A 137,339-nucleotide genomic window follows, 5' to 3' on the forward strand; every position below is an offset into this window, starting at 1 on the left:
TCATTATTTGTATAGCGCCAATTCATAACAAATGTTATCTCAGTTTATCCACAGTGCGCCTTATGGACCAAAATAGCATCATTAATCCTGCAAAAAATAAATAAAAAAATCAATGCATTAATTTCCGACCTAAATAAATCTTGATTAACTAGTTAATGCTGACAGCCCTAGACATTAAAAAAAAAACAGGCAACAAAAACATGTTGAGCATTTACCCATTGGTTTTGTTTCTTTTTGGCTCAAGCCTTTCGCTGTTTCTGTGGCGTTATATTTCCCCCCCAACATAGATCATAAAAGATTGATGTTTTATCACAGGAATAACAGGGATGAACACAGAGAGAATTGGATAGCAGGGAGTATGCAGGGCACAGAGCTGCAGTGTGTCTGACTTTATGTGCTGCTGCTGTCAAGTGCTGTTGTTTTAATTGGAGCCAAACTCAACTCAACACAGCAGCCGGATCCTCCCAACATGAGCCCAAAACAACAGCTAGTCACACCCACACACACAAGGAGACACACAGCGATAGACTTGAACAGGGTGGTAAATAAGATGGAAAAGACAGAGCAATGCAATGAGTTGCACTGACTGGAGTTTAAAGGGGTCCCATTATGCTCATATCGGCTCTATGTTTTCACTCTGTTATTCAATTGAATTAGCTTTGCATGATTTAAAGTGAAACAAGCGTCTTGTTTTTTACCCTTGTGCTCTTTGCAAACCGTTCAGTTCAGTCTCTGTTTTACACGAGACATTTCAGCTGCCGTCTCTCCCCCTGCGAAGAGGCCCACTTTCTTCTGATTGACCAGCTCCCTGAGCGCCTGCTTAGGGTTGGGTATGGATTACCAGGTGTCCCGCTTTGTGTGGACCGGACTGCACAGACTTTTCATGACTTGCCCCCGAAAATGTCCAGAAAATTGACGCAAAAGTCCTGCATTTGAATAGCTTTTGTTTTGTGCAGGACAGTCACCTTTCTGAAACCTGACTTTTATCCAATGGCTGTGTAGAGAGCAAGAGAAGGCTATCAACATGGCCTGTTTCAGAAGTCAAGGGTGAAGGGCTCGCCGACCTGTCACCATCCTTGTTGCCTTTGTTACACTTTACTGCCATGAAACAAAGACACAAGCTATTGGGATGCACTTTTGGCGGAATATGATAGAAACTCCTACAAAGAAATGAGATAGCGACAGTAAAGTCTGGGAAAGTATTTACTCTTGGGAGAAGGCAGAGGAGGGCGATTCCCGGAAGGTCTTTTGGGTTTGCGTTGAGTCTTTTTTGTTATCGGCATGGAGGAGACTACGGCATACAGTGAGTTTGGAGAGTGGACATCAGGGACTTGAGCAGCTAGAACAGTACGTCTGTGTTAGGTGGGAGTTGTTTCTGTTAATGTTCAATGAGGAAATACGACTGTGGCTTATCTGAGAATTTATTTGTAGACAACATCAACAGAACATGGCTGACAAAGTTTTCATGATAACAGTCTTGCTTATATTCTGCTCGAAGGTGCAGTCTACAACATTACCTTGACTTGTAAATGTCAGACATATACATTTCCTGAACCACAGAGAATCACATTTCCTTTTCAGCTCACAACATACACCTGGCTTCTATCCAACGATAGCTCCGCTGCTACGAGATGTCTTACGCATATGTATTACAGGTTCACAGACTGTCACAAATGGTACATAATACCTTTTCATTCAAAGCACTTGTTTACAGTTGCACATATGAAAAATGCACTTAATTGCACTATCTGTGGAAACGGTCTTGCTTTCACCCAAACCCACAAATCCTCCTGCTGTTTTGTTTAGTTGGAGAACATTCAATTCCTCTAATACTTGTTATATCAAGTGGGAAACCACTGAGGAATATTAATCAGGTAAAGAAGAAAAAACAGAATGAAAGTAAATTGTAGTCGATACTCTTCCCTGGGTAACTGCCTGTTTGTGTAAATCTCTGTTTTTAGACAGCAGTGCTTATAATGAGAATCCTAAATGAACTAGAATGATACCATGTTATTTTTAATTTAGAAAATTGGAGTGCTCAAGAGTCCGAATATTCAGCATGATTACGATCTTAAAACTCCTATCCCCCTCGCGGGAGGCGATGGGATATTTAGTCTTTGAAACAATGCTGATTATGTGCTCGAGTGCGTTGGCATTGCTGTTCCTCATTCAGCAATCACAAAAGACAGTCGGACTGAATTGATTTAAACTCAAGTGAATGGGATCGAAATTGTGCTTTGTGGTGCAGAGGCAGAGGGAGCTGACTAACTGCAACGCTAAGAGTAATAAAATTCATTCAGCTGCTCACAGGTGCCAAGAGTCGAGCCAAGTGTGGCTGATTAAAAAGAAGGATCTGCATAAGGAATCAGAACGGTGCTACTTTGTAAATCTAAATGTAAATCTAATCAGACGTACCGTTAAATAAAAAGGGACAACTTTTAATGGAAAACGTGGGGAAGACATATTGAAGTTGGTTTATCATTGGCAGACGTGCCTTCAGTAATTGATCTTTTAACCGTTTATTCTAATTTAACTCAAAAAGTTTCCCTTGAAATTCTGTTCAACCATATTGTGCTTCAGATGTGCAACTCCTTTCTATTCAGGTAAATTGTTTAAATATGTTTTGGAAACATTTCGATAATTTTAAAGGATAAACAAAAAAGGAACGACTGTTCAGTCTTTCAGGCGACAAATGGAAATGTGAAAACAAAGCTGATTCAAGTTCACAAAGACAAAATACCGTGTATGAATCAGCACTGGTTCCACCTTTGGTTCACACACAAAGGGGCTTTCCTTTAAAAACTTTATTTTGTACATATTCTGTTTGTATGCTTGTATTTTCATGCATGTATTTACCAAGTCGCAACCTCCGCTGATAAAAAATGAAGCTAACGCGGATGTGGAAAAAAAACTGCAGTTCCTTGAGTGTCCACATGAGGCTGGCTGCAGAAGCCCATTAAGGAAGTCATACCAGAAATGAACATGTTTTCAAAAATGGGTCTGATTAGCTTATGTCTTTATCTGCACACACTGTACTCTTTTCCTGTGGCTAATTGATTCATTTAGGTTGAGACAGTAATTCTTTTTCTTTCTTTTTTCAAAATCATTTTTGGGCTTTTATGTTTTTATTTAGAGGCAGGGCCGTGGATAGAGTCAGAAATCGTGGAAAGAAGGAGTGGAGTGGGATTCAACCCAGGCTGCCCGCTTGGGGGACTATGTACATGGGGCTCAGGCACTAACCACTAGGCTACCAGTGACCACTGAGACAGCATTTCTAATATGACCATCGCCATCCAAGGGCTTCCAAAGTCCCCTTCAGTTATCAGTGGGTGACATCACCGAGGTTCCGTCCATATTTATATACAGTCTATGATACTCACTTGTCCAATTGATACTTGAAGTCTTTACTATCCTGGAGCTGCTTGAATGAATCTCTGTGGGGGACGGGTTAGTTATTATGAAGAGGGACCATAAAAGCTTCATATGGTGCAGATTAATGTTGGTAATTGAGTGGAAATTTTCAGCTCCTACACGAGAGAATGTATGAATGGGCTGTAGTTATGGAGTAAAAGTATTGAATCATAATCACACATCATAAAAAAGAGAATTAGATAGCTGCTCCCTTTTTAAGAGAATGGCTTTATATTGAAGTTCAACCTAAATAGCAGGTTTGTTCATGTTCATTTTTTTTAACTAATTTTGCCTTCTCTACCATCTGCTCTGTCATTTTAAAGCACTCTGACGGTCTATAAAGTGTCTGAATTCATCTTTTTTTCTCTTTCCATACTCACTTTCTATACTCACTCATGTGTAAGCATTCTGAACTGCCAATCTACTCTAGCAGGTGCCACTTTTGATGGCATCAAACGAGATCTGAGTAAATCTGAGTTCATTCTGCCGTTTCCACTTTTTTGTTCAGGTTTCGATGAAGTGCCTTGGAGAGCTAAATGTTACCTTTAGCATACTAACACACGTACATGACATGCAAACGTTAAAGATCCTGTGAGGAGTTTTTAGCTGGTTATGAAAGACTGAAATTACAGATGACTCTTTTTGAGCAACAAAAGCAAACAGCATGGTCATGCAGAGTTTTGTTTTTCCATCTTTTAAAGTTAAATAAGCTTTAATTTTTGCCAATTGGGGGAAATTAAAGAAGTTATATGTAACTCTGACATGTAGCGTTTAAAATGGGTTCTGCAGTTCAAATTCAAAACATTGACAAGAGCTGTCTCCCCCCGCCCACTCCGTGCCATGTCGCAGACACTGAAGCTTCAGTGTTTATCCAGCTCTGTATCGGTCTTGAAACCTAGTTTTACCATTTTGTATTATAACATATTAAACAGTATTAAGCTGTTTCAAAATCACACACACGATAACACAAAATAACACATCGTATAGTATCATATTGTATTGTGTTTGTCGTATGGTATTGTATCATAGTGTATTATGGCAGCAAAGTTACAGCGTTTTGAGCGGTCACAAACACGTACACATATAAAACATCTTGAAAATGGAATTACTAATCGGCTGATGACTCCTGAGCTCGCAAGAAAACGTTTAATTTCCTGTTGTATTGAAAAAACGGCAGCAGCCGTACCCAATTAATACATATGGAACCAATCCAATACTCCCATCCAATACTCCAGATAGGACCGGAATGGGTGGACAGAATGTCAGAATGACAGACATCACTATTCCTAGTGCCACACTGCTAACATCACTGTGTGTCAAATGCCAAATAGTGCATAGGAGCACAATCAGCAAAGCGCCTATACGGAAATAAACGTTTATTTATGCATAAGATTGTTTCTAGCTGACATGAACTGATGAATTGTGTTGTCAGATCTTATCGGAGACAGAGTGAGTGCCCTGCTGCCTGATGACTGACTGGTTTACTGACGGGGACCGAGGTTCTTTACTCCTCAAAAGTTAGCACACACTACATTTAATTACACCCCCCCTACCCCACTCGTATACTTGATAAGACCTCCATCATTGCACACTCACACACACACACACACACACCACACACACACACACACACACACACACACAGTAATTATGGATGTGTCCAATCACCATGAATTACCTTAAGTTTAATTAATTTGGTGCAGTAGGTCTTTGCTCGATCTATCCATCAGGTTTTATGTGCTGTCTGCTGCCCACCTCTCCGTCTGCCATCATTTCCCCCTTTAAAGTAGAAGTATTGATCGGGACTTGTCGTCGTTTTATGAAGTAGTTGGGAGTGCTTGTCTCTATTTTTCTTCCCTTTATGTCCCTGTTGTTCTGGCCCTGAAAGGAATTGGTATTTGAACTGTCACCGCAGTCATAAAGAACAGAGATCTCTTGATATAAAATGTAAAATTTGCCCTTAAATGACATTCATGATTCATGAAGAGCCTGCAAAAAAAAATTTAATATTTGAAAAGGATATCTTTTTTCTTCGAAACTAGCTGGATGAAGTAAACAAAAGTTGTTGAGAAGAAGCTCTAAAGGCAGTACTTTTAATTTCCTCTCCAATATTGCCACTGGCTGCAGAGGCAGGATGCACTGTTGCAAAGGGAAAAGGTGGAGAATTAGAGGAGCAAACCGGTAGATTTCCCGCCAGATCAGAGGGGGAAGGAATTGAGTGTGAGATTTAGATAGATAGATGGTGATGGGGTGTTTCTTCCTCAGGAGGCCCTGCAGTTTAATTGAGTTTATGAAGCAGTGGACGGAGCAGATTGATGGAGGACATCCGTCTAATAGCACCATGATGTCTGCGGAACTTCCTCCTGCTCTGCAGCTCTTACCTGATCTTTTTCCTCTCTCTCTATTCTTCCTCTATTCATCTCACTTACTGTCCTGCTCCTCCCTACCTAGTCTGCACTGCACTGCACGGCCAAATAATTCACATCCACCCCCCACTTTTACAGTCTCCATCATCTTGATTCATTCCTCATTTTCCTCCTTTCTGTACCCAGTCTTAATCTTCTTTTTCATCTTTACCAATCTCCTTTAATGTCACACAATAAGGATATTTCCCTATTGTCTAAATGGCTAAAGTATGCAGGGTTTAGAAAGTTATTGCTTAGCTCTTCCTTTTTCTTAATTCCACATGTTCTAATGTGTGGTGCAATGGTCTGTATGTGTGCAAGTTTATGCGTGTGTGTGTGTGTGTGTGCCTGTGCCAATGAGAGTTTATTGATTGAAGATTGGAGTCTGAGATACAGAGACACTGATGTCTTTGCTCTGCGGAGGAATGTGAAAAAAGTGGCTACTGATGAGATTTTTTATTTGTTGTTGTTTGGTGTCGGATTATTTATCACATAATGATGATGAACGCTAGTTTGAGGCGCCCCTGTGATTTTTTTGTTGTTGCCTGGGGCACCAACAGGCTCTAGAATCGCCACTGTATGCAACTGTGTCCAACTTTGGCGCAGGATGCTCTGCGACTCTCTGTCTCTCGAGATGTCATTCTCTGTCTTCAGAGTGAACTACATTCAAGTTCTCGTTTATAAGTTGAAAATGTACTCGTTCGGTTCAGCGTTCGCCAAAGAAATGAGCACATCAAGTACGTTCAGACAAAGCAGAGCGCTCTAAAATAGCGCAGGGCGGAAAGACAGATTCGCTAAGCTTCTGACACAGTTAAAGTGTGTGTGTGTGTGTGTGTGTGTGTGTGTGTGTGTGTGTGTGTGTGTGTGTGTGTGTGTGTGTGTGTGTGTGTGTGGGGGGGGGGGGGGGTCCATATGCATGGTTTTAAAAATTAGGTGGGACTTGTTCCATATACAATGGGTCAATGGCTCACTATGGTTGTCTCCCTTAGTCTTAAAATGGTCCTTTTGTTCTCCCTTCCTCTGCCTCTCGTTCTCTCTTTCTCTTTCAGAAGCTTATGTTACGTTCTGTTAGTTCTGTGGCAAACGCTCGCCTGCCGTCATTTCACTCCCTGTGTGGCTGGAAATGTCATCTTCCTTTTCTCTCCCACGTCTTTTGTCCTTCCTTTCTTCTGCTGGAGTTATCTCGCGTGGTCTCAGGCTTGCGATCATTCTCTTTTTGACAACATTTCTTCAGAGAGGGAATCGTTTTCCTCCCCTTTACCCATCCTTCTGGCTCTTGGTTCCCTTTATTTTTTTTCCCCTTCATTTGGTTTTCTGTTGTCATTATCGACTGCAGTGAGTGGCTTTGTGTGGCAGCTTCAGTCTTATCTGGTTCTGTCAGGTGCTGGTAAAAATCCATTCATCAGTCGCAGGCTCATAGGTGGGCTGGTGGAATGCCAGTGCTGCCTCATCACTGGGATGGGAGAATAAATCTTGGCTGGACACATTGTATGGAACTAACTGTTTCTCATTTTCCCTTTTCTTAACACTCAGGTTTTCTTCCTCTTTTTTGACTACCTTTGAGTTTCAGCGCCTATAATTGGCCTTTCACCATCGAATGATAAAAACTATAATTAATAATATTTTTTTATCTTATCCTATACATTAGGTACAATACGGAATAGTCTAAGCTGCATGGGGAAAGTGTTAAGATGCAGAAACACTTCCTCTAGCAACTTTAGACCTGCAGTAACTCCATTTGATGTTTGCCACTTGAGAAGAAAGCAGCTAGCTGTTACTATAGTAAAACAGGGAATACCAAGGCTTCTTTTGCTGGAAAATAGGGATAGGTAGAAGGTAAATGAAAGTGTTGAAAATAAGTTAATATGAGACTATACAAATAAAGCCAAAAAAAAAAGTTTCTTTGCAAAAAGGTGATAAAACACTTTGCAATGCTAATGGAAAGTGCCAAGCTCAGGACTCTTCAAAATCAATCTTTGGTGCTACCAATCTACTGAAAAGATTGTTTGGCCTCGATATCGTTGCTTTCGTATCAGTTTGAAGTATGTGAAGTATCATCAGTCAAATGAGTTGGAGGATTATATTAGCGACACAAATCATTGCTGTCTATGAAATAAATTCATGAATAACAATTAATTTACTTGAAATAGTAACTCGGTTATCTTTAAGGTCACTAAAAAGGTTTGTTTTTGCTGCTGGTATGCAGCAAGGTTCCTGCATCTAAAAAACTGAATAAGTAATGGGAATGCAATATTCCAGTGTCCTCTGACCTGAACGAGCCACGGGAGAGGGAGAGAGAGAGAGAGAGAGAGAGAGAGAGGGAGAGAGAGGGAGAGAGAGAGAGAGAGAGAGAGAGAGAGAGAGAGAGAGAGAGAGAGAGAGAGAGAGAGAGAGAGAGAGAAAGAGAGAGAGAGAGAGAGATTGTACTGTGGATATGGTTTGTGGCATTTGGCTCTTGTGCTCTCTGTGATGGATTTGTTCCAAACCCTTAAGACACACAAATGAACTGTGGCATCTATGACAGCCGGAGATGATGCCCAGTACCCTGCCTGCACACACACACACACACGCACGCACGCACGCACGCACACACACACACACACACACACACACACACACACACACACACACACACACACACACACACACACACACGAATGCCCAGTGGCTCTTTGGACAGCTAAACCCTTGGCAAAATCACCCAATTATGTTTTGGATCTCCATGGGGTATCTAGTATATATCTCTTTAGTGTATTGTTATTGTGTTGACATTTTCTTGCAATAGGCAAATAAAAAAAAACGTGAACAATTATTAATTGTAAATGATGGGTTTAAATACTTGAATGACCATTACTTTGGTTCAAGGGGTTTCCAAGTAAAGAATATGTGCAGAGGCTAAACCTGGGGTTTATTTTGTACTGGCATCTGAACTGAATGAAGTTCAGTTGTGGACTATTTTCACATTCAGGCCTTTGGGAGAAACAACAGCAAAGCTGTGTTTTTTTATGAAGAGAGCTGTATGCTATTCAGCTCGATCCGCCCGGAGTGACACATCTCCTGCCTTAACTCTTGTCTTCTTTGCTTGTTAGTGCTCGCGCAGCAGTTGACTTTGTGTCTATGTGTGCTAAACAAAACACTGCTGTCTACATTGTTCTATTGCAATGTTCATGCTTGAGCATCTGTGCACTCATGCCTTTAACACATTAGTCCCTTTTATCACATTACATATGCATACTTTTTTTTTTCTCTTATTTCTTCCAGGCCATGTGCATAAAGGGACAACATTAAGTATTCAATTGTTTGTGAGCGGGCGATTTAAAGCAGCACTACTTTGTTGGAAGTCAAACCTCGGGGGCTGTTCCAATTTTCTTTTAACAAGTGCAGGAGAACCATTACAAAGTGTGCAAACACACACATATCCAAAAAGCATTTATTTACCATTTCTGTCCCCACTAATTATATCGACTTAAACTTTTAACAAAGGGATGTCATACATTTGTCACATTCTTATGGTTAGTTTCTTTTTTTAAATAACAAATAAGAGTGGCAACATGTTAATCTTCAATAATCTTCAAAAAGCAACGGCTGTGGCTCACATAGTAGAGTCTGTTCTCTCCTAACCGGAAGGTATGGGGTTCGATCCCCAGCTCCTGCAGCCACATGTCCGATATGTCCTTGGACAAGACACTCACCCCCAAGTTGCTCCTGCTGCTTCGTCGGTGGCGTATGAATGGGTGAGAATGGGATTATTTACTTCTGATGGTGTGACCTGCGGGTTTAAAAGAGCTTTGAGTAGTCAGAAGACTACCATTTACCATTTACCAATACCTAAGGACTCAAAAAGAGGATTGAAGTAAAAAAAAAAGTGCTCACAAAAGAAATTGGGGTAAATTATTATCTTCTGAAAGTCCCATCTATGACCAGGCTGTTGGGCAAACCATACGTTGGCATTTGGGGTTGCCATTTAGATGTCATGGGGGCCCATGTCGCTCAAAGTCATGCTGTAGAAAGACCCCTTCTCCCCTTCACACCATATGGTAATGATCTTTCCATTATCTATGTCTCAGTACTTAAGGATTTTTCTTAATGAAAAATAATGAATGGTCTAATTGACAGTGTTTATTTCTTTTTGGGATGAATTGGAAATCCCATTATCAGTGTCAAAACTAATGAACAGCTTCATTTTAAATGTCTTCAACACGAGCTTGGGATAAAAGATTATAAATTGAGTCCACAGCCTGTGCAGACAGTTTTAACGGGATTAGAGTATTGATCCTGTTGTGAGGATGTAGCCGCGCCAAGTATGAAACAATTACTTGAGGAAAGTCAATTAAATACTCTGATTGGTCTTGATTATGATTTCCGTAATAGAGATTTAAGATATTGACCTCACTAGTAAATGTGTATCATCTCTTTTGCACCACTCATAACTTGACTGAACTAGCTTTTTTACTGTCCTTAATGCCTTCAGAGTGAGCTCTGCTACTGAAGTATCTGTGGGAATGCTCTTTTGTCAGAAAACAGGGCGACGCGAAAGGTTTTACGTGCTGTCAGATGACATCACATACACTTAAGGGCTGTAAAAAACACACACTGCCAGCTTGCTTTTAAGCAACAGGAAACACATCCAGCCAAATCCCAGATGATGTCAGAACATATTAAGTGGCAACACGCCTCTTTGGGAGATCCAGACTGGAGGCGGTGTTTGGTAAAAACATAAGGGGAGGAAAAAAGAGTGAGGTAGAAAGAGAAGAGGAAGAAAAAGAGAGCGAGAGAGAGATGTCTTCTTACCATGTTGCAGCTGATTTCAGGCATTTTGACAGGACGAGGGAACTGGTACATGAACCTTTCTTGGTCATCAATATCATATATTCTCATCTCTCAGTACATGTTGTCCGTATTTAGTTAGATTTTGAGATTTTCTGTCCTTCCTGTTTTGATCTGTGTCACTAAACAGTAAACCTAAAAGTAGACTGCGTGGAGAATCAAGCTCAGGAACTCCTTAACTGGGTCAAATGAAAGCTTGAAGCAGATCTCCAACATTTTGGATAATCCTGCACTCCTTATATATATCCTCCGTTTTTTTTTTAGGGGTTGTTTTGGGATGAAGTGTCAGAATTTACCCTCATGGTGAACTTTCAAACTCCTTCTCTGTTCAGTCACTTGTTTTCTTTTTATTTCCCTGGATGCTTTTTTGACAAGCTCCAACACTATTGAGATGAAGCTTTTACATTTAATGTCTGCTGTTTTGGTCTTGCCCCCTCAGAGGTGGAGTTACCTTGTATGAGTGTTCAACTTCAGTGGTAAATAGTGAGTCTTAGATATAAAACCAAAAACATGCTGATGTTTCAAAATATTTCCTGCCATTCCATTTTCCTGAGGATGTCCCTAACACTGTATACATGCCCTTCATTTAAAATACCTCCAATGAATCTCTAATGTTAAATAGGCTTATTAACGTCACATCGTTCCCCAACAAACAAAATATTCACCTTTGAAGGAATTAGGGAAGGGAAGTGGTAATTAGTTGTAACAAATAAAGTTTAAAGTTGGTGGTAGAACTGGTTAGCCACACTAGCTCTTTTCCCAGTCTTTGCGCTAAGCTAGGATAACTAGCTGCTGGAGATAGCAACTAAGAGCCTGCCTCAACATATCAACATTTCCTCTTGACACTTTGGTTTTTGGTGGTATTTAACAAACACATATGAAGTTGAAATGAGTAAGCTTAAGAGGTGCTGGCAGATGCCATAAGTTACCCTTGGACATAGCATGGCTAACTGATTCCATTTTTTCTCAGTCTCTGTGCCAGGATATAGGCTACCAACTTGTTACAGCATATTTCCATTTCACACCTTGGATTGTTGTGGAGGAAAACAAACCACGTGCAAAGAGCTAAAGAAGCTACAGGCACCTCCAAACTAGCTATTCTGATTAGTGAGGAGGCATTAAAAGTTCATAAAAACAAGTCATTTAGTGTTATCTTTTCTTTTTTAACACCTCATTGCAAGCAGTTCTTTCCCCCGAATCGGCAAAATCATTTCGTTGATCATACTTTTTCTTAATCACCTTGTTTTTCCAGATCACCAAGCAAAGGAAGTTTTACATTTGCATTTCTTATAATACTCATCCTCCTGAGAAGAAACAGCCAGTTCACACATGTCCAATTAACAACGAATGCTGTATTTCTTGAAAGATTTATTCAAACAGGACACATGGGCCAACGTCGTATGAGTGCCTTTAGACATATCAGTAAGTCAGTCAAAATGGTTTTTATAGAACATATTGTATGCATGAAAAGTCTGTTAATATCCCTTCACCCCTAACAAAAAGACCTCTAGAGAAATTTGTCTCGAGTTACAGAGTGACGTCAGATTGCCCAGTCTGCTTTTAATTCTATAAAAAGCCCTTATATAAGCTGAGTAGTCAACAAATTTCACAGCAGACAAGTGGTACAGCATACATATATACACAAGTAGTACATAGCAATCCAAGGCAGCCTATTGCCGCCTATAAGAAATGATCATGAAACAAAGCATGACTTTTTTTTTTTCTTTTTTTTCTTTTTTTTTTTTTTGCAGATGCAAAAGCTGTACAAGAAATGTTTCCTTTCATCTTTCGGCTAATGTGTTGGCAAAGCACTTGAATACAATGCAATATCTTTTAACATTAAGCACATGAGTGCATGTATACCATACAATGTAACTCAAAAGATCACAAGCTTTAAACAATTGACATCCTCTGGTTGTAAAGGAATTTAAGGGTTGTGTGGGAGGGGTGGGGGCGGTTAAAGGGGTGTGCAGCCAGGACTAAATCTGGGCGCACTCCCCATCAGTCAAATCATCTTTTTTTTTTTCCCCCCCCTCCCGTTTGTTTTTGACAGAAGTTTAAACCTCGAAAAAACACAGTACAAAAAACAAACTGACAGAAAAACAAAGAAACAACTGAACCATACACAATTATCTATATATTGCTAGGGATCACAGAGCCCAAGTATGTCTACCAGGTCGCATTCAGATAACCTGTGGTAGAATACTTGCATTGTTTCTTTTATAGAGTAGAAGTTTTACAAACAACAGTCAGTTAGCTCTGAGAAGAGCGAGTGACGCCATAGTCTATCATTAATCAGGAGAGATTAAGTAAACACATGCTAAGCTGATGATCCAAAACAGTCTCAGCATTCACACCGTTTTGGATTAGAGCATCAGTTAGATGTACTCAGCTTCTCCCGATTCAAGGCTTTTGGTCCTGGTTTGTACCACAAAGTCGTGGTTAATTGTATGGAAGATATAATTAGTGTTCCACCTCTGTGGCTCTCTGTAAGTGTGTGTGTGTGTGTGTGTGTGTGTGTGTGTGTGTGGGTGGGTGGGTGTATGTTTGTGCGAGTGTATTTACATTGTAACAGAGGCAAAAACTGGAGCTCGACAGAGGCTTTTTCAGTCTCATATTCAGTACTTTTCAGGTAGTCCTTGTCCCAAAGGTAATCAAAGAAGTCTATCCAGCATCAAAGCAAAAAAAAAAAAAAGATCCTGGTCACAGCAAAGTCATAACAAAAAGGTATGTTCCAGCACAGCAGCATGATTGCGTTTCGTGATTGTGACACCACTTATGTAGATCCCCGAAATGCGCATGAATCCACCTGTCACAGTGCTCGCCAGCCAGTCATCACGAGCCATGCCATTCCCTTCAAACTTTGAGGAAAGTTGAGAAGATGTAGTTGGTCTTTGTGAGTTTGCTGGTAGCCCGTCCTGAGGCTCCGTTTGTCCTGGAGGACTCACCGTAGTCTCGGCTCATTTAATTGTACATCCTAGAGCTGTCCTAGTGCCGTTTGTTAAGTCAGCCAGTGCTGCAGAAGAATGAAATGTCTCAACCCCAACAGTAACAAATGTTGAAATTGTGCAACTGAGAATACATTTGGCTACACAATGCTTTCTAAGCTGCTCATCAGAGAGACAAAACCCGGGTTTTAAGTTTTTAGAGACAAAATCAGATACAAAAACAAGCATTGCTTTATCAGCTGAGTGCATGCAACCCCATCTCTCTTTTCACTCTCTCTCATCTCCGGCCCCCTGCAGAGCCCATTCTTTTTGCTCAGCTCTCCCTCTGGTCATAAACTGAATACCCTCATTAGCACCCACCCCCTAAACTCAAGAGGAGAGTGCATGTCAACAAATAAAAAGATAAGAAGAGGGTGAGGACGGTCAGGCCCTTATTGCTTTACATATATTGCTTGTTTACTCGCTGTCGTCCCTAGTTTGTCCTCAACCTCTAATGCTTTCCGAGTGATTAAGGACGGACCCCAGAGAGAAAATTTGGAAGGGCTTTAGGAGGCCGGAAAACTTTTCATATGAAGTGACCCAGTTAAAGTGTGGCACCTCGTGGGAGTAAAAGTCAAAGAGACAGGGGAAGGGATGGAGAGAAACCTGCTGCAACTCGGTATTACATACTGTGTGGCGGCGGTGGCGGCAAAAAGCATAAGCGCCGATGTGTTTGATGCATATTCACGCCATGCATATCCCAGTGATGCCTTTGTATTCATGATCCCCATTCTCAGCTGATCCCTTATTACAAAAGCGTGCCAGCAGCTCCGAGCAGCTTGCCTTGCAGGTTTTTTTTTTCTCCACATCTTGGAGAGGTAAAGTGAAGAAGCCCCACGGAGCATTACAAACACGCATTATATTGCTAATTTATCCACCCCTGTTAAAGTTTACCCCTGCTGCACGCTCTTTATTTGCTTGCGCACAATCGCTGCTCCATGAAATTGAGATGCTAATGAGGGAATTCGGTTTGGAAGAAAAATCAATGGATTCAAAAATTAAAATGCATTTAATGTAAAATCCACTTGGTTCATTTTTTAAGGTAGCAATGTTGGCATCCGCTAATCTCAAGATGTAAATAGTATATCTTGAAGCATCTGTTCCTTTACACCCAAGTGTGTGTGTGTTGATGCTAGAATTTGTACGCGTCCTCTTTGAGTGTTATTATCCTCGACTTTTCTCACTTTTATGTGAGTGTGGGGGTTTTGTACATCAAGCCACACGGTGACGGCCTTTTTTTGATTTAATTATTAATTATAGTTCTTCCACACACACATGCCCAAATGAGATCCAATGAGAATATCATGCTTAACAACAGCTTGGAGCAACGGGTACAAAACAGCAGACAAGTGCTCGGAACTCATCGCTTAACCCTCCATGGATATGGAGGCACAGAGGGTGGTGTGGGGGTAGATGACACACAGCATGGAGGCTGCTGAGGAGCCAAAAAAAAGAGAGAAAGAGAAACTAAAGTGAGACAGAAAGAGAGAGGGAGAAAGCACAGAACACTGTGCGACTGTTGTAAGGGCATAGAATTTAAAAAGAAGGAGGTCTTTCTTTAATTATCCTGCAACTTTTGAACTCTCCCAACCAATGATTTTTATTACAAATTTCAAAGTATTCACTTTGAGTCTGCCGAATACTCATTGATATGAAACAGCTACCACCCTGCCAATGATAACGCTCTCTCTCTCCCTCCTGTTCTATAAGGAGGTCAGGACATCCTGGCATCTTTGGTTACACTGGGAAACTCGAAGTCATACCAAGTCATCGTGTTAGTGTATATTTAAAAGCTCCGACATGGTGCAAGACGCATCATTTTTCGCATAGTAATGTGCAGCTACATACAATGTAATGATTACTTGCAGATATTGTACATGGTAAAACCTCTTTACGTCCACTCATACTTCCAATAACTGAGACAGAGAGGAAGACAAGCGGGTCAGAGTTCAAATACAAGCGTCCAGATTGTTATGGGTATGTAAACAGCTTGACATTTTATGAAGTGTTCTCCAGGCTTAGGGAGGGTCTGGAAAAAGGCACTCATATCCAAAGTGGGTCATCTTGAAATGTATGCAGTTTTTTTTTGTCTAGGTTTGTGAAATATCGGATGAGAAAAAGAGTTTTTAAGCAGTTTTGGAAGGATTGTTTGTTTCATCATTACTTGAACTGAATGTATGCATAGTTGTAGACAAACTATGTTTATTTAATTGTAATAATTTGTTGGGTAATTCAACACTCTCCAGAAGACAGGATAGCACAGCTAATGTGATGGAAGCAGTTCAAATGATGTCTCTCTTATTTGATCTGTACATAAGTTACATTAAACTACTGTAAAAATGACTGCATAGTCATTTTGAGACTTGTTTGATTGGGTACTTTAGGTACCATTCGAGCAAGTCTTACCAAATCAATGTTTATAAATACAACTGGATATAGGGAACTAAGGGTTGAAAATCAATGAGAGAGGTTCTCCACATCTCCCCATGCTATGTGTCCCTACCAATGTGGAAACAAAAACTACGTCCTTGGACTGAGGTGAACACTTATGTTTGATGAGGTGCCAACCACCTGTCCGATGCATGTGCCAGGCATATGCAGTGTGGCATAGCTGGTGTCCGCTTGATAACAAATGAAGGTGAATTCAGTCAGTGAGTCAGACCGGTTGTAGCGTGGGGGGATGAGGAAGTGGGAATTTGTGGCATGGAGAAAAGAGATTTTGAGGTTCAGGAAGGAAAACTGAGTTTGTTAACTAAAGCCACCGATAACTAGTGTCAACCATCTTGAAAATGTTAAAGTACAATAGATTTGAAGACATTCCACCAATTGCAAGCTGGCCCGTATGCCATTAAAATAGCTATTTTGGCTCTTTGGGTCATGCTAATTTTGCACAAGCAACAGCAGTCGTAGAATTTCAGGGACAGCGGAGTTGCAGTAGCACTTTCAAACACTTGTCTTGGAGTCTGACAGTTCAGCAAGTAACAACCTTGAACAGCCATTATTGCTCACTGTATAGGGATCAACATGTTTACTTGGATACGTGTTTTAATAAGAACACAAGGAGCAGCTGAATCAAGTTAAAGACCAAAGATGTAGAATCAAACCAAACTGGGCCATTCACCAATAAATATACTGTACCTCAAGTGGCTCTGGTGGAACAAGCAATTTTCCTTCAACTTCCTCTCAGCCTCCAAACCCACATGCCCTGATTTTCTGTATTTAACCAAGTAGGACCATTTTACAAACAAATAACTTTAAATTCTACAAAAGCCAGGTTTTGGTTTGACAATATTTACCAAAGATCCAAACTAGCTTAATGTTACCGTCAATGAATGCATACAAACATAGTCCGGTGCTATCACATTATGTGCCACCATTCCATCATGCTGTAGTTCAAAGAAGACGCTGGGTTTATACAACCTCCAACTCCAAAGAAAATGGGCTTATCAGTAGCGTACGTTAGCAAAAGGGCTGAATAAACCGCACATAAATCAGACAACTTTGGAGAAAGAGGTTTGTTTCATTTCCAGCTGTAGCATTTAGCTAACAATTGGGTCCAGATCAAACTCCTGTTTCAATAGAACAGATGAGCCCAAAGTAGTACAACTTGAATAGAATAACTGTGGGGTAACTACTGAATTTTAATTGTATTCCCTTACAATCCATGTAAACGAGTCATAACAACTACATTCTGGAAATTATTAATATGTGTCGTGTCCAAATACTGTCAACTATTTAGAATTTGGGTCTGAATTCAACTCTTGAAATTGGACAATTTTCATAAAAAAAAAAAAAAAAGCTTCATGGGTTTACAGTGTTTGAAAACATTTCATATATTTCTTTCTTTTGGTGCGAGCAGTCGAAAGTTTGTGCATTTCAAAGTAGTACATTTACAGGTTTTGAAGTACATCACAAAGCAATGAGACAAACGGTTTCAGCCTCTCCAATGCTCCAAACAGCTGTGCATTGCCATGCTGGGGAATCACTTGCGATGGTGCATTGACTTTGGATGACCTTTCTGTACACATGGACTCGTTTGCTCTTTTTTTTTTCTCCAGGCATTGTGACATGTCCTGCAATTTCTTAACATCCGAAACAACACAAGACAAAGGGAGACTGAAACAGGCAGCCCGACAAACTGTTACAAATACCAATGAGGGTGCCTGCTTATTCACTTCCTCCCCAGTTTCTGAGGATCAGTGTGAGACAAGACACAAGTGTGCATCTGCTTGTGTATCAGTGGGATGCCTGTGGTCTCTGACACTGCTGGGGGAGCCTTCTGTAGTTTTTGACAAGTGTGTAGCGCGTGTGCATACACGGTTCAGATCCTTCTCATCTCATTTGCCCCTGGAATGAGATGAATAACCACCCCCAACCCGCCCTTCTATCTGCTATGAATTGCCAGGCTTATAACTTTCTCTCTGCAGGGGCTGGAGGGCAATGGGAGCTGACAACACAATAGCATTGTCTCTGCTGATAGGGAGCCAAAGTCTTGGGGGGAAACACTCCCCCTTCCAGCCTCCCTGACAGTCTCAGAAGAATTGAGCAGAGTGCATCCGGGCTACTTTTTGGGGGTAAATTGTAACTGTGGTTTGGATTTAAACATTTGTGCATGGTGGAGTGGTACTACAGAGCAGTGCAGAGTGTCATTGAGGTGCAAGGGAGAAGGAGAGAGCTGTGCGAACACACTGAGAGGCCACTCAATAATTTAGAAGAGACGTCTGGTTCAAAGAGTCACAGCCGACACCTGCCAATCCACCACCTTCACTGCTCATCTGCTGCTGCTGTTTTGATCCAGTGGTTTTTTTAAAAGTACACAAATGTAACCAACATTTTAAGTGTTGTCAACATTGATGAGGAAATTGCACAGATAAAAAAAAAAATCAGTGTAAGCACGATATTTGCCTGCCTGCTTCCCTCTTGCCATCACAGCTTTAGATATATCAGATATCCGAGCATTTAGTATGATGTCGCTTGGCTTCCTCCACTTTTATCTCCATGTTCAGACAGTGACCTCTGTCTTGCTGTTGGTTGGAAGTCCCTTGTGCTTTGGGTGCATGTGCGGCGAGTGACCGTAGCCCAGCGGCTGTGAGAATAGCTCGGGCAGTGTCTCGATGCTGAACTGCCTCTTGTTGGAGTAGGCCTGGCGCCGGCTGTTCTGCTGGTGCAGCTGCTGGTGCTGCTGCTGTTGGTGCTGTTGGTGCTGTTGGTGCTGCTGATGCTGCTGATGCTGCTGATGCTGCTGATGCTGTTGATGCTGTTGATGCTGCTGATGCTGCTGATGCTGCTGATGCTGCTGGTGCTGCTGGTGCTGCTGGATGGGATGGTGCTGCGGCTGTGCCTGGAGGCCCATGTGGGTGGCTGCAGGGTGCTGGATGTGGCTCTTGCTGGGGTCCCACGCCTTGAAGGCTGAACTGGATGTGAGGGGATGGGTGTTGGTTTTGGAGATCTTCGGTTTGGGGATCTGGGACGCGTTAATGGTGATGGCCAGTGGCGCATGGATGTCGGGTGGCGGGAGGAAAGGCTTGTCCTTTGGGTGGAAGTTGATTGGCTGGAAAGTGGGTGGTGACTGGCGGTGGGTGTAGTCTACCATTGGATAGCTCTTGTAGAAGTCTCTTGGAGTCGTGTCTGGATAGGTGGAGAGACAGTGGGGGAAGGGAAATAAAGGAAGAGACATGGTTAATTGACATTGATGAGCCCTTAAGACAGTTTGTGAAAGAGTTTTTTCGATTCCAATACCAGTATCAGTTTTGGTCTAAAATGTATAGAGCAATGGTACCAACACTGTAACCACCTGGCCCATTAAGAAATCAATGTGGCAATAACAAACCAAAGATAACTCTTCAATGTTATTCAGAGCTAGCAACATGTCAGCAATCATTGTTTTCCCACCAGAGATGTTTGTGTTTATGTTTTGCACCAGTATCTAAGGGGTCAAATTCTCATTTCTAGGTGTTGAAATCAATATTGGGGAAGAAAAAATTGTGCCATCAATCCTGTGACGAATGCAAATATTTGACGTTGAACTATTTAGTTGATAAATGTGCACATCCCTGGACGCTGTGTTCATCCACAAAGATTTGACTGTTTGGTTTTTACTACATTTATTAATAAAAAGCTTTTGCAGTCTACAATCAATGACCTTGGATTAAAAACACCAACAGAAATAGAGAGAAACAAACACGGTGAAGGAAGGTAGATAAGGGATATTGTTGCAATAAAACCGGAGATTTGTGGAGAGTTAACATAGAGTTTAGAATGTCAAGTCAAATCAGCACAAGACCCCTGAGTGGAAGTCGACTCTGTTATTCGGTCATCACCCTCCACCCTCTATATGACTCTTCCCTAAAGACACTAACAACCTTGTTTGTATAGCCTCTTTAATATCTTTTTTCCTGAAGAGAAAAAGGAGTCTTCTGTCTGATGTTTTTTCCCTTCATTTTGAGCCCTTATCACACTGAATCATAAGACGTGGTACCTTTTTTTTATAGATCTTAACACCGGTTTCCATAATAAAACAGGAAGCAGGTTCTATGAGCTTGTACTGCTTGTTTATGACAAAGTACGCTTGTATGTGTTTGCTTGTGTTCCTGTGTGACTGATCTCATCACACAATCCCACCAGGAAAAAACACTCTTAAGACAATGTGTAAAGCCTGGTCAGAAGATGTATGACCAGTGGAGCTTCATTAGTTGTAATGAATGTTTATGAATGGGGCTGGTTGATATTGGTTTAAATCAGGTTGTCAAATGATCAAAAAATTTACTCACAATCAATCCCAAAATTTCAATAAATAATCACGATTAATGGCACGTTTGAAATGACATAATTTCACATTTGAAATAGAAATTGTGAGGACAAAAATCCAAAATAAAAGCCTGTCTTAAACTGAGATTACTTTATTTGCTGCAAAAACCAAACGAGAGGACGGTAAAAGAGTGAAATGTTTGATTTCATGAGCTGGATATTCCTTATTACTTATCAACTGAGCTGTCTTTGAGTTCTTTAAAAGTGAAATAAGACATCCAAAGATGCCGCATTTTATCAACGCTGTGCCTAAAGGGACAAAACAGCATGCAGGTTAATCAGGTTGACAAAAATGAATGCATTCATTTCAGACTCTAATTACTCCAGATTGATGCTGACAGTCCTCTTTTTAATACATCAGATACTGTTCAATATGGTATGATCATACCACTCTATACCATAGGCTTTTTAAAAGCATATTGGGGTTTTTCATTTTTTCACCTACTTGAGCTCTTTAACAGCACTCTCAGGAAAAAAAGAGCTTTGTGTGGATGATTTGAATTTCTTGTGCAGCATCTATGATTCATCCGTTTGCAGGCAGAGTGTTTGGACAATATTAAGATAAAGACTGCAAACAGAAGTCCTCCGTTGGCTGGTTGTAAACAAATTAATTTTCTTTAGCAGAGGTTCGGTTTCCCTTTGCTTGTTTCCTTGTTGAGTCATTTATAATATTTTATACCAGCTGAAATGACTGAAACCAGTGTCCTATATTTGTCATTTCAGAACGCCTCGGAGTGGTTTTCATTTTCACACATTTCAGGGAAGTCTCTAAGCACTATTACAGCCTGGTAATTGCTTATTGAACACTTCAAATGTGGGCTCCATTGTGTAACTCCAGGCACTTCAACAGCAGCCCTTGAGGAGAGAAACAGAGTGGCCGGTAATCATTCACTCCCTCAGGTCAATTCTTTAAACCAGTGCAGGGATTAAATACAATCCTGCTACAACTATTACCGTTTAAGGTAAACTGCAAGAACAACTGGAAGTTTTTCTTGAAACATGACAAAGCAGGCTTCATATTTCTACTCTATAGTCTGACGGTACAGAATGACATTACTTTTGGGTGTTTCTAGTCTTCCAGCAGAGAATACACCTGATAAATATCAAATAACAGATTTCGGAGGAATACATTATTTTTCTTTACAAAGCAGCAATGTTATGCAAAACTGATGACTTCGAATGAGGAGATTGAAAAGAAACTGTTTTGCTTTCATTTACATTTTGCAATAATGGGAAGGAACGCGTGGAGGATTAGCGTGTATATTTGAGTGATTGCACATATGAACGTCTGTGGATTTTACGTACATATTCTGGCACATGTGTGCAGCTGTACATGTGCCAAGGCATCATGCAACAATGAGCGCATTTACATGCATTCTGTGCTCTTTGAAAAGGGAATAAGCCGCTTGATGTGTCTGTGTCTGTGCAGCTGAATGTGCAGTATCACATGGCTATGGCAGCTTATACAGTTGCCTGTTTTTCATAATAATGCTGCCTCACATATAGGAAGGAGTCTGCGTTTCTACAGATGCACTGTGATTTTAATAAGAGCTGGAGGAGCTTTAAACACATGTCTGTTTTCTAATATTTCCTTTCAGTTGTATTATTATTTTGTCTAGAAACTATTGGTTGGACCTTATTAATTACATATTGTGGACACTGTATCCTTCTGTTTAGGAGTTAGGTTCTGCATTTGGAGCTACAGCAGCAGAACATTTGGCTCGCATCTCTTTCCAGGGCAGGAAAATCTGGGACGGCTTTGATACAATGAATTTAACACAGCCCTCCTTCCCTTAACAACTGCTGTTGCCGTCCATCTGAGTGTTTCCACACATGTTGCCAGCAGGAGCACCTGAGAGCGAGCTCCTTGGTGAGCGTATTGTGTGCCGTCCTCTCCAAAACACAAACTCTCCATCTGCTCATTCTCTCTCTCTTCCCCCCTCTCTCTCTCTCTCTCTCTCTCTCTCCCATTTCTTTTCTCCTTTATTTCATTTATTACTAAACATCATCTTCTGCTCTCTATCCAGCAGCAGCCTGAAGCCAGGCCTGTGGGTCCAATCGAAGCCAACGCATAATAACCACATAAGTTTGGCCCTCAAAGGGTTACAGTAGCGTAGTAGACCACACTAACCGAGACCAAGACATACCCGAGACCAGTGTGCTCCAAGACTGAGACAAGACCAAGACATTTAGGGATCGAGACAGAGTCAAGACCAAGACCAAGGCAGGGTGGCATTCCTCCCCCTTGAATTCTGATTGGTCAACCCAGGTGCCACCCCAAAATCTAAATCTATGGTAGTCAACTTTTCTGGCTGTTTTCAACAGGCCAATGGCGGTACCAAATTGAAACATTTGCTTTTTTCAACGGTTGGATCCATAGACATTAATTAAACACCACAGCTGCTCTTGGAGTCGTTGAATCAGTCATGTCATCTTCGAGAATATTCCAACGCCTCCTGTCTTATGTTGTCTTTCCTCCTTTCTGGGGACTTGGCACTGATTGTAAAGTAATCTGGATGAAGCTCCGTTGGTTACACATCAATCCCTTTGTTAGTATTTCTGTTTCTTCAATGAACACATCTGCAACATCTGTGTCTGGCGTTTGGTTAAAAAAAATGAACACAGAACAGCATCTTCATTTTTACCATTTAAATGAAGCCACTTCTTGAATATTCAGGTTGTTCTTTCTCTCTGTGTCCTCTCACTTTTTTCACCCTCTAACCTGAAGCGTCTCACTGCCAGTCCACCCGTCTTCACTTAATTAAGACAGATATGTCAGAGATGCTTGTGCCAAACTCCTGCTGCTACACCTGGCATAGGTCGGCTCTCACACAGTCCTGACCTTTCTGACCTGTTGTGCTCTTCCTCATTTCAATCCTTTCCCCTCTATTTGTACCAAACACTCTATTTTCTTCATTTTAGCTTTTATATCTTGCATTGTGTTATCTAAAACAAAGCACATTCCTTTCGTTATATAATTCCAACAAAGATAAAGCAGCTTGACTCATGCTGTTTCACTGTGCACAATGTTCAGCTCTCCTCTCCAAAGTGCTGTGTGTCCTAGCCATGACTTTGTCCACACAGAGAGGATCTCTGGACTTGGCGGTTATTTTATTTTTATTTTTTATTTTGCCCATGCAGGAGAGCAGATGCACACGGGTGACTGGATTGTGTGTTCATTTATGTTTCTGTCTTAACGATTGGAAAACAGGAAATAGAATACAATCGTGCAACAATTATTCATGAACTCAATCCAAAAAATGTGTAAACGAGTAAGAACTTTGAGTGGTAAAGCTGCAGCAGTCATGAATGTAAACATAATTTGGCAATTGGCAACAGAGACTGGACAAACAGAACATAATGTAGCTCTGTGGGGGAGGGGCTCCACGACTTTTTCCTGAATTGTCTTTGAGGACGTATTTACTTTATGTTCGCTGTCTGATAGCTGTGATGGGGCTCTCTCCTCGTTCTGTGCATATTGTGTCACAAAACAGTACATGCTCATGTGTCAACCTGTCGACCATCATCATCGTCACTGTGTCCTTGTCTGTCTGCATTGATCAGATGATAGATGGTATTTGTGTGTCTCTGTACATTTGAATGCCCTTATCCCCTTCAGCGTGCCTACAGGTAGAAAGATGTACTGTAACATCGTCTGTGTGTCAACGTTAACGTGTGTTTGCTTTTGCTGTGAGAGTCTTTGTGTCTTATGCCTCCTACAAATTGCAATTTTTGTAATCGTATAAGTTTATTGCAAGCCACACTGGGCGAAATGGATCTCATAATGCCGGGTACCACATGCATGTACACAGTGCCATGAGGTATCTAGTGAATAGACTGTGAGGCAAGTCAACAGGCGGTGTCATTAGCATCATCTTTGTGGGTCAACCGGATCTAGCTGAGGTTGCTATGTCGGTCAACACAAAGTGAGCTCTTTGCCATAGTGGGCTTCATGTGCTTCACGTGCATGGAGAGAAAGCAGGAAAAAAGAGGAGGAATGGAGAAATGTGGACACGGTCATGGCTACTCTTTGGGGGGCGACAGTGTTGCAGAGAGTGCTTGAGATACGTTATGTTGTTGTTATCGTACGCTATCGACAGCTCTGGATTCTGTGTGAGTCGAGCGCATCAGTGCGTCTTTTCATACTGCGTATCTATTGGTTGGCAGTTGATGTAGATCGCAGAGGCATTCAAAATGTGAGACGATCATCCTAAATTTCGGACACTTTCAGACATTTGTTGCAGGCTATGTTTGGTCGCAAGACCTTGAGATCGGTTATCTTTGTTCCTGATAAAGGACCATTGTTTTGGAGCCACTACCACAGATATTGCCACGATTGATCGTCACAATCGTACAGTCTGTATCTGGCATTAGAGAGAAAGATAGCGGGGCTAAATGGAAAAATTGGGACCCAAACAGTCCTCTACCACCCACTGAGGCTTTCCTAATGAGTGTGTGTGTGTGTGTGTGTGTGTGTGTGTGTGTGTGTATGTGTGTTTTTCAATTTAGAATAGTTGTATTAGCAGTCCATTATGAGTTATGTCATCTTCTGCTGGATAATTATGCCATCATCAAACTTTATTTCCATAACTCATTCTCAAGTACTATGAATAAAAAGAGGTGCTGCATTAACCGTCAGTATGATAGTCGCTGAGCTTTACCAGATGATCAACCCACCCACAACAACGACAAATAGTGTGTGTGTTCAAGCCCCCTTTGCTTTTTAAACTGCACATCATTTGGATGCACAATTAGGGGTAATGTGTAATGGGCTTGTTTTAAGTTTCTTCACCAATTAACAGGTTTGATATTTGGCTTTACGTGATCGAAATTAATCAGAATGTTTTCTCTTCGGTTTAAAAGCCAGGTGTGCCTGCATCTGGCCCATTTGCTAACAGCTACAATTTGTGTCTTTTTAACACAAATAATTAGGAGGGCAGCTGTGCGTGCATCTGTGTGTAAAACGTTGTTTCTGGAGTATATTATAGTATCTGAAAAATTGGCTTTTTTAATAGCAAGACAGCTTTGTTGGTCAGTGGATGAAATGCTTTCTGTTGTCTAAGAGGGGGGCAAGATACGCAATATAGCAATATGCCAAATATGTGCATGACCACACTTCTTTTTAAGACCAACGTGCTCATGGTTTCACAGGTCGCTGTTGGTACATTGGAGTGTTGGTTTAGAGAACGAGCACTCCATCAGTTGGAAACAACAACATTTGCCATGAACTGTGAAGCTTGAAGAGGATGGATCAGAGCAGCTTCAATGTGTTTTGGCATAAATTACACAAGTCAAAGAACTGGAGGGATATACACACTTCTAGCATGTTGTTCTCTTTTTGGGGGTTTTATGAAGGTGTCTTGCTGCTGCTGCCGCTGCCAAAAACCTCTGTTGTGAGATCTGGTGCATCATGGCTCGAGTATTTGGACTCATTACTTCGGTTTATACTTTAGTTTGCCACCTGATGGGTGAAGTGAAGTCCCCCAATCCATTAAATTAACAGTCCAAGTCTAGGTCTGACATATAAGTTAACAGTCTTGCACTTATTTTCATTTCTGCAGGGGGAGCTTTGGCGATTTTTTTTCTCTCTTGTTCAAGACATTAATCCATCCTCACTGTTTGTCCTTGTACTGACCAGTCATGTGTGTGTGATGCATCGTGGTGGTAAAGAAGAACCTTTTGCAAATTCTTTGACACATAGAACGTCAGTGATATTTTAAAGAACTGGAGCCCAGTAACGTACAGTATTCACACCAGTGGAAGAAACATATCTGGGCTGTCGGATGCTTAAAAGCTGCCATATCCTCTTCATAATGGCTGCCTTGATCTTATATAATATGAAAATGAAAATCAAAGTAAATCCGCCACTGCATTCAAGCATGATTCATGAATCAGCAAGATTGGATGAGAGTCAGACTCATAACAAATTCATTAGTCTAATGGTGCTCGCTCTCCTTTAACCCGTTTACCACTCAGTGTGAGCGACATGTAGAATCCATCATCATCATCATCATCATCATCATCATCCTCCTGGTTCAGGTTTGTTTACACTGTACCGTATTTAGCCTCACTTAACTGCACAGTTAGCCTGCATTCTTTATCTGCCTTGTAACGTCACATCACTGTTTTACATCTATTCTTAACTGCTCAAACATGATTACGTGCTGTGTTTGTAAAGGCTTGTGTTTCTAATATTTGGCTGCGTGTTTGGATGTGTGTTTGTGTGTAGTCATACTCACCCACTGCCTTGAGCGAGGTGTACTTGTTGAAGCCAATTCCCAGGTTGTTATGAGGGTGAGACAAGGCCATAGCAGGACCCAGGGGAGACAAGGCTGCATTGTTCAAATGGTTATGATCTACAAGCGAGAGAGAGAGAGAGAGAGAGACGGACAGAAATAGAGTGATTTAAACATGGAGAACAGGGAACATGGAGTACATTTATTAAATTCCTGCAAAAGAAAATCCAAAGCTGTATTTTTTTTCTCTCAAGGCGTGTTATGAGAAAATGATAAATATCACATGATTAAATCCAGAAATGTGATGCGTCATGGTTTTATTTAAGAACTTATCCAACACATATATTATTATTTGAACACGTTTTGGTTTTACAGTACAGTCTATCCAGAATGTGATGTAACATGCTAGTTCAGCTTCTTCTGGGAGAAGTGATGAAATGACTGATTCTGCTTCTGAGTAATGTATTCATGAAACCTTTCAGATGTGCAGTTTGCTTGGGCCAGAAGAAAATTAATTAATCTGAGCCTTGAAGGCATCAAGCGAAATAGCAAACACATACATAAACCTGTGATATAAACATACGAAGGCAGTTCGAAATGGTAAATGGACTTGAGCTTGTATCGTGCTATTCTAGTCGTGTGACTACTCAAAGCACTTTTACACCGCAGGTCACACCTACACATTCACACCCTGATGCCAGAGGCTGCTGTGTAAAGTGACCATCAGAAGTAATCGATCCCATTCATACACATTCATACACCGCTGACAAAACAGTGGGAGCAACTTGGGGTTAAGTGTCTTGTCTAAGGACACATCAGACCTGTGGATCAGGAGCTGGGGATCGAACCCCCAACCAGCTCTACCACTGACCCACAGCCGCCCAGTATTTAAGTAGCCTTGGAAAATGCTAAAATAGTAATTTGGAGAAACAAGAAGGGATATTCACTAAACTTATTCTGTGTGCTGTTTGGTTAATTTTTAGGTAATAAAATAAACAAACACAGGACTAACTGTCCTCTGAAGTTATATACCTGCAGCGCGGCCATTTTCCATTGACTTAATTATTTAGGATTGGAAGGCGCATTGGCGTTTGTAAATATAAAAGTTCTAACTATAGAGACAAATGATACTGAGAGTTTGGAGGGACATTGATCTATATTGCAGTAGTCAATATAGTCAATTGGAAGCTCCCATTACCTGCGCTGGGAATTGAAGCATTTCCTTTTGTATCCTGTTCCACTACAAACACGTATATTAGTTTCAAGTTATTCTTAGATAGCTGTGGTATGAGCTAGTAGCTGTTTTCTCCTCATAGCTTTAGATTTTTAAATATGTAGTTTTACTTGAAACATGGCGAGATTTCCATCCTGATTTTCACTTTTCACTGTTTATTGATAATCAACTGATTAAACAATGAAAAACATAATAATGAGGCCAAAATATTATAATATGTTGGACACATTACATTTGTATTACTCCCAACCAGTAGCAGTATTTTTTATCATCATAGCATGGAAGCTTACCACCTGAAGCTCGAGATCAGAGGAAAATTGGCCTCATGTTTTTATGGTCGTTGGTATGTTGAGGCATGGAAGCTTCTTTTAGAGTAATTGCCAGTGTTTGAGAGTTTCATGGTTAAAGATGCAATATGGATTTTTTTTTAAAGCACTTTAAAGAAAGAAGCATCCTCATGTTTGTTGAAGAATTTCAAACAGGGTGATGCACACTTTGTCTCTCTCCACACACACACACACACACACACACACACACACACTTGCATGCATAAACAAGAGCAGTAACCCCGCCACCCACTACCACCAGCCCTGTGATGACTGAGACGCATCAGTGGGAATGAATCGAGGGGGAAACGGGAGAGCGTGGCTGAAAAGAGCACGAGAGGCAGGGAGAAGGCTGGAGAGCGAGAGATGTGACACCAGCGCTGAGCGATTGAATTAGAAAATAGAACTTCACTTCCCCGTGTAATTGATATGCAGCGATGTCACGCTGTGTGCGACGTGGAGCGTGGAGAAGCACAACTGTGTGTTGTAATTTTATGCCTGTGTTTCTGCGCGTGTGTAAAATAGGAAGTTGCTATTGTCTCATGTGAACAGCTGGTACCTCCCGCTCTCCTCACGGAAATCCTTCATCAAGATCTCCACAACTTAGTTTTCAAGATACACACAGAGAACAAAAAACATCCAAAACTGCCGCTAGGTTTTAAGGATCTTTTGAGCGGTTACTTAACAGTGGAAGAATTCGCTTTTGCTCTTTAAGTGTCCTACATTCGAATGCGATGTTCTTGGAGTAGGCCACCAACAGTGGAAATAATGAGGCAGACACAGAGAGAGATGGAGTGAAAAACAGAAAGATAGAGAGAGTGATAGTTGAAGGCAGAGATGGACAGCGGGGGGAAAAAAATCAGCTAATTGATGGAAAGATCCCTGGCTGGTCTCCAGTTTGACCACAGGGCTGTTCCTGGCCACCAGAGAGCCAAGAGAGAGAGGGAGAGAGCGAGAGAGACAGAGACAGAAAATACTGTAGTAATGTGCACACCATTTGTTGTATTTTTCTCTTTGATTAAAAATCTCATACATGCAGCTCTGGCTACATTGTTCTTTAGAACAGTCATGCTACTGAAGCATGGGATGGAACAAGGGATGTTGTATAGAAGTAAGATGGTTTTGGTTATTCAGTCTTGTTGAATAAGATGAAGAACATGACCAATAGTGACCGGTTATTTCTGCAGTCATGATAATGGAGTGTCTAAGAGTCCAGAAAAACGTGCTGCACTTGTGTAATTATGTCGCTATATGTAGAACTTTAAATAAAAAACTCACTGACATGCATTTACAGCAGGCTGTCTTGGTTCCAAGCTTTAATCTCTTGAAATAAGGAAGGAGGATTTGAAAGGAGAAATTTACTTCTGGAACCAGAGCGGCTGAAAAAATGGGGCGGTCAACATGAGCTCTATTTCAACTAATATTGTCTTAAAACACTCCAACAGTGTTTAGTTTTAATGAGCACAAAGCAAGCTAGCAAGTTAGCTAGCTGGAAAAACTTTGGCCTCAAAAAATATAACGGAAAGCTAAATGAAGCTTCACTGTAGGTTGGTCCCTCCGAACTACAGCTCCACATTACACTGGAATATTTAATCCATCGCTACATTACGAAGCTTTTATGTTTGAGACAGGTTTCAATTTTGTTTGAACTCATTGTTTCGAACACAGGCTCAGGCTTCAAAAAGCCCGTAAAAGATTTGAAAACTGGATTCATGAATGTTCCTCTTTATTTCATGTTTTCTTTAATATGTCTCCCTAAACAGAGTTTACCATTTAAAGACATCATGTTCATTTTATGAAACGTCAGGTCACCAGCTTTTGTGCAATTCAGGAGGCTTCCCGCCTGCCTTAGTCACTTTGGCACCATTCATTCCACCATATTGTCAGAGAGAGAGAGAGAGAGAGAGAGAGAGAGAGCAGATTGAAAGGGAATGAATTCCTCCCCGTCTTCTGTATTCTTGAATAAATTCTTGCCGAATGTCCTACATTTTCCCTGTGTGTGTTCATGAGTGTGAGCATGTGCTTTGAAGTACCATAGTATAAAGGCCTCAGAGGAGAAGCACTGAATAAGAATTCAAATTTATGTTTATTAAAGAGGAGCGGAGAAGGAAATGAGGACTTACAGTATATGGATGTTATGAAGCAGTGGGGGAGGGAATAAGAACTGCGTGGACATGTTTTAGGGCAAATGATTAAAGGTGTTATGTGACCTGCATGATTTATATGTGTGTATCAGCCACTTCTGTGTGAGCAGCATGAATACTACTTTTTTATGTGCATGCCTTGCAACCAGTTTGCATTTGTTATTCTTTGTATTTGTGTCCACACAAGTGTACTGTGTGTGCAGGCAGGCAGGCAGCAGAGCACCGCTGGGTGATGGCCTAATTCAACAGGGCTCAACATCAAAGAGGCAGACTGCTGCAAGTGCTTCAGCCAGCCTTACTCTGACATGACTACTGTCACACACACAAACAGAGACAGAGAGAGAAATGGAAAGAGGAAGAAAGGGCAATAGATTCAAGACAGATGGCACTGTGTGGGTAGCATGGAAGGAGGAAAGCAGGAGGGTCCTGTGTTGTTTAATGAATGCCGCATTTAACTAACAGGGACACTGGAGTGAGTCCTCCATGGTTCACACACGCAGGCTAAAAGAAATGCTCTTGTGCTACTGTAGGGCAAACTGCCTCAACAGGCAAGTGGTGTAGATGTCACATCATTTTATGTAAGTGTATGAGCACAGGAGAGGCTTAATCTTAGTCTCTCAGACCTTTAAAGCCGTAATGTGTTTTACTTAGGATTTAGACGTAGATCTCTACACCAGAATGTTTATTGATATTGTACAGGTATATAGATAAATCTGTTCCACAGCCTGAGTGGAGCTTAAATAGAATAGGATAAAAACTCAAAGTAAAAAGAAAGTGTAAAATCAAGGAGCCCGGATAGCCTAGCGACTATGTCGCGCACCCCATGGACAGAAGCTATAGTCCTCATCGGAGTGGCCGTGCCCATGTCACCCTCCTCTCTCTCTACTCCCAACATTTAGTAGTAAAAAAAAAACCAAAAAACATGCATACACAGTACAAGTGTAAATCTTCTGACTTAAAACATCAACGTGGGATTTTATTGGAAGAAGTGTACTGGACTAACTGAAGAAAGGGACTTTTCTAGAGTCATGTGGACAAGTGTCTATCACATTTAAGTTCAGCATTTGTTAGCTTATGCTCATATGTAGTGGACAGTCCTATAGGGAGGAATGCATCTTCTCAACTCCGGGGGGGAAATGTATCGGGCGTATTTCCCTAAATGTCACATCCTAAAAATGTGGCCTATTTCCTCTTTCTTAACATTTAAACATTAACATATTTTTCCATTTCCCAGCTGCCCTGAATGCATCTTTAGTTTAAGCCTGATAGTGTTTGATGGTCGCTATAAGGCATTAGCTTAGTGCTCAGGAGTTCATACTAACAGTGTATTCTTTGCATGTGGAGCTTTCAGTGGTGTCATGTGTCTGACATGTGAACCCCCATTTAAAATCTGTGCAGAGAAAAAATACAAACATGCATTTGTTTGAGGCGTGCTTGAATACATCATACTGTGGCCAATCTCAATCATGCAAACAACACGTCCGCGGAGGATTAGCAGATGCTCAGTTGCTCCACTTTCTCTCACCTTCCCTCGCTCTTTTTCTTTCTTATCGCTCCAATGTTTACTTTTTAATTTCTATCGCGGTCTCTCTCTCTCTCTCTCTGTATCACCTAGTTTTCCTGTTAGATTTCTTATCACACCCTGCATCCTGCTCCTTTGCCTCTCCTCCCCCCCCCCTTCTGCATCCTCTCTTTTTCTCTCAGTCACCAGCTCCCCCCCCCCCCCCCCTCCCCACTGTATTTTCTCTTTTTATTCTCTCTCACTTAAAGTGTGAAGTCCGCCATCTGTTGCCTTGCAAATGAACGCAGCTTGTTTGAGGAGGGACTCATCTACCTTTTTTTAATCATCCTCCTTTCTCCACTCTAATTTCTATTGAAGGCAATTGCCGTGGAGATGAGACTGAAAAGCTCGTGTTTGGGCATGGTTTAAGTTTGGTATTTTTTATTGACCCTTGCTCCTTTCTAGCGACACAATCTTGACGCCAAATATGGCGTCAGCTAAACGCGGAGCCCGAGGCTTCGAAAAAGGCAAATTACAAGCTCTTGGGTGACTTCACAGTGGCTACGGCCATTTTTTATTCAGCCCGTGGCAGTGATGCAATACGTTTTGCCTTGTCTTGTTCCATGTCTTTAAGTGACAGCATAGCAAGAGTTCTGAACTTTGTGATGTGAAATTGAACATAACAAGAGTGATGAAATGACTAGAAAGAGTAGCTGCACCCACAGCCTGCATCCCCTCTCCATGCTTCTCTCTTTGTGTTCTTCTTCTTGTGTTAAATGGACTAAATGGGAGTTGTCTCAGAAACACTTCCTCATCAGAATCAGTGTACTGTCATTGCGCTCTCCTTTCTTTCCCCGCCACACACACACACTCGATGCTGGGTAAACGAGGGTTTGTCCCAGGACAAGCATCATTATTTGCCTTTAGCGCACGCATTGGATGCATCGAACTTTGAACTTCCTGTTTGCTCATCATTTTACATAATGCTGCGGACTGCTATACATCTACGCACACCCACACACGCAAACACACACACACACGCTGGGCTGGAAATAAACATGAGGGATATAAAAGAAGCACACTAGAATTGTAAAAATCATGACAAATGCCTCTACATTTTTAACCCTTTAGGCCCCAAACCACCTAGGAGCCCCATGGTTTTTTTTATTCTTCTCAGTGTATTAAAAACGCTGTGATTCTCTTGCCGTGCCCATAAACAGAAAACCTAATACATACTTTTTTTAAAGGAAGAATGTGAAACTTTCGATCCAGTAGGTGTCACCCTTGAGCACCAGCATTAAACCAAAACCAAATGCTGCGTAGTCTATCTTATTCTTCTTTTCTCTAGTCCTTGACTTAAACAGCTTTAGACGCAGGGCCGTCCCGTCCATGTAAACACGATGTAAACACGGCCTGACAACAACACAGCCGGCAGGACTCACACTTCTCACTCATTGTAGACAGTCATGACTCGGAAAGAGAGAGAGAGAGAGAGACAGTGGGGAATGGCATGCAGGGAAGGAGCCACAGGTCAGATTTGAACACAGGGCGCTCCCACTTCAAGGACTGCAGCCTCTGTTCATGGGGCGCGCGCCATAACCGCCATAACTCAGCCACGGGCGCCCCGACATGATCTTAATTTAACCCATTAAATAAGACACTCAGATCCCATTTAGACCAAACTCTTGGGGGGAAAACAATTCAAACGTAAACACTTTATGATGGCTTTAACCACAGAGGTCACTGTGTCACAGGTCACAGCTCACAGAGTAGTTATGTTGTAAACGGAGGTTCACTGCATGTAAACATTAGTTGTGTGTGACTATGGGAGGATCTATCATTAAACTCATTGATTGGGCCCTGATGCTGGTGGATAGGAAATGTGGAATTGATCAATGCTTAAACATACATTCATTCAGACTTTTAGAGGCCCAACAAGCTGGGAAAGCCTCATTCTCTTATTCACACTAATGGTCATACCTCAGCGTATATAACCTTATTTTGAAAAATATTTTTACATATACAAAACAAACTGCACATTTTCTCCTTGCTGTTCCACAAATGTACCCATTTACACATACATTCCTCTGCCTCATGTATGAGCTCTTGATGTTTTTACATGTTCTCCTGTGTTGCCTGTTCTCCTAAACGAATCCAGAAGTGCTCCGTAGAACACACAGCACTGTTGTACATGCGGCATTGCCAGTCATGTGTCACGAGTAATGGAGTCGAGATTGGGGGGGAGTAAAAGCAGATAAAGAGGATGGATAGGGGAGCAGGATGACAGATGAAGAGACACACTCAGTAGTGGATGGATGAAAGAGAGAAAAAGAGAACAGAGAAAAAAAAAAAGCTTCTCCCTCCATCATTATGTGAAGCAGCTGTTTTCAGCACCATGGACAGCGACATTAGCGGTTATACCATTCTCCATGAACCCACCGTTTCTTTGACTTTATCGGACAGCTTTGGCATTTAAAAGGCAACAAAACAAGACTCTTAATACATTGTAATCTCAAGATGACCTGTTTTAGTTACTTATCTGAGTGTTAACTAATTTGAAAATGTGCAGAAAAGTCATATGTGAAATGATTAGCGCTTGCCTTTTTATGCGGGTGTGCATTTTTCCCCGCGTCTGCATGTGTGTGTTATGTAACAGTGAGTGAATCTCTTCATTCCATGATTTCTATTTCATTATCTACAAAGAGCTTCTTTAAACTCCGACGGGTGTCTGAAGTCCCGCATGCCCCCCTCAAAGTCAGCATGACTCATCCCTCTCTCCCCCCCTCCCCGCTCCCCCTTTTCACTCTAATTGTTCTTCAAGGAACAACAAAGCAAACCCCTGGCGACCGCTTCTTAACTTCAGAGGATTCAATTATTCAAAAGAGTTAATGTGCTGCATGGTCATCTAAAATTCACTTGCTAGCCCTCACTCATGTTTTGTGTGTCTTATTTGAATGTGTTTCTGTGAGTGCACTGGTACATGTGCGATTTGTTTGTGTCAATGTGAGTGTGTGTGTGGTGAGTGAGTGAGTGAGTGTGTGTGTGTGTTGCATAATCATCTGCAGCCTCCCTCTCTAACAGCTGCAGAATTTTGGAGAGGTGAAGAAAGCTGCGTTATGCAACAGGAACTCAAACTGGGTCGCGCACATTGAGCTAATTTGCCTGAATTAATCTTTTATGTAAAGAATTTTCACAACAATTGCCTCAGACTGCGGATCAGTTCTTGCTGCATTACAGAGGTCAAGTGAGGGTCGTTCAGAGCTTTTTGTTAATTGATGACGCTCATGAAACAATCTGCCACCCACAGCTTCTGTGTCCCAAAATTACATTTGTGACTTTTTAAGTACTGTCGGTTTGACCTTGTTTAACTGAAGTCGTTCTTAATCCAGGTGATATCAGGACATTTCACTTCATGATAATTCAGTGACTCAGAAGTCCTTCACACTATCCAATCAAAATGTAGCTAGCTAAGACTTGACTTTTACTGGTCAGGCTCATGATCTTCGAGCAACACAGTCAGTCATTTCCTTTTAAAAAAACACAAGTCCTTCCTGATTTCACTTGCAATTAAATTTGATTATATTTCCATTCCCCCCTAATCCTTTGCACGCAGTATTGGTGTCTGTCTTGTTTTAACAACTGATACATTTTTGACTGGTCAGATTTTTTCTCCCACTGCCTTTGTAAAGCACTCTTGGACTGAGTAGACTTTGGAGTATGAATAACGGAAAACAAGCAGAGAAAAGAACTCAAGACCCTTAAAATAGAAAAACACCAATAGATGGCAAAGGTTTTATTTGACCAATCATAGAGTTTAGCAAAAGTTAAATAAAAACATTAAAACATTTAAAGAGTAATCAAGCAGTGGATGAGAGGCCCTGCTTGGTTGAAATTTGAAGCCTGTATCACATTGACTGTGGTTGGAGATTTGCTTTATTGCATCTGGAACCATTCCCAATGGTGATGTCACTGGTCCTTAAAAGTTGTACATAACTGCAGCCAGGTAGTACATTAAATGACTAGATGTCAGCACATTTTCCCCCAGAGGATATCAAAGACAGAACCCTTTGTAAACCATGTAAAGCCCGCGCTATGAAGTGCGTGGTGCGGGTTTACTGAGGGCATGTCCAATACCTCTTTTTGCTAGTTAACAGTGCATAGCCTGAGGGCATTCATGGCAGAAAGGTGCAAAGGGTTTGGATTAAGTCTGGTGATTATTTATAAGTGTGTGCTCAATGAAGCGTGGATAAACAGACTGTCCTCTCCCATTTCCCTTAAGAGCAAGGTGTGCCTGCATATGGTGCGTTGCTAGAACCTTTTGTGCGCACATACACGAGAGGAACAGCAGCGTTAACTTCATGGATTATTTAAATCTTCTGACACGCTGGCACAAGTGGTGTTAATTAAGGTTCTCTGTACTTAACATCGCAGAATGGGCAGGCATTAAATCTTGATTTGCTCACGTATGCAGCTGGAAGGACAGAGGCTTTACAATTGTTGTCCTGTGCAAGGCTCAAGGCAGAAAACTCCCAGAGGTGAACAGACGTAGGGCGAGGAAGTCGTGAGTGTGTCTCATATCCTGTAAATATTAATAGATGAAGCCTAGGTTATGTCACACATCTGTTACAGCAGGGGGCTTTGGAAGCCCGTCGATGGCGGACGCCATGCTGGAAATGCTATCTCAACCTAACTTTCTTAGTTAACGAGGCGGGTTTTAATCCTCCTGACAAACCGTTACATCGCATCCATCTGTCAATCAGGTCAGCCAAACGCCTTATTGCCAATAACTGTTATCCTTCGTAAAATCCAAACGGACTCAGTGTGCAATGGCCTTTGAGCTTCTACTGGAGTAATGGAAGAGTTCTAACATTTAACCAGCAGTGGAAAGTCTAAAATGAGCATTCCTTTCAATGCAAATTAAACAAAATCAACCACAATTTGTAAAAAATTGTCCTAACGTTATCCTCCCATGAGGGGACATTTCACAACAGTTTGCTCTAATGTAACAAAGTACCACATGGAATCAACTTCAAGTGCTATGAAGGACACTCAAAGGTTAAATAGGAACAACTTCCTGCAGAAGTGACGAGACCTCCTGCAGAACATGAAGTCCTTGCCTTTGACTAACTTTTGCTCATACTCAGAGATAGTCTGAAACACAGTTTGACAGATGTGTTCTTATTTAAATCCCTGAGCTATCCCTTCAAAAAGTTTGATTTTACAACACTCTTACGAAACTCTTTCTACATCTTCTCTCCTCTGTGTTTTAGAGGTAGTTGATTTAAAGATTTCTGTTTCACTTTGAAATGCAGAGAAATTTGAATAACAAAGAAAAACAAATATGTGGCTATAGATGAATTCGTCTCTACAGTCAGAGCATACAGGTACACTGTTCCCTTCTGTTCTAAGAAAACCAGTGAATTATTAAACAAATCAGGTAGCGCCTGTGATGACGCACACTTCTGTCACAGAGGCCGAGCAGCCCTGGGAGCCTCACTTTACACTCACAAATCAACTCAAAAGCTACAAGAGGGTCAAACTATTTAAAGTCATTTAGGACATTAGATGAGTGTTCTGATAGCACAGACAGAAAAGAGGCAGCATTCTTTCATTATCGCTGTATTGTTGAGGTACAGCTTGTGTCCGGGTTGATAGCACAACAACAAACATTGTGCATTACATTTCAAACTCATGGCAGTTTTACGATATTTCATTGATCTATGAGGCATTTTGTGATCATTTTGATGAGCCACCTTTTTCCCCCCATACATTTTATAACCTATTTCTTTCTCAAGACAAATTTGAATAACTTTAATAGAAGTCATACATTTCCATCTAAATGTCAAACAGGCTCACTCTCAGCACCTAAACTTAAGAAATCGGTTAAGACCAAAGTCAATGAACTTCTTCATCAGACCACGGAGCCTTTCCGGTAATGTACAAAAAAAACATATAATGTAAATAATAGTGGATGAACACTGAGTGATGTCACCCATCTGTTACTGCAGGTGGCTTTGGAAGCCCATCGATAGCGCACGCCATGCCGGAAATGCTCTCTCAACTTAACCTTAAGTCAACTCAACGTCAGGGAAAGAGCTGGAGCTGAGGCGGGTTTTAAGCCTCCTGACAAACAGCTACGTCGCATCCACCTGTCAATCAGGTCAACCACCAGCTTACAGCCAATAACTGTTATCCTTCATTACTGATAAAATTTGAGTATCTTGTTTTCAATCTCTTATTAATTAAAAAAAAATAGCAATGACATATTATTGACAGATGTCTGGATCATTTCTTTGCTGATGACAAAAAAATTAGCATATTGCTTTGAGGCCAAGATCAGTGAGAACACACACACACACACACACACACACACACACACACACGCAGATAATATGGACACACCCTCTCATAGCCAGGTTGCTGGAAAGACTTAATTATTCATGTCTGCATACAGACAGGAATAAAAGGGCACCAGGTGTGCATATTAGTTTCTATATGAAATATTACTGAACAGACCTTTGATGCAGCCTAAGAAATGCAATAAAGAATGAAAGGAAGAAGAGAGGGAGAGATAAAGAAGAACTTAGAGGGAGAGTAAGGGGAAGGGAGGGGGGATGGAAATAGATGAAAGAAAGTGATGTCGTGCTGAATTTACTTTTCACTGTGAGAAGAGAAAATTAGTAAATTAAGAGGAAGAGAGAAAAAGGAGCGGAAAAAGATAAAAGCTGACTTCAACAGTTGGTTTTTTAACTTGATCTTGATTTGTGTGTGAGTGTGTGAGTGTGTGTGTGTGTGTGTGTGTGTGTGTGTGTGTGTGTGTGTGTGTGTGTGTGTGTGTGTGTGTGTGTGTGTGTGTGTGTGTGTGTGTGTGTGTGTGTGTGTGTGTGTGTGTGTGTGTGTGAGCTGCTGAAGACAGTCCAGTCTCTTGTGATGTAATTTGATGTGTAATGGTTGATGGCAGTAACACACAGTCATCTGTGTGAGTGTGGTTGTGTGTAGCTCTTTTCAGAGTTGAGAGCTCCTCTACTTGTAAGTGAGGAGCTCCTCAATTACTGGACAAGAGTCAGACATGTTCACACCACACACACACACACACACAAGGACACACACAAACGCCTCACATATGAACATCTCTATCAGCCACAGTTAGATTACAGCAGTAAAAAAATGATTCAAGCTTTCAGTTACTTGTGGGGGAATTAGTAGGAAGCTATAGCTTTAAATGCAAATGAGCTGAGTTAGACCACGCCCCTCTGGAAGGGCTTGGGTGGCCCGACCTTTCTCGCACCATGCCCAATTGTTAACGGTGAAAATGCAGACTCTGAGGGTAGAACAGACACCTAGCTGTGGGAGTGTCACCCACCTGCGGGAGGGGTTACTTCCCTTTGTGATGTCATGAAGGGAAAACACATTTACTGAAAAGTGGAGCAGGCAGAGAACAGAGAGGATGGACTAGGGACACATAGTATTAGTGTAAGGAAAACATGGTGAAGTGTATTCTGCAAAATATGTGACCTTCAAGTGATTCATGTGCTCCAGTACTTTCTTTAGATCCTGCCTGGGAGAAGGAGTCCACTGACTTATTTTGAACATCTGATGTCCTTCTCTGAGAGCACAGACCTCCATTCATGGAGCGGCTGAAGTGCAAGAGCTTTCTTCTACTGGGGTGTAATGTAAGTTGAAGCGACCAAAATATCAGCAATAAAATGTTTTTCCACGATTATTATAAATTATGGCACAAAGTCCTACTAGTGTCTATACTAAGGATGTACCTCTACATGCATGTTTAAATACATCCAAAGGGAAAGCGCCAATAAATGTGATGGAAACAGATATTGGTTCCACTCATGGACTCTCGTTATTATTAACAGAACTATCGATGGACAGATGAAAAAAATAGATATTAACTGGTAAAGATGAGTAACTCTGCACCAACATTGATTTATTGCGATGCTTTCATTTACAATCATTCCATTGCCAATGAACACTTAGGTTAAAAATAAAGCATTGGCCCAGTTTAACTCGACCTCTGTGGTGAACCACGATCAGATCCTACCATCTATCTGATTACAGAGACAGATAATGAAGTTTATGTACACCTCTAGCATATATTTAGATATATTTATACATGGGTGTGTATATATAAGTGTATTACATGTCGCTGTGCTGTGCTTGGGGCCCCCTTGACTAATTGCGGCAGGCCTGTAATGTGATTTTAGAGGCGATACCGTTTGCTTCTCTTTCTAACCACGCAGGCACATTGATCATGTTAATTCCCTTTTAGAGTGTGTGCGTGTGCATGTGTGTGTGTGTGTTCTCTCAGGACATGTATGAACACACATTAACACACAGGTGTGCCTGAGCCCTTCTGTTTGCGTGGCTGAGTCTTTGTGTGTTTCCATGATCTCATCCGTATTCTCCACGCAGCGGCAGCAGTGTCGGAGGAGGAATTGTTGCTCAGCTCACTGACTTCACGCAGCTCCATAAAAACCAGCAGCCAGCCGGCGCTGTCCTTCACTCAACGGCTCCCGTTACAGCACTCGGCAAGGGGCGACTTATCTGGAATATTAAGTGCAATACCTATGGAGGGTAAAGAAGCTCACGGAGGCTCTTTGAATGTAGGTAACAAAAGACAAAAAAAAAAAGAGAAAAGGTGCGTGCTTCCCATCTTTTTATGTACGCACTTTGGTGTTAAATCATCTGAAAAAGCTTTTTAAACCCTCCGCAGAGGAAACCATCAGAGTACAGCCTCCTTCCCAGCGTTTATCCTGCAGCTGTAGTGAATGTTTCTCCAGTATTCCCCCGCTGGAGGGCAGGAAAAAATTAAGTAGTGCTGTAGCAACCCCCTTACAGACGACCTATGAAGGATTTTTTATTTTATTTTGGGGGTGGCGCGGGTGGATTGTGACCACTTGAAAAGCCTGATTTTGTGGCAGAGTGCTTGAAAAACTTCACAGTGTGACGCTTATTTAAATTCCGACTAACAGATTAGTCTAAAAGTAACAAAACAACCTGAAAACAGTCCAAATTGAGCGTCATTTACTGAACATTTTCGGTTGCTAAATCATGTAATTAGGTTCGCCAAGCGTGGCTAACGTTAGCAGCGCTAGCACCGCCAGCTTTCAGTCCTCCCTGCAGGTTAACACCCACATTTATGATGGTGCTCCAGCTCAACATTGCTAGATCAAAATATTGCCAAACTGCGCTGCTCCTGCGAGATACTGTTTGTTCACTGTGCTTGTTTATATCTGGGTAGTGAAGCAGCGGAGAGTAGACCCATTAACCATAGCTACAGTCAAGCAAGTACCCAGCTAGTGGCAGGCGTCTGCATTACAGTTTTAGCATAACTGACTATAACGCGGGTGCTGACTAGCGAGGGTGATAGCTTTTAACCGTTAAGTCTTATAGCACATCCCTAATTAATATATGTCTGGATATATATCAAATATAGCTTCATCCGTTGGGACTGTTACCACAGTTAACATCAAGTATGAACATGTCAATTTATAAGCTTAGTATTGCTGGTTTGATGATTTCTTTTTACTTTGGTCAAAGTCGGCTATAGCCGCTGTTAGCGTTTTTTTGCTCAGCTAAGCTACATTCATATTTACTGTAGAGAGAAGATAGTGGTTTCCTAATCTACTGTGTGTCTGAGAGCATGTTTTATAAAGTGTCTAGTACATTGGAACTATATGCAAAGTGGCTGTGATGGCAGTTTTACTTCACTATGTAACTGCTTATTTGCCCGCTTTAGTTAGAACAGCGGTAGAAATAAGTAAAGTGAAATCCACCATGTTCTTTTTTTTGTACATTTTTTGACACCTCCAATGGAATGTGTCATCACTGTCTCTAAAATTGAACATAATGTATTCTCCACGATTGGAAATAATGGGGAGAATTTAAAATAGAATACATTTTGGGAGATATGTTGTCTAGAGCTGAGCTGCCAAAGGATCTGTGTGTGTTTAAGCAGGTGAATCAGAAGTAAAAGAAAGAAAGAAAAAGTCCTCACAAAGGAAGACGACAGTTCTTCCTTTTTATTACTGTCATGAATAAAACAGAGAGCTAACAGCTACTGTTGTGAGAAACACTTTTCACTCGAATGAGCTCATTTGGTTTTACTCCACTGCCACATCCTTTAAAAGCAAAACACCTCGGTCACGTTGGCTGCCCCTGAAGACTGCATACGAACACGCACAACCTGTGTGGTCATTCTCAAACACACACACACACACACACACACACACACACACACGCACACACACACAGCTACTCCTTCCCCTCTGTCCCGTCAGATCAGGAGTCGGCTCCTCTCTGTGTTTCCTAAAGCGTGAGTCTCTTGCTAGTGTGCCCACCCAGCATGTCTAACAGAGATTGATGCCCCACATACCCCGCACTCAGACAGACTGCGTTTGTGTGCATGCCTGTGTTTGACCTTCAAATCACCTTCAATCCCAGCAAGACCGCCTCCTCCCAGACTCCCTATTTGTGCTTCCCTCTTGGTTCTTTCTCAGTGATACCTGATGATTTACATGGTCAGTGCTGAAGATGCCACCTGGGAGGGCTTGATTGTAAAACTGGGTGATGGGAGGGGGGGTGATGGTTGCTATCACATTCTAAACAGACTGTTAATACATTTCCATTCTAACCCAGTAACCAATTATTTGCCATTAGACAATAACTAATGCTCTCGTCTAACCACTTCCAAGCTGATTATATGTTTGCTAGGAAGTACATTATTCACCCATTATACATTTTGCCTTTTCTATCCCATCAAATAAAATTACAAAATCAGAATTCAGGCACTTTAAGAATAACACTATGTGTAGTATTGGCTAAATGTAATTCAAACTGAAACTATTTTACAGCTGTGTGTGTGTTTGTTTATGTCTTTATAAGGTTTATATCGACTTTTATACCACATACATCATATTATTAGCACTCCAGCTGTCCGACTTTGCTCTCGTATCTGGTGGAAGTTCGGGGTAACTTGAATATCTTTGTGGTACTGCTGCCTTGTAGAAACTGATCTTTTTATTCTTGCCTTCCATCAGGATCAAACCCTCAGTTACTAACGCCAGGGACAAATTTGAGCTACAAGAAATACACAACGTCAGGGTATAAATATCAGCACCAAAGAGTTTTGATTAAAAAGTATCAAGTACATTAAGGTGTATTAGGCAACACTAAATTATTTGATCTACTGCCAGGAACTAAGTAGCAAGACATTTAATTAGCATTTGAGTTTGACACCATTAGAGTGAGAGAGGGAAAAGGCTGCATAATGTGGTCGATTGGTGGCTTTATACCTGGTGCATAAGGTGGAAAAGAGGGAGAAAAGTATTTAGGAGGAAGTGTGGGGACAGGTCAAAGAGTGGAGTGATAATTAGGGGGAAATAAGACCTGGGACAGAGGTGTTTTGGCTTGAGAGACACATGAAGCTTAAGAGAGAGGAAAGAGCCTTGTGGATGGAAACAGAGTGAGCAGATGGCTTTGAAAGAGAAACTGATGACATGAGGGAGACAAAGGAGGGGAAAACTACAGCACTGGATCCAGCAGCAGTCCTGTCTTGCAGAGAAGCAATCTGCCTCTTTTTTTTCTTTTTTCTTTTTTTAAAATCTTGTGCGCATGTTTTTAAACTTTTCATTACTTGCACACTCATCACTTAGAAAGTTAGAAAACCCTTCATGCATGACACCTATTGCTCTGACATGCTTCCAATGATCGCCCATCCTGTTGAAATCTTTTCTTCAGCAATCTCACAAAAAGACACCCCCCCAACTTCTGTCATTCAGTTTCCTCCCCTCGACTTCTGTCTCTACCCCGCTTTTAGTTCCCCCAAGGCCGTGATTTGTGGATCTGTCATATTCTGGCAGCTGGATCCTCTGCCTGTCCCCCTTAGAGAGAGAGAGAGAGAGAGAGACAGGAAAAAGAGACAGAGACAGAGAGAGAGGATGTGAGGATGTAGGGGTCCAGCCACCTCCGAATAATTACACGTCCCCTCTCTCCAGGCGCTGTCATCCTTTAGGTAGTGTGAAATGTAGGCCAGCAGACTAAAAATAATCCAGGCTGCTCTCACTTTTATGAATGACTGCCCCATTCTTAAAAAGACCAGGTTCCTGTGCACTGCGAAACCCTGAGAGCATCTAAGGACAAAAACTTAAGAGCCTGCATGTTCATGCATCTTTTGTTGATTGAAAGGTTATTTTACAAGCTAAATTGTATCTTTTCTAGAAAAAAAACATCAAGTTTAGTTTTTAATTGCAACAATTAATCTTGCAGTTTATTCCCTCTTTCATTTTGTTGAATTTCACTCTTAAACCTGTTAGTTAGATAACAATTGTTTCTTTATAAATCCTGCATTTATGGATAAATGATTTGTATATACATTCCTATTTAAAGGTCCAATATGTAAGATATCTCCTGAATTAAATCATAAAATTACCTGACTATATCATCAGACGTTAAGGAAACATGCTATGCTGAAGTGTCGGCTTCTCTGACAACAGTGCAGCAGCCAGTATGTCCTCCTTCTAACTTTAGATTCCAGTGCAGATTGGTTTGTTTTTATTCTGACCAGAGAAGACAGGTGTTTTTTTCCGCTCCCCCACACAGCTGTTTTGCCTCTCCCCCTCTCAGTTTACCAGGCAGGTGTTGCAGCGATGAAAGCAACTGGTTCAGATATGACTGATTCTACCTGACCTCAGAAGCCTCTGCATTTTTCTCTAACAAGCTCCATAACCAGAAACGTGGTAAAACTAGGATAAATATTGTAGATGCAGAAAAATGGAGAGATGTTGAAGAGCAATAAGGTTTCAAGACCGATGTGTTGAATTTGGATTGCAGTACCCAATTTCAACACTTGGGGTCAGACTTACATATTTCTCTCCTTAAAGAGCCCATATTATGTGCTTTTTGGGGTTCGTATATTTAATCTATGTTCCTACTTTTGTACGTTCACAATAGCTAAAGTCTGAAAATAGTGTCTGTTTTCATGTACTGCTCCTCCTTGCTCCCTCTACGCTCTGAGTCTGTCAGCTACGCTCTGTTGAGCCCACACTGTTAGACCCCACGTGGGCCAAGTCTGCTCTGCTTGGTCTGCTGATCCGCTCTGTCGTTATTGGTCAGTTGCTCAGCACGGTTCTCGGAAATGTCCCGCCTCTTTTACCATATTAGGAATGCAGCCACTGGCTCCGTCCGAGGGGAGCATAAACATTAGCACCTAGCAGGCTACGGCATATCGTGGGCGTGCTACAGAAGTTAACGGGCGTGCAACATGAGCTGCTGGGCTTGCCACAATGAGCCAATGGGCTTAGATCAGTGATCTCACACTGACAATGACGTCGGACTGACAAATTTTTATCGAGGGGGGCTAGAACCGAGCGTTTCATGCGGCTAATGCTACAGCTAACAGGAGGAGGTAGGAGACGCGGACTTTGAATTTTTGCAAATAAATGTGCCTCAACATGCACAGGACACATGGAAAACACACTAAAGAGCATATAAAACCAGAAAAAGCATAATATGGGACCTTTAAAAGAAAATATTAACAATGACTGCTTTAACTTAAACAAACTGCTGTTTGGCGACACATCCACCTCTCTCCCCTCTCCTCTAGTTCACACGAAGGAGTTATAAATTGGAACGCACCATAATTAAGCACCATTAAGCGCAAGGGGCGGACAAAATTGTCCTTGGCTCGAGCTGCAATTGCCTGTGGCCTGCAATGTTGTGTTAGCAGGCTAATGTTAGCACACTTTGGTTAGCCCGTGTAGCTTCACATTGCATGTAAATTGACGCAGAGTGGCTTTGATCTAAAAACTTTCACATTGAAATAAGCAGTGAGTAGGCTATGTTATTCTTCTTTTCTCTAGTCCTTGACTGAAACAGATTTCATACGCAAGAGGATGAGCCGTCCCATCCATGTAGACACGATGTAAACACGGCTCAGACTACAACACAGCCGGTGGGACTCGCCTGTCACACTCATTGTAGACACTCATGACTCAGAGACATTTACAGAGGATATACTTGATTTCTGCTGTATTTGTGTTTCTTCCTTTAAGTAAGCCTTTCCATTGATGCTACATAAACAGCGTAAGACAAAAGGTCCAAAGGCGATGCATCTAAGTTGTTACCAGTATGGACAGGTGTGTAGTATTAGCTTTAATGTCATACCATGCATGGTGACAAAATCCAACTGGCAGTTGGCAACAAATTCAGCTCAGTGACCTGTGCCTGACCTTTTTCTAACCTTTGTTTATCCAGACTCAGCTGCTCCTGGGTGGCCAACATTTGTCTCATTTTTATTCATAGCGTTCCTTAGAGTCCCTCCTGAGAGCTGCTCTGAAACAAGTGGAGGTTAAGTGACTGGAGTGCCTCTGCTACAACCCGACTCTCACTACCCTTTTTACACTTTTTCTCGCCACTTTTTCAATGCCGCTACAAACTCCCCGCTCTGAAACATCTCAATAAATCGTTAAGAAGGAGTCGTGACTTCATATGCCAAGGTCACGACTATGACACGTGACATGTGATTCAGCCTGTTATTGATGGCTGAAGTGCACCACCTCGGGTTATGTTATAAAACCCACTCACACTGCACCACATGGCTGAGGCCACACATACGAGCACACACTTGGCATCCATCCAAAAATAAAAGTGCAAGGTAAGTTGTACTTTTGAAGAATTCTGGCTGATTTCAACACGGTTTCAAAATGAAGTAAATGTAACTGTTACTTGGCCAACTTTGACCCTAAAAACATTCATTTTGAATCCAAACGTAGCTTCTCTGCAGCTCATATTCCACCAATAATGCAAATGTTGTTTTTTTTACATTAAAATCCTTACCACTAAAATAGGAATGCATTTGTACACTTGTTGATGAGGAATTCTGACTGATTCCAACCCCATACACAACTATTAATATCTCTGCTTCTTGGCTTACCTTAACCTGGATATAACCCTGATTTGGACTCACTTGTAGCTCGCATGCAGTTCATCTTCCACAAATAATGAAAACCATGATTCCTGAACTGAATTAAAACCACCAACACAAAAAAGTAGACTGCTTTCAATTTTACATTCAAGAAACTTTGATTTCAACCCCCTGAATCGACATTGTTTTTCTGCATTTCGATACATTTTAACCCCAATACAAGCCTCAAACTGTCCCCAAAATATGACATCCCTGACGCTTAATACTAAGCCAATTTTGACCCAAAATATCGTTTCTCTACAGCTCATTTTAATAATGCTAACAATAAATCAGCAACTTTATGTGCAAGATTCACAAGCAACCTGCGGCAGAACATTACAGACGGTTCAAATGAAATAGCACAATAGATGAGCACATGAAGAGGCCTTATGTCATTATTATAATACTGTACATGCTGCATGTTAAGGTTCCTGGGCCTGGCTGCAGCATATCTTATATACACACAAAAACACTTAATACAGAACAGACACACACACAGACACACACACACACACACACACACACACACACACACACACACACACACACACAGAAACATACGTCAGCAGTTTTTCCATGCTTGACATTTCTCTCACTCCGCAGCCAGCACATGTAAGCTGTCCAGTGACATTTCACACACCGAGTGGAGGGATAGACGGAGACAGACGATGTAACAAAGGCAGAAAGCTGGAGATAAATATGAGCAGAGAGCGTTAAAAAGAAGAAGAAAGAGAATAATCTAAATAAAATAAGAAGGAGAAAGAAGTAAGAGAGGATTCTGGTTGAAACAGGCATACCGAGACTTTCACACAAACATGCTGTTCTTTATCGAAATGGACTGCAGTTTTTTCTTGGCTCAAAAAACCTTTCAAGTTTCACTCCCCAAACCTCGGCATGTTTCTCACCTCATCGTCACCCTTAAGACACATACGTACAAGGCAGCTGAGTGTGTGTGTCTGCACAGCTAACAGAAAACAACTTTTTTTGTTGAACATAACAATGCAGTATCTCCTCATTTTGACGCCACCGTCACTCTTACTTTCTACTCTTTTTTTTTTTTGTCCTCTCTCACATTTTCACCCTCATCTCTCCTCCTCCTTCCCCCTTTTTTTCCCGGGCGATGTTGAACGATTGAGACGCCACAGTGAATGACAGGCTGTGATTGAAAATCCTGTTTTAGCAGAGTGTGTTTCCTCCTCCTCCTCCTCATCCTCTCTTTCCTTCCTCCTCTCTTTCCCACACTCTCTCCTATACTCTCAGGCGTTAGCGCCTGCGATGACGGCCAACTCTGGCCTCTCTTTGATCCCCCATAATGCATTGTGATGGCTGTGTCAGCGCTCAGCCTGATCTCAGAGGGACTATCTCTAAGCAACAAGTTAAGATCAATAACCCAGAGTCACGAGGGAACTGTTTCCCTTGTTGTTTCTTCTCCTCTCCCTGTCGGTCTGATTATCTCATTCTCTCTAACTATTCCTTTTATACATCTTTGTCACTTTTTGCAACCCTTATCTCTTGCTATTTTGACATCTGTCTTTTTATGATTTATTCATTGTCTTTTTCTTTCTTCTTCCCACTCTTTCCAGCTCCACACGCACTGGAGCGCCTCGATGCACATTAAATATGATCGTGTTATAAAAAGTTAACAAATCCTCTGTCCCAGGGCTCCTACAGAAACAGAGCTTTTTTTTTTTTCTTGCAGTGTGGCTGCATCAGGTGAGTGCAACAATTGCAGTGTTTGATTTGTTCATTTCAGCTCTTGGGTAGGGTCTCCGCCCTCCCCAAATGTAACCATCCTTTTTTTAAAGAAAAAATAAATTAGACGAGGAGCTCAGAATATAAGCTTTCTTCAGAAGGAACAGCACGTACCGTCGAAAAAAAAAACCTTCCACAAAAAAGCTGCGACAGTGACGTTTAACACCTTCTGAACCAGTAAATGAAAAAAGTGGCACTAGCTATCCCATTGTCAGCAACAAAGAGAGTAAAAAAATATACTACAGAGCAGATCTGTAGGATACAAACATGTGGGGAATATCTTCTGAAGTGAGCGCTCTTGACAACAGTGCCTTCCTGAAAAGTTGAAACATTTTCAACAGGAAGTGCTCGGAGTGGCCGCCCAGAAAAAAGGCGGAGCGAACGGAAAAAAATGCTAGGCGCTGCGCTTCTTCTCCAGGTGGCATTCTGCTGCAAACACAAGGTTGACACACACCCTTAGTGGACATAGCTGCAGTGACTTTACACCTAGATTAATAGAATTCCTGTTGATTAGAGCATTTTAGTTTCTTTTAGTTGAGCAAAAAAAATCAAGGATTAAGGCATTTCTGCATTGTCCCAGCTTTTCTGTTTTTTTGTTATTTTCCATACTGAATTTGGGTGTTTCCCTTTCAAAGTCTGGATGATAAATGTCCATCAAATCACAAATTTATGAAATATGATACACACAGGTAGAAAAACAGGAAGCCTTGTGACTGATAGCAGTTTATAGGAAAAGAGTAACAGTTGTACTGACTTGAAGAAAAAGACCATATAATGTGCATCTCAACAGATGGCAGAGCAACAATTGAGAAGATAACGCAAAGACATCACTCCTTCCCATGTAAGCCTTTATTGAAGGAACAGCCACTTCCTGTAACTAGTCGTCTGGGTTCAGTAATTATGAAAACTGAAAATCAATCACATCAAGGATAGACCTTTAAGGACATATGCGTATGAGCGTAGGTGTGGATACAAGGATGCTGTCAAACTGTTCATTATCCAGAGAGCATCCAGATGCACATTACAGTTTAATTTGAGGTATAAATGATGGGTTTATTCGTCCTTGTGCTGCAGATCGGTAATTGGCTAGATTCCATCGCAGCAGTGTGTTTGAACATATGGCGAGAGCGTTGGGACGTCGACAAGCATCAAGAAAAAGTGAATATCAGAGGGTGAGATGGAGTTTGAATGTGAGATTAATTAAGTATTATAGATTAATGGTTCAAGAGAGAGAGAGAGAGACGCTTTTAATGATAAAATTACGAGTGTATATGTGTGACATAGATCGTGAGAAAGAGCACAGCTTGCGCTGCTGTTAGATAAATGATATCTGTCACTTTCACAGCAGTATACTTATACAGAGGTATACTGCTCCACTTTGTTATGTGTCAACCTCACCTTGTTTGTCTAACACACAAACACACACCAACATGCAGTAAAGGTTGTTGCACTTGGTTCCAGTGATTGATGGAACTTGGACACTACTGAACCGACAGGTCAATAACAAAAAAAAAACAAGAAAACCTAGCGTGTACTTCATGCTCTAAACTCAGATTTACTTATAACATGTTTGATACATTTGTCTTTATAGCCCAGAGTTGTGAGAGACTTAACGACATGGTCTTCTGACTTATTTATATCCTTTGTACAAAGGGAGGAGGCAACAGGGATTCTAAAAAAATGATTGGCAAATCTAAAAAAAAATCCATATATACGCGTCTCAACCACTTCGCTTTTGTACGCAAATTGTTCTTTAGGGTTGTTTTAATTCTCCATTTATTCTCCATGAACCAAAATCGAAACTCCAAAATTACGAGGCTTACTGTAACTAAAGATTTGATTTTGCAAATATTCTCCAGCATGACAAATATAAGTCAGGACAATGTTCAGGAGCTGGGTTTCAGTCTCACTATACTTAAACCTTCCCACAGGTAAGCAGTGAATCACAGAAACCGTTGAAACAAACAACAAAAAGAAGATTTCCCCTTTGAGCTTCTATGTGACAAATCTGATCGGACACATGAGCTGTAGTCTGATGTTTGTCCGCTCATAGGTTAGTGATATGGAAATGAACCATAAAATAGTCAGTCATTCTGCCCGTGAGTCCTGTCTGTTTGGCTTCCTCGTGTCCGCCTGCCCTACCCTGTCATCCTGCACAGGTCTTTGTCATGTGTGTGTTTCTATGGCCACAGTGTGCGTGTGCCCGTGTGTGTTTGTGTGTTCTTATTAAAAGCAGGCTGCTGGTCTGTGCTCTCCAAACCCTGTGGCCGTCACACAGCACATGGGCTGTCATAACAGACCTGAATCCCCTTCTGAGGATCACGCATGGTTGAGTGTGATTAGGTTAAACACGCTTTCTGAAGTGACGTGATGTGATGTGGCATTGTGTTTTATGTGTGCGTATGTGTGTGTGTGTGTGTGTGTGTGTTGGACAGAGAGGTACAACCAGAGGGAAAGACAGTGTGTGTGTGTGTGTGTGTGTGTGTGTGTGTGTGTGTGTTTTATGTGTGTATTCAGGATGTTTTTAGTTACTCGATTCTTAAGGTGTGTGCTGCTCGTTGCGGCTCCTCTTTCTACTCAACATGTGTGCGCCGAGCAATCCCATGCTGCTTTCCAAGAGCTCTGGCTTGTCTGTGTGGGACTGAATTTTATCAGGGGATAAGTCACAAATCTGTTATATACACACACACACACACACAAAACACACACTGTGCCGCCACGCAGCCGGCTAAGCCACTGCTTCTTTAGTGATAACTAGACCAATTTAAGCGCCCAGCAGGAGCAACCTTCATACACAGGAGACATTGTTATCAAAGGCGCATCCTCCTCTCTTTCTGCTTGTTTCACTTGTAAATCGGTCGTGTCCTGTGACACCTTTAATAAACCTGTGACGGCTTGATTTCAAGGCTTCATGGCTACAAGAGACGCCACATATAGTTTAGCCGGAAACAGGAAATGAAAAGTAGTCTTTTCATGGAAGAAAACAAGGTTTACAGACGACATTATTTTCATGTGCTCTGATATCATCTTTGACCTTGTTGTCCCGGGATTCAGCCTGTGCAAGATTGCTGTTGTTTGTGATTGTGCAAAAATGACTTGAGTCCGAACATGACAGACCACATGAACAGATCGTTCCCGAGAACTGTCAAGCAAAGACGATTAAGCATCTGGATGTCCGAGCTCAGCCAATCTGTTCCTTATCATTTCACTAAAAACATTGCTCATCTATTTTACCCAATCCAAGACAATGAAGCATCAAAGCTTTAAAGGTTGCCCAGTAGCCCTCGAGATAACACACAGATAAAGATTTATTGATTGATTGAGGGTATGGATTACTTGGTCTGAACTGACTTTTGTATAATTGAATGAAGCAATGGTAAAAGATAGCTAAGCATTTTTAACTCAGTACTTAGATAGTTAAAATTCTATCAACAAAAACAGATTATATTCATGTAACTTTAAGACTTTCTTACATTTCATACATTAATACAGATCATCCTGTTTTGTCTCCTAAAATGTGCATTACTACAGGCATATTTTCTGTCCTCCATGCTCTCCCATAAACACACTCCCCCTCCCCATCATCCCCATCATCCCCATCATCCCCCCCCCCCCGCTCGACCCCGAAGCATTAATCAGGAAACCATTGAGTCCTCTATGAGAGGGGTTACGCCTCATTATGACAGAATAACAGAGCCAAAATGGAGCCCGATCCCTCCCATTTGCTCCATAACAGTAATACTATCAGGGAGCCGGCAGCAGTGGAGGCTAATCCTGGACATTTAATGTATAGCCACGCAGTGCACCTCACTCGGGGCTCAGCAGCCGCTCATATCAGTATCAAACAGATACGCGCACAAATACTTGCAGACACACACACACACACACACACACACATTCGCAGGCTCTTCACAGCCATGGAAATCCACAGTCTCCCTTTGAACTGCCTCACCACTCTTTGCACCATATTAAAATGCCACCCTCTGTATGCACACACAGGAAGTGGGAGCATTGCTACTCTCGCTCTTACTTATATCTCAAATACACACACAGACTTGAATGCTTTAGTTCTCATTTTACTTTATTCATGGACAAGCGTTGGAATTTTATATCTCGAGGATACGGATCATTGTAGACAAAATCAGTTGAAATGAAATGGCTGCACATGCTTCCACTTACTCACACACACACACACACACACACACACACACACACACACACACACACACAGCTATTTTATTTTTATTTAAGGTCAAATGTGTAAAAAATATGTCAATCCATAATGGTTGACTCCCAGGATGGCTGCAGGCAGAGGAGGTGACAGACACAACAACGCCTCCCTCCCCAGCTCTCAACATCTCCACTACACACACACACACACACACAACCAAGCACACAAACTTGTGCATGCAGTACACAAACCCCGACCCATTAATAGAGTACACAATGACACCGTCTTGCCAATGTGTGCCGTCATTTGTCTCTATTGAGCTGCAATTTGTAAATTGTCTGTCCACACTTTCCACGATGGCTGTCATTAATGGGTGTGTTTGTGTGTGTGTGTGTGTGTGTGTGTGTGTAGGGGGGCTGTCATGACTGTTTGGCACCCCTGCAGAGCCGGGTCCAGTGTCCTTCAAATGACTGAGGGGGAAACATCCCCCACACCACACTCGATCAATGCACGCATGCACACAGAAACATGGATAAACACACTCAAATCACCATTCTTCAAACTCCTACCCATGCATGTAATGAGTCTAAATCAATGCATCATAGAATGAAAATCATAACATCAATTCACAGAAACGGAAACTTGACGCTGACCTTGGGATGACAGGTAGGGGTTTCAGGAGAACTAGGATAGCCAGCATCTTACAAATATAAAAGTTTGTGAGTGCAAACATCCTGTTATCCCTCATGTTTGTGTCTATTTATTTTACCTTTTTTTTTTATTTCTTCAGAATTCATTATCTAGAAATGCTGGTCTAAGTGCTTTTTCATGTATTCTACATGCTGTAAAGAAAATGTAACTACAGTAGAACCATGAAAGAGCACTCGCATGAAGTCTATAAAATGACCACCATAGCTGTTTTCACATACGCACTCCTGAAAACATCTAGATCATTTCAGGATGACTGCGCCGGATATTCTCCACATGTTCCCTGTATTAATCACAATCCACGGGATAATGTGCGCACATGAATCAGCCTCATATTCCTCGCTCTACACGCCAACAGTCAACCTTAAATGGTCAATGCAAATGACCTCATGAATAAAAATGCATTTAAAAAAAAGAGCGGGCAGATCATACAAAGTGTTTCCAGCTATGTTTGCATTCCCGCAAGCCGATCTAAAAAAAAAAAAAAAATGTTCACGAGTTTGCATTTGTTCAGCCGATTTTTCTCATCGTATCACTGACTCTGTGCCCTTGGTTTCTGTCTCTCTGACTGTCTGCATTCACGTCAGTCTGGGTAATTATTTTGGCGGCTCACTGAAGCTGTAATCTGCTGCTCTGGCTTATTAATAAGCCTATTCTGACTATTCTCCCTCTGTGAGTTGGTTGACTTTCAGCAGTGGCGACAGATCTGCACAGAACTAGGATAAAAAGACGGGCACCACCAATGTGCTCGATTCTTTAGTGTAACTTTGAATTTTTACTGTTCATTTTTTAGGACATGGTGAATTATCATTAATACTGATTTCAATGTATGTGTCTGGTTTTCTCTATATTTGATTCTGAATTGTTCCATTGCTTCCAGCTGACTCTTTCTTGGGATTTGTTGTTTACAACATTGTGTTTGGTTTGTCCCTTCACCCCCAAGAAGTTTGCTTTCAACCCGGTGCAACTCAACTCTTGAACTCCCAACAACACCGAAAGGAACATCACGTCTATTTACTGTAGCTCTGTGATCATTTCTGGGCGACTTTAGAGTTCAGTCAGAAAAGGAGGGATCAGACAGCTCAGTCTGCAGACACTCAGGCTATGACTTAAAGAGTGGAGAAAGAAAGAAAAAAAGAAAAAACTAGCATGGACGGGGACGGAATGATGACAGAATAAAAGAGGGAGAAGGAGAGCGAGACCTCGAGGGGAGCAGGGCTGTGATCAGAAAGAGGACAGAGGATGAGAGAAGATTGGCGGCTAATGAGAGGGAACTGCAAAGTGGAAGACTGAGACGGGATAAGAGATACGGGAGAGCAAAGCTAGCGATGCAAAAAAAGGATTATCAGCGTGACTCAGTCCTGATTCACCCGCCGAAAAATCTGCGGAGATATCATTCCTTAATATGTGCTGGTGTGAAGGCTCCATGAATGGCACTCTAAATTAGTATGAGATGGAAAGTATCACTTTTGAAACTGAACATTCAAATGGGCATCAAAGACTCAAATATGAGAGTCACCTCCATTCCAGCTCAGCAGAGTTCAGATACAGCCTCAGAAACCCACTCCTCATCACATCACCACCACCAGTGTCTAGACTCCATAGGGGGGGGGGTGTCCTATCCTGCTGTCGGCCTCATTACCCCTCCGAGTACACAAAGACGTCATGATGGAGTCTAATCCCCAAAGACTTTGCACATTTATTTCCTAAATTGTTAAATAAGTAATTGTTCATTCTTAATGAAGTCTCTCCTCATTGAAATAGTCATCTACAAATACGCAGGTTTGCAGAATAATTGTGTTGCTGCCTGATAGCAAATATTTCTTTTAACAGCCTGGTGCAATAAATGTACCAATGAGTGTCTGGGTCAAATAGTGAAAAGAATCAGTCCTGCTGTGGATTGTAGTCCTCTAAGGTTTTTTTTTTGCCATGTCATGGGTAAATTAAACGCAGAAGTGAAGTGGCATCAGTAATGTACAGACTGAATGCTAATTCCCCAATATGTCATCGATCCTCACTGGGATACTTTGGCTTCATCTGGTTCAACAGGAGGAGACTGAGGCACACTGTCCATTTTTACATACAGTCTACGTGCTGGACTTGCATTTTTTTTTTATCCTGTTGATGGCACTATATGTGGTGAAAAAGGTTATTTTCTGATGTATCCTGATTTGAGCCATGAAAATGTTAACATGACTTATGGGAATTAGACCAATAGTTGTGATTGAGACATTTCATCCTGCAGCAATGGCACTCATCACATCTTGTACGTTTGCCTTGAAAGTGATCACAGAGATCCCTTCAGAGCATCGTCTTTGAGGGTTCTTTTCTTAAAAGTGTGGATAGCTTTATTTGATTTGTGTAGCTGCTGCTATTGATCTCCTCCTCTGGCTTTAACACTTAGCCATGGCGGTTGCTACTTGTTCACAGTTACATTAGGACATACACACTGGCATCTGTGTTGATGTATTGCACCTGCCAAGTCTGGCTAAACACATTCTGTGTGGTCTCATAAAATGCGTTCTGCTCTGCAATATTAAATCTGCTCGCATGAGGCCATGCGACTGAGGGTCGGTCAAGGCCACATTAGCCATCACAAGGCCGCCGTTGTCAGGATCAGTCATGTCTGCTTCTCATGTGCCTCTTGTCAGATGTTAATTAGCACAAAGATTAGCTTTTTATTGCTTCCTGTCAGACGGTCAGACACAGTATTGAGATCATAGACGACAAGTTAGCCACTTAATAAAAACTGCTCCATGCCTTTATGCATGAATGCATGTTTTCATGCTCGTATGAACCGACTGTGAACACATTTTCTTATTATAATCTTAAACCGTATTTGCTCTGTTACACTCCCACTTCACTGTCTCTCTCTCTCTCTCCTGGTCTCTCTGGTGGTGTATCACTGACAAGCTCAGTGCGAATATAATTGGCACTGGCCCCATGTGGCACTATAGCGACTATCCATGGAAATCAAGGGCACGCCGATGTAAACAAACACTCTCTCTCTCTCTCCCTCACACGGATGGTAAAACACTCCTGCACGCACACATACACACTCACAGCAGCCCCCTGCATATAGTACGTCTTTTCACTTAACACCCGTCCTGCAGGCTCCCATGATACTCATTTCCTTGTTTTGATTTCAATGTCACACCGATCCTATCTCCCTCCTCCGCCGTCTCTCCAACCCCCCCCCCCCCCCCCCCCCCCCCCCCTCTGCATCAAACACCCTCCTTCTTTACCTCCTTTAATATTCCCTCCTTCCATCTCAGCCTTCCTTCCTCCCACTCTCGCTCTGATGTTTATATTTCTCTCTCTTTCTCTGACGCTTCTCTCGCTCTTGCGGGCCAGCAACATGCAAATTATGCCCCACAAATGCAAATCCTCTCCAGTCTCAGAAGAGACCTCCAGTGGAGAAGAAGAGTCCAACCAGCTCAGATATTTCCCCCACTAAAGCCTTCTGCAACGGACAGGAATTGTTTTGTTTGAAGGTAACCCCTGAGAGCGTCTGAATGAAGCATGTGTGGGGAAAAAACAATCCAAGTGATCATTATGGTGTTGTGTTTGTGTAAATTCCACATTTGGAATATAATTATTGTAAAAGTGTGTGTGTAACAATATAGTATATGTTGTTAACCAATGATCCAATATTAACGACACAATCTTTGAGCCTGAACATACACCTCTCTCAGATCATCTCCAGCCCATTGACGTAGCCTTTTGCATCTTTACATATGCAGGTGTAATCATTGAATACAAGCTTAACTTGAAAAACATTATGTGTCAAATAAAATCACAACATTTGAAGGATAACATTAAAAAAGTTTAACTTCATTTCAAGTGCTGTTTTTTTTTTCATTTATAGTACTCTTGTAGATGAGACCAGTTTGGTGTCCCATTCAGATAACGTATTCCAGGGTCATTTCTTTCAAACGAGGACTTTTAACTGGGTTTCCGGTCTGTTTTTTTTTAAGTGCTTTCCGTTGTGCGAGAATCCCATTCCCAGCCCTGCTGCAGTCACGGCTACCATCAGAGTTAATGTATGAATGCCTGCCTGACGACAGCTGTAAGTGATGTGAGAGCATCTTTGCGTTTGCGGCTTTCCATCTTCCTTCCCTCTTTACCTCCCCCACCATCTGTTCTCCTCTCACTACTCCTCCCCTACCACACGTTCATATTTACATCCCATCGCCATCGCCATCTCCTCGTTCCATTTTACATCATGACTCACGCTCACTTATTCGCACCTTATGTTTTGATGTTGTGTAATCTGTGATTCCCACTTATTTGTCCTTCCTTCACATTTATCTGACAATTACTTTTTGACTTTTTGACTTTTTTCCCCACACAAATAATGTCTTTCTATTTTTTCCACCAACCATCTCCTCTCTCTATCTAAGTGGAATAAATAGTGTATCCTGGTCTATGTTTGGATTTGTTTGTATGTAAGTAAGCATGCAATCGTCTGCATGTGCATGTGGCTGTGTATACACATGGATTAGCACGTTTGTGTGTGTGTGTGTGTGTGTGTTTGTGTGTGTGCAGCACGGTGACTGTCCTGGGGGCAGATCTCCACACCAGAACAGTGCAGAGCAGCAGCTGACCAGCTGTCCCCCTCGCAGCTAGCAGCATGTTGTCTCTTCCATCTATTCTTTCTGTCTCTGGTCATCCTTCCTGCCCCACAATTTAGCTTACTTTTCTCCAACTTGCTCTTTCACTCTTTTATTCTTTCTCTTTCTCTCGCTCTCTTACTTTGCCCTCCAACTCTGTAACACTGTCCTCCCTCTTGCCACACTTCTCTTTTGATTCAATTCCTTCCTGTTATTTTCTCATTGTGTGACTACAGAGGCGTTTCCACTATGGGGCCTGGGGTGGCTGTGGCGAACACAGAAATCTGATTGGCTATCTGTCCAGCCAAAGGTAGGACTTATACTCAAATCAGCATACTAGGCCAACAGTCGTAAGCAGCATTTCAGTGTAGCACATTTTTAATTGGTTGGTAAATTTTAAACTGCGACGTTTTAGCATCTTTATTAAAAGAGTTTTTTGACCTTTTGCATTTAGATAGACCCATTGGCTATCAGCTGAAGAGAAACAGGGAACAGAGTGTAGTAAAGCCATGCATCAAAGCGCAGAGATCTGGAGTCAAACCTGTGGCAGATGTGTCAAAGAGTAGCCTCAGTACATTGTGTGCTTAGTGACTGAGCTAAACTAGCACACCAAAGACACATCTATTTTGCAATTGTAAGATACTTTGATGTCAGTAGTTGATGTCAGGGGCACGTCCAAGAGGTGTCTAGGGATGAAAAACCTGCACCCCTGAAATCTGATTGGCCTATATGGCTATAGTGCTTTATTTTTTTTACCTCTACTCTTGATATTCTTCCTCTATACTCTGCTAATCTCATAAAGAATACTGCAGGAGATGCGATGCCACGAGAAAAATGTATTTGATGCATTTTTTTTAATTTTGTAGTTTGACCCGTGTCCCATCTGTTAATATGGAGGAAGCCGAGCTTATAGCCTACACTGCAACCAGTCAGCAGGCGGAGCTCCAAATATTTTGGCTTCACTTTCAGGGTGCATAGTCGTCCATTTTTTTTATACAGTCTGTGGTTACAACGTGGCTGCAAGTAGCTTTAGTGACATTTCAATGTAGCATAATCTTTTGTTGGTACTTTCTTTTCACCCCTGCATAAGTAAGAGCATGATTGGGCCACCCCAGTTCAAAAGTCTGGAACACACCCATGGGTCGTTTAAGTAGATGTAATTGTGTGGACAAAAATGATAAAAGTGTAATTTGGAGTCACTATTTCATGCCACCTTTGCATAAATCAGTGCCCCAGTTAGGCCATCCCTGTCAAAATATTTCCAGACACACTCCTGTACACATGTGGCACACCGACCACTCATGGGCACCTTTAGCTGTCTTTCTTTACCTTCCCTCTCCTCCTTTCTCCCATTCCATGCTTTAGTAATGTCATTGTTGAGGCGCGTCCTTTTTAACCTCATCAATGTTTAATCTCCTCCCCGTTCCTTTTTACGCCCCTCTTACCTTGTTCTTTGACTTTGCTCACTAATATCTCTCTTTTTTTTTTGTCTCCCTCTACCAGCTGTTACATTTTTCGTTTCCCCGGTTCAGTCATTTTGTAACCGTTGCATGACCTCTATACCTCTCTATTTCTCTCTTCTCACACTCTCTCTCTCTGTCCAAAAATACCAGCCTTTGGCTTTACATCCTGCTGCAGGTATACCTTGGGCCATCTCTTTCACTGCATTAAAAATAAATAACTGCGTGGAAGACGAGCGCAGGAGAGCAGGAGAGGAGTGGAAGGCAGATAAAGAGATCACTCTTTTCCCAGAGAGGAAACATGAGGATTTGTCTGCTGTCTTCATTAGTGAAAGAACTTGTTCAGAACTTGTTCAGTGTATTTTCAGCCTAATCAGCTGCACTCAGGCACCTTACTGCACCCTAACTGGTGCAGCTACAGTTTATCTCAAAACATAGTGTAATGATGCACACACAGAACGACAAGAATAGGAACCTGCCTGATGTAGTAACTGTTCTACATTGATTCCTTGCAGCAGATATTGAAGCATGTCTTCTGTCTGGATGACAATTTCCTTTTAGATCTTCCTCATAGGTACTTTGCAAAAAAATCAAGCACACCAGGATGAGGCTTTTCTAATTTTTTTTTTCTAGAGTCTTCAGAACGTGCAGAACATTCACCAACAAGAACTAGAAAGACTGCTGTATTAGCTTCTCTAAATGGCCAAATTAAATGATTTAGATTAAACCATCATATCCCATAGCCACCATCATAAAAGCTCATCGTGCCATAGTCAGTTATCAGGCCCCTCTCCCTTGAAGTCACCCACCAGTTAGGGTCCAGGAGGCAGACATCCTCTCCACTTTTAAGAATAAACTTCAATGTATCCTATTTGGTAGGGCTGGCTCAGATTAGCCTGTTGTTTTGTTGCTTTGCGCTTACACTGCTGGGGGACTTGTTACACTGAGCTCCTGTTTCACCCTGTTTATTAGCCTCTTATACATTGGCAATTCACGACAGGATATATATGCTGCATTTACACAACGTCTTAAAGGAGTAAAGTCTTAAAGTAAAACGCACAGAGGCAGAACGGTGGTGGAGGGGCGAAGTAAGTCCGCCTCCCTGAGCCTGCATTGGAAGTGGAGGCAAGACGACAGCAATGTATAATGTCAGAGCTGGCATAATGGAACAGCGCTGTGTGCATGTCTTTTGTGTGCATTTGAAGCCACCACTGTTGGTTTTCACGTCACGCCTCTCTTGCTTTTTCAGAAGCAATGTAAAATCACACACTGGGACATCAACATTATGCAGCTGTGGATTCAATGTACAAAGGCAGAGAGACAACCCAGGTTTTTTGAGGTGCTGCTAAGAACTCATAATGTAAAACAAGCTACTGACTACATCCCTGTCCCATTAACGCATGATACTGACTTTACTATTTTCTATCCCTCTTTCTTTCTCAGCCTATCCTTTCACAGCAGGTGGCTGTCCACCAACAAGCCTGGTTCTGCTCAAGGTTTCTGCCTGTTAAAGGGACAGCCAAAGTTAGGAGAGTTAGAGGATTCACTTTACAGCATTTATAGCCATAGTGGCTCTCTTTCCCCGCTCTGAGTAGCCTGGAGGATTAAACGTGTTTAATTAAGAGGTGATTATGTGTAGACGGCTGATGCAGCAGGATCAGGAAGGCTTCATCCCAATCGCCTCGACTGTCATCACCCTGTGCCCCCATTCAGACCCTTCACTTTATGCCTTCTTTTCCTTATGTCCTCCCTCTTTATCCCTCCTTCCACACCTCTCATATACCTTCCTTCTGTTATGTTCTCCCCTTTTTTTTTATTACCTTTTTTTGACTACAGGATTCATTACCCCTCCTTTTAGTTCTATTTCTTCCTGTAGTGTTGTAATGCTTGCAGTTATTGTTCTTCCTTTCTTGTGGAACCCAAGTGCTGTATTTTTACAGCATGCATATATCAGTAAATGCAATCATACATTCAAAGTGGTTGTAATACGGTCTGACAGCTACAGTAAATATCCGCTTTAGTTATATGACGGAGTCGAAAGCTTTGAGTCCTCCAATGTTTTCTTTTTACGAAAATGAGCGTATCCTTCTGAACCAATCACTTTAAAAATTGCAATAATGGAAAAACCCACAACAAAGATGCTGAAACACTCTCTACTGTACGTGCTAAAAATGAGAGTGCATGGTGCTTAAAAGCTGATTCGACACTGATGTTGAAGGAAAGAGCAAAATACGAAAAACAAAGCTATGTGAGAGAGCAGGGGTGGTAAAAGGGGATTTAATAGCAGGGGAATAAAGAAATTTACGGAGCAAGGGAACAGAAGAAAGCAGAGTGCTAATAAGCACAGTAAGGGGTGAATAAGAGGCCAAAAACTTGTTTATTGCGATAGTGGGAAGATGAAAGTAAAGGGAGTAGCTTTGCCTTTTTTCTTTTGTCTGTATGTGGGAATAAATAATCTGGTTTAAGTGCAGTGTGAAATGCTAAAACTTTATCCTTTAATTATTCATAAGTGTACCAGATAATGCATCATCTGGGATCTTTGTGCTCGTGTATTTGATGGATAATGTTGCTCTTTTTGTGACTCTTGTTTATTAGTATCGTATAACTTTTTGCTAGCCTTAGACCTAGCAGTCCTTTTTAACTGATGGTCTGTTGGCAGAATCTGACCTTCAATCCAGCCCCATCAAACATTACATGAAGATTAGAATTACTACTGAAGTACAAAACCAAAAGAAGGCAAGGAAATGTTTTCTAAAAAATGTATGTTGAGCTGTTGAAAATACAGAGATAGTTTCATTTCAGGTCATTCAGAATACGTATCAGTGTGTCCATTGTTAAGAACAGAAATACATCATTTCTGTAGAAGATTTAACCCAGGCTGTGTTCCCTCAGTGGGTGTGAAGCTGGAACATGGCTAGTTCTGTATGAATTAAATATGACCTGTTGATCCCTGCGCCTCGTTGTCCGTGGTTGAAACATTTGTTGAGTGTATTTTTTGGGGAAGGATAAGAGGAAGAAATTGAGCAGGGACGATAAAGGTGTTTTAAAGGGGAAGAGTTCTGGGGAGATCACATGATGTGTGTTTTGTGCATTTCACTGGGCTGTAGTGTTTGTGTATTCACGTGAATGTAAAAACATTCTTAAATGTAATTCAGGTGTTCACTGTCCTTTGTTAGTTACAAAAGATGTTAAGACATTGTTGCATTCCTCTTGGTTAATTTGCCCCCTTTTCTGTATTGCGCTCGGTTTAGATTTTGACCGTTATTTAATGTTTATGGAGAAGATTCATTAATTTAAAAGTAAAGTAACCAAAGTGGGAATGGAAGTGGGGATTATGTCAACAGGACAAACATGGACAAAAGAGGGGGAGGCTATCATTACAATCACTCAAGATATTTAGGGGCCAGGTTTGTCCAAAATTTGAAAACAGAACTGACAGTGGAACTTTTGGACTTTTAAAATGATCCAGGAGTGACAATAAGCAGGAACTCAACAATTTGAGGAAACAGCTCATCAAAAACTACATTATGTTGCTGCTTTGTTTCTTAGAAACGTGTTCCAGGCTATCTGCAGCTGAGCTATGAGTGGAAGAGACTAACGGCCAACACATAAGTTAGAGGTGCTAGCTTTCTCTCTCAGACAATAGAGACTTCTCCGAGGCCAAAGTTACAGACGCCACCATAATAAAATACATATATAGAGCTCAGAAAGGCACAACTCAAAATGAATCAGTCTCAAAACAGTACTGAGGGCAATCAATCACTCAAGCTTTGTGCAAGTGCTGTTGAAATAATGAGCTAAAACAAAATGTGTTAAGAGTTAGCTTAACAGCCGAACTAGTAAACTCAAGGTAATAAATTCTTAGTTGAATAGCGTGTAGCCTAAAGTATTATTCTGCTGTATTTGTGCAATTTGGAACGTACCTTTCGGATATTGAGAGCAACACTTTCTTGGCAGTCCTAGCTTAATGTAGCAGGTGTGAACTGATAGCTTTGTTGTTGTTTTATGTGTAGCGTTAGCTTAATTCAACCCTCCTACCCCCATGTTTTGTGAAACCTATTTTCATATATTGTTACTGCAGTTTCTCATCATCTCTAACACCGTCACCCTCCTTGATGTAAAAGATCTCTCTGAGAGGCTCAGCATCTTTTATTTATGAACGTATGGATAGAAACATCTTTCGTTTGTACATTTCTGACAGTTAAACTTATTTTTTCACACAGAAAGAGCCCACTCTACTTCCTCGAACAGCCAAGTGGGTATGATCGCAACCCTAGTTTGTGAAAAGTGATGAAGAAAAAGGCCCAAGTTCTAAAACCACTGCTCTAAGACGGATCTTGTGATAACTGATCTGCACAGATATAAAACTAAAAGGAGTTAACACATACAAAAAAAAAGACTCCTTTTATATCTTGCAATGTGGCTGATTTTCTGACGCAACTGCCGTATCGCTGTCTTCAGTCCGCTTGCATCAGCTCAGTTTGCTTGCTGAGAAGTTCACATAAATACACAGGCACACATGAAGGACTGACCATTGTTGGAGCGCAGTGCCCTGGCTGAGATGCCGTTGGTCCCTATTGGATGATGAACCCCGGTCCCATCCACCACTCCTGCTTCCCCTGGCTGCTTCAGAAGCTCTGTCAGAGTCCTAGTGGAAGAAAGAAGACATTCAGCCACACATTATTCAACCATCCTAACGACAAGAAAAATATAGTTTACTAACTAAAACAAAGGTCGTGCAAACTTGCGTGTGTTTAAGAGAAATGTTCAGAAACAGAGCAGACTGATCGAAGCAGACAAAGAGATTTGAGGAGATGAGAAAAAGATGATCAGTGTAAAACATTTCTAAACATCTGTCGGAGGAAAGCGACAAGTTTGAAACAGACTGTCAATATAAACAGACCCATCCAGAAAAACTCAGAAATAAACTGAAGACAGTAGCGTGGAGGATGAAAAGTTTGAGTGTCTGGATGTCTGCCAACTGGGAGCATCAATCATTTTCAGAAAAGATAAAGCTGCCTCCATTCTCGAGTCTTTCATTGTTTGATGTCTTTGATAAAGTTTACTCAAAACTGGAACACAAACAGAGAAGGCCTTTAAACAAGCAGATTTAACTATTTCGGAGCATACAGAACCTAGATTTCAGAGTAGCATGCCGCTCCTTTATCGCAAACTAACAGAACAATGAAGTTAGTTAGCTGAGTAGAAAAATAAATATCTGTACTAAGGCTTTTTCGGGCCGCAGGAACTTTTTCATAAATACTGTATAGGAACTGTTGGAACTGTCCCCCGTTTTTTTCTGATCCGTACCACAAGAACTATGAACTATTTTAGTTCCTAGAACCCCCTTTAGAGGAACCTTTTCAGATCCTGCTTCAGAGTAGGTACCCTCCCAGCACCATGTTGGTGCGAATGCAGAAAGAAAAAGAAAAAGCCCCCGTGGTGTGTACTTCTCAGGGAACTCCCTAGTGGATAGATCCTCTTCGAAAAGTCCCAGAACTGTTTGGTCTGAAAACACCTATAGTTAAACGTGGAAGCTAAACTGATGACTTGTGGCTAGATATCAACAATTGATAAATGTTTACTGAAAAGCTAAATACTGAATTGTTGAAAAGGTTAGCTGACATCTTGCCATTATTTAGTTTTAGTTTGCCAAGCCGATCATTGTTGAGCCTACAACTGACAAAAAGGGCTTAAAAGTGGTGCATTTAAAGCTAAAGGAGAGCATTATAACCTTAAGACTTGTTTATATATATGCAGTATATTCATTCTTTAAAAAGGATCAGGGGCTTTATTATTTTAATTCCAAACTTTCAAATAGTTCACATCTTGAATAAGGGACTTGGGAATCGCGGTTCAAAAGGTTCAAAAAGCTGTTTTTTTTATTGAAGGATGACCATTCCTTGTTGATGTTTCGAGGGTTCTTTTCACAGACTGTATGGACTTCATATTGCACTGAATCACTTCCCTGTCTTTATTTATAGTCTTTCCTATGCAAGGTTGTAGAGGAAAACAATGCTTTGTAAAGAAGAAGTGGAAGTAGTCAGCCAAATAAACAGATTTGCAGAAAGGTCTCACACAAAGCTGCATCACTGTCATATGTGTTGGCAGTTCAATTGCAACAGTAAACAGCCCTGGTGGTAACTTGCCCTTTTAAAATGTCAGCTACCAAGTTTTCTCCTGCCACTATCTATTTTTAATAAGGTAACAAAAATAACACCACCTGCATTACATGGTTCTGCCAATATCAAAAGTTGTACATTATTTCCACTGTTGACCAAAGAAAAGACTGTAATTGGATGTGGAAACTTTCCACTATTTGCTGACTTTACAAAGGCCTAAAAAACAAGAGAACAATCCACATCAACATGTTTTTACTGACAAGGGAATTATAAAAACATAGTCCACAGATCAGCCAAGACCTGTGTGATGCTACCTGGAGACCAATAAATATTTCCCGGCTGTTAATCTCATTGTTGAAACCTTCAGTCAGCCTTCCAAACAACAGAGCAGAACAATTGCCTTTTTATTAGCCTGCTGTGAAATGACTGCTTGTGGCCATGGGAGCAGTAAGCATTGGAATATAAACACCTGGGCAATATAAATCCATTCCACACAGAGGACTGTCAGGTACCACTGCCGAAGTATTAATGTTTCTTTGTCTAATTATTCCTCAAGTGAAAGACAAAGTGGCATGAAAATATAAACTGTGCTCTCCAGTTTATAATGTTTCATTTACTAACATTTCTATGGTGACTTTTGTAACAATTCCTTTTCCCTTTAAAACCCTCCTAGCAATGCTTTAATATCATGGTTCAACATGTTATTACTTAAAGGGGTTCTCAACCAATTTAACACCTGAAAATCCACCATGAACATGACAGCTACTTTACTGACTGTGGGGCTTTTTTTTTTTGACTCAGTTAAGTCAGATAGAGCAATACCACTCCGGGATTTCTCGATAATGAAGGCTGTCCATGTTGTGCTTGTGCATGAACTGTACTGTGCCGAAGAACACCTCTTCCAAGCGTGCAAGAGTCAAGGAAGTGGACCGTGTTTGAGCACTGATCAGAGCACTCACACTAGTCAAACCAACTGGACTTTAGGGGTGAAGCGCGCTCAGGCACAGTACAGATTTCCTAATATGAGTGCGCCCTAAGATGACAAACTAACTCCTAGCTTTGGGATTGTCACCCGCCTGGGGGAGGGGTTTCTCCCTTTTTGATGTCACAAAGAGAAAATCTCCAATCGGCTGTTTGACCGAAACTGAAACGTGAAGCAGGCAAAAAGACGGAGAGGACGGACTTTTCTTATAATTTGGGGGTTTGGAGACACACCAGGGACACATATTAGTGTCTGAATGGTAAAGTGTATGTTGCATAATATGTGACCTTTAAAAGCTGTCCACAAACCAAAGTTTTGTTGGCTTTGGCTCGAGACTTCAAATCTTTTAAAAGGCAAACAAGCTGCATGTTTTGAGAAAAGCTGCCATGAAGACATGTTGTGATGACTTTTTTTTGGAGGGGTTAGGCACAAGCTGTCCTTGATGGAGCCAATAAATCAGTACAATGAACTTTTCTAACACTAAAGAAATGCTTAACGATGCCTTTGAGAGCTGTGAGGCGTTAAGTGACTTCTTAGTACAGCACAAAATCAAAGGTCCCAGGTCTTAAAAAATATATATCTGGAATTAGACAGGTGTTTTTTCTCTCTCTCTCCCTTGACGCTCTCTTCACAGCTAAGGTGCCATTAAACAATCTTTAGCAGCTCCAGTGGAGCTGCACGGCGACCGCCAACTATAGCTCCCTGGTGTGAAGGTGAAACGGATCTCTTCTGACCAACTCAGCAAAACCTCCTGAGGAAATTTAGCATCGATTAAAAGTTTGAAATGGGACACGCCATCTTTTTTGGCGTATGATGTGCATGTATGAGCAAGTTCATTAATGGAATTTAGTGTGAAAATCCCACATGTTAAGGGTTGACACATGTGAATAAACCTTATTTACATGGGGAAATAGTTGCATTTAAGGACATGCAAGGACGATAAACGCCAAGAAAATGTGTCCTTAAACTGTACTGTAGAAACCCATAGAGTATTTGCAGACATAAATCCCAATTGCCCTTTGCATTTTCTGCTTGCACGCTTTTCCATTATTGTCACTCTCTCTCCCTCATGTCATTAATATGTGTCCACTTTCATTTCATTACTTCATTTGTCTTCCACTCTTTCCCCCCGCCGAGGCGACTCTCAGTATAAATAAAGCTCGCCGGTCTGTCTCTCTATTCTCCACCCTCCCACCTACTCTTTGCCCCCTTCACAATGTTTAACAGCGCTATTGTCCGGTTCTTGTTGTCCTCTAATGTCTTTCTCTCCATTTCTAATCTAGTCCTTCTTATCTTCTCAAATTTCTGTGTCTGACTCTATCCCCACTCCTGTTATCTCTCCCCATTCTGCGTGTTTTTTTCCACCGCTTCGGGCCTTTAATCTCTCTCTGTATCACCTCCTCAAACCTCCGTCTCTGCATGTCTTTCTTCTCCTCTCAGCCATCTGATGCTTCCTTTCCTGCACTCTCTTTTTCTCGTGTCCAGCACGTCTCCCCTCTCCTCTCCACTCTCTCGCCCTTTGGCCCGCTTTCTATTTTTTCTCCGTCTTCCTTCATTCTCTCTTTCCTTTCTTTCTTGCCCTTGGCTTATTTCTCTTCCTCTTCCCGAGGACACTGTCACATAAACTATCCCAACTTGCAACATTAGCACTCTTGAAATGATGCAGAGTGATATGAAGACATCAGAGTCTCCATCAGCAAACACACACAGACACACACACAGCCATGGGCTCGAACAATGCATGAAACCAGAATTTAAAGTTAAGGCAGAACTATATGCTTTAAATGTATCTGCACCATTGTTACCTGTAGAGAAATGTAAATACAGTGTACGCTCCACATCGAGATGGCATCCTCCCAGTCTACATGCTCACAGATATCTAGCTCTTTCATGATTAGGCTGGAAGCCCTTTAAAAAATAACAAACTCCTCACATGTCACAGATATGAAGAAGGAAACCTGATGCTGAAGGCCCAAAATCAACAATTCATACAGTGTATAACATTTTCCCACTTTGTGTCTTTTTTTAATTTTAATTTTCATTCAATGTTTTTTTGTTGTTATTTGTTTGTTTCGTTGAAACAACAGCTGTGATGCTTTACATCTTTAGAATCTGCAAATGTTGTAGAAAATGTAATTTTTTAAGTTTTGGCAACTTTTTTGACTTGAAACCCTCTTTTGCTTATTTTAATGAAGTCTTGTTTTATAAATAATATATTCTGTATTGATTTTATGAGGTTTACATCCACATAAGGCCCAATGAGCTTTGTTTCCAATTAAATAACCAGGAAATGTTTTTCTCTGTAATGCAAGAAAGTATTTAAATTGAATAAAGATCAAAAATTGATATACAAAGACCGTAATTTCCAAAGCTCTTAAACACAAATGATTCATTAAAAGGCAGGAAATATCCACCGCTGAGGCTTTAAATCTCGTGAGGTTTGGTGTAACTTCTGGAAACTCAAAGAAACATCTCCAGGCAGTCTGGCAGGCTTAAAGCACCACATGCTCAGCTTTGTCCCATTTGAGATGTGCTAAATATAGTAGAACCAAAGAAAAGCTAAGCGTCTGCTGGTATCCCCCAAAATGTGATTTTCAGAAAGCATATACCCTTCAAGAATCCATGGAGCTGTGCAAAATGAAAAGAGTTTCACATTTTAAGTCCACGACGGTAGAGTCAGTCGAAATGTTCATTGCAGCTTGTAAACACCACATTGAATTTGGACCCCTCCTTCTCGGCTCATCGCCACCAGAAGCAAACGCCCACTTCAGGACTTAAGTTTACTGCTTGTACCTACACTGCGAGCTACCTGAGAATATTACATTTGTTGTAATGGAAAAGCCAATCATTTTGTAAGCTAACACAAGCTAATCGCCATTGTTTGACATCTAGCTGTCCAACAGAAAACAGCCCAACTCCACGTCTGGGGGGTAAAAGCCATCCCAAGGTTCACCATCATTTTGGAACGAGCTTTAGCCACATGGCCTCATGTTTTGCCTCAATATTTTAATATTCTCTCTTCTTTTGCGTTACATTTTTGTCGACAATATTCACTGGTTTGAATCTCGACCAATTGCTGAATTGTATCCACTCCTTATCTCACCTGCGCTGTCATTGGCTGAGTGAAATACACCAGCTCCCTAAGCAGAAACGTCATGAGTTCACCAATACAGAAGAAAACATCAAAATACAGGCAATGGACAGTGTTACAGACACAGTCACCACCACACATTTCTTTTGTAAGTCTATGTATTTTATGTTTAAGGAAAAACTTACTGACGAAGAGTTTATACTGACTGAGGAAGGGAGTGTTTTTTTAGTGAAGCAGTTTAATATGGCAGTCATTTCTTCAAATGGAGTCAGCCATCTACCATCATGGAATCGTTTCAGTCGCGCACAATTAGTGACTGATTAACACGTTGATAGCGAAAGCCATTAGCATCTGAAAATTGTGCCCATAGACATGCAGCATGACCCCGCTGAGGGGTGAAACATGTGGCACTTGATTAGACTCTGACAATTTAAAATGGTCTTTATTAACTTCTCTGTAATTTTAGAAACAGTACAGCAGAGGAGAAAGATGCTGCTGGAAAAACTAACTTTAAACATTTTCTATAAATTATATTTAGTAAGAAAGAGACATTTTATCCCAATGTCAAGAGTTATCTTCTACAGGCAAGCTAGCTCTGAGATTAGCCAGCTCTTAGCACTGAAACAGTAGCGCTTTGGAATGGAAACATTTGAACATTGGCAAGCATTTTACCATGGGCACCATCTTAGATAATCATCTTAGCATCCACTAGCTACTTTAGCCTGTTGACCCTGTTTGCCAAACCTTGCACCAAAGAACAATCAATTCTTATGGGAATGTCATCACTAGTGCTGTTTTTTTATTTGAAGTTTTGAGCAAATGGAGGTTTTGACCTTATTGTGGCACAAAATTTAAAGTCAGAGACCTTTAAAGTCAACTAGATCAATCCCATGCCGACCAGAAGTCTCTGACCAAAACGTCCTTACCATGATGAAAATTGCAGAAGAAGGACATGATGAAAATTAAAATTTTGACCGAAATAACATGATGTCAACATCATAAACAGTTTGTTGCCAGTTATTTGTTAATGTTGACTAAACTGTAGTCCATACAGCATTAGAGTACTGATAGAGTGTGTGTTAATCTGCTGACGCAAAACTAACATTTACAAAAGCAAAATGCTGTTTTTCAGGGAAATTAAACAGGAAATGTTTTCCAGTTTTCTACTGGGGCGTTTTATGTGCCCTCGATCACTGTTCCTCCAAAAAAAAGTCCTGCAGTAAAGCAGCTCAGCCAAACTTTATGAGCTCATGTAGCACTTATTGTTTCCTTGTTGTGACATGACTATAAACTGAAAAGGGTGATTAAGAGTCCCGCATGATTAAGTAATTAATTAATTTAATTCAATTGCTTGCTTGCATTCTGACTGACTCGGCAGCATGCAAATCTACAAATTGAAATGTCAAGTGGGCAAGTGGATTGTGATAGAATTTAATCAGCAAGTGCTAAAAACGCAATTTTTATTACGTGTGGCCAATGAACATTCAGGTGCGTTGCATTAATATTCATTTCATGGTGAAATTGCATAACTATGCGGTCAAACACTGTACAACCAAAATCCTTTGTACATACACCTTGTGTTTTAGGAGTGCTTCACAATCGTGTAGTGGCTCAATCCTGGTTGTATAACTAAATGCGTACTATTGTTTTCAATTGTCAAAGAGTGTTTTCGTTCTAAAAATAAAGTGAGAAAAATACCCCACGGTCTTGCAATAAGACATTCACACTGCTGCACACAAAACATTCGCTCCCCTGGGTCTATAACACAGCATTTTGTAGCTGAATCACTCTTCACTGTCACAGCAGGTTAGTTTATATTACAAGGCCCCCCATGGAAGATTCCAGGGGCCTGTAAACGTAGCATGGGACTAAGCACTGAGATACAACCCCGCTGTTTGCTGTATAATTGTGTGTAATGCTGCTTGCCTGACTACAGTTGCGCAATCCGACCGACCTACACAAACAGAAAAACACACATCATGCCCGCATAATTGGAAGCTGCGTATTTAGACACAGACAGGCAGGCACAGATGTTGGTGTTCTACCTACAGTTGTGCCTTAAGGGACTTAATTCATGCCAAACCGGAATGAGTCACCCCTTTTAATCCCATGGGTGGTAATGTAGAGCGGGCACAGTGGGTGTGAATCGTGTGTTTGTGTGTGTGTGGTTACAAGTGATTACCAAAATATCCTCCAGGGCAGGGTAAAGGAGGATGTATGGGTGTTTATGACCAAACAAGGGCTGTTTCAATCTTCCAAATTAATGAGAAATTTGAGACTCCATAACCAAACAATTAAAACAAACTAATGACCAACTAATCTGATCTCCACCCATTTATTCAATTTGATTTCTGTTACTGAGTGTTCTGTTTTCGTGTCAAGAAAATACTTCCCTGATGATGCAATTAAGTCGTGTGGTCATACACCTTCACGATGATTGCTCATATACACTCAGCCTTTTTTCCTGTGATGTCATGCTCATGGTGGGAGGCATGAGCTGTTTTAAAGAAGTGATTGTACTCCTAAATATGGCCTGTAGTCCCTCTAGATATTTTTTAATACGGTGTAGTGTCAGTGGCTGAGGAATTGGTATAGCAGTGAAATTACATCCATTATTAGATTCCCACCTTGACCATAGCAGCTTCCTACCCTGTGCAGTACATCAAAGCAAAACGGCCGCCATGTAAATATGGAGAATAAGCTCTTCTAGTAAATGAAGCTGAAGTTCATAATTGTTGTTTTGAAATTGTATCACCCACACGGGGAGTTTGAATCAGAATGCAAAATGAAGTCTTTGTAAAGGTAGACGGCAGAAAGGGATACTCAGATGTAGCATTGTGTGTAAGTGCGTGTGTGCGTGTGTGTGTGTGTGTGTGTGTGTGTGTGTGTGTGTGTGTGCGTGTCTGTGTGAGAGTAGTTTATCCATCTCTTCATCTTCTCTTTGTCTCTTGGAGTTATGAAGTGACAGAGCCAACACTTGGGAGACTTTCGTCATCAGTAATTCACTGCACTTTATCTCAACACTGCTGTTACACACACACACACACACACACACACACACACACACACACACAAGGCAAGATTCCCACACAGAGATAGTAGGCTAAATGGACACTGTAGTGGCACAAGTGATAGCAGGCATTATCTCACAGGGGTCTCATACACCAGTCCCTCTGACACATAAAACATTAGCATACTTGTATATGCGGGCACACACGCACGCGGCGCACACGCAGATCTGATTTAGCTGCCAGATAGAGCACCCTTGTAGGCTTGGTACAGAGCCTGGATCTGTCTCCCACCCTGCTCTACTCCTATTAGAGCTGACAGCTGCCAAATAATGTCCCTTGGCATGGCTGAGTGCCTGCAATGCCAGGGACTGTTTGTGTTCATGCATACAGTCTCTCATCCACTAACATGAGTGTGTGTCCATGTGACCGTGTAACCTCAAATACGGTGTGTCTGTTTTGAAAAGAAGGGTGCCTTAACAGACACGAGTGAACCACCTAAGATCTGTGTTAAGGTCAAGGACAAAATGTAGGGTAAATATTCAATTCACTGTTTTTTTCTTTTTGACTGCCTTGCTTTGATATTATTTTCACTCATATTATGACATCTACATTTTAATGAGTCTTGATTCGGTCTGAGATCATGAGAGCAAAAGATGTCAGATGAGGCTTCTTTTTCTTAACAAAAGGCACGTTCATGAAAATCCTTCAATCTCAGTTGAAGCAGTTGATTGACAAATTTAGTTGGCTTTTTTTTTTCTCAGAGAAGATATGAGATAAAGACTTTTAGATTTAGAACTACGTTGATGAATTACATTTTAGGGATGCATCAGTTTAACATTGGTTTCAGCCGATATTGGCCCTGATGACAGACATCGGCAAATGATGTGGCAGTAGCCGATTTTTATTTATTTGTTGTTCCAAATCAATTGAACTCTGAAATCTAGCACACCTGCCTACTGATTCAGAGAATAGTTTTTTTTATATGAGCAGATAAAGTCACCTGTTGAATGAACTTGTAATAAACTCATGCTTGTTTTCATTATCAAACATGAGCAAAAATGTTGGCATTGGGGGAGTTTTACACCAAAAGAAGTCATGAAACAGACATCGTAATCGGCAATTTGCTTAGTTGATATTTCAAACCTGTGAAACTATGTGAGACACGAAACACATTTCAACAACATAGCTCCACCCTTTGATCTGTTTCACTTATTGAAGCATGTTGTAGTCAGCCACAAAACTTCTCCATAAAGACATTTTTTTTTTTTTTTTTACAAGAATGGCAATAAAAAATGTCACAACACTTCAGAATCTTGCAGGTCCCGCTAAATGTTATCCTCTTTTGTTGAGCTGTAGATGAAATGATTCTGTCATAGATGATGATGGTATTGTAAATGATTTCAGGATGAATGGTTAACTATCCAAACTTCGTTCTGCATTGTTTTAGTTTCTCTTTTACCATGTAAATAGGAAAAAGTTGAAAAACACATAAACGGGAAACAAATTTAGAAACTGCAATGTTTGTAGGTTCTTGATTGCCAGAACAACTCTGCCTCGGGATGCTTGAACCCTTTCAGAGCAACAAAACATGTGACCCAGCGATTGGGCTCTTGCTAGCTAAATTCAACAATTTACTCATATCTCCTAGTTTAGAATAATATGTGACCTTTGACATAACATGATGAAGAAGCAGACAATTAGAGCGTAATCTAAAATACAGTCTGTTTTCTGATTCTTAAATCACCCACCTCTTTGGCAGCCATCAAAATTTCTCCTTAAAGGAGATTAAACCCCTCCCATATTAGATCAGTAGTTGTGATTGGCCGGACCAAGGCAAGGTTAGCTTAAAAATATGGGGTCCAATCACATCAACAAAACCAAATACACATGCGCTTGCTTTTTCTTGTTGGATTTGTATGACTTTATTGTCACAAAACAATTAAATCAGAATTAATCCGTTTAATGATTTCAAGGACTCAAGGTGTTCCAGTAATGGTAATTAATGGTTTGGGCAATTTGATTCACAAGTTATTGCCTCCTTTATTGAAGCCATTAATGCTACTAAATTTGCGCAGTGAAGGAATATTCAAATTAACACATTCACAGCCATCATGCAGGACGCTGCGTGGACCGGTTTCTGGCAGGATCTCAGTACTGAAGCTGTGATGTTGCTAACGATGATGTCACAGAAAATACCATATGTCAACCTTTGAGTCACCGCCTGCACTCATTATTTTTGGGCCATCTTTATTTTAGAATCAACAAAACAGACACAAACACACACACACACACACACATACGCACACAAAGATTCATCCTCCTCAAGGGATTTGTTCTCCAACATTCATCGGTGTGACGCACACATAACCCACGCATGAATACACACACAGACGCACACGCACACACATTGTCAGCTGGATATGTATCATCCTTGAGAAGGCTTTTACATTATTGATAATACACAGGTAGTCAGTATGCTTTGATCGTACTGTAATCTATCATTAAACACAGAGAGGTGGATTACTATTGATCAGTTTGATAGGAACTCTGCCAATGCCTAAAAAGCTCAAATCACTCATCATAAAATATACAAAAATACAGGAAATGTAATGATGACCTACTATTTAGTGATATGAACCAGCATGTAGTCATTTCTGATTTGTTGTTGTTGTTGCTACTCTATTTCATGATATATATTAAGACTTGAATGCATACTCTGAACCCTTTCAAATTTTAATATGAATTCATTTTCTTCTGAATGAGTGAAAATGATGTTCTTCTTCAAAATAAATTGCACATTATTCTTGAACTTGCAATTTGATCCAGCCAATGGGGTCAACATCCCATTCATCCATCCCTTTGACATTGCCAATAAGATCAATTCACCCTTTTATGCCTTTTATGGATGCACCCAATGGGTCCCAGCACACAACCTGTACATGTCATATCGTAAATATGTCATGGTCAGAGCAGCATTGACGAATTAGCAATGCCACAGCACTCTATCATCACTATGACAGGCTCTTGTAAATGTTAGCGGTGTGTGGACTGTGGAGTTAAGTGACCTTGGATTACGACCGCAGGCGCGGACACATGGCTCTGACATGGCCACTATGATAGTCATTCATTCGCCCATGGGTGCTGTTTGCTTGGTTCAGGAAGGTGAGACACACGCAGAGTCACAAAATCCAAAGAATACAACGGGATGCAACGATGAATACCAAATCATAGCTGCTCATTTTCCAGTTTTCATGAGCATCAGCCTGTGGCAGCTCAGCGTCTCCCAAATGGGTGCTATTTGCGGTGAAGGAGATGCAGCTGGTCAAACAGCGGAGTGAACTATGGATGCAAACAGCTTGGTTAGACACTCAAGATTGCAAATCTGCAGATACTCATTTTAAGTTTTTTTCACGACAAATCAGATTTATGATTGACATCTTTTTTTATTATCAAACTGTTTCTATTCTTATGTGAAAATACAATACTCCCACAATATAAATAAAAGGGATATGAGACTACATTAAATATAAAAGTAATCACTGAACAAAAAAAATAAAGTATTGAGGAGAGATTTGTTACTTTGCAAATGAGGTTATTTGCTTCCTTGGTGAGTATTAAATTATTATATTCATACCACCCTTTTGTCTGTGTGCTAAATATAAGGCTTCGGCTAGCAGACCAATTGCATAGCTGTATACCTAATCGGACAACATTAAATAATAACAAAATCCAACATCCAGTCATGCCTTGACTACCACCAGAGACTCAAGAAAGTCATTGCACCTATAACAAACTCCAGAAAACCACACATGGGTTTTAAACTTAACCTTTACCTTTGTCTATCTGTCTTGTTGGGAGATACCTTAAAAACTTTTTAGAGCTTTACAAAAACATCTGGGAAAAAGGGATATCAATCCATCCAAAACCTATACCAATATTTTAGATCGCTTAAGTTAGCATGTTGGCCTGTCTAGAAATGTTTTAAACTGGTTTTCCTCTAAAGTTGGTGAAAGAAAGTTTTTCGTAACCATTCATAATCAGTTCTCCAAGCATTGTGAAGTAACCTGTGGAGTACCCCAAGGATCAATCTCAGGACCTTTACTTCTTAATTTGTACATGTTAAACATGGGCAGTGTCATTAGGAGGCACCGCATTTCTTTCCATAGCTATGCAGATCACTCTCAGCTATAGGTGGCCATGACACTTTGAAACTGAGCTGAATGACTTACTATTTAACTGTATTTTAAATATTAAAGCCTGAAAGTAACACAGCTTTCAACAGGTCCACCATGTCATCCCGAGGCTGCTTACTGTGGCTAGTCGCTAAATGTAACTAACTGTAGTTTGGAGAGGTAGTGGTTTGAGGCTCTTAGAGCATTTCTTCTAAAAACAGCTGCCTGCTGGGGCCAAAAACATGTTAAAGCTTTAAGTGTGTATTGTAATGACACAGACACTGTAAATATAGTGGTTCTACAGTAATACACGACACATCTTTCCTGCATTTCATCGGTCCTTTGTGCTATTTTTTTCTCTCTCTTAAATCTCCAAAGTCTCAATTTACCCTGTCTGTTAAAAAACAGTACGAAAATCAGTGCTTATCTGTTTGACAATAGAACAGTACATTTGATGCAATGCGATGAAATGCAACAGAAAGCAACAACATAAAAAAAACTGCTTTGCAATGTAGTGTAACAGAGGTGGGAGTCAGGAGTCAACCTGTGTTTAGCTCATAACTCACGCTCACTCATGCACAGATATTCCCTTCACACTGCATTCGACTCAAAGTTCAGCCTTGTGCACAGACATCAAAGCAACACACAATATGTAATTTGTCACTTAAGGTTTACAAGCACACACACCCACACACACACCTTCAGATAGTGCAAGGACACTCTGACAATGCAGTGTAATATACTAATGGATAAGCAAGTCTCGCTGCCAACTCTTGTTTCTCATGTGCCTTTAAACAAACTCACACACACACACACACACACACACACACACACACACGTCAAATAACTCCTCAAGGGTGGATCGTGTCAATGCAACAAATCTGCCAACCTGTCCAACTTCAAATCCCATCCACAAACATGTTTCCCTCTTTAGATTCTCTTTAATTCTCCTTCTCTCTGTATCTGCACCTCCTCTCTGTTTAACCTCGGTCTTCTCCCGCATCATATTTTATACATCAATTTTCCCGCAGAAATGTTGAAGCGGTCCGTTGGGCTTGTGCAGCGTTTGCCTTTCATCGTAGTCTGCACTCATCCTACAAACTCTTTACTCCTCCTAAAAATCTTTACACTTGACAAGTTAGCTTTGGACTTTTTTGTTGCACCTCTCATTCTGAAATAAAAATGCTGTTCTTAACCTATTTAACACATTTTTACTTGTGCAGGGGATGGGTCTGTTTGCTTTTGCTTTAGTTTTACCTTTTCCCCATTAGATTTTCAGCATGACTAATATCTGTGCAAGAATTGCACCTGTAAGTTGTTAAGCAGGTATACAAAAACTGATTATAAAAAAATGAAAATCTGTTACAACAACAACAACAACAAAAAACAAGAAAGGGTAGAAGGTACATGTTTCCTTTGAAAGACTTCCACTCTCTTGCCTGCCAACATCAAATGGTATCAGGCATTGAGAATCAGGTATCAGGTAATAGGTTATCAGGTCTTCGGTATGAAGTATTGGTTATCAAGAATTGGATATTGGTTTCCAGGTATCCGGTAGAAGGCATTGATTTCAGGTGACATGTTATGGTGTATAGTGTATAAGGTTCACTAAGGTATCCTGAATTAGATCTCAGGTATTGAGTACTGGGTATCTGGAGTTAGTCATCAGATATTGGGTATAGGTATTGGGTCAGTCATCAGGTGTTGGGTATAGGTATTGGGTCAGTCCTCGGGTGTTGGGTATAGGTATTGGGTCAGTCATCAGGTGTTGGGTATTTGGTATTGGGTCAGTCATCAGGTATTGGGTATAGGTATTGGGTCAGTCATCAGGTGTTGGGTATTTGGTATTGGGTCAGTCATCAGGTATTGGGTATAGGTATTGGGTCAGTCCTCGGGTGTTGGGTATAGGTATTGGGTCAGTCATCAGGTGTTGGGTATTTGGTATTGGGTCAGTCATCAGGTATTGGGTATAGGTATTGGGTCAGTCCTCGGGTGTTGGGTATAGGTATTGGGTCAGTCATCAGGTGTTGGGTATAGGTATTGAGTCAGTCATCAGGTGTTGGGTATAGGTATTGAGTCAGTCATCAGGTGTTGGGTATAGGTATTGGGTCAGTCATCAGGTGTTGGGTATAGGTATTGAGTCAGTCATCAGGTGTTGGGTATAGGTATTGGGTCAGTCATCAGGTGTTGGGTATAGGTATTGGGTCAGTCATCAGGTATTGGGTATAGGTATTGGGTCAGTCATCAGGTGTTGGGTATAGGTATTGGGTCAGTCATCAGGTATTGGGTATAGGTATTGGGTCAGTCATCAGGTGTTGGGTATAGGTATTGGGTCAGTCATCAGGTGTTGGGTATAGGTATTGGGTCAGTCCTCGGGTGTTGGGTATAGGTATTGGGTCAGTCATCAGGTATTGGTATAGGTATTGGGTCAGTCATCAGGTATTGGTATAGGTATTGGGTCAGTCATCAGGTGTTGGGTATAGGTATTGGGTCAGTCATCAGGTATTGGTATAGGTATTGGGTCAGTCATCAGGTGTTGGGTATAGGTATTGGGTCAGTCATCAGGTGTTGGGTATAGGTATTTGGTCAGTCATCAGGTGTTGGGTATAGGTATTGGGTCAGTCCTCGGGTGTTGGGTATAGGTATTGGGTCAGTCATCAGGTGTTGGGTATAGGTATTGGGTCAGTCATCAGGTATTGGGTATAGGTATTGGGTCAGTCATCAGGTATTGGGTATAGGTATTGGGTCAGTCATCAGGTATTGGGTATAGGTATTGGGTCAGTCATCAGGTGTTGGGTATAGGTATTGGGTCAGTCATCAGGTGTTGGGTATAGGTATTGGGTCAGTCATCAGGTGTTGGGTATAGGTATTGGGTCAGTCCTCGGGTGTTGGGTATAGGTATTGGGTCAGTCATCAGGTATTGGTATAGGTATTGGGTCAGTCATCAGGTGTTGGGTTTTGGTATCTGGTACCTGGTATCAGGTAAATGTATAGGTAGTACCTATGTAAAGGTAGGTATAGGTATCTGCCAATACTGAAGTCTAGGTATTGAGTTTGTTATTTGGAAAGAAAATTTGGCATCTCGAGGGGCAGGTGGCCTAGTGGCTAGTACGCACGGCCCATGTCCAGGGACTGTAGTCCTCGAAACGAAGTGCCAAGGTTCGAATCTGATCTGTGGCTCCTTTCCAGCCTGTCATTCCCCACTCTTCCCGTCCCTGATTTCTGACACCATCCTCTTTCCTGTGTCTACAATAAAGGCACAAAAAGCCTCATAATAAATCTCAACATCTCCAGTGTTTTTCCCTTAACAAGTCAAAGTTTATGCAGACACTTACGCAGACTTTGTGAATCTCGTAGATTTTTGATGTTTAATGTTTTTCTATGATGATTTTCTAATAAAATAATCATCTTAAACAGCCAGTTAATTCCCAGGTCCACACACTGACAAAATGGCATGAAAAGGACGGCGGCATGGATGGAAAGATTAATGGAATGATTTTATGAAAAATTAACTTCCTCAGTTCACTCTTTCGATAAAATACCAATTAACCAATTCTCTTTCACCAGTTTATCTTAATTCCTTCCTTTCCCAAGCTTTCTCTTTTGCTCTGATTTACTCTCTCTCTCTTTTTTGTTTTCCTCTCCCGTCTGCCTATTTCTCTTTTTAATGGCTCTCTAATTCTGCCGCCTATCTCCCCATCCCTCCATTCCTCACACTTATTACATGTCAATCCCTCTTTCCTCATCTCCCACACTCGTCCATTCTTTATCCATTGTTTTTTTTTTGTCTTCTTATCTCCGCTGCCTCCTGACTCCGTCTCTTTCTCTCTCTCTCTCTCTCTCTCTCTATGTATTCCTCCCTCTCTCTCTCTTGTTCTCTGTGTTACGTGTTCTGTTTAGCTGCGCTTAGCTTCACCTGTCAGCTTGGATCAGGGCTGTGGAGCAGCAACATGACAAACTGCCCTCTGATTCACTTACACACACAGACACACATATACTTGTAGTGTCTTCTCAGAAAGAAAAAAAACGCCCCGCACACCCCCCTCCTTCTCTTTCTGTCTTTCTCCATCTTATTGTTTTTTGCTGTTTCTTTTAGCTTGTAGTTACACACAGGTCTGTCTCTGTACTCAAATGTTAAAGGATACACTCTGTTTTTCCTCCCAACTTATTTATGATACATTATTCCTGGATTGTACGATAGAAACAGTAGGTCTAGTTTTTAGTAAAACAGTGAATTATCTCAGAGGATTCTGGCTGATTTAGCGATGAAAGGTTACACTATACAGATGTTAAAGTTTTTTATAATGAAACAAAACAACAGGAGTAGTCTGCATGAACATGACCAAATCAAATCTAAGCTTGTACATAAGTAGAGTAGGACGTTTATCTGGTTACAAAAACACTGTAATTATTATTAATGTGTTTTCTGTTTGTTAATACAACATGCTAATAGGGGCTCCGGTAGTCTAGCCCTAGTGGTTAGTGCACGCACCCCATGTACAGAGGCTATAGTCCTCCAAGTGGGGGGCCCGGGTTTGAATCTGACCTAAAAAAAAACAACAATGCTTACATTTTAAATTTATTCTGGATTACAGTATCAGATCATCGGAGCATTATCTTTCTTGAACACTGTTTTAGTCATTCATTATTTTGGCATTCGATTCAAAATAGAAATACTTATTTTTTCAACAAATTATGTGTGTGAGTTTGTGTGTGTGTGTGTGTGGTGTATGTGTGTGTGTGTGTGGAGGGTTGGGGGGGAAGTGGTCCTAAGCACAGGTAAGAGAATTGGCAGAATATGTCATTAAAAAACCTGTGTTTACTAGTCAACAAATTTAACGCTTCTTACAAACAGACCATAAGGAAGTCATTCAACAACAAGTTCCGTCCTCTGTTGTTGACTCTGTGTGTCAATGTGAACGTGTGTGGGTTGTTTTTCTGTCAACATGCTAACACATGCATGCTGTCCTCGGGCCTTTCGAGGCTTAGAGGTCATTTGCTGCTGTGGGCTAATGTGTCAAGATTATATTAGGCTACACGGTAAAATAAAAATAGCCCCGGTATATACTGTAGATTTATTTTATTTTATTTTTCATGAAATAGATCAAGCAAAAATATTTTTACAATTTTAAAAGCTGACACATTTTTTCTTGTAATCCAAGGTTTTTGCTTGATATGAGAAAACAAGCAATTTTTTTAAAAAGCAACATTTTTAATTTGGAGCTTGTTTGTTTGTTTTGCAGTCCAAAAACAGCACCACAGAGATGACTTTTACATTTGATTAGTTAAAGAATGTCACTTTTATTTGACTTACTTCCTGTGCCTCTCACATTTTCTCATCAGCACACATTTTATTCCTCAAGTCATAAAAACTCGTTACACTGGGGTGATTTTTGTTAGTATTTTAAGGACTGTTCGGTGTGACATGTTTCTGGCATTAACAAACCATCTGTGGTGAAAACAGGTCATGCACACTCACAGTGTGACATATAAGCTCTGACGGAGAAGGAGGATCATAAATCCACTTAATGGCTGCTGATATTAGCATGTGGGAGAGACTTTGTTAAGGGTGACAGAGACAGATGGAGACAGACAGACTGAAGCCGTATTCACATATGCACTAAACTCAGAATGAGCTGCATGTGTGAACAAAAACAGCTGATTTTAAATTGCAACTTTTTTCCGACTCTTTCCTGCCAGCCTCCAAGTAGAAATATTGCAAGAAGTCAGGAGTGAATCGATGTGTGAACAAAGCAGATTATCAGCGCAATTCAAAGCCAGCAGAAAGGGGTATCAATGTTTTATCACATGACTGTTGTGAAAGCTTTGGGGTCTTATGAAGCGGCTTCATGCCCTGTTCTGAAGATGTTCTTTATCACATTTTCATTACTGCTCTGAATCTGTCCAATTACACATAAAGCATTGATAGCATCGGTTTCTCTGACCGCCATATCAGAAATGTTGTTGACATTACACTGTCTCTATACAGAGACCTTTAGCATCATGTCCCCTCCTCATCCAACAGGGAAGATCTTTCGCTGTAAAGAACATTTGTGAAACAGCAAGTTTGCGAGATATCGGGGAATGCTGTCCAGAAATGTTGTCGAAATATTTTAAGGAGACAGACAGACAGACAGACAGACAGATAGATAGATAGATAGATAGTTCAAAGACAGACTGACAGACAGACAGATAGATAGATAGATAGTTCAAAGACAGACAGACAGATAGATAGATAGATAGTTCAAAGACAGACAGACAGACAGACAGATAGATAGTTCAAAGACAGACAGACAGACAGACAGACAGACAGATAGATAGTTCAAAGACAGACAGACAGACAGACAGACAGACAGATAGATAGTTCAAAGACAGACAGACAGATAGATAGATAGATAGTTCAAAGACAGACAGACAGATAGATAGATAGTTCAAAGACAGACTGACAGACAGACAGACAGACAGATAGATAGATAGTTCAAAGACAGACTGACAGACAGACAGACAGACAGACAGATAGATAGTTCAAAGACAGACAGACAGATAGATAGATAGATAGTTCAAAGACAGACAGACAGACAGACAGATAGATAGTTCAAAGACAGACAGACAGACAGACAGACAGACAGATAGATAGTTCAAAGACAGACAGACAGACAGACAGACAGACAGATAGATAGTTCAAAGACAGACAGACAGATAGATAGATAGATAGTTCAAAGACAGACAGACAGATAGATAGATAGTTCAAAGACAGACTGACAGACAGACAGACAGACAGATAGATAGATAGTTCAAAGACAGACTGACAGACAGACAGACAGACAGATAGATAGTTCAAAGACAGACAGACAGATAGATAGATAGATAGTTCAAAGACAGACAGACAGACAGACAGACAGACAGACAGATAGATAGTTCAAAGACAGACAGACAGACAGACAGATAGATAGTTCAAAGACAGACAGACAGACAGACAGACAGATAGATAGATAGATAGATAGATAGTTCAAAGACAGACAGACAGACAGATAGATAGTTCAAAGACAGACAGACAGGCAGACAGACAGACAGATAGATAGTTCAAAGACAGACAGACAGACAGACACACAGACAGACAGATAGTTCAAAGACAGACAGACAGACAGACAGACAGACAGACAGACAGATAGATAGATAGTTCAAAGACAGACAGACAGACAGACAGACAGACAGACAGACAGACAGACAGATAGATAGTTCAAAGACAGACAGACAGACAGACAGACAGACAGACAGACAGACAGACAGATAGATAGTTCAAAGACAGACAGACAGACAGACAGACAGACAGACAGATAGATAGTTCAAAGACAGACAGACAGACAGACAGACAGATAGTTCAAAGACAGACAGACAGACAGACAGACAGACAGATAGATAGTTCAAAGACAGACAGATAAGAAAGGCGCACTAAATGAGGAAGATGTTTTAGATGTTGAAGGGTTATGTGCACAGTGAAATCTAATGCGTGCAGATTGATGAAGAGCACAAACAAACATAATCAACATGTTTCTAAAATCATACAAGCAGAGGCTATTATCAACTGTCAGTTATCAAAATAAGATTTTCCTGTCTCACAATAAAGGTTTATTGCCAGTTGATTTTCACTCTCAACTTTCAAAATAGGAGTTTGGTGCCTGTTTGCTTACAGTCTAAATTTTCAAAATAAGGGTTTTCTTCCTATTTATGATCACTTTCTAATTCCAAAATAAGGGTTTTATTTCTGATTGCTGTCACTTTAGTATTTCAAAAGAAGACTTTTCTAATGTTTGCTTTCACTCTAAATTTTCCTGCCTGATTGTATCACCCTCAGGTTTTTCAAGCTGTCATGTTTAATATATTTAAAAAAAAGATTTTCTACCTGTTTGCTTTCACTCTAAAGTTTCAAAATAAGATTGTCGCCCAATTTACTATAACACTCTCATTTCAAAATAAGACTGTGCTGGCTGATTGAATCACTCTCTAATTTCAATAGAAGGATTTGGTTGCTGTTACATCTGTCAATCTCAGATTTACTGACTAACCCCTTCAAACATGTGCACGTAATGTTTGATTATTAAGACTTTGGGTCTTTAATAAGTAAAAGCAGTGTGTGTTGAGGATAAATAAATGCAGGGATTGAACTTCATGCCTCACTGATTTTGATTTTTATCACAACATTGACTCTTTTCATTTGTTAATTTGTACATCCTTAATTCCTTTCCTTGCCTCCTCTCCTTAAACCCTGACATGTGACATGATGTGGCTCAGCTTCATTTTCATTCTACCGCTGTGTTATGTGATCTCTGTCAGAACAACAGGGTTCATAAAGAATATCATCTTAACTTTTCATTCACTTCACATGCTTGGCATTATGTGTGTCCTTGCCTCCTTTATACTTCAAATGCTACAACTGTGCACCCAAGCCCACAGCTCCTCTGGGCATCCTCCTTTCCTGAAATCTGATAGCTGCATTTCAGGAATTGAGACATCCTTGAAAATGGCATTCTGAGATTTACGGGTCACCAGCAGCGAGACAGAACAGACGAGGAGGCATGGACAGAGACATGGAAAGTGCAGAATTTTTCGCTTCCTTGCAACCGCTCTCCTTCTCTGCCTTTGTTAGTGCATTCAAAGAAACGCTAAATTTCTTGGCCTGTTATCAGTAGCGACTGTTGATCAGAGGAGATAGCATGAAACATATTGTTCAGCACGTAAATCGCCTCAGGAGATAAAGCTCTCAGAATCAGTGTCACCTTTAAATCACATCTGAAATCCAAATATTTAAACTCGCTTTGATATTACTCTGTCTTTCATTACTTTTGCTCATTTATTTGATGTATTATTTATTCAAATGTAATACATTTTAAGTCTCTTCACAGTAATTTTCCTCTTTTTCTCTGTGTTGTTGATGTGTACTGATACCAGAGACATCACACTGGAGCTCTTCTGTACCAGTGTGCTGCATTCAAAAGCAATAATCCCAACATTTATCCACATTTTAGTGTTGTGTAAACTACAGTTTCTTCCTGCTGACATTTTGTTGAGAAGCAGCCTGCCGGCTTCTCGGCTCCGCTTCCTAAAGAGCTCTCACAAGTGTTGGGGGGCTGTCAACAGGGCGGAAGTGCACTTTTGAAACGTTCTCTCTTTTTTTTGTATCAAAGATCCTTTTACTGCTGGAGACAGAAGAAGAAAGATGAAGGAAGGGTAAAAGTCAAGTCTGAGATTAAAAGAGGAGGAAAGAGGTGACAGTTCAGAGTACTGGAGCCTAAAAAGTTGTTTTTTAAAGCGTGCTGGGGGATGTTGACATGCCTTTACTTTGCCAGAATCACAACGTTTGGCAAGAGAACATCCCTTTAACACATACTGGTACATACTGGTGCTTGAATAGCAGTCTGTATTGTCTGAATGTCACATTATTTCCCCAGTATAGTGAATTAGTTTCATTTCGTCGATCATTTCTGACATTTCCCTTCCCTCCCTTCTCCATTTTTTAAACATGTATAATTTTATCAAACCTATCACCCAGACTTAAATCTCCTATATTTTTAGCTTGTAATGAAACGGACTGAAATGGAATCATGTACAGGACAAGATCAACAAAGAGATAAACAAAGAGAGGTACTGCTTTGCTCACACGGGGCAGCAACGCAGTTTTATTGGGGATTATTTATAGAGTTGTTCCGGTAGGGATCCTAGTGTTGGTATCAACCTCTGATTTAGCCTAAAATGTTGTAGGGGTCGTTGCACAGTACACCTGTCAATGCATCGATGTGCTACTATAAAAACGCAACCAAATTATCCCCATTTTTTCAGGTATAAAACCATGAAAGACAACAACAGTGCGATGCTAGCAGAGAGTGTAATGTCAGTCAAGGCGAGAAGAATGTCAGTAATCAGTGTTTTTTGTTAGTCCACATCGCTGAGAGGAGAAAGTGGTATCAGAACATCGCTGTGTACTTGCCAAATAAAAAAAGTATTGGGTGTATTTTTGCTTTTATTTGACATTAAAAGCCAAAGCTCTGAAAAAAGAGAGGGAATAGCAGATAGCAAGAGGCTGCTGTGGTAAACTCAGCCTTACGAAATTTGACGCGTGCAGTTAAAAATAAGGTACTGGGGCACCCCATATTTAACATTTCTAAACATCCACTTTGGGATTCATGTCACGTTATGACAGGAAAATTAAACCCTGCACATATTGTACGTGCATAAGGTGGTTATTTGAGCCGGAGCCTGCAGTGTTTACCTCTGTTTTCTACTTGAACACGGTGAACATCTGGTTTCTGTCTAATGCCCTTCTGCCACAATATGCATGCAGCAAACACAGCGATCTGCTCTCTCTTAAGATTTATCTCTTCCATTTCTACAAAAGTAGGAGGAGAAGAAGCATGTGGCTGGAATGTAAATGTCCCCATACATTTCCCAGTGGTTCATACTGACAAATGGAGGAGAGAAGAAAGGAGTGATGAATTAATGAACAAAGGGAATGTATGGAGAAGGTGCGAGCGAAGGGAAGCAAAGAAGGAAAGGAGACTGTGAAAGAACAACGAGATCAATACACCCAAATTAGAATCAAGGTTTATTCACTGATAATACATGTTTCAATCTAACTCCACTGAAATGTGTAACATGCTGCAGCTGCGTTCAAAATATACTGCCAAGAAATCAAGTGACTTATTCAATGTTTTGTTTTTTTAAAGAGTAGAAAAAGTTGGGACATTTTCATCACTGTCATGTTGCTATGTGTTTGTGTGATAGACAATAATAGTTTTAGTTTCCCTTAAAAGAAACTTTGATCCTACCAGCTGCAAAATATCGAATAAAATCCCTCATAAAACCCAAAAAAGGAATAAAGAAAAAGAGGCCACTGCACCGCCTTCGCTTTTCTGAGCATTTGGACTTACTGTACGTATATAATTAAGATGTTATTTATCAAATGGGGAAGAAACTTAAAAATCATAAATGGGAGAGGAATACTCCCATTATTTGGCCATTAGGGGTATACTAAAATTAGGAAAGATGTTAATGAAAACATTCAATTGAATTGTTTTAATTGTTTCTATCTTTGTCCTAGCCAGGCCTGGTGTGGCCAATCTGACGAACCAGGAAAATTCCTGGGGGGCCGGGCTGGTTGTAAGGCTGCCGGGGGGGCCAGTGTCTAGTGACAGTAGACTTGGTCGGGCAGGTCTATGTCCAACTAGAAACACATGCTTAACATTGGTTCCATGATTACATTGACATCGATTGATCCCTCAGTCCAAGAAGGTCAAGAGGCGATGTGACTTATAATGAAAAATAGCAATGGTAGGGGTTAAAAAAGCCAGTTTATCACGCCTTGTGGAGACGACACGGGTAAGCTGTGACCTCTCCACCTGGTAAAAAAAAGATCGTTTTCGCAAAACCATAGCTTGAACCCTTTTTGAAGTTATGGGAGAAGAAAAAAGAAGACTTTGCATTAGCAGGAACTTTGGCTGTGCAGCTCTGACTCAGAGACCCCTGGGTGCTGTCGTAGTTTATTGACATATAATGGCAAGCATACCAGGAGAGATCTGGAATCCAGCCCTGCCCTTTTGTGGTTGGTGACTGTGATACATTTTGCAGTAATACAATCATGTTATCCTCAATATATTTGAGATAAGACTTGAAAATCGGCGTTAACATGTGTGTGACGAGCGTTGTCATGCCCAGGGGTCTGCAGAAGAAATCTAACTAATCTGCTAAATCTGGTGCAATGCATCTCCTCTCATTAACTGAGATGAATGTTTGCTGAACACGATCCCTGACAAACTAAACAATAAAGGAAACTAAACGATGTGACAGAAGCAGCTTTCCTGGTGAAATGTGGTCTAAACACCAAGTCTTTTCAACAGAAAAACGCTCGCTGGGTGACATCGAAAATGACTCTCATGCTGTTGATTCATTCTTTAAAAAAACGATTATTATATTTTTTTGATAAAGGGCATGAAAGTGACAAATACCTAAATTATAGCCTTCATCCATTAAAAAAAAATGTCTCCCCATTTTCACATTGTCTTTTTGGTCCTTCTTTTGCCCCCTGAAGATTTTTCGGGTTCTGTTTAACCAAACTCTCTCTCTCTCTCTCTTTTCTCCTCCTGCGTTATGTAACAGTGTTTCTGTGCGTTCATGCTCCACGTTAGTGCGGAGTGTAAGCACCCTGTATTGTTACACCATGCAACAGAGCACTTCTAAGACAGGGTCGGCCGTATTGGATATAGGGACAAGAAGTAAGCAATGTTTTTTTATCCCTCCGCTGAGGACAAATCAGAAATGAGCAGCGCACATGAAGTGACTTTGTTTCCTGGAGCAATATCCGAACTCTAGAGTGCTTATTCCACATCAGGCATTGCAAAAAAAAAAAAAAAAAAAAAAGAATCTCGACTGAATTCAACATTAGGGGCTTTTTTTTGTGGCCATTAAACTTGAGTTGATATTCTTCTCCTGGGGTTGCCCCTGCCAACGTCACCGCCATCCCAGTAGAGTTTGTCATCAGGGGTGTAATGGTTTAAATGGTTCACATTGTACTTTAGTCAAGTTTATCTATATAGCTTTACTTACAGTGAATGACATTTTAAAAATTATAGTACAACTATAAATTCCCTGGTTATCACAATATTAGCACAGATGAAAATAAGAAATATAAAAAACTCATCAAAAAACTGTAATTATATTTTTGATTGGTGAATGTGTGTCATAGAAATTTAAGATATTCACCAGCAATGTGTGGATGGAAACCAGAGGGGGCAGGCAGGTGAGTTTATAAGGGGAAAATACAGGGGGGGTTGAAAGGTGGGAAAGGCGGGTGAAAGTAGGGATGAAGATGATGGATTGGAAAAGAGATGACAGGAGAAAAGGGGGGAGTGGACGGATAAAGTTGAGTTGTAGTTTGACCATCATGGCTGTCACGGAGAGATGAGAAACATCTTCCCTGTCATTTCCCATTGACTCTGTGTTATTTCAAAGCCACACATAGAAAGAGTTGTGTAGTTTTCACTCCAGCTCAATATATCCATCTTTCCTTCTTTTTTCTTTCTTTCTATTTCTGCATCCTCTTCATAGTGTCAGGGCGACCACGACCAGCGCCAGTGTTGCGTCATACTGTTGTTGATAAAGCTTTGGTATAATTAGAATGCACATATCGACTGTTTCACTGCTGCCAAATGTGAGTGTGCCCGTGTGTGAGTCTTTGTGCATGTGTCCAGTACAAATTTCATATTCAAACTTTGGAAGCAATATGATGCAAACTTAAAAAACAGACCACAAAGACATGACCATATATGTTAGCATCATAGGCAAGAAGAACAAAACAATTGAGTATTCGTGAAAATGTTCTTTTTTGGTAAGTAATTTTTTAATCAAAAGTGCATTTAATAACCCCTCGAATAAATTATAACATTTGATGCTAAGAATTCTTCTTTCAATCTACCTGCTGTGGAATGGCTGATAAAAATGTAGCTACCTAGCTAACGCTGGATGATATAGAAAGTGCAATGTTTCAGAATAAAATAAAACATGAAATCAAATTCATTTTAGAAGAGAGCTGCTTGGTTTAACACTAAAACATTTTTTTTATCATCGATAGAAAGAAATTTAGCACCATGGACTTCTCACCATTATTTTTGTCACACTTTTGTTTCATCATAAATGTGCCTGGTCTTTAAACGTAGACAGCATTAGACATCATTTAGAACAGCTGAAAAGACAACAAAAATTTAAATTGGACAACCTTGACAGTCAGAATATTATCATACCTGGTATGTCTCCAGTAATGATAGAAGGCTTCCAAAGAAGCGCTATGAAAGATGCTAACATACTGAAGCTAATACTCGCTGTGTGCTACACAGACAGCTAACTGCTCCCGCAGCACAACAGCTCTTGTGTGCTAGAGTGGCAGCCTGCGTTGCAACTGCAGGCCTGAATCCTGATTGATTTTTGTTGTAGCTCAGACAATGTGTTACTAATCCTGAGTGCAAAGAACAATACTGCTCAGCATACAGATAGCAGGGAAACAAATTAAGTTTGCTAAGGCTTGAAGAGAGAGCATGCTTCTGTGCAGAGAGCGGGAAATGTTTGCTACTTTGGAGAATGTTTATATTCCCTGAAATCCTCTCATGCTGCTAAAATCTGATTTTCACCAGGAGCTGCCTTTAAACAAAACAGAAAAAAAAATCTAATTTTCAAAGATACAATTGTGTAAACATTAGGTAAAGCTGTGTTCTTGTTATAGTGGGTGTATGTAAGTAAAAAAATATGTAGTGGTGGTATCCACTGTAGACCTTGAACCCCTGCAGCCTCATCAATCATATGACGTGTTACATTGCTGACACACAGAATGAACCCCCAATTAGCTGCCGGCTACACCAGAAACACACAGTGTGAAGAAAATCCAGCTTAAACCAGATCATATCGTCTAATCCACATTTTAATGATGTGTTTTGCCATGTTACTGTACTGTTACTGGATTTCACATACACCACCTGGGAATGCAGGCTTATCAAATTAATATAATACTTTAAACTGTATGATTGACTTTTACAAGAAACTAAAGTTATCTAAAAACAGAACGAGAGGCAAAGACATGTGTATACTCTTCTTTGCTGTATATTATATTAGAATAGAATTTAAAGTAGCAAAAAAACGGGACAACTCGAGTAAAGAACACCCCCATGATTTGACTTCAGTAGAGTACGTTAATAAGAGCACTCAGTAAACTGACACCACTCAACACCAGTATGTGTTTTCTTGTTTGCCCTGATTTCTCATCATTGGAAACGCAGAAGTCCACTTCCTGTTTTGGGACAGCGCTCTCATGAACATGCACACCTGAATGCTACTTGCTCCACCAGGTGTTGTGGACTGTACCAAGTGGGACTTTTGGTTGGGGGGAGACGGCTTCTCTTTTTGTATTCTGTTTGAAACCAGCTGCTATAAAACTAACTCTAACTTCGGAACTTAGTCGAATAGTTATTGCAGATATGAATGACTTAATAAGGTTAATTTAACTAACTATATTTGATAGCTTTGATCGTCTTTTGAACTTTACCCTTGACTGTAGCAATGTGGTTTGAACCCGGAAGTACTTAGAGCTTCTGTTTGGTCCATGTGGTAGCTTTCTCAGTCAGTCTAGGATCCTACTTTTATGTCAGTTTTCTTTGGTTTCTATCGATGACATTTGTTGAATAAATAATACATCTTTTTCAACAGTAAAGCAGAGCTAAGCAATCCAGACTGTGGTGAGTATTTGGGTTGTACCCCAACTGCAGCTTTACATCCTGATTAACAAGCTTTGATATATCTATATCTAACAATGAGCAACACTACAGGTTCCTTGAAAATGAAGATTATTTATAACCTTTGTGTTCAATAAATATTAGTTTCATTGCACAACATGGATAGTTATGGAAGTAGAACACAGGTGAAAATAAACTTACTTGTGCCAACTTTTTGATACCCCCCCCCCCCCCCCCGTCTGCCAACTTCTTTCTCTGACTTTCAGCTGCTCTGAGAGGAAGATGAATAACCCAGCCTTGCAACATGAAAGGTGAGAAACCACACGCGAGATTGGTTTCAGCATATATTGGCGCTGCACTCTGCAGTCTGTCCCAACAAGAGTGTGTGCTTTATTGTGTGAGTGCTTGTTGTTATTGCTGAGAAAATGAAAAGGGCAACAGATACACCATTTTGAATACCCTTCCCAGAAAAGGGGGTAAACCTTGGAAATGTAACCATCTTGACTGCATTGACAAAAACCTTTTGAATTTGATTTTTTTTAAAGGAAAACTGCATCAATGTTTCTGTATTGGGCGTAGTGGGCTTTGAGAAAGACAGACGAGGGGCTGATGACTGAAAAAGGAACAAGATGAAGACAAAGAGAGCGATCAACAGGGATTGAGACGGGTACAGGTTTACAAAAATAAAAGGCAAACAGAACAAAAACAAACATGTTGATTGGGGATTTAGGTTGAAAGCAAACTAAAGAAGGGAATTCTTCCTAACCGTGCCATCCTGTTCCCCCTTCTGAGTTTTCTCTTGTTTCATCTTTGTTCCTGCACGATGCTGAGGATGTGTCATGTTTGGGCCATATGTGTGTGCATGGATTTGTTTTTGGATCATAAAGCAAAGAAATCAGTCAACCACCATATAAAAGTAAACCTTGTTGCAGACCGGTACATTGAGCAGTTTAAATCTCTACAATTTATTTCTCTATATATAACAGCTGTAGTGGGTTGAATCTTATGAAACTCAATATTTTAAATTATATCAAGACTTAAGGTCATGCATATTTGGGGGTGCATATTTAGGCGTGTTGGGAGTGCCTTTCCTGGGGCCTTGGTTTTCTCTGAGTACTCTGGATTCTCTCTCTGAAGGGATTTGCTTCAGCCCCCTATGATCCCTGATAGTATAACTGGTATATCTTATGCATGGATGCATTTTTTATATACAAGAATAATTGAGTACCTGGTCTTTTATGTATGTACAAGTCTTTGTAATTCTGCAATTAATAAGAAATTCTGAAATGATTTAATGCATTACATACAGTAATGAACTACTAAAAAAAAAAAAAAAAATTATTGGAAAAACTACTTAACTTTTCTTGTTTCTGGTAAAAGTAATTCTACTCTGAAATAGGCCCTTTTGTGTTCGTCCCTCTCTGAAAGATGTAAAAAGATGAAACGGAAACACAGGGTTGAAGGGCAGATTGCAAAGAAATGAAGCTATGCTTAATAAATGAGCATGGCGAGAAGGCCATAAATATAAATGAGCCGAAAAGACAGAGAATGACATGAATAGATAGATGGATAGATGGATAGGGTGGCGTCTGGTGGGGGCAAGTTCTCAAAGATGGACCGGGATGTACATTTAAGTTTGTAAGGGTGATGCTAACATGTAATGGAAATCATCTTTTATGGGTTAACCGAAGCAGCATCAGATCATGATCATTTTAACTTAAGAAACTTAAGATTTGTCTTACAAAAGTGAAATAAATATATATCTTACTTACAACACAATTTATCTTAATTCATGTTCAGTAAAAGATGCTAAGGAAGTGTCATATCATCTCCACAGTCTGTCAGAAGTCATTGGCCTCAAAGGTGGCTTACCATGACACCTGACACTCATTTACACCATGGAAGCAAATGGCAGATGATGCGACAGTGCTTGAGCTGAAAGAATCTGCCAATTTAACGATATTGCATGTTTTTGTTGACTATTAGGTCTGGTTACTACTCTAGATCCCACTAACATTTGACAACAATCTGTCGTAATTCATTTGAAGATTCATTTTCTCATCTTTATTGTCAAACAAAAGAAGGGCCTAGACCTGTTGGCCTATTTATACCATCCATGGATGGATAGCTGGATGAATGGATGGATGGTTAGATAGATGGTTGGATGGATAGTTTGATGGATGGATGTTTGATGGAAGGTTAGATGGATGGTTTAAAGGTTAGATGGATGGTTTGATGGATGGTTTTAAGGTTAGATGGATGGTTTAAAGGTTAGATGGATGGTTAGATGGATGGTTAGATAGATGGATGTTAGATGGATGTTTGATGGAAGGTTAGATGGATGGTTTAAAGGTTAGATGGATGGTTAGATGGATGGTTTTAAGGTTAGATGGGTGGTTTGATGGATGGTTAGATGGATGGTTAGATGGATGGTTTAAAGGTTAGATGGATGGTTAGATGGATGGTTTAAAAGTTAGATGGATGGTTTTAAGGTTAGATGGGTGGTTTGATGGATGGTTAGATAGATGGTTTAAAGGTTAGATGGTTTTAAGGTTAGATGGATGGTTAGATGGATGGTTTAAAGGTTAGATGGATGGTTAGATGGATGGTTTTAAGGTTAGATGGATGGTTAGATGGATGGTTTTAAGGTTAGATGGATGGTTAGATGGATGGTTTTAAGGTTAGATGGATGGTTAGATGGATGGTTTTAAGGTTAGATGGATGGTTAGATGGATGGTTTTAAGGTTAGATGGGTGGTTTGATGGATGGTTAGATAGATGCTTTAAAGGTTAGATTGATGGTTTAAAGGTTAGATGGTAGATGGATGGTTAGATGGATGGTTTTAAGGTTAGATGGATGGTTAGATGGATGGTTTAAAGGTTAGATGGATGGTTAGATGGATGGTTTAAAGGTTAGATGGATGGTTTAAAGGTTAGATGGATGGTTAGATGGATGGTTTAAAGGTTAGATGGATGGTTTAAATGTTAGATGGATGGTTAGATGGATGGTTTTAAGGTTAGATGGATGGTTAGATGGATGGTTTAAAGGTTAGATGGATGGTTTAAAGGTTAGATGGATGGTTAGATGGATGGTTTTAAGGTTAGATGGGTGGTTTGATGGATGGTTAGATGGATGGTTTAAAGGTTAGATGGATGGTTAGATGGATGGTTTAAAGGTTAGATGGATGGTTTAAAGGTTAGATGGATGGTTAGATGGATGGTTTTAAGGTTAGATGGGTGGTTTGATGGATGGTTAGATGGATGGTTTAAAGGTTAGATGGATGGTTTTAAGGTTAGATGGATGGTTAGATGGATGGTTTAAAGGTTAGATGGATGGTTAGATGGATGGTTTAAAGGTTAGATGGATGGTTTAAAGGTTAGATGGATGGTTAGATGGATGGTTTTAAGGTTAGATGGGTGGTTTGATGGATGGTTAGATAGATGGTTTAAATGTTAGATGGATGGTTTAAAGGTTAGATGGTTAGATGGATTTTTTAAAGGTTAGATGGATGGTTAGATGGTTAGATGGATGGTTTAAAGGTTAGATGGATGGTTAGATGGATGGTTTAAAGGTTAGATGGTTAGATGGATGGTTTAAAGGTTAGATGGATGGTTAGATGGATGGTTAGATGGATGGTTTAAAGGTTAGATGGATGGTTAGATGGTTAGATGGATGGTTAGATGGATGGTTTTAAGGTTAGATGGATGGTTAGATGGATGGTTAGATGGTTAGATGGATTTTTTAAAGGTTAGATGGATTTTTTAAAGGTTAGATGGATTTTTTAAAGGTTAGATGGTTAGATGGTTAGATGGATGGTTTAAAGGTTAGATGGATGGTTAGATGGTTAGATGGATGGTTTAAAGGTTAGATGGTTAGATGGATGGTTTAAAGGTTAGATGGATGGTTTAAAGGTTAGATGGATTTTTTAAAGGTTAGATGGTTAGATGGATGGTTAGATGGATGGTTTAAAGGTTAGATGGATGGTTTAAAGGTTAGATGGTTAGATGGATGGTTAGATGGATGGTTTAAAGGTTAGATGGATGGTTTAAAGGTTAGATGGTTAGATGGATGGTTTAAAGATTAGATGGATGGTTTAAAGGTTAGATGGTTAGATGGATGGTTTAAAGGTTAGATGGATGGTTTAAAGGTTAGATGGTTAGATGGATGGTTAGATGGATGGTTTAAAGGTTAGATGGTTAGATGGATGGTTAGATGGATGGTTAGATGGATGGTTAGATGGATGGTTTAAAGGTTAGATAGTTGGTTAGATGGATGGTTAGACAGATAGATAGAAGCAGGGGAATGAGTCTACAATATACAGAAAGTGATAATGCTTGCTACTGTGCGCGCTCCAGCAAACAGCTACATGTAAAAAGTTGATTTTCTGTCAGGGCAACTTGGAGTCGGCGTCAATCTACCCAGGGACAAGACCATTACCAGGATCACTGGAGTGAAAATGGAGCCCACGTAGAAACGGCCTGTTCCCAAGCTTCATGTAGCACTGTACACACACACACACACACACAAAACACACAGCGAGGAAGCATAACATTGTTAGTTGGGATAAAGAGGGGCATACATTCACACACTCATCCTCCCACAAACCTCCTTCATCGTGTCCAAATTACAAAATCAAAAGTGACAAAGGTCCATGTTAACAGCCCACATCTCTCACTCCTTGTTTATCTTTATTTTGTCTTCTTTTTAAATATAAAGTGAAATATGGTTTTAGAGTTATCTAGCTCTACATCCTGAAAACTTGTAGTAATAAGGATGTGTGGGCTTTGATAAAAATAAATATCGTTCATTTTAGAAGTAGGAAGATGATGATTTTTTTTGCTAATTTGGTGTGTGTTTAAATTAAAGTCAATGCAGGGGAGAGCTGAAAAATTCAAGATGCACTAATCAGTTTATTTTGATTCAATGTTTTTAAAGGAGATATATTATGCTGATCCATATTTAAATACATGCATAAAACACATTGCTTTTTAAAACAGACCTGAATGTGTGTAATAAAGAAAGCTGACACAATCGGGTACCTTAAAACAAAGAGGATGCCTGTTAGAAAGATAAGCAGACGCAAATATTACATTAGAACTAACTGTCTGAACTAACAGAGAAAACAGAGTCCAACTGAAACCTTAAAACAAATCCAACCACATGTTTAAAAAGACCAAATTGAGGATATAAAAACAAAGAAAAGTGACACAAACATGTTCCCTTAAACAGGGAGTGGCTGTATACAGCGGTTAGTGCATGCGCCCCATGTACTAAGAAAGGAATAGGCACATAATGTATACCTTAAAACCTACTTTACTGCATGTCAGAAAGAAAGAAAACATGCTCATGCAGGTACCTTTATACAATTGCAAAGACCTTTAAGACAAACTATTCTAATGTCATAAAAATTTGTATATTAAATAGCTTATTTCAATGGTATTGTTTCACTTCAACTGCAATAGAGTTTTTAAGGTTTAACACAAGTTTTATAATCTAATCATTTTTATCGTTCAATCTTGTTTATTTTATCGGCTTGATATGCAGAAAGTGCACACAGGTGTGAGACTTTATGGATACAAAAATCAGATGTCTTTTTTGTTTTAAATCCGACCGTGGTTCATGCCGACTTTCCGGCCTCGGGACATGTGATGATTTATTCATAAGGCCACGGAAGTGAAAGTGAGAAAAAAGATAATGAGGTGAAGGAAACAGGAAAACAAATAATAGGATACAGTATTAGAGATGGGGGGGGGGGGGGGGGGGGCAGTGAATGAATGAAAAGGGGAGAGGAAATGGAACAGGGTGAGGCGGAGACGTGTTAAGTGTTTTTCGAGCCACTGCAGCAACAGTTGAGCTGAAGGAAGTTCAGAGCTCTGCAGCAATCTGTCTCGGCGAGCTCTGCTGCACTGGGGTGTGGTGTGGAGTTACAATCACAACGCAACGGATGCTGCTGCCTCTATTGGACATGCATGTGCAAAGACACACCTCTTTTCACGTACAAGGAAACACAATGTATGCAAATATTCAGCTATGGGAGAAATACTGAGATATTGTAATTATGTTAAAAAACAAAACCTCATTTAGAAAAGTCTTTTACTTTATGATGTGAGTTTCTCTTCAGTGCAGTGCTTCTTCTCTGGGATGTTTAACTCACTAATTCCACACTTTTACACTCCTTAACTTGGATATAGAAGCCTTAAAGTTAATCACAGGCTGGTGAAGAAAGAGGCAGTTTGGTGTTTTTTTTATTGATGAAAAAGTGTGTTTTAACAGAGAATGGATGAAAAGCTTCAAAAGTTGCATTAACGGTAAACTGAGGCATTGACATTGACCAAAGGCTGAACATATTAATTAAGGAGTGCAAACACAAAATGTTCATCTGAACTACTTAGACTGTGTCCAATTACTAGGAGTTATTTTACACCCTGCAGCCAATCAGATTTGAGTATTCAGCCAGATCATGCACCATGTTTAGAATCCAATTGCCACAGAATTTAAGTTAAAAGACCAAATGGGCAAAATGAGGGAATAAAAAGCAAGTAAGGAAATGTTCAAAACACTGTTATGGCACAAAGATAGCAAGCAAGAAATCCCTGCTTCCCTGCTGTGCACCAAGGCTAATAAAAGGTATAAACAGGAAGGCCTTGTTGATTTTAGGTAACTGCACTTGTGTGAGGGTGGGAGGGTCAAAGTCTATTTTTCAAACTGCTGCAGCATCAAAGAGTTTATTTTGGGTCCACATTAAGCGCGGCGGAGGAGTAGGACGGTGTTTGCCTCACAAGCCTCGCAGCTTTTCTCAAACACAAAGCACGGGGTGAGGATGGCACAAAAGCTGTGACATCAGCAATGAATCCCGAAGACGCGTCAATAATGAGTTGGTTTGTGTTGTGTTTATGCAATTTGATGAACTGTTTCATTTCGTTTAGTCATTTCTCTATTTTTATCTGTTATGTTCATTCCTTTGCCATGGGTCCAGAAACACAAAAGAAGCTTAATTTGAACTTCACACCTCATTAGAAAATGCTGGACTCATCTGTTGGATTCGTCTGTCCAATGCTGTAACTGTTCCAGGAAAGCAAAGCAGTGTGCCCGCGTTTATCTCTGGCCTCTAAACACCTGTCACAAGAGATGATGAAAAGCGCCACTGCAGCCAAACAATAAGGGAAATAGAAAGCAGTGTTGATGAAACACAATGCAGTAAAGGAATAAAATGGCCCATGGAAACGGTTGTTTAGCTCCCTGGTGGGTCATTCAAACGGCTATGCCCTTGAACGCACGACTCTTCAGTGGAATAACTTAGGATAAGTAGTGCAATGATGCAAAAGGGAGTGTGTGTGTTTGTGTGTCTGTGTGTGTGTGTGTGTGTGTGTGTGTGTGTGTCAGTGTAAACATTTGAGATTTGAAGTGGTCACTTGTTACACCGGTGTTATATAATTTCTGCTAATGAGGTCACTGATGAAGGTCATGAAAACAAAAACCTGTGTTCTTTTTATTGTGAGGGGATGTCATTACATAACACATGTACCGAACACGCTTTTAGCCTGATGTAGACCCACCTGACAGTCATTTCAGGTTTCAAAATGTGCCATCAGAAGTGCCAGTTTATTGTTTAATGCCGTGTAGTGTTTTACAGTTAACACGTTGTTTGGTATGCCTCCGGATGCCCACAGAACTAAAAGAAAAAATATGAGACTTTTTTTTTTGTTTTTACCCTCCCCTTATGACACATCTAGCACAAGAAACTGTGACATTTTTTTTGGCCATGATTAAAGTGGAAATGTGATACAAGTGTTTCTTTGCGAGCTTTTTGTTGACAGTATGCTTCGGATGCCTTTATTTCTTTTGCAGTCGTGTGAAAGTTAAAGAAGTCACTCCCTCGCACCTCCCTGCCAATTTCTAGACATTTGTGAAAGATGCCAGCCATGATTAGTCCAGCCTGTATCCACTCTTAACTAAGGATGTGCATGTTTTTTTTTCAAATACATTTTTAAACATTATCACCCTTGCTAGCTAGCACCAGAATCACTAGTCGGTTCCTTGTTATTGATATTTTCTTTATTCAGGCTCAGAATGCCGTCAAATATTGTCTGTCAGCTGCAAAGCTGGTTGACGACTTCTTCCATACCAGCATAGTGTACCCAGATGTGAACTATTACCCAGATGGAAACAAGTACAGAGTACTTTGGCAGTATTTGGATCTAAAAAATTGGGATAAAATTGTATGAAGGCAGTCAGGTTAAACAGGTAACTACTCGACCAGAGCAATCTGTGACAAATTAAAAACGGGCACGTTTTTGTTAACCTGCAAGGAGGTCAGATGCTTTTGAAAAATGGAGAGGTTAGAAGGCAGAAAGGTTTGCAGAGCTGGTTAAACACTGAAGCTTCAATGTCCTCCACATGGCAACCAGCTTGAGCAACGACTCTGGGGAGGACGGAGCGGGGGGGAGACAGCTTTCTTCAATGTTTTGAATTTGAATGGCTAGGTGTCAAAGTTACATACTGCTCCTTTAAGTTACAGCTGACTATGCTAATTTTTATTGTGTACGCTGCAGAAGAAAATATCATGAATTGAGCTGTCCTCTATAGGAAAAACTTGATTTGGCATATCAACTCCCAGAGCGTAGACTATATCAAAGGATATGATTCATTTTTAATTTTTGCTTTGCAGCACTTTCCACATAACAGCAGACAGACTGAGAGCAAAACAAAAACACAAACACACACATGGGAAGGGAGAGTCGGTGCAATGGGGGGGCCAGAGGGTTGTGTATGTGTGTTGGGGGGGGGGGTTAAGAAGTTGTAATGAAAGGCTTATGTGTGTGTGTGTATTCATGTGTGTGCCTTTTGCTATATACGTCATTGCACCGCTGCCTGTTGTGATTGCCTGACCTGAGGTTTCAGAGCATAACCACCTTAACTGCGCTGCGGTTGGATTTATTTGTCAAGTGCTGCACAACCACACTCACAAAAACACACACTATACTCTACACACACATCATGTTGATGTACAAACCAAGTACACTCCCTCACTCACAGGTCGGTCAAAGTGTCTTGAGGAAAAATGTTTGCAGTTTGAAAATAACCGTTGATATGTGATGGCCATAAAACACAAAGTTTGGTGTTAAACCCAATGCTGTTCATTGGTCGTATTTATTCATATTAATATGTTGTGCATTCTGTGGTTTCTTATATTGAAGAGCTCTTAAAACCAGCCCTAACCCTGACTGGTTTCAAAATGTAGCCAGTTTATTCCTTCACCTCATCACCCTTTTTGTGTGCATGAAATTAAACTGTAAAACTTGGTTCACAGTTCTTTTCTTTTTTTCTTAATTGGAAACATCTTGAACTGTTTACTCTCTCTTGTGTCTTTGTGTGCATAGTCTCTCAGGAAGACAGTACAGAGATAATGTAGTTGTTGTTTATGGATGCAGTGTGGAAAGTACAACTCAGTAAATACGTACATCTGTTCCAGTCAACACCTTACTTCTACTCTCCTTTGTTGTCTGACAGCTTAATCTTCTTTGACATCATCAATAATCTCTCTTCAATGGTTAACAGAAACAGACCTATAAGGAACCGGGCGCAAAACAGTTGTATTTAGACTTTTCATTTGGGTTTATTGGGCTTCTCTCATTCCGTTCCATTCATGTCCTGAGGATGCGTTTATACACATGCAAGCTGCCGTATAAAGTATCGTAGAGATTAAGGTGTATTTGCTACAGCAGATTCACCTCAGGAGGAATTAAAGTCTGATACTACAGAATTCTATGTTTGAGTCTATTTCAATGTCGAACAAATTTGACTGGCCACATTCAGAGACCAACGTGTCCATGAGCACACCATGGACACAAGAACATTGGCAAATTAAACAATTGGGGGAAGATAAGTGGCTCTTAAAGTATAGCAACAATGTAAACCATATGGAGTAGGATGCTGTAATCAATCAAAGAGGATATGTTACAATAACCAGTAGCATGTATAGCGATGCAGCAGTGATAATACAACCCAAAACATCATACAATGACATATAGTCTAAAAACAGACAATCAGCTGTTCAGCAAGTTTTGAGGGTAAATCATTCCCAACGCAGGCAGCCCACAAAACTAACCAGTCATTCAAGGCTCTAAATGTCAAATCAGCAGAATTACAACTGCTCAGACCTTCAGTCATCATTGACCACTATCTCTCTTGGATCTGTCTCCCAACCTTTATCTATCCCTACCTTCCTCGTGATCCAGTGAACTGTTCCATCACAGCGTTCCTTATTACTGAGTTCTTGTCGCATCACTGTGGTGATTAGCTCTGATGTCCCTTTCTGTCTTCACAACCACTTGCAGCTTTAGTAGGTATATTGAGAAATGACTGTAATGTGCATGGGGCAGTAAAAGGACGTCCGTTTCTCCAACCTAGGCATCTTCTGTTTTGGTTAATTTCTGCTGTTTTTCAGTTTTGATTTTGTTCTACTTTGGGGTTGTCACTCATCCTTCTTTCTGTCCTTTAAGAGAAGAGAAACCTCCTGGATACTTCCATGCTTGTACAGAAACAGGCACATTTCAACCCTATGTTTATAACTGGTTTTCCTCTCTTTTTTAAATGAATTTCAATTTTTGGGGATTTCTTGCTACATCCCTCTTATATGTTTAGATTACTTAAAAATATTGTTTTCATCGAGGAGGAGGTCAGTGTGAATGGTCAAGTCAATAGAGTTTAAGTAGCTCATGGACCCTTGAGCAGGACAGATGCCTGCCAACATCTGTTCTGCTGATTTTGGCAAACATATGTCAACTTGGAAAATGTCAAGACAAATACTAAACATTAATTCCCATGGTACCAAAGTGCATTTGGTGTAATCAGCAAAGCCAGAGTACAGAAATATCTCTGTTGCCAACTTTCAATGAAATATAAAACGATCAAGCCCTTATTCCCACTACCATCCTTCTCTTCCTCCTGCTTCCCTGGCAGGTCAAGCGCAGATCCGGTAGTGACAGGGTTTTAAAGGGACCCCTGTGGCCTGACTCTTTACACCCGATAGGCTGGCCACTCACACCCAGCAGACACACACACACACTGTCTCTCCCTCCCCCTCACATACAAATACAAACCCCTGTTCTCTGCACTAGAATTAGCCGTTGGCTGTACTCCAGTCAGATCCGCTCAATACTCGTCCCTTCCAAAAACCACCCCTCTGTCTTCTCGTTGTGCACTCAGGGCCACACATTGCCAGAGTCATAGTTGTGTCACAGCGATCAATCATCCATTAATGTGAAACGGCTATACGGATACAGAGAAAACACAGTACGACTGCACTGTAATGTCCCCCAAACTCCTCCCCATCTATCACCTGACTAATGCCCTTTTGAGCTTCCATCCGGTCCTCTCTCTCTCGCTCTCTCTCTCTCTATCTATCTATCTATCCCTATCCATTGCTCTCCCATGGTTGCATACAGATATCCCACCCATTAATACCTCTCTGGGATTCAGTCGGTTGATTTATTTCTCAGCTGGTGACCCTCTCACACATTAGCAGAACTATGCACGGGATGGTAGGAAGTGACAAGTACAGAACTACAAAACCCAGGAGCCCAAGTCAAGTTTTTTCTGAAATGTAAGGCTGAAAAATATCAATCTAGGAATCCTACGGACTGATCATTTAAACAACAAACATTTTAACATGTATCTTTTAAATTCAAATAGATTTAACTCTTGATGATAAATGGAAATAAAGAGCCCCTAACGTATTTCTAAATAAGCAAATGTACCTTAATGCAACCAGATTTCTTTCCTCTTTTATCTCAAACTCAAAAGAAAAGTTAAAGAGTAAACCATCTATCAATAAGTCAGGCTACCAATATCAGCTAATTCAATAAAATCAAAGGCATTGATTATCATAATGCATTTCATTTATTATATTGCTTATCATTGTCACATCTATCATCTTTTTAATAACCATCACTCCCTTCAAGGCCCAATATCATCCATCCACCCAGTTAAATTATTCATCCCCCAAACCATCCATCCTTACATCCATCTATTGATCCATCTATTTTCTGAGTATCCGTCCATCTATCCACACACCCATCTATCTCCCATTCCTTGCATCCATCTCTGCATCTATCCATTTCTATATATCCTTGCAACGATCAATCCATCCATCCAACAATCCATCCATCTATCTGCACAACCATCATCCATGGATAGTCAATCTTTCAATTTATTTATTCATTCATCCATCAATCATTCTTTATATCCATCTGTTCTTCCAACCATCTATCCATCAATCCACCCATCCAGACGGCCAGCTAGTCAACCTTCAATCTATCCGTCCTTTTATTCATGCATATCCACTGTCCATCCTTCTACTCATCCTTCCAGTCACAAATGTAATTTCATCAAAATCCATACATCCACCCATCCATGCATCAATCCATCCCTACGTACATCCACTCATCTGCCTATGCATCCATAATTGCATCAATTTATCCTTCAGTCTATTCACCCATCCTTACATCATTACAATCCATTGATCCGCCCTCCTAGTTCCTACCTGGAGTTGGTCATGTCCGTCTGTCCTCCTTGACTCTTCTCCAGCCCAAGTTTGGTGAAAATCCCGACCAACACCATGATGGCCACCACTCCACAGATAATATACACGATCATGTGGGTCCGATCGCGATCTGGTTCCTCATGGACCTCTGTGACGGGCGCTGCTGGTTTCCCAGTGTTGGCCCACACAGGTGTGTCGTAGTTGGAACAGGAAGTCTGGTCCAAACTGTGGATTTTGAACTGGCAGCAGAATCGGTAGAAGCAGGAACCACAGCAGAACAAGTAGATACCTGCGTTACAGTTAAAAGGCGGGTCCCACTGGCCCATGACATCATAGTAACCCCAGCAACGGTTACCGGCAGTTTCAACTGTTTTGTCTTCTGACTCTGGTGTGGGCGTTGCCAGTGCAGCCTCTGGTACCACATTGGGCTCTGTTGTCTCGTTGTTGGTAGAGACCTGGGCCAAAGCCTGACCTGAGAGCCAAGAGTTCCGTCCACCAAGAGAGTTCGAGCCCAGGAGCACAGCCAATGAAAGGCTAACCAGTAGTGGATGCGTGGAGACGGCCATCTTGGACCTACTCCAATGTCTTGTGATGCCTCAACTCTGATGAGTTATTGGTGACCGACCTAAAGAAAAGCTCCTAGGGTTAAGAAACAACAACAAAGAAATAGAAAGTTATATTTTAATCTTTTTTTCAGAGCTTGAGCTGAGACAACAGTTTGATGAATAAATGGGGTTTAACCAATATCAGTGCCTAGGGAAGAAAATTACAGAGCATTCAGTGATCGTTGTGGGAGTTCTACACAGTTACAGGAAGCTGAATTGTCATCAAGGGACCCAAGAACAAGTGTTAGAAAGAAATCAATCTCCCATCTCAACATGCTCCTAACAGAAATAAATGAGTCCCAAATGGACAAGGACTCCAAGTGTGCAGACACATCACAGTCGCTGGCAGATAACTGTATGAGTATAGGTGAGTTTTCATCAACTTAATTTCATTTTAACAGGATGTGCAATATTGAAAATAAATGTTACCGTTTGATGTACCAGAAGTAGTTAAAAGGTAAATTTGCATCTGCTGGCCCTTGGCAGTTCTTTGTTTATCAAAGCAAATACTATTCCAGAATGCAGGAAAACTTCACCTTTCACAAAGCCATATGTCATCAGCAGACAGCAGAGGCAGTTGTAGACAAATCCAGTGTCTTGGAGGGAATCCAGTTTAAGAGGGCGTGTTACGTACAAGTGAACTCGCCTCTGGCATTTCCAGCAATATGCTCCTCCTGCTGAGCGGATGAATAATCCGTGAAAAAAGTGAGAACTCTTGGTTCCTTGGTGCCAGCAAAAAAAAAAAAAAAAAGAAGAAGCTGATTCCACTAAAATTCGCAGATAGTCACGGACTCCTACATGAAAGACTTTTCACTCTGGAGATGGACTCATATTCCTGAGTGGATAAGAACTCTTCCCGTTAAGTGCTGTAGTCCTGATGTCCTGGAAAAACTCGGACCAGCGTGAAGTGTTTTCCTCTGGAGTTGTCAGTCTCTTCCACTTTTTTCCTTGCAGAGCTTAACTTGCATCTATCATCCTCCTACTCTGAATGTCACTGTTCAAAAGCTTTTTTATTTTTGTGGTGGGCATCTTTTGGCTGCCACTTTGGGCCACTCTAAGGAACGTAACTCCCTCTGTGAGACTTCCAATCCTTCAGTCCCTGGTATCAAATATTGAGCTTTTTATTCAGTCCAGGTGTGCAGGATGTTTCTCCTCCTTGTTCCCAGAAACAACAGGTAACCGCAGCTGCTCAATATTCTTTAAAATGTCACCCCAAGCACTTGTCAAGCAGAAATCCTCAGTTGATTACAGTCCAGAAGCGACCCCTCTTGCACCTGGGGCGTGTTTTCACTCATGCACACACAGACACACACACTAAAATACACCCACAAACACACTCGCACACATTCACAAATCCCCTTGGTGAGCTCTGTCAGTGTCAGTCTGAAGCTTTTAAGCGAAACGCACGAGTCCAGTGGCTCTCTGCTTTCGTCTCCTGTTGCTGCTGCTCTGAATGAACCTCCCCCCCCTCCTCTCCGTGGTTCTTAACGGACCCGGGACACAAGCTAGGTACCTCTGACAGTCCTGCCCTACAAGTGCTAAGAGTAAAAGGGGGGAGGAGAAAGAGAGAGGGGAAGGGCTGGTGTTGTGAGTCTCTGATCTTGATGTCTTAGTGTTGCTGCACCCAACACTCAAGAAAATCTGGGATAAGTGGAGAGTCCCACGTAACAGCTCCTGGCTTGTTCTTTGTCTTTTTGTGCTGCTTTTTTTCAAAATTTTGTCCCTTTTGTTTACCCTCTGATTGTATCTTCTCTTTGATATTTTAGCCCCCTTTTTTTTTTCTCTCCCAAAACTTACCTCCCCCCTTTTCCTCTCTCACTTTCCTGGGCTGCTTGTGTGGGCTTTTTGCCGTTGCTTACAGGAAATATATCGGCGTAGAAGGGTCAGAGAGCCTGTGGACTGCCCTCTGCACTCTCAGAGGCGCGCTGGATTAACGCTCCCCTGGCCCACTCGGACGACAGAGACAAGCAGAGATGTGACAGCCAAGCAGCAGTGTGGAAGCCAAGGAAGATTAAAAAAAAAATGTAAAAAAATCCTGTTTTCAAAAGAAGCGCTGTTGGAAATAACGGACTGCCAGCAGCAGACGCTCTTTGGTTTTCCCTTTTATGGTTGCTGCTTCAATAACTCAGTAGCGTGCGTTCCAAATTTCCCATTTGAGTCAGTGTATTTTTTTGTCTTTTTTGTCTCTCCAAGTGAGCAAAAAAGGGACAAAAAAAATGTCTAACCCTAAATCAAATGATGAATATTTTCCTCCAATTTTTTCATGCATAGAATTTGCTGTCAACTGAGTCCTTCTCCGGCCGCAGCTTCTTTGAAAACAGGCATAATTTGATATATATGTATAGGAATTTTATATATATATCATATGTATGTGTTTTCACAGGTGCTCTGCTTGTGGGATGCTCCAAACAGAAGTGGGAAGAGAAATTAGAAGCAATCAATTTGCTTTTTTGTTTTTATTCCATCATCCCCACGTTGTTGCTGCTTCTTTGTCAGAGTGTAATCCCGTATCCCTTGTGTTGCTCGATGCGTCTGAATCCCGTCCGCTGGTGGAGCTGGCTGCTGCTGCGTATCTGGCAGGACTGGATGACAATGTCTCGCACACAAACACACACACACACTCTCTCTCTCTCTCTCTTTCACTCCTCCTTCCCTAACTCACTCCTCCCTCTCTCACTCACTCCTCCCCTACCCTCACAGTCTCTCTCTCTCTCTCTCTCTCTCTCACTCACTCATACACACACACTCACTTATTTCTTTTGTGCAGCTTTTGCCTTCTGACTCTCCCTTTCACTCTTTACGGCATGTGTTACTGACACTCTTTTCCCCTAATTTTGTGCCCCATTTTTTTTCCAGATCCACACTATCACAGCCCCCTCCTTGTGCCTGTTTTTTTTTAATCCATTCATCTCTGTTTACTTTCTGTCCATCTGACCTTTTCAGTTTCCTTTAAGCTGCCTCTCCTGCCCTTTTAACTTCCCCTTTTTCCCATTCTCCTATTTTTATCCAGCTTTCATCCCCTCTCCTTTCATCTTTTCATTGATTTTTAGTCTGTTTTCTTTCCATATCTTTTTCCTCTCCCTAAAAAAAACAACCGACAACAGCAATAGCACTGACTTAGCTGCAGGTTTTGAATGTGCATGCGTGCTTGTGAGTGTCTGTGTGATGCATGTTTGTGTGTAACTGCGCTAATACCTCCTGCACATCCTCGCCTTTGTGTGAGCACGTCTGGAACACGTGTGCCGCTGCAGTCTATAAGGGCTGATTTGGGGGGGGGTGGGTGGGGGGAAGGGGGAGAGAAAAGGATGGATGGAAGAGAAAAAAGGGGGGAAGGAAGCGTGAGTGAGATAAACAGGCAGGAAGAGAGGGAGGAGAGGAGAAGAGAGGACAGTGGTGCGTCTGCCAAAGAGAGAGAGAGATGAGAGGGAGGTAACAGAGATGAGCTGGAAAGGGGAGAGGGAAGAGGGAGAGGAATTATCGCAGGGAAGGGAGGGGGATTAGGAAACATGCAAAGAAAGAAGCTGGAATAGGAACTGACGGAGGGATAGAGGGGGGAGAGATAGTGATTAGGAGGGAGCAGCAGACAGGTAGGAGGGAGAAGAGAAGTGCTATCTAAGGGGAAAGTGACATGTCAGACCTGGAGAGAAAGAGCAAGAACGGGGACATGGATCAAGAAACATTCCCGGGAAATAGAGAGGAAGGAAGGCTGGAGAAGCAAAATGCTATGAATTTTGAATAATCCCAGGCATCATTTTGAATATGAACTAGATTTTTAAGACGGCGAAAAAGAAGGAGAAGAAGAAGTGCCTTTGGGTCTGACCACGATCAGGGCAAACCTCATCAGAGAAAAACGAGGGAAAAAAGGAAATGTGTGTAATATTTTATTCCCTTTTAAAGTAGCTAACAGTATTTTCATTTGAAATATTCATATTTTAAACTTTTTTGCATAAAGGCTTCAAAAAAAAAGCTTGAAAACTGGAATTCTTGACTTAACTTACATTATATTTATCCCTCTTTTTAAATCTTTTTTTGCAGTAAAGCTCAAAAGATTTACTTTCATTTTCCTTCCACTCTCTTCCTTTTTTTTATCATTTTTCCTTTTCCCCATCGCTCACACTCGCCTCTGTGCAACGTATGAATTTTTCAGTCACTCTTTCTTTTTCTGTTGTTGTTGTTTTAACTACAAGTGCCATCAGCTTGTCTTCGTCTGCACATCTCATTCAGCAGCACGGCGTCGGTACACCATCCAACCCTCTCAGCCCAAATTGACTTCAAATCTTTGGCAAGGTGCAGCGAGGAGTGAGGTCAAGCACACCCTTTCAAAATGCACATTCACACATTTCCAGACGTCACACTACCTTTTTACCTATAGTGTCCCAAAAATCAGCTCATCGCCCTCCCTAATTCAGGAGAAAATCAGACTTAAGGTGAATTAAACACGGTCAGATTTGTAGGACAACCGCCTTGCAGTGAAACACGGGAGGGAAGGTTGTTGGCTGAAAATCAAGACAGAAGGAAAGAGGGATGAAGAATGAAGAGGAGGAGTCCTGGGGGAGAGATGGAGGGCAGAGAGTACAGATTGAATGGGAGATGTGTCTTAAATCATTTCACTCTCTCCGTCTGCCTGGCCGGGGTCTGATAGCACACATTCCCCTCTCTCCGTTTCTGTCGTCTTCCTTTAGCTCTTTTTTTTTTTCTCCCTGCACATCTCATACAGCGGTGCTCTCATTTGAACATTTAAGGTACCCAAAGCTTCTTTTGCATCTTCGTTTTATGTCACAAAGATATATTGATTTGGATATATTGACCATTAATGCATTCAGCATATAACATTCAAGATGTATAAGACACAATATATATTAACATGCTGCATAAATAAATAAAAAATACAAAGAAAGTTGTAGAAAATGTGACTTTAAAAAGGGGGGGGGGGTTGAACTTTAACACATGTTCATAGGTAGAAGAAGTATTCAATGAAGTTTGAAAACAATGTGTGTTTAATCACTTTTGTGGTTATTTAAAGCACATTCTCTCAGTAAAATATTCTCTCAGGGTAACATTAGTGTATTTTTTTTTAGCCTTTATCCTCAGTGGATAGAGCAGGAAATCAGGATAAATGAGTGGGGAATGACATGTGGCAAAGAGCCAATAGTAGGAGTCAAATTAAGGCTGCCCACTTTGAGGACTATAGCCTCTGTACATGGGGCGAGCTGTATAACCGCTGGGCTAGCTGGCGCCCCGACAAAATTTGATTCTGTTGAAAAAGGCTAAGCTATTTTAAACAGATATAAGGAAGTTTATCCGCCATGGATATCAGAGAACAAGAATGTTCCCTCTACTTTTTTCTTCCTTTCCTCTTCAATCCCCTCCTCTTCTTTCCTCCGTCTTATCCTTTCTGTTGCTCCATGTCCTTTTCGCCTTTACTTTCCTCTCATCTTTTATCTTTCCCTCTTTCTCTCTTCATTAGACTCTATTGAATACCTGAGCAGAATATATATGTTAAGTTCCCTCAAAGGCAACCTCATTTCTCCCCTCTTCATCTCAGTCACCTGCCGACTCTGCTGCCACTTCAAACCGCATCCCGACTCTAGCCTCACTTCGTCTGTCTCCGTTCCTCACTTCAGCTTCCCTCCCTCTCATCAAACTGTCTGACGCATCTCTCAGATTCCAGTGTAGGAGCCCCCCCCCCCTTCTCTGTGTCACTCCCTTTCACACACTATAGCTGCTTTTTATCCCCGTACTCTCTCTGACTGTCACTCAGCATAGATTAGTTCAGGGTGAAGACAACCGTGGAGGTAAAAGATGGAGTTATATGACGGCAAGTTATGTCAAAGAAGATACAGTGATGAAGATGAAGGAATCTTAAACAAGGGATACACCTCTAATCCAGAAGGAGACATCGAGGATTTAGTGAAAGTCAGGGAAAAATAATTAATAATTAATAATAAAATCCCAAAAGAATAAAAAACTGAAAAACAAAAAAAGCTATGAAGAGAAAAAAGTGTAGTCGTTAAGTGTTGATGGATGTCTGCAGTTACAAGAGTGTTTTTTGTCCTTGACAGCAGGGGCAAGACACCATACACCTGTCATTGATTCAGTGACACACACACACACACACACACACACACACACATGCACACACATGCACACACAGACGTGAATTCATACTGAAGCACACATTCATTCATGTTCAATTTCACACACATAGATATCGTGGTCTTTTAAAAAACTATTACACATAGCACAACTGAAATTATTGAAATATCTTTTGCATATGACACTTTGACTGTAAATTAAGATGGACAGTGTGTCTCTAACCCCTCTGGTATGCAAAAGTGAAGCCAAAATACCTGTTATTCGCTGGTGTAGCTACGGTTATGACTTCACGCCCCTTTCGCTAACCAAAACATGAATTTGACTTAAGGATAAAATTGTCTCAATGTTATTAATGTGGTTTTCCTACAATGTCTTTGAAGCTTAAGTTAGTAACTGTAAGCAGACCTTCCTAAATCTGCATGGATTTTGGAATTCTGCAGGGTGAGCCATGACTGCCAGCTTGTATAGTGGCTACACCTGTATTGTTTTGAACATGCATAGTCCAGATAATCAATACTGATGATATGAGACTGATGTTTACATCCAGATTTAAATGAGGAGTCCAATGACAATGTATCGGAGCAAAAGTAAAAGTAAAAAGACAAAATGTAAAAAAGAAAAAGAAGTTGATCAAGTAAAGTACACATATTCCAATAAACGTACTCAACACTGTTCATAGGACAGCTTTAAGATTGATTATGATCTTTACATTAAACTATTGGTGAGAAGTTGATTAAAAACATCTAAAAATAAACCTTATGTTTTACCACATTGCGGCCGATTTCATTACATTTTCGGTAACCTCTGTAAGCTCTAAGCTCTGGCAGAGAAGAATTAGTAGTATATGCACAGAGTGGTGTCTTATTATCACCAAGAGTCAAACTTAAAATGAAAAGTTCTTAAAAGTAACACTGTCTCGCTGGAGGTTTAAAGAAGTCCTCGGGCTCTCATCATCCCAGCTCTCTTTAAATAAAACTTTCATAAGTGGATGAATCCCCCATGTGAGCTAGCTGGGTCATATTCCCTGCTGTGTTACTTTTTTGTACAGCGATCCCTCTTTGTCTTTAACCCTCTCATCTTTCCCTCTTGATCAATCTAAAGAAAGCAAACAAAGAGCAACCCTGTCAGTTGTAATGTCGGATAAAAAAAGAAAAAAAGAAAGGCCAGTTTTGAAAGGACTACCTGCTCTTACTTCTCTCTAAGACAAAAATCAGTGTGGGATCCCTGCATTTCTTTTTTTGAATCCATAAATCCATCCCTCCATGGATCATCAACCTTTCCATCCATGCATCACTGCATCTCTCCATCCATTGATCTTAAATCTTCAAATCAATCCATCCATGCATCCATACATTGATGGATCATCAATCTTCCAATCCATTCATCCAGCCATCCTTTCATCCATCCATGACATCTTATACAAAAGTCAAGTCCCATTGGCAGCAGGCTAAGCAAGTTGGTCCAGATGCTTTTCTCCCCAGCTTGTCCTGGGGGTCATCGGTTTCTTCTTTCATTATTTAAACAAAGAATCTTTATCTTTCATTACCCTGTTAGTTTATTGTGTATAAAGAAAGTGTACCACTTTTACTAAAACCATAATATGTTGTCCCAATGTTCCTTTGTATTTTACCCAAATAACGAGGAAGACAGTCTGCCCACAATGCCCTTTCTTTTACAAGTCACCAATGTTCCTCACATGTGACACCTGAGGATTATAATAGTTAGACTGCTGTATCCCAGCATGCATCTTGTAATCATATATCCCCACTTGATTGATAAGCAACTAAAAAGACAATAGATTTTGACAATCTGGATGGAGAAGGGGTTATAAGTCAATTCAAACAACATTATTGTTAAACTATTAGCTATCGTTCAACAACAGCTAGTTTGCGCTTATAACACGGGCATTTACTTCCTAGCCGAGATCAGGTTAGCCCAGAATTTGTGCTTTCCCCATCAGATTGTGTTACACTATCAATTGGTAATGTAACCTTCCAGGCACCCCCTAGCTATAGTAACATGAGCTAGGAAAAACCATGAAAGACGTTGTCTGGCAGTAGGTGAGTACGCCAGTTTAAACAGGGATCTGGTAGCTTTTTAACCCCTAAAAACCAAATGGTTTTTAAAAAAAAATGCATGTATCAAAGTGAATTTATGTATCAAAACACAACAAGAGCTAGCAGAGCCCTGATAGGCTAATCAGAAGACAAAACACCCAAAGGAACCACCTGTTCAGAAAGTTGGTCGTGCAGTCAACAAGTAGTCGTCTATGGAGGATTATCTGACTGCATCTCTGTAGGACGTCTGTGTCATTATTAGCTGTCTGTCTAAGTTTCATCCTAATGCAGTCTCAGTCCCCTGCAAAGCCGTCCACTGTGTGTGCCTGTGTTTGTTTGAGTGTCAACAGGGACAGCTGCGGTAACTCAATCAGCCAGTTAGAGAGAAGATCTGTCGTCACCTGCGCCACAGAAAGAGGGGACAGAGTGGAGAGAGAGGCAGAGAGAGAGAGAGTCCAAGAAGAGAGAAAGATGGAGAGGAAGGTCACCCAAAGGTGGTGAGGGGAGAGTGGGGGTTATGTGTGTGATATGGGGAAACAATAAGGCGGTAAGGCAGGATGGAGATCTCGAACATGGAGAGAATAAATGTCAAGCATGGACAGATTGTAAGGTAATGGGCTCTTGGGCGAAAAACATGTTGAAGGACTCCAAAGTACAAGACATTTAGATACACAATGACTATTTTTTGTGTAATTATTTTGAAAATGATGTGTCATTTTGTGTCTTATTGAACTTGCTTTGCTCTTTCAGTCATTATTTTGCACTTATTTAAAACATTTTTTTACAGTGAAGTGTTTCTTGACATTGTTGGGTATTGCTGTTGCCATTTTTTGCATGTTATCTTATTCTGTGTCTCCTCAAAGTTGTTTTCGCTAACTTTATTGTCGCGTTTGTCTCTGTGTCTTTGTCATCACTTTGCATCTCTTTGTAGATACATGCTTTCTTAAGCCTTTTGCAGCTTGGTAGTCATTTTGATCCCTGCTTTGCATCTCTCTGTGGTTTGTTTATAACCTTATCTTGCATATGTTTGTGAACATTTTTTCCCCCTTTTGGACATTTTGAGTCCCATTTTGCATGTCATTGGGGTTGTTTTGGACCTAGTTTTTCTATCTTTGAGGTCATTTTTCAGCCTTATTGTGCATCTCTTTTGTGGTCATTTGGCGCCTCGATGTGCATCTCATTGTGGTAATTTTTTCAGCATAAATTTTCATCTGTTTGTCTGCATTTTTTAGCTTCTCTTTTGTGGTAATTTCTTTGCGTTTGCCATCATTTTGCAGCTCTCTGTAGTCGTTTTTTTTCCCCCCTCATGATAACGACTTGGATTTGGGACTTGGAAAGAGCTGCAGTAAGAAGACCTTGCTGATCCTGAGACATTCACTTACTTAGCCTTGCTCGCTCCTTCTCTCTCCTGCTAAAGTTTTCTGACACAAAGCGGATTTGTAAAATCCAGTCGACTTTATTGCAGCTAAGTGATATGCACACGCACACACATCCATATAGGTGCAAAGCCCTCGAATGAGCAGGTCTGATAATCTATACAATGTAAGTTCTATAATTTACACATGTGGTAGTCCTTAATGAATCTCATGTAAATCTTAAATGTTATAGACGTGTATGTGAAATCTTCTGCCTGAGTGTGTTGGCACAGAGTGTGAATCTGTGGATTTCAGTGGATTAGCCTACTTTACGGCTGATGTTTTCATCACCGCGGCTCTGAAACTTCTGGATGACTCATATTTGGTCCCGTACAGCGCATGACATCACTATTTATCTCTCAGTGCTTCTCCTTGGAGCTGTTTATCCCACTCTATATTTATCATCGTATCACACTTGAAGAAACTCATTCCAACGTGTGCCGTTGAATTACCTTAATGCCGTGAAGAGCCCAGGAGCACCTTTAAGCTTTCTATAAGCGCTGTAAACTGGAGGAAACCTCATCGTGCAAATACATGACATATATTGGAAAGCAAATTGCCCCGGGAGGATATATTTCCTGATATAATCTAAATTCATGCTGAGATGGCGGTATCAAAGTCGGGGCTTCCTTTTTAATTTGGTTCTTTAAACTTCTTCAAAGGGGAAGTGGAGTCAAGAAGGCTTATAGCAATGCCTGAGATTTACTGAATCCACTTCTCTTTCTTGTACGAAGAGAAACCAAGAGAATGTGAAATGGTTGATTTTGTCATTTAAAATAAACTATTATTCAAAATGAGCCAAAATAATTCATTGCAACCAATCAAATATTCATTCCGAGAGATTTGACATTCACAAATGAGTTAGATAGCCCTGATTGAATTGCTGTATGTGTGAAATTAGCAATTTGGGCTGCAAATTTAGCATGCATCTGGTGTCAGAACGCATCACAAGCATCTTATTGTTCAGAAATTACAAGAGAACACTGCAGAACACTGCTGTAACATCCCCCGAGTGTAACAGATTTAGCGTCAAGACCTAGAGATTTCCCCCTGTATTGGCTTAAAAGAAGCACTTACCGGGATACTTTAAAAGATAACAGCCCAGGGTGGCGGCACATTGTGTGCGTCAGAGATTTACTGCAACCACAAGTGATGTTGTGGAACCATAAATCCCTGATGTTGACAACAAACTGCACCTTTTTCCCCCCCTCCTTGTTAAGCTTTGAAGTCTTTTTACAGTAGAGCCATTGTGGGTCTAACTGAATTATACTCCGACTGGAAGTGGTCTCCTTTTCTCTTTTATGTTCCAAACTCAAAAGCCGTCACAGTTCACTTTGTGCCGGAGCTGAAAAAACGACAAACATGTTTTTCCTAGCCATCATCAAAGGCTACTGCAGTGACCTTATTTTCCCTTTCAGATGAGTTTAATCACAAAATCTGTCCCCACCAATCATTTCAAATTTAACACAAACTATAATCCTCCAGTGTAGGGAATACAGACAATCAACTTGCAAAAAAAACAATATCAGTCCAAGTACATTTTTTGCCCAAGGTAAGGTTTTTTTAACCTGGCAACTATCAAAATTAAAGGTCACATATTATACTAATTTTAAATAAATCTCAGAGCTCCACAAGATGTGTTTCTTTGAAGTTTCTTGCCAAAAATCCACTCCATGCCTTTAAACCCCTCTATCTCAGCCCTTCTCAGAACAGGCTGTTTCTGTGTCTGTACCTTTAAATGCAAATGAGGTGTGTCTGACCACGCCCACTTGATATAAACTTTGGATTTTTTAGTTCCAAAAGCATGAAAACATAATTTATTTGTTTGTTTTTTAGGAAAATGATCAGCGCTATATGTATGGTAATGTATTTAAAGGTATCAATAATCTCAAAGTGCTACAAATTGAAATGAAGATGAAGGACTCCGAAATAATTGTATCCTCTTTAAAAAAAAAAAAAAAGAAACAGTACAAAACAATGGTTCACAGGCCACATCTGCCGCTCATATTTGTCCTAGAGCAGAGCTTTCACAGGCACACTCTCTTTCTAGACATCTCCCAGTGGATTCCAGCAGACACAGTGCAAACACTGAAATGTCATTTCCACCAGAGCAGTCTTTAGAAATTCATTGCGTTCAGGATATGATGGAAGAACTGGAGTGGTTTGTCTGCGAAAATTCTCAAAAAAGATCAAGTGCAAAAATGTGCTGATGAGGTTGCACCAATTCACTGTTTTATTTGTTAGCAACACATTGGTACTACTTAAGGTGTTTTCACACATGCTCACAGCTCCTGAAAATTGTGCTACATTTTACAATGAGCTGCATGTGTGAAGGCGAACAATTATTTAATAGAAAATATCAGGAAGTGTTTATATCATGCAAACAGTGCACTTTTGGTGCGCCACTGCTGCACGACCAGTAAGCTTAATACTCTTTTCTGCTTGCCGGTATGTTCTTTTACACATGTTCATTGATACTGTAAATATGTCAAATAACATGAAGAAGTCATACGAAGGCAGAAGCTGTCTTTATATTGTCGGACTCTCGCACTTCGTCTGCCGTCTTGGATATCAGCAGCGACTTTTGTACCCCGTGTCTTGCCTCCTCCTTCGGCTTGTGGCCTTCATCAAGGTCATATTGGGAGAAACCCAACATGAATCCATATAGACAACAAAGGCAAGGAAAGCCTTCATTTTCACAGGCAGGAACGTGACTATTTAGTAGACAGCAATCTGCTTTAATGGCAGGAATAATAACTGAACAATACAACAATCAAACCCTTATTAATGAAAAATGTGAAAAAAGAAAAATAACTTCAAGATACCATGTGATTAAGGCGTCTTTAAATACCAGATCTCATTATCTGATCGCACTTAACTTCTGTCAGTTTTCACACTCACACAGAGACACTCACACCGTACGACATTTCTATAATGAGTACATGAAGGTGTTTATATTTGTGGTATTTATAGCTTTTACTGAGTACACAACGCCCTTTGTTCCCTTTCTTACCTCCACTTAACCTCTGGAGCGATAACATCATTAATGACCCGTACAAGGTCAATTTACTGTCTGTAACGAATCTATTGGACAACAGACGCAGACTAAAATACACTCCAAACCAGAGAGGCTCTAATTTAACACTGCCACCATTAAGGTTTATCTCAGCTGTAATCGATAGTGTAAGACTTTCATTATCTCTGTTGTTGGTAATGTAATCACATTATAGCCTGAGAGAACTGCGGCATGATCTTTCATCATCATGATCATCATAAGTGTTGTTTATGTAAGTGGATGGGTATTTAAAGCACAGGGAAGTCTTACTCCAACAGAAGATTTTTTTTTTGTACTCTGAAGATGGGTTGGAAGATCTGTCATCATCTCCCAATAACACAGGAACAAAAGAAATCGAAAGTTATCATGACGAAAATAAAAGAAACGCATAGAAAAAGTCTGTATTTAAAGGGGCTTTTTCACACGCCCCGTGTACAGAGACTATAGTCCTTGTCGCAGCGGTTTGATTCCTACCTTGGCCATTGGCTGCATGTCATCCCCCACTCTTTCCTCCCACTATTTCCTGTCTCTCTTCAGCTGTCCTATCCGATAAAGAAGAAAATGGCCCAAAGATATAAAATATATGTATAATAATAAAAAGGGTATTCAAAACCCAAAAGAACATGAGATTTAAAAAAAAAAAAAAGAGAGAGAGATATGTGAGCGTAATCCAACTTCAGGAAAATGAAATGAAGTTTAAAATAAAAAATAAAAAGTTTATTCTAGTCTAATATTTTTCACCTTCTTTCTATCATGTTCAAAAGAATCCAAAAATCATATTGAGAAGGCTTTTACACATTTGTGTTTCCAGTGGCTTAAAGACCCACCGCGCGCTGTGCGGAGCTCTCTGGCGGCTCATTATGCGTCAATAATTATACTAAATTACACATATAATGAGGTCATTTCAATCATAATAACTGATACTAACCAGTAATTGGTTATAACGAAATCCATGTCATACTGCATGACTTATTAATAATTGAGTTCTGTGGTGAAATGAAATCTTTCGAAAAGCCATCCATTCAGTTTGTGGGAGTCCATACGCATCTTAATGAGACTGAACTGTCATCCACTGTAAGGCACATCAGTTCCTGCATGGATGTGGGGGATATAACACATGTTACTTTTTTTCCATCACCAAGCCAATGCAGAGGGTCATATGGGCTTACATGTGTAAACAGAAGTCGCACTGAGGTTATCCAAGCGAAGCCAGAATCACCCAGCATCAACAATAAATCAGCAGCCGTGCATCAAGGTTCACATGCACGACTATGGAGTTGATTTTCCCAATGGATCCTCCTTTATGTCTTTGTTTCTTTGTCCTTCCTGCCCGTGGTTCAACCAAAGTACACTGCTTCCTATGGATAGCTTAAGAAAAACAACCAGAGACGCTACCCCGACAAAATAATTACAGGCATGAAAGCAAAAGACGTTATGGATTACCAAGCAAAGTGGTGAGTCATCTGAAGACGTTTCCGCCTGAAACAGCTGTGTATTTTAGGAAAAAAGATTAGAAGTATTTTATATAATTAAGGGAAACAAGGAGGAATATTGCGTAATCATGGAAGCCGCATGCCTGGTGCAATCGCTGCTGAGTGGGAGACGCGAGGTTGAATCCTATCTGCTGAGTGTGGTGTTGGGATTTAGAGAGTGATTATATTTGACATCCTGCTAACAATCCCCCTGTTGGTGCAACCATTTAAAGGTACAAATAGCAAGATGTTTCACTTTTAGCTAGGGGCACATTACACAATAATAGCATCAGCTGTCAGCCCGTGAAGACACTGTGGGGGGAAAGCGAGCGCTCGGCTTGTTGGATGAGCTGTTGAATCAGGGGAGGATGAAACCCGAAGATGGAGAAACTAAAGAAGCGAGGAGCTTAGGGACTGAGAAGGCTGGGTGAAAAGAAGGTGCCTTTCAGTTTAATTAGCGGTGGCAAATTAATTAGCAGCAGGATGTGAATTAATTAGTGTTCCGAAGGCAGTTTAAAGGGGGCGCCATAAGGAGCCACTGTAGAGGTCCCATACGGCTTTACAGTTTGTTGAAGCACAAACATTATCCTATTAAATAGCAATTAAATGCTTCTGTCTTCTGTCTATCAATATCTCTGTTTTTCATGCCACCAATGTATTTCTTTATCTCTGTATTGAAAGAGACGGATGTACAACCCCGTGATGAGATTCACTGAAGAAGTCGTCTGTTTTACAAATTTCTGCAACCCCCTAATTGTGTTTCTTTTTGTCGACACACCACAGCCGTTTCCCTGAGGGTCTTTTTTTCCCTACCTAAACAGCTCAGAGTTTAGGAGATTCAAGGGTCTTCAATATTTCTGTCGAAAGATTTGAGCTGGAGCGTAGGAACGAGCCTCTTTGATACTCTCATTGATTTTTAAAAGCCATCTCATTTCCCATGCTCTCTCTGCGGTACTTTCTGCCAGCTGCTTTACAGCCAACATAACCAGGTTGGTGTGCGTTAATGGGTCAGTGCACAGCAGATTGGCTGGTTGAAGAGAGTGGCCCCCTTTGCTTTTGTTTTCCCACCTATAAAAGATGATTAAGGACCCCGCTGTTGAATGTATTGATGCAAAGCACTCAGTTCAATCACTTCAGTGTATGCGAGTCAGAACGGTGCAACAGAGGCGGGCTGGTGGTCTTCTTGATGCTTATGGAAGTATTTCAAAAAGGCATACATTTAGGAGGGGGAGTGGAATGTAAACAAAAGTTTATGCTATCAAATTACTGTAAATAGTTTGTTTAGGTTATGTAGTGGAAAAATACTATCTGTCTGTTGCCTTCGTTTGACCTTAAAAGATTAGGATGATCGTGCGTCATTTAGCAATTAGAAACTGTTTCTCTGTATGGCCTGGGTCTGTATCTCCAACAGGGACACTCCTCAGGATCTGGGTACAGCATGACCTTAGATCAGTTCCCTCCTGACAAAGGAGTTTCTGTTGGTGTTCCTCCGTACCAGGTGCCTTATAGAAAGAAGCTTGCACAGATAAATCACCAGGCAAACTAGCAGAAGGCGTAGTCACTAGGGCAAGCTGAAACCAATGACGATGTATCACTCATGTATATGCAAAATACCTACACCCTGTGAAAGTATAAATATGCTCTGCAATATGACTGCCCCGGGAATCTTTGACGCACTTGTGACTGATGTTACTTTTGCAGCTGATTGCCCCTTTTGCAAAATAACTTTTTATTACATGCAATAAAATACACAAAGACAAAAGACTTTGACTTGAGATCTTTCATTACCAACAGAAAAATCCACAACAGTTAGCATCTGAGAAATATTGAGTTCAAACGCCGTCATTTTAAAGGAAGAATGTGCAACTCTTTTGATCCAGTAGGTGTCGCCCTTGAGCACCAGCATTAAACCAAAACAAACTGCTGTTTGGCGACACCGCCGCTATTCTGAAGCCTCCGCTCTCCTCCAACGGCACACCTCAAACCCCTCTTCACTCGCATTCACACTAGGAGTTATGAATAAGAACGCACCATAATTAAGCACTGTTGTTAGCACGCTTTGATTATCTCATCGCTTCATATTGGATGTAAACTGATCGTGATCTAAATAAATATACTCATGTGTCATCTAAATAAGCAGTGAGTAGGTATGTAATCATTCTTTTCTCTTGTCCTTGATTTATACTCAAGGCCGTCCCGTTCATGTAAACATGATGTAAACACGGCTCTGACAACAATACAGCTGGCGGGACTCACGCTTCTCACTCATTGTAGACAGTCATGATTGATTTCCTGCTGTATTTATGTGTAAAATGTCGCACATTCTTCCTTTAAAGCATAACCATGAACATGTATGAAATAGGAAAGGGTTCTCCGGAGCCTTGGTATCAGTGGGTGAAGTCTAAAGCCCCTCCTACATTTTTAGGAAATACTGAAGGCATTGTAATTTTGGAGATAGTAGACTGCAACATTTTAGACGTTTTAGTTTTCATCTTCCTGACTCAACGTTCGGAAGAGGTGCACCCGCTTCCCTTTTCGGCTGAGCTGTGAGTTGCTCTCCCTCCAGTAGCCTAAGCGTTAAAATTGGAAACATAGAAACTAAGTCAAAATAATGGGACGAGGACACAGCTTTTCTAAGATAACGCAATCAGAGCTATATCTGATGTTATCTTACTTAAATTCTGTTTAATTTTTTACATTGACAGGCCATCTGTTGGAACCCTGTTCTTAATAGATATTAAATTAAACAACAGATTCTCCACACGCAGCTCACCTCAGCCTCAGGCTACTTGTTGTTTCCAGACAAATCATCAAGATTTGAGTCGAGCGTTTGGTTGTGAACTTACAGCGCACTTCCAGCCTCAAGGCATATCGTTGCAGTATTTTAGCTTTGAATTCCTAGCGTGGCAACTCCCAGCTGGCTTTTGAAGTGAAAAGCAAGCAGTTTTTGTTTGTTTTTTCCGTTCTGTATCAAATTCCCTTAGTAAAAAAAAAAAAAAAAACTCCATAGGCTTCCTCATATGCTTTCATGCAGCTCGTGAGCAGAGCAGTATCATGTCTGAAAGAGCTCTCTCTCTCTCTCTCTCTCTCTCTCTCTCTCTCTCTCTCTCTCTCTCTCTCCTGGGCTCTCATATTTCTACGAAGAAATACAGAGAAGAGTTAATGAGGTGCCTCATCAGACGAGTCTGGAGTGCTACTAGGAGTGAAAGAATAAAAACCCTCTCGTGGTAACAGTGAAGACTTCCTTCTGGTCCCGTCTCTGTTCTATGTTATGTAACACCAGGCTCGACCATTGATTCTTACATGACTGTGGAGTCATGGAACTCACCCTCACCCTGCTGATCAATGCTAATGACACTGCATTCGCAACATTACTACAACTTTTACATGACTTATGTAACCCTCATGTTCTTATTAATTACTGACACACCTTAACCCTAACCTTTAATTCAAGGGTGATTGTCTGAAAAGCCGGTCCGCCACAGGAAAAATGACAGTAAATGCCCAAAAGGCAATAGCCATGAATTAGCATGTGAATTCCCCAGGCAGATACATTAACACTGTGGCTGGCAAAGGGCAACCAAGCAGCTGATACAACTTGCATCAGGAAAACTGTGCTGCAGAATGAAAAACGTTGCAAATTCATCAGCATACGTACGCCAAAGTCCGAAACAAATGCAACAACTGAAACATGCTGCAAACAGAAATAAACAATTGCATTTTCATTGAAATTGGGCGGGCTTTAAGAATCACTCAGGCATTTTTTTTCCTTAACAATGAAGATGGCCTCCGCTAATGAATTTGTGAATCGTCTTTTGTGACAGTCAAACCATTCTCGCTGGAGGTTCACCTTTATGAGAGGTGGCACGGCTTGGCTTCCATCTCATGTCAAGCCGGTGTTTAACATTTTAAGGTTGAAGGCATTTGGATTTGAAAGCTACAGCCACTTTGCAAAGTCATCGCTCTTATTATTGTGACTGGTTGTAGCACCGAGAAGTATTTGATGGCGGCCTCTTGGAAACAGTTGAACTGAAAAGGTAATTTGAGGCTTCAGGAACAATAAAATTCTTCATCAAATAGACAAAAAAAAAAACTTCTCATCCAGGGGGAGCCGAAGAGGAAGTAGTATGATGTAATAACTCCACAAAGTCCACAGAGGGAGGATGTCGGGGCGATTGGAACGGAACAAGATGACTGAGCACTGCTTTTCAGCTCTTATTTCTTTTACGTGGGTGCACAGAAGTTTTCTACCTTTTATCGTTGTTTTACTGTTTGTTTTTGTATCGCTTGTTTCTTTTAACTTCAGGCACACCTATTTTATTTTCCTTTATCTTATTTCCTGTTTTTTTCAGTGCTAGTTGCTTTTCACCATGAGCACAGATTTATATTTTTTTTTTACCTCTGAAGTCATTATAACCCTAAACATCTTAAAATGTGCTTTTCTAGGAGGGAAATACCTAAAAGAATATTTTGTCCTGGACTTGTTGATCTCTTTGTATATTTCGCATCAACTTTAAGTCATATTTTAAGTGACAAAGGTGATAAGCCGGTAGAAAGTAGAAAGTATAACAATTCAAGTTATATTAAAGCTTTGTCTTGTTTATTTGCGTTTGTGTGTGTGTGTGTGTGTGTGTGTGTGTGTGTTTTTGTCTGTAACACATTAAGAATCACACATGAACACACACACACACACCTGCGATCCTCTTATGCAACGTTTTTTTTTTTTTTTTTTTATCAGCAGTCTCAGAATCCTCATTATATAAGGCTGAAAAGATACAGAGGTGCCAGGCCACCAAATCTGCGAGATGTTTCGGGGATGATAATAACATTGTGCCGAAGTCAGCAATAAATCACAGACTGATAAGGTCAGCTCCTGAATAACGATCATAACAGTGTGATGAGCTCCAGCTGTGAGCTGGTGGACATGTCTCGGGCCCAAAATGGCAAGAGAGGAGCTGAGAGACACACACACACTGTACCAAACATTTCCATGCTGTACATGTTTGTATGTGAGGGGTTAATGTGCATCTTTTCTTAAATGTGCATTACAAAAGCAATTGTGCTCTTTGGATACTTTGGGTTTAGGTTTACTGAGAAAGCTGAATCTGGCATCAAACCCCCAGGAAACAATGGCTCCTTTGCTAAATATAGAGCGTCTGCATTTACCTCACACATCTTACTCACTCAGTCCCAGCTCACTCTACATAAACACACTCTCTTATCTAATCTCAACACAATCCTTTCTCAGTCCTCCTGTTTTATCCTTGAAATCTTTCATTACGCCGGCCATGATAGAGGGCTGGCTCATGGAAGGATGATAGTGATTGAGGGGTTTGGAGTGAGCCAAACACTTAGATAAACAGCCTTTGAATTGCCCTGAGAGCTGCTGCAGACATCGATGGTCACCAGAGGATTCATCCCAGTCACTCTCTGACTCGTCTCATACCTTGTTCACAATGAGCTGAATTTTTAATAACACTCAAACTGTTTAAGATACATTACGGCTGAGGGTTCTGCATAGACAGGGGGCTGGGTTGCCATAAGTGACGGGTGTCTGCTAGCTGTCGCTTCAGCTAATTCAGCCGCTAAACGCACAGTAACCCCTTTGCTATGCTGTGGTTCCTTCTGGGGATTTTAAACTTCACATATTGGACATTTAATATTGATTTTGTGTGGTTAACTAGCCATTCAAGAAGACTGTGCTCAAGATTTTTGAGTAATTGCAATTCTAGCATTACTTTGTTGATACTTTAGCGCTAATTAGCAGGTATATTGCGCTTTTCATAACTGGTGCGTAAGCTAGTAGAGTCATTTTCTTATTAATATAATGTTTTATTGGGAGAGACCAGTGCACGGGTGTTGATTCAGGCAATTGAGTGGCGAGTACACTTTGTCCTCCATGTTCTTAGCTTATGTAGTCTGATAAATAAACAACTCAGATCAGCTACAGCCACAAATAGCATCTCATTCTGTTGGAAATGTGATGGTAAACTAGCTCCTTCACCAGCAAATTATAGCCTTTGGCACTGGAAGTTAAGCTTTGATAATTTGGAGATTGGCAGTCTCCATGTGTAGCCCCAACCCCCCTTGCCCCAAAATGGTAACTTCTGGCTTAAAAGCAACAACATTGCTGCAGCTGGTATGCTCTATCTGAGGCTGAGGCCTTCAGAAACCCAATGGGTGATGTCACAGGGAATATGTCCATTATTCACACAGCGGTGAGGCTAAACGATTCACCGTTTGTTAGTTCGTTTATTTGTTTGTTGTAGATCGTTGGTTAAAAAAATTCTAATACATTTTCTTTTTTTAAACTGTATTTAATGACTTTCCAAGTTATTGCTTTCCTGAAGACAAATGGCACTACTTTGACACCTTTCTCATCTAACTTTGAATGTACACGAGCCTCTTGTCATGTAGACAGGGAAGCATGCTGTTGCCATGTTACCGTCTTGATATTACGAGCATGTTGACATTCCCCTGGATGTAATCAGACACTGCAGTTTTTCTGCCTATGCCTCTCCATGCTGTTGCAGAGCTGTGATGTGTGCGAGCTCAGCTTGTCGTCATAGCAGCCAATGGGGTCACGCTGATGCTAATGGCTGTGATGACTGTTTTCTCATCGCTCCACACTCGGCCCCACTGCCCCATTATCACGCTCCCACCCCCCCACCAACACCACCACTCACTGTGTCAGCATTTTCTCCGCCTGTATGCCGCATTGGCATGTGCAGGAGAAATGTGTGTGTGTGTGTGTGTGTGCGTGTGTCTGTGCATGCATGAGCGGGCGGGAATGTGTGTTGCTTGGTTGTCGATGTGCATTGATTGGGCTGTGTGCCATTTACATTTTGTTTTGTGTCTGTTGTGCAAAAAAGGTTCACCGCGAGCTGTATGACAAGAGACACATGCAAAACTGAAGAGGAGGCATTAAAAAACAGTTTTAAGTAGGACAGTTTATTTCACTGATATATGCACATGAATATGCTGATGGGTTTAATCTCCATCTTCTTTTATTACTTACGGTTGCAGTTCTGTCTTGTTCCCGTTAACTGTAACAAGCATCGCAATTTGTTCCCCTTTCTCTCAAATCCAATCTCACATCCAGTTGCTTTTAGACTATTTAAAAAAAAAAAAAAAATGATGCTCTTAATGCTGAATGTCTTTCTTCCAGTCACTGAGACTGTCGTTGTTTTTGGGCAAGACACTGAACCCTCAGTTGCTGCACACAGTAGTCAGTGGTGTGTCAAAGAGTGTGAATGGAAAGTACTGATGGGTACTTTAGCAGTTTCTGCCGCCAGTGTGTGAATAGGTGAACGTGATATATAGTTACAGCACTGTTAGTTGTCAGAACGACTAGAAAAGCGCCATACATGTCCAAGTCCATTTACCACTGCTAGCTTGATTAATGCAAATGATTTTCAACGAGGCAAATTTAAATGTATCTGAGAAGTTCTTAAGAGTTAATTTACTTCTTTTCTATCACATTGTGTTGCCTGACATGCAACACAGTAATGTAAAGACATGCTAACATTAACCTTTATGTTATGGTTGCTAATGTACTTTAAAAAAAATAATTATCTTAGCTGAAATTGGTGATGTGTAAAAAATGAACCATATTCCTGAGAAATATACGGAAACATATCATTATAAACCTCATACATGTAGAATTAGGTCATTTGAATGTAATACATTGTCAGGGTGGCCCCATTAAAATCCCTCTGGTTGAATGTTTGCTAACGAGAAAATTAAGGATGATCATGACAGAGCTGCTTCTCATCCCTTTTTCCTTTTTTAAACGTCACTGCTCAAGACGGAATTAGTTTTGACCATCTAGAGCCCCTAAAATCAGACCCTGTGTGCATTAAGTAGTCACTCAATGCGGCACGGAGCCGGAGAAGATTAGAGGACGAGATGGTCTGTGAGGCTGTTGCAGGACGAGGGAGAGGCAGGAAGAAAAAAAAAGATGGAGAAAAGGAAAATGCAAAGCAAAACACCTAGTCTGCGTAGTCCAGGACATGGTGTTTTAACTTTTCTGAATCTTTTGGTCATAAAGAGGATGGTCGACATCAACCCATTACAGATTTGAATACTTAATAACAAGCAAATTACCACATGTTCATTGCAGGGGATTTCAAATGTCATTAATGGCATTAGCTGCATTACAGAAATTGAGGATATACAGACAACATTTTGAAAACACATTCCTCTACCTTAACAAATGTCTTGATTTTAGCAAACGGAGCATAGTTAGGCTAAACACAGAAACATATTCCCTAATGCGTTCATGGTGATCTGTCACATATATTTTCATAGCGATCAGAAAAAGGGGGGAATAAGTTTAATACTTAGTTTGCTGACGGATCCTGTTTAGTCCTCTCATTTTATCTCTTTGCTTGTAGGCATAAACCTCCCTAATTTATTACATGACAGCAGCAGTTTTCAGGCCAGTATTTGCGAGATTTTGATGCCGTGGCGGTAATCAGGATAACAAGCAGGAGGATAAAGAAGAGGAGAGGAAGAGAGAGAGAGAGAGGGAAATACATTTGTGGAAAAAAACTCTGAAGAGCCATGGAAGCAGGAAATATCTTTGATAAGATTTGTTTAACAGCAACACTTTCTGAGGCAACTGCCAATAGTCTCCTCATATTATCCTCTGGAAGACTACATATCTATGTAGAAATGGACGCTTGTTGCGTGCCATTGAGCGGCATCACAGCCTGCTCTGTGTTAAAACACTCCTCGGTAGGTATCTGTGCTAGGCCTAACACTGTGCTTGCACAAATCCCACCCCTCTCTGCTGACACATGTATTGGAAATCAATTGTGTTCAGGCAAATATACAGACAGCACAGCAATGGGCCTTCCAATGTCCCCATTGGACCTTATGCGTTAAAGAGATAAACACTGCTGCTATACTCCAGAATCCAATCGTTAGAATCATTACGGAAATTGAAGTTGCCGTATTAATCAGCCGATGATGGCAATGTGCTATATTTCATTTTTGGAATAAAGGGTCAACCTTACTTAACAGAGGATTTGGGTCAAAGAATGGGACCATTGCACTGACATAGAGATTTAGTTTTTTATCCAAGACCCTTTTGTATTAAACGATAAGGCAGCAAATATTCTATAAAGTTATTACCAACAAATCCCTCAAACATACCGAAACCAGCAATACATTTGTCTACTTTTAAATACTTCCTGTCTCTTAAACTAAGCAAGAACATTGGTTTCAGCAGGAGTCGTTAATCTATTTGGTGCAATTCTTCTCAAAAGCTAAATTATTATAAATAGAGGACTTGTTGGAAACATTTTGTAGCGATGGCTTTGGAGCACTACAGTGTATGTGTGATTGACTCAAACCCAACTAATGTGCCCATGTTCAGTGTAATAAGGGAACATATCACTTAGTGCAGCAGTGTGGCTCACTGATGTGTTTTTAGCCATATTGGCCGCATGGATCTATGGATGGAAATGTCAGTGGGTCGATCCATCGCTTTAGTCCAGACTTGCAAGATAAGGCTTTGAAATGTTTGGTTCATTATGGTTCAAAGAAGATGGATGCTACAGACTTGGGTGACCGGCAGCTGACATTTTCCCCTCGTTGGCATTTGTGATTTTGAGTAAATTGTTTTCATGGATTTCTATAAAATCTCCCCTTTTGTCTATTGTTGCACATTTAGTTTTCCCATTTATTCATCTGCTTTATATTTTACATGTAGAGTTGCTTAATGATTCGCTGAGATTTTTTGGGGGGGACCTTTTTATATATTTAGATGTTTGAAACATATTTAGAAATTTGAGATATGATGATGCAGTGAAAGACATATTGAACCTCATATGTGTGGGGGGGGGGGGGGAAATAGCTTTTTGTGCCTTTATTGTAGAGGTAGGACAGTGGATAGAGTCGGAAATCAAGGAGAGAGAGAGTGGGGAGAGGTTGGATTCGAACCTGGGTCATCCGCTTGGAGGACTATAGCATCCGCACGTGCACTAACCACTGCGCCTCCAAAACTAATTTATTATATTAACAGAACATTTTGTGTTCAGTATTGTTGCCAAAGTCTGTATCCCTAAATACTGAGCATCGCCGGATTTTTAACTCTTCAGTTTCCAAGAATGAAATGACAATGACAAATTTAAGCCTCACTAACCTGACGAGTCATTATTGGGGCCTTAAGCACAGACATACATCATGTTAAAGACAAGCTGACAAAGCACTAAAGGTTAATTACTACGTATTTGTGTACATCACTCACGTATGCCTAGACCTTGAATATTTCCAGTCTCTAATAAGACGATTCTCTACTTGTACACTCTTCACCAAATAACTCAATTTCCTGGAATGAATTGAACATGCTGCAATCCTCAGGACATGAACAATAAACTGGCCTGGCTCGGTTTGATTGGTTGATGCTCTCTCATTGCTCAAACCAACTGATCTTTTTTTTCTTTTTCAGTATTCTGTCTCAGCTCTGAAAGAAGAATTTAAATAGGCTACTCCGACCGGGCCTTTTTCATTACAGCCTACTTGTTAACATCAGATGTCAACATCCACATTTGCGATGGAAAAATAAATAACTAAAAGGAACTGCAGAAAAGAAACTAATCATGTGTTGTCTGACAGCTTCATAAATGGTGCAGATATGAAAGATGTGCAACACCATCCCAGCTGTCACATATAGCTCCAGTTTAATGAGAACAAGTGCACCAATCATCTTTAAGTGTCAACAGAATACAACACATAGTATGATCTCATGAAAAATAAACCTGTTGTTTGTACATTTCTGTGTGTGTGTGTCTTTCCTGTAACAAGGGAATAATAAGACGTAATGTCATCTTTCCTGATCTGTCTTGTTGCTGCAACTTGTACCCCTGTCCTTATGTTTTGTTTTATTTCACTTCCTGTTAAAATAGAGTGAGCTGTTGTGGCTGAGTGCAGGATTCAGAAGTTGTAAGCGGTGCACTTGGTAAATGTGATTTTTTTTTTTTTTTTAAAGGTATAAAAGCGTCTGCTAAGTGAATTGTAACATTGTAACGTTGTAAAAGTGGACGCAAGGGTGCAGAGAGACTGAAAGAAGGCAAATGAGACAAAAGAGGCTGGAAACAGAAGATAGGAACGAGATAGAAAGCACATCAGGAAAAGGGATTAATAATGAATGAGATATCGATGAAGGTATTTAAACAGCTCTTTATTTATCAAATTGATCATGGTGCGACCACGATCGAGTCTATACAAGAGTTTTTTTTCCATGAATGATCACGAGGTTCTATGAGGTTATCCTGAATACAGCTAAGGCTTGGTGTTATTTCAGGGCTGTGCTAATGGCTCCTGGGAGGGGAAACTCCAGTGATTTACACATCAAAGTCTGTTTACAGAAAAGGTTGTAGGCTATAAAGCCTTTTGTGGGTTGTGGTAGTGGGAGATGCTTGATATCTGATAAATGCCTTGAGTGTTGATACTCGAGTCCGTTTATGTTGAGACCAAAGACTGCAAGTTTAAAAATTTATATATGGGTAGTTGTAAAGACGTACGCTTTTGAGGGCTTTGTGGCTTTCTACCTGTTTCCAGGCTAGCAGCCTGAGGCCATATTAGCTGATACTAGCAGAGCGCAACAAATCTCTGACAGAAATCTCTTTGAATGAGTTGCATTGTGGGTAATCATTTTAAATCGTTTTAAATTGTCCATTTTAGATCCAGCATTGTCTTTAGGAGATTTTCCTAAACTGTGACAGTTGCTCAAGATTAACCACATGTTCAGCTTGTTAGCCCGGTACACCTGTTCTGGTACTCCCAAATAACCACAATTGGTTTTTTTTGGAGACATTGGTGATCTACATATTGTCTGGTTTGAACATGAGGATGTGTTGAAAATGGTGAAAATCATCGGAGGACAATACAGCCTCTGTGAGCCAACTTCTTGGGGCTTCTTGTTTTGCCAACAATCAGCGTCAAAGGTCTTGTAGCGACGACTTGCACCATGCGCCTACATACATAATCATCACTTGAGAGATTATATAATCATCTGTCATCCGTGAAACTGTTTTGCACAAAACTCTAGGTGTGTTACTTGCAGGCTCTCTCAGACTCGCACTTTGTTGAAATTAGTTTGTGTAAAAGTCAAGAGCTGAGAACAAGCTGAGGTGACGTGTGCAACGTGTGGCTCTGATTGTTTCAGCCTCAGCCTCTAATCTCTAAGCTGCACTTCCTGTGACAGAATCCTCTTTGGCCTGCATGTGTGAAACAGGTTTAAAAACGAGGAGTGAGGAAGCAAAAGGGTGAGAGAGACTGAGGAAATGGAGAGGGTGTCTGAAGTGTGAATGTCTGAGGGAATGAGGTGACAGAGAGGAGCAGAGAGAGAGCAAAGGAAGAGTCTGAGGGATTTAATAAAGACAGAAGTGTATGTTTGACTCAGGATGTTGAAAGTAAAGCGCAGAAAGACAAGAAGCGATAGGTCGGTGGTGGGTTTTTGCCATTAAAAATGTTCTGCTCTAGCTGTGTAAATGTTTTTTTTTTACTTGTGAATTAGCTATTAGTTATTGTATTAAATGATATACTGTATAAATAAAGGATGTAGCCATCTTGATGTAGCCCATTGGATATAAACTAGACTGATGGCCGACTAGACCGAATCTTCTAGCAAGCCTCCTCCCCTACTACCATTCTACTGTTTTTTGGGAAAGGTCAACATCCATCTTCTTGGATAAACAGTTAATGCAAAGAACGACAAAGCAAGTCATATTCTGATCCAATATTTGCATAAAGAAAATCCATTGAAGGCATTAATTCTATAAACTCCATAGAGACAAAGCCCTTATTTGAACCATACTGTGAACATGATATAGGTTGACATTTCCTTTCAGGCCCAATGGGAGTTTCCTCGCTTTTTGAGCCAGACTCAAGCAGCCACTTAGGAAATTGCAATTTCCCGTTAATTAAATTTCTCAGTCCTTGATGTTGGCACATACATGTATCAAGTCAAACTATACTCCGGTTCGCATTACAGCTAGACTGAGGCGAAGTGTTTTAACGGCACTGCCTGTCAAACACAGTTTTGAAATTGTGTTTGTCGGCATGCATGGTTGAGACCTGACACTACTGCAACACTGAACGCTTCAAACAGCATCAAACTAGCATCAAACTCCGAAGTAATACCGCTTGCTCAGCTGTACTGTCGGTAGGACATAAAACTTTGGCCTGTAGGAGAAAGAAGAGATCAGAGAGGGAATAATGAGATTCAAACTCTACCTTCCACAACTGTCATGGGAAATCTGCAGTTGTTGAACAGAAGGTGGATAAGCTCTCCGCCTTGATCTTAACTCTTTGGGAATATCACAAATGCCTCCTAATATGCCTTGCCGAGGAAACAGGGGAAAAATAAGTGAGTCATTGATCGTGCCGGAGGGTTTTCAGAGAGTGTGGGCGGGACTTAGGGTAAAACAGAAACTCTTATCAGACTGTGGTTAAAAGTGGACTCTTTGGAAACAGTGATGGGGTTTGCTGCAGGAAAGTGGGAAAATGCAGACAGTAGGATATTATAGGGATAGTTGGAAGTCTTTGAAGTTTAGTTTAATTAAGTGAGATGATGAGGGCAGTTTGGAGAAGAAGAAGAGGAGGGGAGACTGGAGATCCTCCATGGAAGGTAAGCGATATATTGGTGTGGACAGAGGGAGCATCCGAACCCTTTTTAGCCAGTGACAGTGACTCAACCACAGAACTGTATAGCACCACATGTCATCTGTTTGGGCCATAAAATGCTACCGCTAGTCCAAATTCTCCTTTCTGAGATTTTTAAGATGGTGCTTGCTTGTCTTTTTTGGGGGGGTAATTCAAAAATAATCACACCATTCATCATTTGAAAGCATTGGCAAGCTGCACTGAAAATCAACATTCGCACTCCACGTGCAACATTGTGCAGCACTGTGTTGCTGTATCTAACAATCAGAGTGGTCGCACTTAAAACCTAAGAGTTACTGAACAACCAGGAATAGTTCTATACCGAGTTTTCCTTTGCCATAGCACATCAAGGCTAAATAAAATGTGATTTTGGTTTCTCCTGATACAGAACTGTTTGCGTCAGAGTAAAGCCACAACACTCCCCATTGAAGGAGTCTGTAGTATTATCCTCCCTTTCTTCATCAGTTCTAGTCTTGTACTTTTAGTAGCCACATGTTCCACTTAAACCAAGGCAGGCCAGGCAACACCTGCGTCAGAGTCATACATCTTACAACTGCTACCTGCCGTCACATGACATATAGGGTGGGGGGAAAACCCTGGCACGATCAGGGAAATAATGCATAGCTGCATAATCTAATTTTGGGATTGCTCCAATTTAAAAACAAAAACTTTTGACTTAAAACAGCAGGGCAGGACTTTTCTCATAGGATTGTTCACCGTGCAGCTCTGATAAAGAACAGCATCCACCAAAATTCAATGCACTTTAGATTTGCTGCGTGTCTGTTTTTCATTATATTCTATTCTATTGTCTTTGCTGTTCACCGGGGTTTTCAGAAAAGGTCACTGGTCCCTGCAATAATATTCCTTTAAATGTGATAGTGACTATGGCTTTTACATGTCAGAGACAATTCTGTTAGAAAATCAATGAGGATATTGTGGTGGACATCAGATACTTCAGGTATTTTTGTACACGGAACAAAGTGTGCTTGGGATGACAGTTGTGGGCAATGATCATGTCAAACACAGAACTCCCTCCCAGGAGACTGGAGCATATCCGATGGTCAGAAGTCAACATTTATTCACACACCTTTTGTCGTGTATCTTACCTAACTTTAATTACATCCAGTACATAACGCAACATGATTTTATAAGTGGCATGTTTTCTTTTATTCCTGACCTTCCGTCGAGAAATTACAGTCAAGAGGGTGATGTTTCCAGTGAACGATGGTGTTGTGCTTTCTCAGAGAGGAGACCATAGTTTCCAACACTACGCTCATTTTCTGATGTTTTTTGCTGTTTTACTTAAATGAAGTTCTGCACAGCTGGACAGTTGGCCTTGTTCGATAGTAAATAGTAAGACAGGCCTATATGTCCATACTTCAAGGCTATTTGATAACCAATTGTCTACCCGAGGACATTAGCACGTTCTAGGTTAGTTATTTAATGCTAATATTAATATTAGAACAGTGCTTCATGATGCAATGTATTCAGGAATTACAGCCAACTGTAACTCTCATGCTAGCTAGACGTTTTTTTTTGAGACAAAAGTGGCCAAAGTAAACAACCGTTCCATCCTGTCATCATCATCAGTGCTCCAAAACATTTCAGGATTGTGAGTGTACATTTCCTTAATCAAAAGGTGTCCTTAACTCATTGTAAAAGACAGCTAGAAAGTGACTGAATGCTAACACCAGGCCTAGCTTTTGTTTCGCTAATTGGCTATCAAATATAATGTTTCAACTTGAGATTTGTCCTGATGTCCCCTGTAGACTCTTTTGTGTCTCTGAGCAATCTCAAGGCGGCGGAAAAAAAAATTGATGATGTCAGAGGAAAAAGGTTTGTGGTGGATTGAAGTGAAAGAAAAACGTCATTACTAAAGACAGTAGATAAGAAGAGAGATAGGATTTATTTTCATTATTGAGGAAGACACTGAAGACGCTGAAGACACTTTCTGCAAAGCCAAAGGACAGATGAAAGATAATCACTAGGCATATGGAGACTCCCACTTGTGAGATCAAACACATAAACCTGCTTTAAACCCCATCAGGAAAAAAAACTGCATCACTATAACCAGATGGGAACCCTGGATGCAGAGCTGTCTGTGTGTATGTGTATCTCTCTTCCCCAGCCTCTCTCCCTCTCCCTCCCCCTCTCTCTCTCTCTCTCTCTCTGGCAGGGGTTCAGCAGTTTTGTTGAGCAGAGGGAGAAAGTATGGAAGCTGTCAAGGGCCATATGATGCTGCCTCTGCAGTTTACACAGACACACAGACAGAAAGAGAGATTGATGACAAGGACATGGAGAGTCCCAGAGGACGGGGAATGTAATACACGGAAGAGTGTAAGGTAGACATAAAAGACACAAAATAAAATGGATTCATGGTGAGACTGACGCGCATTTCCTCTTTATACCTGTAGTTTTTGTCCTGTAACATGTGTGTGTGTGTGTGTGTGTGTGTGTGTGTGTGTGTCTATGGTAAAGGTCAGTACTGTCTCACCCACTTGGCTGACCTAGATTCAGACGGCCCTTTGTGTCTTTTTCCTGTGATGGTGTGAAACATTCATATGTGTGTGTGCATGTGGTTTGCCTGCCACTGTCTGTATAATCCCCCTGGTAGAATTTGGTTTCAAGCGTCAAGTCAGAGAACAGTTAGAGATTTGGTTTTGCAGAACGCCTGACCTACATCGGCTTGCTCAAAGTGGGCTTAAGATGACACGTGAAGTCACATTTACTCCGTCTTACGGCGAAATGTCTGTCTTCAAGGGTGTGTGTGTGTGTGTGTGTGTGTGCGTGTGTGTGGTTGTACACAGCCTGCTAAGTAACACGCTCGGTAGCTCAACAGTTTAGTAATGATGCTAGTTTCACGGAAAATGCTGTTGTCACATTAAGGCAGGGATTAAATTCTTCTTAAGCTTCTCTCACCAGGCTGCCTCTCTCCAGGTGGTTAACGGGAGAGGTATAATCTCCACAGGCATACACACACACACACACACACACACACACACACACACACACACACACACACACACACACACACACACACACACACACACACACACTTCACACACACACGCTCTGACAAGAACACCTAAAGAATTTCAGGCACTGAAACAGTGATTCAACATGCAGAAACTGTCTTGTTAAGGCACGAACACAGGGAACATCTCTTCCTGCACATGATTAAATACAAACACAACTGCATCTACATGTGCACTCACCGCACACACACACGCTTCCCCCATTGTGTGCTTTTTGGAGCAGTGTGGCAGCAGTAATTAGAGGTGTGACAGTCAGACAGGTAGAGGCGATGATAATGGGCCGGAGCTATTTCTGTTCTCTTCACCTCTCTGTCTCCGTTTCACATAGTCTCTCACAGTCAGACACCCGACTCTGGTCCTGGAGGAACTGAGATGTTCCTACACACACACACATGTGCAAACACATATTTCATCTTTTCTCTTTCCCCCCCCCCCCACTTAAGCTCGTCCTGGATGCTCTCACACTTCCACACTATCCCTCATTGTTTCTTCTCCATGTCTTCGTTCCCTTTGTGTGGTGATTAAACGTGATCTCAGCGTTTCCGCCGACGTCAATACTGTCTTCAGTCGGCGCAGCAGACGAGTGGGAAGGCAGACAGACGCTGGTGGAGTTGCACGGAGTTAAAAAAAGAAACATTAATTGTCCAATGGGGAGATGAGGGAGAGGTTATACCTCAGGTTTTTGTGAGTGTGTGTATCGAGCTTCCTTCATGAAGAGATCATACTCAGCCTGTTGTACTGTGGGTGGACGATATTCTCTGTCATGCTAGATTAGTATTAATAAGAATAAGATCATCTTATCCCAGTAATGTGCATCTATGCCAGAGTAATGCTATGAAGAGGATGTATGACAGTAAAAAAAAAAAAAAAGCCTTTTCCAGTCGATTAACAAGGCCACATTTTAATGATATAACCGACTTAAAGGGCCATGTTGTTGAAGAAGGGAAGGGGTGATTACTATTCTTCGACCACTTTTTTTTTGTCAAATTTTTATCCCATGTTTGTTGTGATAGGCCCCCCTTTTTTTTTTACAACCATCCAATCAAATCCATCCTAATGTTGTGTCCCACCTTCGAACTTGTGATTGGTTCCATCCTGTTTCAATAGGACATTTGCCACGACACGGCAGTTAGATGCTCTCAAAGTTCAGTTTAATGGGGACTTTAAATGTTCCAAACCG

At 40.9% G+C, this 137,339-nt stretch overlaps 1 protein-coding gene across 1 annotated transcript; it reads right to left on the bottom strand.

Moving 5' to 3' along the window:
* Nucleotides 1-11,996: 11,996 nt before the first annotated feature.
* LOC132954561 (protein shisa-9) lies at nt 11,997-105,379 on the bottom strand. Its single transcript, XM_061027144.1, has 4 exons — nt 104,751-105,379; nt 64,092-64,207; nt 26,677-26,793; nt 11,997-19,258 (listed from the first exon to the last, which is right to left on the bottom strand). Exons 1-4 carry the CDS (start codon nt 105,314-105,316, stop codon nt 18,633-18,635), a joined length of 1,425 nt encoding a protein of 474 aa, XP_060883127.1. The 5' UTR covers nt 105,317-105,379; the 3' UTR covers nt 11,997-18,632.
* Between the last annotated feature and the right edge of the window lie 31,960 nt (nt 105,380-137,339).

This window comes from Labrus mixtus, chromosome 20, assembly GCF_963584025.1.
Source record: "Labrus mixtus chromosome 20, fLabMix1.1, whole genome shotgun sequence".
Classification (NCBI taxonomy): Eukaryota; Metazoa; Chordata; class Actinopteri; order Labriformes; family Labridae; genus Labrus; species Labrus mixtus.

Bases quoted from the DNA above. Each gene is read 5' to 3' on its own strand.
- LOC132954561 (XM_061027144.1), bottom strand. From the start codon at position 105,316: ATGGCCGTCTCCACGCATCCACTACTGGTTAGCCTTTCATTGGCTGTG. The intron at 64,208-104,750 runs GTAGGAACTAGG...TTCTTCCACTAG, and splicing joins ACGGACATGACCAACTCCAG to GACTCTGACAGAGCTTCTGA. The intron at 26,794-64,091 runs GTCAGTCCTTCA...TCTCGCTTGTAG, and splicing joins GGCACTGCGCTCCAACAATG to ATCATAACCATTTGAACAAT.